The 116,542-nt window shown below is 41.8% G+C and overlaps 1 protein-coding gene, 2 non-coding genes and 2 pseudogenes across 13 annotated transcripts; 4 read left to right on the top strand and 1 right to left on the bottom strand.

Moving 5' to 3' along the window:
- Positions 1 to 8,864: 8,864 nt before the first annotated feature.
- On the top strand, positions 8,865 to 27,428 carry LOC135274534 (uncharacterized; annotated as a pseudogene).
- Positions 27,429 to 32,035: 4,607 nt separating this feature from the next.
- On the top strand, positions 32,036 to 110,422 carry USP28 (ubiquitin specific peptidase 28). 11 transcript variants are annotated; one of them, XM_064375428.1, is made up of 26 exons: positions 32,036 to 32,162; positions 56,871 to 56,948; positions 58,730 to 58,862; positions 67,292 to 67,397; positions 68,295 to 68,454; positions 74,391 to 74,477; positions 75,149 to 75,286; positions 76,687 to 76,760; positions 77,764 to 77,840; positions 79,671 to 79,819; positions 81,660 to 81,787; positions 85,366 to 85,461; positions 89,995 to 90,174; positions 92,146 to 92,354; positions 93,620 to 93,690; positions 95,076 to 95,304; positions 98,319 to 98,510; positions 99,122 to 99,261; positions 99,423 to 99,536; positions 100,915 to 101,010; positions 102,447 to 102,625; positions 102,745 to 102,823; positions 103,607 to 103,686; positions 104,003 to 104,126; positions 105,926 to 106,121; positions 108,867 to 110,422. In XM_064375428.1, the coding sequence occupies exons 1-26, from the start codon at positions 32,106 to 32,108 to the stop codon at positions 109,040 to 109,042; spliced, it is 3,348 nt and encodes a 1,115-aa protein (XP_064231498.1). In that variant the 5' UTR covers positions 32,036 to 32,105; the 3' UTR covers positions 109,043 to 110,422. The 11 variants fall into 11 exon arrangements, with proteins under 11 accessions (XP_064231498.1, XP_064231497.1, XP_064231499.1 ...); XM_064375427.1 differs by having other exon boundaries at positions 99,423 to 99,608; XM_012470488.2 differs by lacking the exon at positions 32,036 to 32,162 and adding an exon at positions 48,210 to 48,279 and having other exon boundaries at positions 77,761 to 77,840; positions 99,423 to 99,608.
- LOC135274677 (U7 small nuclear RNA) lies at positions 46,012 to 46,073 on the top strand. The gene has a single exon (XR_010342460.1). It is a non-coding gene; the product is annotated as a U7 small nuclear RNA (small nuclear RNA).
- LOC135274660 (U6 spliceosomal RNA) lies at positions 51,178 to 51,280 on the bottom strand. The gene has a single exon (XR_010342449.1). It is a non-coding gene; the product is annotated as a U6 spliceosomal RNA (small nuclear RNA).
- On the top strand, positions 86,916 to 88,266 carry LOC105729601 (interferon-stimulated 20 kDa exonuclease-like 2; annotated as a pseudogene).
- Positions 110,423 to 116,542: the final 6,120 nt, after the last annotated feature.

Below are 116,542 nucleotides of genomic sequence, written 5' to 3'. Positions count from 1 at the left end.
TAGAAAGAAAAAACAAGTCGGGCGCAGTGGCTTACACCTATATCCCAGCACTTTGGGAGGCCAAGGCAGGCAGATCATCTGAGGTCGGGAGTTTGAGACCAGCCTGACCAACATGGAGAAACTTCGTCTCTACTAAAACTACAAAATTAGCTGGGCATGGTGGCACATGCCTATAATCCCAGCTATTTGGGAGGCTGAGGCAGGAGAATCCCTTGAACCCAGGAGGCAGAGGTTGCAGTGAGCCGAGATCGCGCCACTGCACTCCAGCCTGGGTGACAGAGGGAGACTCCGTCTCAGAAAAGAAAAGAAAAGAAATAAATACAAATGTAATGTGTGTGTACACATGTTCATACATACATATATTCCCTAGCTTTGTCCACTTAGCAGCCTAGGAGAGTGACACCCCAATAATAACAAGCACACCTAGCACCCATAGCTCTTCCGGTATAGTCTTGCCAAAAATTCATAACTTGAATCTATTCAGGAGGAAACACCAGACCAGACAATGTCATATTGTGTGGGACAAACAAAATGGCAGGCATCTTTAAAAGTGCCAAGGTGGGCCAGTCCTGTAACCCTAGTACTTTGGGAGGTTAAGCCTAAGAGTTTGAGACCAGCCAGCCTTATGTATGCATCCTACATAAGGATACCCCGTCTCCACAAATTAAAAAATTGGTTTAGGCTGGGCGCGGTGGCTCACGCCTGTAATCCCAGCACTTTGGGAGGCTGAGGCGGGTGGATCATGAGGTCAAGGGATCGAGACCATCCTGTTAAACATGGTGAAACCCAATCTCTACTAAAAATACAAAAAATTGGCCGGGCGCGGTGGCTCAAGCCTGTAATCCCAGCACTTTGGGAGGCCGAGGCGGGTGGATCACGAGGTCAAGAGATCGAGACCATCCTGGTCAATATGGTGAAACCCCATCTCTACTAAAAATACAAAAAATTAGCTGCGCATGGTGGCGCGTGCCTGTAATCCCAGCTACTCAGGAGGCTGAGGCAGGAGAATTGCCTGAACCCAGGAGGCGGAGGTCGCAGTGAGCTGAGATCGCGCCATTGCACTCCAGCCTGGGTAACAAGAGCGAGACTCCATCTCAAAAAAAAAAAAAAAAAAAACTGGTTTAACATGATGGTGTACTCCTGTAGTGCCAGCTACTTGGGAGGCTGAGACAGGAGGATCACTTGAACTTGGGAGAGGGAGTCTGCAGTGAGCTGTGATTGTGCCACTGCACTCCAGCCTGGGCAACAGAGGTAGAGCCTGTCTCAAAAACAAAAACAAACACACACACAAAGTGCCAAGATCATAAAAGTTAAGGAAAGACTGAGGAACCTATTAAACAAAAGGAGACTAAAGAGATACAGCCCGGTATCTGATTCTGAACTGGATCCTTTTGTTACGGAAATAATTGAAATTCGAATGAGGTATGTGGATTAGATGGTAGTAATGTGGCAATGTAGCAATGTTGCTTTCCTAATTTTAATTGTATCGAGATTATGCAAAAGAATGTCTTTGTTTGTGAGACCAGCACACTAAGTATTCAAGAGTGAGGGAAGACACGAGCAACTGACTCACGCCTGTAATCTCAGCACTTTAGGAGACTGAGGTGAGTGGATCACCTGAGGTCAGGAGTTCAAGACCAGCTTGGTCAACATGGTGAAACCCCATCTCTACTAAAAATACAAACAATTAGCTGGGCGCGGTGGCACATGCCTGTAATTCCAGCTACTCAGGAGGCTGAGGCATGAGAATCATGTGAACCCAGAAGGCAGAGGTTGCACTGAACCAAGATCATGCCACTGCACTCAGCCTGGGTGACAGAATGAGACTCTGTCTCAAAGAAAAAAAAATAGTGAGAGCACATCATGTTGCTAACTTATTCTCAAATGATTATGGGGATCGGGAGGAATTCTTTCTACTCTCCCTCCAATTCTGCTATACATTTGAAAATATTTCAGAAGAAAGAGAAATGTAAACGTAACTTGGTGGAGGAACTTTGGTATGCAGTTATGGAAAGTCTATTTGGGAAATACCCTTTAGAGAGGATGGGCAGTTAAATGGGCCTTCATCAAGAGACAAGATCGTAGAGAACTGATCTGGCCCTCAAAGTCTCCGCTCTTCCTATCAGTTCTTCGAATTGTCAGCTTCTATTTATGAGATGAATTAGGACAAGAGAAAGGCAAGCTACAGGCAACATTGCTACATACGTGGCACTTTTTATGGAAAACAATGCAGAAACATCCCTTTATGCGAAGGTTTAATTGAGGTGATGATCGACATTGCATTCTTGCCACGCATTTTAGTAATCCATGACTCTAAGCCAAGCCTTCTGGGGACGTGCTTCCCTCCCTTTTCTTTGCTCTTCTCATATGCCCATCTGTTACTGGAAGGCCATTGCTAATGATGTGTAATACAGGTACATTACGATTTCATTAGCAAACTTAACAACAGTCTGGTAACCCTGCCCATTATGGCTCTTTATTGACTGATGAATTCTGCCAAGATGGGAATGGTTTTGTGTGAGTGACTTGTCTTCAAAGTAGGTTATATACAGATGCTTCCTGATCTTTCCTTAATGGCCTTGCTCTGTACCGTCGGCTGGCCTAGAGCTTTCTTTTTTTAACCTTAGTGTCCTGTCTGGACTTTGTTTACTCAATACTTCTAGTTTTTTTTTTTAAGAGGCAGGGTCTCATTCTGTCGCCCAGACTGGAATACAGTGGTATGATCATGGCTCGCTGTAGCCTCCATCTCCCAGCCTCGAGCAATCCTCTCACCCCAGCCTCCCATAGCAGGGGGTATATGTGTTTGCCACCACATCTGGCTAATTTATTTTATTTTTATTAGAGATGAGGTCTTACTATGTTGCCCAGGCTGGTCCTGGTCTCCTGAGCTCAAGTGATCCTCTCACCTTGGCCTCTCCAGTAGCTAGGAATATAGGCGTGCACCACCACACCAGGTTAATACTCAGTACTTTCAGGTTTGCTATTGCTCCTCTCCCCACCCTTTAATTTTTCTTGAAAATCGTCCCTCCTCACTATCCTTACAGACAGTATTTTTCATCCACTGATATGGTTCGGCTCTGTGTCCCCACTCAAATCTCATCTCAAACTGCAATCCCCATGTGTCGAAGGAGGGGCCTGGTGAGAGATTATTGGATCATGGGGGTGGATTTCCCTCTTGCTGTCATGATAGTGAGTTCTCACAAGATCTAATGGTTTTAAAGTGTGACACTTCCCCCTTCTCTCTCTCTCTCTTTCTGCCATGGAAGACGTTACCTTGCTTCCCCTTCCCCTTCCACCATGATTTTAAGTTTTCTGAGGTTTCCCCAGTCATACAGAACTGTGGGTCAATTAAACCACTTTCTTTATAAATTACCCAGTCTCATGGATTACCTGAGGTCAGGAGTTCCAGACCAGCCTGACCAACATGCTGAAACCCCGTCTCTACTAAAAATACAAAATTAACCGGGCATGATGGTGCATGCCTGTAATCCCAGCTACTCAGGAGGCTGAGGCAGGACTTGAACCTGGAAGGCGGGGGTTGCAGTGAGCAGAGATCATGCCACTGCCTTCCAGCCTGGGCATCAAGAGCAAAACTCTGCCTCAAATAAACAAATAAATAACCCAATCTCCGGTATGCCTGTATAGCAGTGTGAGAACAGACTAATACATACACCCAGAGGAAGTTTTTCATCTGCATTGTTTCTGCTAACTCCCCAGACATTATCCTTGGAAGGATGAGTGTGGAGGTGAGCCTCATTTCAGCCTTTCCAGCAGATCAGTATATTTAATATTTAAGTCAAATTTTGGAATCATGAGGGGCTAAGCATTTGGACTTCTTCTTTTTTCTTTTTTTTGACACAAAGTCTCGCACTGTTGTCCAGGCTAGAGTGCAATAGTGTGATCTCAGCTTACTGCAATCTTCACCTCTCAAGTTCAAGTGATTCTCCTGCCTCAGCCTCTTGAGCAGCTGGGACTACAGGTGTGTGCCACCACACCCGGCTAATTTTTGTATTTTTAGTAGAGACAGGGTTTCACCAGGTTGGTCTCGAACTCCTCAGGTGATCACCCACCTCAGCCTCCCAAAGTGCTGGGATTCCAGGCATAAGCCACCACGCCCAACTGTATTTGGACTTCTTAGGTAGCATTACTTGGGTAAAAGAAACAAAGATTTAATCTGGGATTTGAATGTACCATTCTCTTACAGAAGTTCAGGCCAAACGCATCATTAAGAAAGTACCTGAAAATATATTTCTTTTAGAAGTCCCTACTTCACATCCCCATGAGGCTTTGCACTCTGTTTCTCCATTATTTTCAAGTAAGATATGGCACCTCTTAGATCAACCGATGTCTTTTGGAAGAAGCAAGGGGAGAGGGTTTATTATGCAAACATAATAAGGAAGTGTTTATTATGCAAACAGCAACTGAGTTATGTGTCCTTTAAGACTACTAAATAGTTTTTAATTACTGCTATATCAGTAAATCCCATAAATATGCAAATGCAATTAGTTCACAAAATAGGCCTTAAATATCTTTATTCCTCTCCAACAAAGTTCTTTGAAGTTAATCGCTAACTCTCTTTGTTCACTCCCTTGGCAGTTATGCTAAAATTGACAGGAATTTTGACAGATGTACATATTCAGGGGGAACCAAATTCTCTGAGCACATCTGGTCAGGCTAGAGGAAAAAAGCAGAAACGGACACTCCAGCCAAACTGAAACATTTAATGAGTAGAGTCCCATGTGAAATTTCCGTTACTCCACAGCGTTGCCCTCTGAAATCAATATCAAGCTAACCACAGAGGCAGCATTTCAAGTACAAAGACACTCAGCATTCCATTTTCCTCTAGCTTAGAATTTCATTTTTAATAATAATGCACATTTTATGGTCCCTGAAAAGTAAACAAATAAACAAGGGAACTTGTGGTTCTGGACTTTTGTGGTTTATGTGTCATGGTTTTCTGTGGGAGGTCATAGAACATAAGATATAAGGTCCCAAGCTTTGGAGTCAGACATATCTCATTGTGCATCCTAGCTTGATCACTTGCTAGGTGCTCATGGCCTTGGCCAAACTGCTTACTGTTTCTAGGCCTTAGTTTTCTCATCTGTAAAGAAGGTTTAACCAGCACTGAGTTAGTTTTCTATGGCTGCATTAAAAAATTACCACAAATGTATAAGCTTAAAACAGCACTCATTGGCCAGGCGCGGTGGCTCACACCTATAATCCCAGCACTTTAGGGAGGCTGAGGCTGGCGAATCACTTGAGGTCGGGAGTTCAAGCTCAGCCTAATCAAAGTGGAGAAACCCTGTCTCTACTAAAAATACAAAATTAGCTGGTCATGGTGGCACATGCCTGTAAACTCAGCTACTTGGGAGGCTGAGACAGGAGAATTGCTTGAACCCAGGAGGCAGAGACTGCAATGAGGTGAGATCACACCATTGCACTCCAGACTGGGCAACAAAAGCAAAACTCTATCTCAAAAAAAAAAAAAAAAAAAAAAAAAAAGCATTAATCTATTAGCTCACAGTCCTATAGGTCAAAAATCCAGGAACAAAATGAACAGATCTGCTTAGTGTCTCACAAGGCTGAAATCATGGTCGCGTGCTGGAGCCAGCTCTCACTGATCAAAAACGCCATTTATATATATATATATTTCCAGTGATAACGATTGGTAACTTGAAATCAGTCAGCCAGGAGCAGTGATTTACACCTGTAATCCTAGCATTTTGGAAGGCTAACTCAGGCAGATCACTTGAGCCCAGGAATTGAAGACCAGCCTGGGTAACATAGTGAAACCCTGTGTCTATGAAAACTACAAAAAATTGCTGGGCATGGTGGTGCATGCCTGTAGCCCCAGCTGGTTGGGAGGCTGAGGTGGGAGGGTCACCTGAGCTCAAGGAGGTCAAGTCTGTGATGAGCTATAATTGTGCCACTGTACTCTAGACTGGGCAACAGAGTAAGACTGTGTCTCAAAAGAAGAAAGAAAAAAGAAAAGAAAGAAAGAGAGAAAGCAAGAAAAAAAGAAAGAAAGAAAGTTTAGTCATAAAGAGAAAATTTGTCACATGGAAATCAGCAAACACTCCCACCAGGACCCTTCCCACCAGCTGGTTACAAAATCTCTAACTACATGCTGTGGCCACTCCCTTGATCTTACAAGGCCTCTTATATTCCTACATTGCAGTACTTATTCGGGTGTATTACGAGTCTTTGTTCACTTTTCTGTCTCTCTAGAATTTGGTGAATACCTCGAGGGCAGAGCATTGTTGTGTTATTCAGCTTCCTATCTCCATCATAGAGCTTGGCACCTAGTGAATGTTGATTGAGTGTTCCAGAAGGATGGAAGGAAAAGAGGGAAGAAAGAATTAACAAATGAACAGAAAAGAATTTCTGGCTTATGCCAGAAAGATGATGTCAAGAGGACCCCAGCCTATTCAAAACCACATCCAAGATGAGATACACTCACCACCCGTTTCACAAAGAATGGGTGAGATGACGACTTGGGTTTGAAGGAAGATTGCTTTCATTTGATTTGCTCCAGAACCAGTGAACTATCAGTGCAAAGGACAAACATGAGACAACAGTGCAGATAGATCATGAGTCCTTTTGACTCACTCGGAGGGTGCCCCAAGTTCAGAAATTTTACAGTCCTTGGGGGTAAAATGTCCCCCAAAAGCTAGAGGAATATAGAAGGTGGAAGGAACTCGGAGGAACACAGAAGCTTATGCTCCCAATGACATCAGTTCCAAGAAACCACTTAGTGAGACTACAATATATAGCAGACCCTCTTACCCTGTATACTATGTCATTCAAACCTTCTGCACAGATTATGGGCCTTGAAGTCTTGCTGTGCCAGCACTTGGGGATCTCCCCTGCTCTGTGGCTCACTGTAGGGCCCCCGGGGTTTCCATTTAGACCCATGTAGGCATTTTCTGGGGAGAGGCCTAGATACAGTCAGTTACTGCAGCCAGTGAGATATTCTGGTTCAGGTGTAAATCTCTGGATATTTCCATGTCTGCTATGACTCAAGATGAGGAAACATCTTTAATCTTTTAGAACTTTATTTATTTATTTATTCATTCATTCATTCATTCATCCACTTACTATGTAGGAAATTGTGATAGACCTTGATGATCTACGGATAAGAAAGCTCAAGGGAGGTGGGTTGGAGGTGACAGATAAGAAACATTTCAATCAGAGAAATGCCTACAGATGGATGAACTGGAGAAGACTCAGGCAAAGAAAGGAGCCCAGACTCGGAGTGGGAATAGGTGTAGGCTTTTCACAAATGGCATTTGTGTTGAGTACTGATATTCAGCTGGGTGGGGAGAGGGAGAACGGAGCTCCCAGCAGAAGGAATTGCAAGTGAAAGGGCTGGAGGTTGAGATGAGAGAGCATGGTGCCTTCTGGGAATGGGGTCGGAGGAGGGTGCAAGCCTCACTTTGTAAAATTAGGGGAAGATAATTCTAGACTCACATGAGTTGAATGAATTTAAAAGTTCATGATGCAGAGTGTTGAGTAGGGATAAAATAGGAAAGTGAAATATTGTATAAGTCTGTATAAATGCTGTTATTATAAAGCTGTCTCCAAATGGCCTATAGCAATTATTCTAAATGCACAACAGCTGTATTTGTCCCCCTTCTGCCATTGCTGAAATTTACACTGTCATTGCGCCAGGAGGAAGGCTTGGCACTAATAATAGGCTGGCTGAGTATGGCTGGAGTGTGACAGACCCCTAGTTAGAGCCCTAAAAGACTGCAAGTGGGGAACTGTAAAGCTCTGAGGAAATCCGAGTCGGTGGCTGTGAATATAGTCAGAGCACCACCTTGTGGTGGCTGTCGTGCCTGCCTTACCCAATTCTGCTCAGCCCCGGAAAACTACACACAGCTCATTTTAAGTTTTATCATACGATGCACTTTCAGGTGATTTCAAAGTCATGTCACGCCTCTATTAATGTCACCACTATTTGTATTTGCTGTAAATTCTCCTCTTTGCATTCCCCAGCACCAATCCACACCAACCCATCCAATCCATTTTCACTCAGCTTATGACCAGCCACTAGTTCCTTCCTCCTACTTCCTTAATTCTTCCAAACTCTTGATCCCTAGGAGCTCCCAAGTTTCCTGGGAAACTGACTCAGTAACTTATCTTTTTCTTTTTTCTGAGCAGGGTCTCGCTCTGTCATCCAGGCTGGAGTGCAGTGGCATGATCATAGCTCACTGCAGCCTCGAACTCCTGGGTTCAAGTGATCCTCCCACCTCAGCCTCCAGAGTAGCTAGGACTACAAGTATCACCATGCCTGGCTAATTTTTTTTGAGTCTCCCTATGTTCCCTAGGCTAATCTTGAACTCCTGGGCTCAACTCCTGAGACGCCTTAGCCTCTCAAATTGTTGGGACCACAGGTATGAGCCACCATGCCCAGCCTTAGTGACTTCTGAGAGTGTAACTTTCCTACTCTCTTTCTAAGAATGGGAATAAGTCTTCTCCACATCTGAAAAGTTATAAATAATATTATTAAAATCCATATCAGGGATTTACTATGAAGATAGGACCCCGGATGGACTGTTTGCACCTGCCAGTAGAGTAAGGCTGGTCTCTGCCCATGCAGTGATAGGCCAGTGCCACAGTGTCTTGGTAGGCAGGCTGGCCTATCAGGTTTCAGAGGAATTGCCCCAGGGAACAGGAGTAGAAGTATATGACCTCTTGAAAAGCACAGAGCATTTGTTGCTGTGTTCAGATCATTCAGAGATTTTGAAGGCACCAACCCTGCCTTCGATTTGCTTACAGTCAAGTGAAGCAGACACAAATCAATAATCAATAGAGCCACTTAAGTTTTCTGAAAGAGATTTAGCAGCAGATTGCAAGTGAACATGGCCTTGAGGTAAATCCTCTCCCTTGTTGAACTACAGTTTCAGTAGATGGTTCATGGTATTTTAAGGAATTGGAATTTTTAAATAAAAATATAAAAGTTTTGTTCGGTTCTATTCTAGATTTATTTTTCCTCCTAAATAAATGAGAAAGATGCTTCAACAAAGATTCTTTATGCTGAATAATTATGATGCGTGAAGGTGGTAATCTGCTTTGTTTAAGTGGATTTTAAATGTCAGACAATTCTAGACAGTTTTTTCTAGATCAAATAAAAATTTAATTAAAACTTAAAAAAATTAAAAGCCATTTAATATTGACAGGAAGGATAAAACTCTGTAATACTGACTGTCTTATATTGGGTTTCCCTGAAACATAACTGTAATAAGGCTTTGTGTATAAGCAATCTGTTTTAGAAATACTCCTAATAGAAACTGGGAAAGAGGAGGGTGGTTTTAGCTTGAACCCTCAGGGAAACTTGACAGTAAAAGCCGCACAAGGGAGGCTGGCCTGTACACTCTCATCCCACCTGTCAGCTGTTGGCTAAGGGGAACAGGGAGTGAACTCCCAGGTATTTCCTGCTCTTTTCCTGGGCAGACAAAGCTTTAGTAGCCTACAAGTAGTCTCCAACGAAAGTCCTAGATGTGAGCCTTGGAAGCAACAGTAGAGGGAAGCCAAGGGAGGGAATGCAGAGGCAGGAACAGAGGTCTGAAAAGATCTAGAAAGACCACTAAACAGTTTCTGTTTCAGAGACAGCACAGACACATGGGAGGCACCAAGTTTGTTATTTCTTCAGAAGACAATTAAGACAGGGCCTCATGGTATCACGTCTGTAATCCTAGCACTTTGGGAGACAGAGGCAGACAGATCACTTGAGGTCAGGAGTTCCAGACCAGCCTGACCAACATGGCAAAACCCTGTCTTTTCTTTTCTTTCTTTCTTTCTTTTTTTTTTTTTATTTGAGACAGAGTCTCACTTTGTTGCCCAGGCTGGAGTGCAGTGGAGCAATCTTAGTTCACTGCAGCCTCTGCCTCTTGGGTTCAAGCGATTCTCGTGCGTCAGCCTCTCGAGTAGCTGGGATTACAGGTGTCTGCCACACTGCCCAGCTAAGTTTTTTATTTTTAGTAGAGACAAGGTTTTGCCATTTGATCAATCTGATCTCAAATTTCTGACCTCAAGTGATCCACTTGCCTCAGCCTCCCAAAGTGCTAAGATTACAGGCATGAGCCACCACCTCGAAACCCCATCTCTACCAAAAAATACAAAAATTAGCTTGGTGTAGTGGCATGAGCTTGTAATCCCAGCTACTGGGGATGCTGAGGCACAAGGATCTCTTGAACCCAGGAGGTGGAAGTTGCAGTGAGCTGAGATTGTGCCACTGCACTGCAGCCTAGGCAACAGAGCAAGACTTGGTCTCAAATAATAATAATAAATAAAAAAGAAGACAATTAAATTTCCTGGAACCTGATGATTAACTTTGCAGAGCCCAAACATACAGAAATATAATTAACACTTTTCTTTTTCTTTTTTGAGAGAGTCTCACTCTGTCACTCAGGTTGCAGTGCAGTGGAGCAATCTCAGCTCACTACAACCTCCACCTCCTGGGTTCTAGAGATCCTTATGCCTCAGCCTCCTGAGTAGCTGGAATTACAGGCACCTACTACCATGTCTGTCTAATTTTTTGTATTTTAGGTAGAGATGGGGTTTCACCATGTTGGCCAGGCTGGTTTCCAATTCTTAACCTCAAGTGATCCTCCCACCTCAGCCTCCCAAAGTGCTGGGATTACGGATGCATGCCACCACACCTGGCTAATTTTTCTATTGCTTTTTTTTTTTCCAGACAAAGTCTCGGTCTGTTACCCAGGCTGGAGTGCAGTGGCATGATCTGGGCTCACTGCAACCTCTGCCTCCCAGGTTCAAGTGATTCTCCTGCCTCAGCCTCCCAAGTAGCTGGGATTACAGGCACGCACCTGGCTAATTTTTGTACTTTTAGTAGAGACAGAGTTTTGTCATGTAGACCAGTGTGATTTATTGCTTTTTTCAAATTAATATTACTTCTCCTGGCTGGGCGTGGTGGCTCACACCTGCACTTTGGCAGACCAAGGCAGGCAGATCACTTGAGGTCAGGAATTCAATATCAGCCTGGCCAACATGGTAAAACCCCGTCTCTCTGCTAAAAATACAAAAATTAGCCGGGCATGGTGGTGCCTGCCTGTTGTCTCAGTTACTTGGGAGGCTGAGGCAGGAGGATTGCTTATGCCTGGGAGGTGGAGGTCGCATCACTGTATTCCAGCCTGGGCAACAGAGCAACAGTCCATCTCAAAGAAAGAAAAAAAATATTACTCCTACAAATATTTTCCTTTGGAAAAAGCTCTCTCTACAAATATTTGGTGATGACTTTGTCATAATTTTAACAGAGTCACATAGTTACTATCCTGACCATATATTTTAAAAATAAAATATGAAATTTATAAATCCGAAGTCTAAGTTCTATTGGTGTGACGTATAAGCAAGTAATCTGCAACCCTGGCAGCACATTAGGCTCATCGGGTATTTTTATTTTTCATTTTATTTTATTTTATTTCATTGAGACGGAGTTTCGCTCTTGTTGCCCAGGCTGGAGTGCGATGGTGAGATCTCGGCTCACTGCAACCTCCGCCTCCTAGGTTCAAGTGATTGAGTAACTGGGATTACAGCCTTGCGCCACCGCGCCTGGCCTCATCGAGTATTTTTAAATGACCTGGGACCCTCTTCTGTAGATTCTGACGTTATAGTATAAGATGGGACCGAGGCACTAGCATATGTTTGAAACTCCTTAGGTAAATCTAATGTGCTACTAGGTTTGAAAACAACAGTCTAAATCAATGCAAATAAATAGATTCACTTGCTGATGAATGGAATGAATTTCCTTTCATTCCATTATTATTCAATTCAATTCTGATGCTTGTAAAAGGAATCTTTTGGGAGGCCTGCCCTGTTTACAATTCCCCTCTTTGAGAATTTCCTTTTTCTCCAGCTTCAGTAGCCAAGTATGTACTGTTATCCGACCTCCTCTGATGAAAGACAATAGGACAAGGGGTGGAACACCTGGTCCAAATGAACCGCTAGACTTTCCCAAAACTGGGAACCAGGACAGTAAGTCACTAGCCAGCTGGCTAATGGTGCTGCCCCTGTGAAATAAGAAATGCTGTAGACCCAGGGCTGGGATGATGTCGATTTCCACAGAGAAGCAAAGAACATTGGCTACAGAAAATGCAAAGAAAACAGGCCTGTGGAAAGACCAAGGATGAGAAGTCACCTGTGGCCCCAGTCAAAGAGAGGAGCAATTTTGATTTTTGATGACTCTCCAGGAACTGGCTTCACTGCTTGTGTGGCCCAGCTACACTACACTATGAGACTGCTCTGTGGCCTCAAAAAAGAAAAAATCACCTTCCCTTCCAATTTTACTTAGAGCTACTTGTGCTGGCTTCTGTTACTTACAACTAAAAAGATTTTGTTAGGCTTGATGCAATGGCTTATGCCTGTAATCCCAGCACTTTGGGAGGCCGAGGCAAGTGGATCACTTGAGGTCAGAAGTTTGAGACCAGACTGTCCAACACAGCAAAACCCCATCTCTATTAAAAATACAAAAATTGGCTGGGCACAGTAGCTCACGCCTGTAATCCCAATACTTTGGGAGGCTGGGGAGGGCAGATAATGAGGTCAGGAGATCGAGACCATCCTGGCCAACATGATGAAATCCTGTCTCTACTAAAAATACAAAAATTAGCTGGGCATGGTGGCATGTGCCTATAATCCCAGCTACTCGGGAGGCTGAGGCAGGAGAATCATCTGAACCGGGAGGCGGAGGTTGCAGTGAGTCAAGATTGCACCACTGCAATCAAGCCTGGCAACAAAGGGATACTCTATCTCAAAAAAAGAAAAAAAAAATACAAAAATTAGCCAGGTGTGGTGTCACATGCCTGTAATCCCAGCTACTTGGGAGGCTGAGGCAGGGGAATCACTTGAACCCAGGAGGTAGAGGTTGCAGTGACCCGAGATTGTGCCACTAAACTCCAGCCTGGGTGACAGAGTGAGACTGTCTCAAAAAAAAAATATTTTGTTAATTTGGCCAGATGTGATATTTATGCCAAAACAATATCTTATTATTAGATAAAGTACAGTCATGCACCATATAAGGATGTTTTGGCCAATGGACCACATATATGATGGGGTCCTATATAGGACCTATATTGGAGATTATAATGGAGTTGCCCTATACGAGTATACCAGTTTTTATCTTCTATACGGTATTTTACTATGTTTAGATATACATAGTATGTTTAGATAACCAAATACTTGCCACTGTTTTACAAGTGCCTATAGTATTCAGTGCAATAACACGCTGAACAGGTTTGTAGCCTGGGAACAATAGGCAATACCATATAGCCTATGTGCGTAGTAGGCTGCACCATCTAGGTATGTGTAAGTGCACTCTGTGATGGTCAAACAACAATGAAGTTGCCTAACGATGTATCTCTCAGAACATATCCCCATCATTAAGTCACATGACTGTATGTAGAGGAATATCAGCTGATGGTGTGTGTTCACTGCTGGCTTGTGCAGAATCACTTCTTACCACCATGTCTGTCTACATTTAAGGGAAAGAGGCCATGCCTTAATCATCCAGGCAGCATCTAGCACAGTAAAATGTGTGTTCAATGAATAATTGTTAAATTCAACCATTAGCCTTATTGAATAGAATATGTACGTTTCACTCTGCTAAGGCTACAATAACAAAGTAGCCTTTGTTATACCATAGTCTCAGTAGCTTAGATAATGGAAATTTATTTTCTCACAGTTCTGGAAATTGGAAGTCCAAGATGAAAGTGTCAGGAGAGTTAGTTTATTCTGAGGCCTCTCTCGTTGGCTTACAGATGGCTGCCTTCTCACGGTGTCCTCACGCGGCTGCCCTCCGTCTGTGTTTTCTGTGTCCTAATCTCCTCTCTGTATAGGACATGAATCATAATAGGTTTGGGTCCACACTAAAGATCTCATTTTAGGCTGTGCTTGGTGGCTCACACCTGTAATCCCAGCACTTTGGGAGGCTGAGGTGGTTGGGTCAACCTGAGGCCAGGAGTTTGAGACCAGCCTAGGCAACATGGTGAAACCCCATCTCTACTAAAAATACAAAAATGAGACAGGTGTGGTGGCACATGCCTGTAATCCCAGCTATCTGGGAGGCTGAGGTGGGAGAATCACTTGAACGCGGAAGGCAGAGGCTGCAGTGAGCCAAGACTGCACCACTGCAATCCATCCAGCCTGGGTGACAGAGGAAGACTCCATCTCAAAAAAAAAAAGCTAATTTTAACTTGATTATTTCTTTAAAGAAACTACCAAACACGCAAAGGGAGGAACTTGAGAGGAGAAACAAAATATGAGCGTTTAAAATACAGAAAAAGAACAAAAAAAGAAACTACCTTCAAATATAGTCACATTCTGAGGTACTGGGGTTAAGGCTTTGATATATGAATTTGGGAGGACACAATTCAACTTGTTCATTCACTTACGTATTCTACACTTTTTTTGTTTTGAGACGGGATCTCGCTCTGTTGCCCAGGCTGGAGTGTAGTGGTGTGACCTTGGCTCACCGCAACCTCTGCTTCCCAGACTCATGCAATCTTCCCACCTCAGACTCCTGAGTATCTGGGACCATAGGCACACACCACCATGCCCAGCTAATTTTTTGTATTTTTGGTAAAGACAAGGTTTTGCCATGTTACCCAGGCTGGTCTTGAACTCCTGAGCTCAAGTGATCCATTCAACTCATTCTTCCAAAATGCTGGGATGAGTCACTGTGCCTGGCCAGTTCCACACACTTTTATTGATAATAATAAGACAGGCCTAGTGTAGCTCCCAAAGTAAAGACTCTCAAGTGCTCCATCATTGCTAAATGTACCAATTAATTTATAATTGGTACATCTGAATTCATAACTCTCAAAGAATCTTAGAGATGGAAATAACTCTAAATTACTTGATTAGCCCTTGGAAGAAAGCTAAGGCTACATACTTCAGAAAATTTTTCAGCCATATTATTATTTTAAAAGTCATATCATTAGACCAGGAGTGGTGGCTCACGCCTGTAATCCCAGCACTTTGAGAGGCTGAGGCAGATGGATCACTTGAGGTCAGGAGTTTAAGACCAGCCTGGCTAACATGGTGAGACCCTGTCCCTACTAAAAATACAAAAATTAGCTGGGCGTGGTGGTGTGCACCTGTAATCCAGCCACTCAGGAGGCTAAGTCAGGAGAATAGCTTGAACCTGCGAGGCAGAGGTTGCAGTGAGCCGAGATCGTACCACCACACATCAGCCTGGGTGACAGAGCAAGACTCTATCTCAAAAATAAGTAAATATAAAAGTCATATCATTAAAACTAACATAGATACAGGTTTTTTTTTTTTTTTTTTTTAATAGAGATCAGATCTTGCTATGTTGCCCAGGCTGGTCTCAAGCTCCTGCACTCAAGCATGGATACAGTTTTTAAGAGTGAAATATTGGTTGGCTGCTTGTTTGTTATTTTCTTCCCTTATTCCTTCCTGTCTCCATTGTTAAGCACAATTATTGGCATAAAAGAGGTTTTCAATTCCCAGTTTTAGACTGCATTCTAGCCTGGGCAATAAAGCAATACTCCCATTCTCTCTCCCTCTTTCTCTTCCTTTTTCTTCCTCTTCATTTTTTTTCTTTCTCTCTTTCTTTCTTCCTTTTTTTTCTTAAAAAAAAAAAAAAAAAGGAGTGATTCTGGAGGAACAGAATATTAAGAACATTCTTTTGTTGGTTTTTTAGGTTTCTGAAGTTGGCTACCTAATATGACTGGATCCAAAAATACAAGGGACTCTACTTCTAATAACATAGAAAACATTGATAGTCCTTGGTATGAATTGTTTAGACAGTTATGCAAAATAAATATACTCGACACTCCTGATTCATTGCTCATGACAAGCAAGGAGTTCAGTGACTCTATACGTAATACCTTTGACCACAGGTGGAGAACCAAGAAACTTAATGAAGCTGGTTTGTTGCTCCTAAGTTCAGTAGACAAAGTGATGAAAGAAAATTATGAACTCAGGGATTCTGTCTCACAGCTTCAAAAGCAGATACTGAGCCTCAAGTCTGCTGAGATTGCCCTGAGTAAGAGTTTCATCTCCTGTAGAGAAATAGCTGAAATTGTGGAAAAACAGACACAAGCTCTTACCATGCGAATGGCTGGCCTGCAATGAAAGGTTGACTTTTACCAGAGTAACTGTGCATTGGGGAAAGGGGAATGATCAGACATTTCAGGGACTACTGGACACAGGCTCTAAGCTGATGTTGATTCCAGGAGACCCAAAAATATCATTGTGGTTCTCCAGTTAAAGTAGGGGCTTATGGAGATCAGGTAATTAATGGAGTTTGAGCTCAGGTGTGAATTACAGTGGGTCCAGTGGGCCCTGGACTCATGATGTGGTCATTTTCCAAGTGCCAGAATGCATAATTGGCATAGACATACTTAGCAGCTGGCAGAACTCCCACATTGGCTCCCTGACTGGTAGGGTGAAGGCTATTACGGTGGGAAAGGCCAAATGGAAGCCAATAGAGCTGCCTCTACCTAGAAAAACAGTAAATCAAAAACTATATCACATCCCTGGAGGGATTGCAGAGATTAGTGCCACCATCAAGGACTTGAAAGATGCAGTGATCCCCCATTCAACACTCCCATTTGGCCTGTGCAGAAGACAGATGGATCTTGTATCTTAAGCTTAACCAAGTGGTAATTCCAATTGCAGCTGCTATAACAGATGCGGTTTCACTGCTTGAGCAAATTAACACATCTCCTAAGGCCAGGTATGGTGGCTAACTCCTGTAATCCCAGCACTTTGGGAGGCTGAGGTGGATGGATCACCTGAGATCGGGAGTTCAAGACACATCTCCTGGTACCTGGTATGCCTCCATTGACTTGCAAATGCCTTTTTCTCCATTTTTGTTCATAAGGCCCACCAGAAGCAATTTACCTTCAGCTGGCAAGGCCAGCAATATACCTTTACTGTTCTATCTCAGTGGTATATCAACTCTCTGGCTTTGTGTTATAATCTTATTCAGAAAGAACTTGATTGCTTTTTGCTTCCTCGAGATATCACACTGGTCCATTACATTGATGACATTATACTGATTGGATCCAGTGAGCAAGCAGCAGCAAACACACTAGACTTATTGGTGAGACATTTGTGTGCCAGAGGATGGAAAATAAATCCAACTAAAATTCAGTAAACTTCTACCTCAGTAAAATTTCTAGGGGTCCAGTGGTGTGGGGCCTGTTAAGCTATTCCTTCTAAGGTGAAGGATAAGTTGCTGCATTTGGCCCCTCCTACCACCAAGAAAGAGGAACAACACCTAGTGGGCCTATTTGGATTTTGGAGGCAACACATTCCTAATTTGTGTGTGTTACTCTGGCCCATTTATTGAGTGACCCAAAAGGCTGCCAGTTTTGAGTGGGGTCCTGAACAGGAGAAGGCTCTGCAGCAGGTCCAAGCTGCTGTGCAAGCTGCTCTGCCACTTGGACCATATGACCCAGCAGATCTAATGGTTCTTGAGGTGTCAGTAACAGATTGGGATGCTGTGTGGAGTCTTTGGCAGGCCCCCATAGGTGAATTACAGTGGAGGCCTCTAGGATTTTGAAGCAAGGTCCTGCCATCTTCTGCAGATAACTACTCTCCTTTTGAGAGAGAGCTTGTGGCCTGTTACTGGGCTTTGGTGGAAACTTAATGTTTGACTCTGGGTCATCAACTCACCACGTGACCTGAACTGCCTGTCATGAACTGAATGCTTTCTGACCCATCTAGCCATAGAGTGGCTTGCACAAAGCAGCACTGCATCATCAAATGGAAGTGGTATATACATGAATGGGCTCGCAGGTCCTGAAGGAACAAGTAAGTTACATGAAGAAGTGGCTCAAATGCCCACGGTCTCACTCCTGCTGCCCCGCCTTCTGTCCTCCAGCCTGCACCAATAGCCTCATGGGAAGTTCCCTATGATCAGTTGACAGAAGAAGAGAAGACTCGGGCTGGTTCACAGATGGTTCTGCACAACATGCAGGCACCACCTGAAAGTGGACAGCTGCAGCACTACAGCCCCTTCCTAGGATGTCCCTGAAGGACAGCAGTGAAGGAAAATCTTCCCAGCGGGCATAACTTTGAGCAGTGCACCTGGTTGTGCACTTTGCATGGAATGAGAAATGGCCAGATGTGCAATTATATACTGATGCATGGGCTGCAGCCAATGGTTTGGCTACATGGTCAGGGACTTGGAAGAACCACTATTGGAAAATTGGTGACAAATTAATTTGGGAAAGAATTATGCAGATGGACCTCTCTGAGTAGTCAAAAACTGTGAAGATATTTGTATCCCATGTGCGTGCTCACCAACAGGTGACCTCAGCAGAGGAGGATTTTAATAATCAAGTAGATAGGATGACCTGTTCTGTGGACACCAATCAGCCTTTTCCCCCAGCCACCCCAGTCATGGCCCAATGGGCCCATGAACAGTGTGGCCATGGTGGCGGGCATGGAGGTTACATATGGGCTCTGCAGCATGGACTTTCACTCACCAAGGCTGACCTGGCTGTGGCCACTGCTGAGTGCCCAATTTGCCAGCAGCAGAGACCAACACTGAGCTCTCAGTATGGCACCATTCCTCAGGATGATCAGCCAGCTACCTGGTGACAGGCTGATTGTATTGGACCTCTTTCATTATGGAAAGGGCAGAGGTTTATCCTCACTGGAATAGACACTCCAGATATGAATTTGCCTATCCTGCATGCAATGCTTCTGCCAAGACTACCATCCATGCACTCATGGAATGCCTTATCCACCATCAAGGTATTCCACACAGTGTTGCCTCTGACCAAGGCACTCACTTTACAGCTAAAGAAGTGTGGCAGTGGGCGGAATTCACTGGTCTTACCATGTTCCCCATCATCCTGAAGCAGCTGGTCTGATAGAAGAGTGGAATGGCCTTTTGAAGTCACAATTACAACACCAACTAGCTGACAATATGTTACAGGGCTGGGGCAAAGTTCTCCAGAAGGCCGTGTATGCTCTGAGGCAGCATCCAATATATGGTACTATTTCTCCCATAGCCAGGATTCATAGGTCCAGGAATCAAGGGGTGGAAGTGGAAATGGCACCACTCACCATCACCCCTAGTGATCCACTAGCAAAAATTTTGCTTATTGTTCCCATAACATTATGCTCTGCTGGCCTAGAGGTCTCAGTTCCAGAGGAAGGAACACTGCCACCAGGAGACACAACAACAATTCCATTAAACTGGAAATTAAGATTGCCACTGGGACATTTTGGGCTCCTCCTATCTTTAAGTCAACAGGCTAAAAAGGGAGTTACAGTGTTGGCTGGGGTGATTGACTCAAACTATCAGGATGATATCAGTCTACAATACAGGTAGGTACTCCACAATAGAGGTAAGGAAGAGTATGCATGGAATACAGGAGATCCATTAGGGCATCTCTTAGTATTACCATGCCCTGCAATTAAGGTCAATGGAAAACTACAACAGCCCAATCCAGGCAGCACTACAAATGACCCAGACCCTTCAGGAATGAAGGTCTGGGTCACTCCACCAGGAAAAAATCATGACCTGCTGAAGTGCTTGCTGAAGGCAAAAGGAATACAAAATGCATAGTAAAAGAAGGTAGTCATTCCAGTCTGACTAACATGATGAAAACTCGTCTCTGCTAAAAAACTACAAAAAGTAGCCGGGTGTAGTGGTGCGCACCTGTAACCCCAGCTACTCAGGAGGCTGAGGCAGGAGAATCACTTGAAACCAGGAGGCGGAGGTTGCAGTGAGCCGAGATCACATCAACTGCACTCCAGTATGGGCCACAGAATGAAACTCCATCTAGGGTGAGGTAGGGAAAGGCTTTTGGTAATACAACATCAAGATTCTCTAGGACCGTTGCTTAAGTTTAAGATGAAACTGCTTTATTTTTGTAAACTCAAACCACAAGAAAAATAAATAAAAAATAAACTGCTTTATTATTCAAATCTGGAAATCTGAGAAAGGAGTTACTGATAAGCACACTGGGGAAATAGGGGTTAAACAGATTGCCCAGGCAAACTGGAACCAGTGGTTACTCTAATTGTAACTAGACTTCTGACTGAGTGCTGTTAAAAGGAAAACTTTAGACAAATTTAGCAGACTTTAATGGAGCAAAGAACAATTCGAGAACTGGACAGTCCCCTGAACCAGAATAAGTTCAGAATGACTCCAGGGCTGCTACCTGATCAGATAATATATATATATATATATATATATATATATATATATATATTATTTTATTTTTTTCCTGAGATGGAATCTTCCTCTGCTACCCAGGTTGGAGTGCAGTGGTGAGTGGTGGCTCACACCTGTAATCCCAGCACTTTGGGAGGCTGGGGTGGGCGGATCATGAGGTCAAGTGATCGAGACCATCCTGGCCAACATGGTGAAACCCTGTCTCCACTAAAAACACAAAAAATTAGCTGCGTGTGGTGGTACGCGCCTGTAGTCTCGGCTACTTGGGAGGCTGAGGCAGAAGAATCCCTTGAACCTGGGAGGTAGAGGTTGCAGTGAGCTGAGATCAAGCCACTGCATTTCAGCCTGGCTACAGAGGGAGACTCTGTCTCAAACAAAACAAAATAAAAACCAAAAAAAAGAAAATGACCTACAGAAAACAGGAATAAGGCTGGGTGTGGTGGCTCACGCCTGTAATCCCAGCAATTTGGGAGGTTGAGGCAAGCAGGAGTTCAAGATCAGCCTGGCCAACATGATGAAATCCCGTCTCTAATAAAAATACAAAAATTAGCCGTATGTGGTACGGCTCGCCTGTAATCCCAGCTATTTGGGAGACTGAGCAGGAGAATCACTTGAACCCAGCAGGCAAAGGCTGCAGTGAACTGAGGTTGTGCCACTGCACTTCAGCCTGGGCGACAGAGTGAGACTCTGTCTCAAATGAAAGAAAAGAAAAGAGAAATGAGGGAAGTGAGCTACAGAATTAGTTGAATGGGTTGCAGCTTGGCATTTGCCTTATTTGAACATGATTTGAAGAGTTGGCTGCCTGTGATACTGAAACTGTCTGATTGGTACAAGAGTAGGTAACACAGGCTTGGCGCGGTGGCTCACGCCTGTAATTCCAGCACTTTGGGAGGCCGAGGTGGGTGGATCAACTGAGGTCAGGAGTTTGAGACCAACCTGGCCAACATGGTGAAACTTTGTCTCCACTAAAAATACAAAAATTAGCCAGGCCTGGTGGCAGGTGCCTGTAATCCCAGCTACTCGGGAGGCTGAAGCAGGAGAATCGCATGAACCCGGGAGGCGGAGGTTGCGTTGAGCTGAGATCTCGCCACTGCACTCCAGCCTGGGCAACAGAGTGAGACTCAGTCTCAAAAAAAAAAAAAAAAAAAAAAAAAAAAGAGTAGGTAACAGCCTGTTTACATATCCAGTTAGTTATGGTCTTCTATGCATGGAGAAACCTTTGGGCTGGACTTCAAGTATGTAAGGAGGAGCTTTAAGCTAACCTCAGCAGTGCTAAAACTCCCATTTTTGCCCTCAGCTTCCCCTATCTTTGTCAACTCAGCTCCAGTGGCACCCCCTGGAGTCTTGTTCTGTTGCCCAGGCTGGAGTGCAATGGTGCAATCTTGGTTCACTGCAACCTCAGCTTCCCTGGTTCAAGCAATTTTCCTGCCTCAGCCTCCAGAGTAGCTGGAATAGGCACCCACCACCACACCCAGCTAATTTTTGTATTTTTAGTAGATGCAAGTTTTTACCATGTTGGCCAGACTAGTCTCGAACTCCTGACCTCAAGTGATCCACCCACCTCAGCCTTCCAAGGTGCTGGGTAGGATTACAGGTGTCAGCCACCATGCCACCTGGCCAGAGGAGTCTTTAGAGGCAGTTTTCTCTCTAATTATTCATCTTTTCCAATTACAGTTTCTCTAAATTAGAATCTTCTTATCTTTAACCTTGGGCTACAGAAAGAGCTTAAATCCTGGGTTTAAAATGCTGTTTCAGAAAGATTTTGAGCAAATTATTTAATCTGTCTGTGGCGGTTTCCTCACTTGTAAAGCAGGTACTACTATAATACTAACAGCACCTCCAGGCACAGCAGCTCATGCCCGTAATCCCAGCATTTTGGAAGCCTGAGACAGGAGGATCATGAGGTCAGGAGTTCGAGACCAGCCTGGCCAACATAGTGAAATCCTGTCTCTACTAAAAATACAAAAAATTAGCTGGGTGTGGTGGCTTACATCTGTAAGCTACTCGGGAGGCTGAGGCAGGAGAATCACGTGAACCCAGGAGGTGGAGGTTGCAGTGAGCTGAGATCTCGCCATTGCACTCCAGCCTGGGCAACAATGCAAGACTCCGTCTCAAAAAAAAAAAAAAAATGCTAACAGCACTTATTTTATAGGGTATTGTGAGAAAAAACTCAGTTCCTATGTGCAAAGTACTCAGAGAACCACCTGACCTAAGTGCTCGATAATATTAGCTATTGCTTCCTCTAAAAATATTCTATTTTATTTATTTATTTATTTATTTTTATTTTTTTTCTGAGACTGAGTTTCGCTCTTGTTACCCAGGCTGGAGTGCAATGGCGCGATCTCGGCTCACCGCAACCTCTGCCTCCTGGGTTCAGGCAATTATCCTGCCTCAGCCTCCTGAGTAGCTGGGATTACAGGCACGCACCACCATGCCCAGCTAATTTTTTGTATTTTTAGTAGAGACGGGGTTTCACCATGTTGACCAGGATGGTCTCGATCTCTTAACCTCATGATCCACCTGCCTCAGCCTCCCAAAGTGCTGGGATTACAGGCGTGAGCTACCATGCCCGGCCTTACTATTTTTTTTTTTTGAGATGGAGTCTCGCACTGTCCCCCAGGCCGGAGTGCAATGGTGCAATCGCGGTTCACTGCAACCTCTGCCTTCCGAGTTCACGCAATTCTGCTGCCTCAGCCTCCTGAGTAGCTGGGATTACAGGCGCACATCAGCACACCCAATTTTTTGTATTTTTAGTAGAGACGGGGGTTTCACTATGTTGGCCAGACTGGTCTCGAACACCTGAGCTTGTGATCTGTCTGCTTCAGCCTCCCAAAGTGCTGGGATTACAGGCATGAGCCACCACGCCTAGCCCCTATTTTATTGCTTTTATAGATGGGGTCTGTCTCTGTCATCCAGGCTGGAGTGCAGTGGCACGATTTTGGCTCACTGCAGCCTTGAACTCCTGTTCATGATCCTGAACCTCAGCCTCCCAACTAAAAATAGTTCTCTTTTCTTCCAGAGCCAAGTACCAGATCAATAACATTATTATTTTCTTTTTTAGAGACAGGGTCTCACCCTGCCACCCAGGCTGAAGTACAGTGGTATAATCATAGCTCACTGCCGCCTCGATTTCCTGGGCTCAAGTGATCCTTATGCCTCAGCCTCTGAAGTAGCTGGGACCATAGGCGTGCACCACCCATGCCCAGCTGATTTTTGTAAGTTTTGTAGAGATGACATCTTGCTATGTTGCCTGAACTGTTCTGAAACTCCTAACCTCAAGTGATCCTCCCACCTCAGCCCCACAAGGTACTAGAATTACAAATATCAGCCACAGAGAGTTCATATTCTGAATACCAAGGCCAAATAGAATCCACATGGGTTTTAATTGCTTGGGTCCACTAACATGCAGATCAAAATACACACATGGATCAAAAATACTGTATTCAGGCTGGATGCTGTGGCTCACACTTGTAATCCCAACACTTTGGGAGGCCAAGGTGGGAGGATCACTTGAGCTCAGGAATTTGAGGCTGCAGGGAGCTATGATTGTGCTATTGTACTCCAGCCTGAACAACAGAGAGAGACCCTGTCTCAAAAACAAACAAACAAACTAACTAACTAACAACAGTATTCCAAGGGTTGTGAAACCCGAGTATACAGAGGGCTGACTTTTCCTAGAAGTAGATTCTGCAGGGTCAACTTTGCAATTTGAGTACGTGCAGACTTCGTTATAGTATTATAGTAGAGTCGGGGGGAGGGGGGTCCTGGAACCAATTCCCCATGTATACTCCTTAACTCTCTTTTGTTTTTTTTTTGTTTGTTTTTTTTTTGAGAGAGAGTTTTTGCTCTTGTTGCCCAGGCTGGAGTGCAATGGTGTGATCTCGGCTCACTGCAACCTCCACCTCCCGGATTCAAGCGATTCTCCTGCCTCAGCCTCCAGAATAGCTGGGATTACAGGTCTGTGCCACCACCCCCAGATCATTTTTTTGTACTTTTAATAGAGATGGGGTTTCTCCATGTTGATCAGGCTGGTCTTGATCTCCTGACCTCAGGTGATCCACCTGCCTCAGCCTCCCAAAGTGCTGGAATTACAGACATGAGCCACCAAGCCCAGCCTCGTTCACTCTACTTTTAAAATGAACTCATTAACTTTACTGAAAACTATTTCAATTCTCCACACACTACATTGCCTACATTACATATTTGAGGAAGATTGGGAATCCATTTAATTTTCAACTAACCATAGCTCCTTTTCTGAAACATTTTCTTAATACCTACAATTTAACCTTATATGATGGAACTCATTAATCTAGGGGTTATTACTGAAATACCCAGATTTTATCCTCCAGAGGCCATTTTCCTAGCTTCTGAGGAGCTGGCCCTTAAGAACATTTCTGAATAGATCATTCCTGGAAAGGAATCCATAGCATAAAGACCAGTCATACCTGTCAATCAGCCATAGCTTGTGGCTTTCAAATCCAGTTGCCCAAAAGCCACTGGCAAAAAGCATTTACAGAGTGAAGCAGAGAAGAAATATAAGCACGTTTCTTTATTTCTTCTTTTCTCTATTATTTTATTAACACGTTCCTTTCATTGTCACTTTTCCTCAATCCACACAATAATTCAATTATTCAAACAACATAATTTTATTATAACATAAACTATATTTTGGGTTCGCAGTAAATCAGAAGAGAAATCCATTGACTCGGAAAATAACTTAGCATTGGGGCAAAAGGTTTTCCAAGAAAAGGAAAAAAAATTCAATTTCCTCTCTGGAAAAATACTCTGCAAATTATTCCCTGTATAAACATACCAATTGTTTATTATTGCTTCTTATCAATATTATTTTCTCCCCTGGATACTTTTGAAATGATTATTGACTAATGATGTAATTATTCTGGAGCCTTCATGTATAAGCCCTTAAGAGGAATGAGATGGGATTTTCTGTGGTGACAGCACATGTTCCATGATACCCACTTTTGATATTTGATCACTGTGAGACTTGCCAACTGATGGCCAACCACTGATGTAGACTTGTTCATCAAATGCTGTGGTAGGGCAGGGTGTCCCTATCTGATTACCATGTCTAGCACCAAGTGGAAGTTAAAGGGGGCTAACAGAATTTATCACATCTAGCCCCAAATTGATTATATTTATTAGATCTGGAGCCCTGTTTAGAACCATTCAGCAGAAAGAGATTTAATCAAAACTCAGGGCCTATGTTTACCAAAGACCTGTACACATCTCTTTCAGAGATAAGGGTATAGGAAGTCTGGTGGTCTTTTTTCTTTTCTTTTTTTTTTTTTTTAAAGGCAGGGTCTCACTCCATCACCCAGGCTGGAGTGCAGTGGTGCGATCTCGGCTCACTGCAGCCTTAACCTTCTGGGTTCAGGTGATTCTCCCTTGCCCCCCTTCAGCCTCCCAAGTAGCTAGGACTACAGGCATGAGCCACCACACCTGGTTAATTTTTTGATATGGTTTGGCAGTGCCTTCACCCAACCTCACTCATTTAATGACTTTGATGAACATGCTGATAGTGGGTCGGGCGTGGTGGCTCACCCCTATAATCCCAGCTCCTTGGGACTCCAAGGCAGGCAGGTCAACTGAGGTCAGGAGCTCGAGACCAGCCTGGCCAACATAGTGAAACCCTGTTTTTACTAAAAATACAAAAAATTATTCAGGTGTGGTGGCACACCTGTAATCCCAGCTACTTGGGAGGCTTAGGCAGGAGAATTGCTTGAACCCTGGAGGCGGAGGTTGCAGTGAGCTGAGATTGCACCATTGCACTCCAGTTTGGGCAACAAGAGTGAAACTCCATCTCAAAAAAAAAAAAAGAAAAGAAAAGAAAAAAAGAAAATGCTGATAGTGATATCAACAATAAGGTCTAGGCTGAGGAGGTCTTAGATGGAAACGAGGACCTTGTTGGAAACTGGAGCAAAGGTGACTCGTCATGTTTTAGCAAAGAGACTGGTAGCATTTTCCCTGTGCCCTAGAGAGCTGTGGAACTTTGAACTGGAGAGAGATGATTTAGGGTATCTGACAGAAAAAATTTCTAAGCAACAAAGCATTCAAAAGGTGACTTGGGTGCTGTTAAAAGCATTCCATTTTAAAAGGGAAACAACATAAATTTTGGAAAATTTGCAGCCTTACAAGGTGATAGAAAAGAAAAATCTGGCCAAGCATGGAGGTTCACACCAATAATCCCAGCACTTTGGGAGGCTGAGGTGGGTGGATCACCAGGTCAGGAGTTCAAAACCGCCCTGGCCAACATGGTGAAACCCCGTCTCTACTAAAAATACAAAAATTAGCCAGGTGTGGTGACGGGTACCTCTAATCCCAGCTACTCACGAGGCTGAGGCAGGAGAACTGCTTGAAGCCAGGAAGCAGAGGTTGCAGTGAGCTGAGATCCTGCCACTGCACTCCAGCTGGGTGCCAGAGCAAGATTCTGTATTGAAAAAAAAAAAGAAAGAAAGAAAATAAAAACCCATTTTCTGGGGAGAAATTTAAGCCAGCTGCAGAAATTTGCGTAAGTAGCAAGGAGCCTAATGTTAATCCCCAAGACCATGAGGAAAATGTCTCCCGGCCATGTCAGAGACCTTCACAGCAGCCCCTCCCATCACAAGCCTGGTGGCGCGGGAAGAAAAAGTGGTTTAATGGGCCGGGCCCAGGGCCCCCAGGCAGTGTGCAGCCTAGAGACTTGGTGCCCAGTGTCCCAGATGCTCCAGCCATGACTGAAAGGGGCCAATGTACAGCTCCGGCTATGGTTTCAGAAGATGGAAGCCCCAAGCCTTGGCAGCTTCCATGTGGTGTTGAGCCTGTGTGTGCACAGAAGTCAAGAATTTAGGTTTGGGAACCTCCACTTAGATATCAGAAGATGTATGGAAACAACAGGATGCCCAGGTAAAAGTTTGCTGCAGAGGCAGGGCCCTCAAATAGAACCTCTGCTAGGGCAGTGCAGAAGAGAAATGTGGGGTCGGAGCCTCCACACAGAGTCCCTGCTGGGGCACTGCCTAGTGGAGCTGTGATAAGAGGGCCACCATTGTCCAGAGCCCAGAATGGTAGATCCATTGACAGCTTGCACTGTGCACCTGGAAAAGCCGCAGACACTCAACGCCAGCCCGTGAAAGCAGCTGGGAGGGAGCCTGTACTCTGCAAAGCCACAAGGGCGGAGCTGCCCAAGACCATGGGAATCTATATCTTCCATCAGTGTGACCTGGAGTCAAAGGAGATCATTTTGGAGCTTTAAAATTTGACTGCCCCACTGGCTTTTGGACTTGCATGGGCCCTGTAACCTGTTTTGACCAATTTATCCCATTTGGAACTGCTGTGTTTACCCAATACCTGTACTCCCATCGTATCTAGGAAGTAACTAGCTTGCTTTGGATTTTACAGGCTCATAGACAGAAAGGACTTGCCTTGTCTCAGATGAGACTTTGGACTGTGGACTTTTGGGTTAATGCTGAAATGAGTTAAGACTTTGCAGCACTGTTGGGAAGGCATGATTGGTTTTGAAAAGTGAGGACATGAGATTTTGAGGACTTTTTGGGTTAATGCTGAAATGGGTTAAGACTTTGGGGGGGCTGTTGGGAAGGCATGATTGGTTTTGAAATGTGAGGACATGAGATTTTGAGGGGCCAGGGGTGAAATGATATGCTTTGGCCGTGCCCTCACCCAAATCTCAATTTGAATTTTATCTCCCAGAATTCCCACGTGTTGTGGAAGGAACCCACGGGGAGGTAATTGAATCATGGGAGCCCCTCTTTCCCGTGCTATTCTCGTAATACTGAATAAGTCTCACAGGATCCAATGGGTTTATCAGAGGTTTCCACTTTTGCTTCTTCCTCATTTTCTCTTGCTGCTGCCATGTAAGAAGTACTTTCATCTCCCTCCATGATTCTGAGGCCTCCCTAGCCATGTGGAAATGTGAGTCCAATTAAACCTCTACAGGCATGATGCCTCACACCTGTAATCCCAACGCTTTGGGAGGCTGAGGTGGGCACATCAACTGGGAATTCGAGATCAGCCTGATCAGCATGGAGAAACCCCATCTCTAATAAAAATACACAATTAGCCCGGCATGGTGGTGCATGCCTGTAATTCCAGTTCTTGGGAGGCTGAGGCAGGAGAATTGCTTGAACCCGGGAGGCAGAGGCAAGAGAATTGCTTGAACCTGGGAGGCAGAGGTTGCAGTGAGCCAAGACTGCGCCATTGCACTCCAGCCTGAGCAACAAGAGCGAAACTCCATCTCAAAAAAAAAAAAAAAAACTCTTTCTTCTGTAAATTGCCCAGTCTTGGGTATGTCTTTATCAGCAGTGTGAAACTGGACTAATACATTTTTTTTGTATTTGTTGTAGAGATGGGGTTTTGTCACGTTGCTCAGGCTAGTATCCAACTCCTGAGCTCATGTGATCTGCCTACCTTGGCCTCCTAAAGTGCTGGGATTATAGGCATGAACCACTGCGACTGGCCTAGGTTTGTTGGTCTTTTAAGACATTTATTTATTTATTTATTTATTTATTTTGAGTCGGCGTTTCGCTCTTGTTACCCAGGCTGGAGTGCAATGGCGCGATCTCGCCTCACCGCAACCTCCGCCTCCTGGGTTCAGGCAATTCTCCTGCCTCAGCCTCCTGACTAGCTGGGATTACAGGCACGTGCCACCATGCCCAGCTAATTTTTTGTATTTTTAGTAGAGACGGGGTTTCACCACGTTGACCAGGATGGTCTCGATCTCTTGACCTCATGATCCACCTGCCTCGGCCTCCCAAAGTGCTGGGATTACAGGCGTGAGCCACCGCGTCTGGCCTAAGACATTTTTAATGAATAAGGGTGATATGGTTTGGCTCTGAGTCCCCACCCAAATCTCCTGTTGAATTGTAATCCCACTTGCCAGGAGAGGGACCTGGTGGGACATGATTGGATTATGGGGTAGATTTCCCCATGCATTTCTCGTGATAGTGAGTTCTTATGAGATCTGTTTTTTTTTTTTTTTTTTTTTTTTTTTTGAGACGGAGTTTCGCTCTTGTTACCCAGGCTGGAGTGCAATGGCGCGATCTCGGCTCACCGCAACCTCCGCCTCCTGGGTTCAGGCAATTCTCCTGCCTCAGCCTCCTGAGTAGCTGGGATTACAGGCACGCGCCACCATGCCCAGCTAATTTTTTCTATTAGTAGAGACGGGGTTTCACCATGTTGACCAGGATGGTCTCGATCTCTTGACCTCGTGATCCACCCACCTTGGCCTCCCAAAGTGCTGGGATTACAGGCATGAGCCACCGCACCCGGCCTCAGGTAGTTCTTTATAGCAGTGTGAGAACAGACTAATACCAAGGGTTATAGGTTTTGACACCACTTACACACTATTAACATGCAGTTTCCTAAAATGAACATGTAAAGATAAACAAGGGTTGCTCCAGAGACATGGTAAATAAAGCGTTCTAGCAGTGTAGAAATAGGGAATGCTGCAAATAAGCTAGACTCAGAAACCAATGTGTGCTGGGCATGGTGTCTCATGTATGTAATCCTCACATTTTGGGAGGCCAAGACGGGAGAATTACTTGAGCCCAGAAGTTTGAGACCAGCCTAAACAACATAGTGAGATCCCATCTCCGCAAAAAAGACACAAAAATTAGTTGGGCATAGCACATGCCTGTAATCCCTGCTGTTCTAGAGGCTGAGGCAGGAGGACCACTTGAGTCCAGGAATTCAAGGCTGCAGTGAGCTGTCATCTTACCACTGTATTTCAGTCTGGGTGACAGAGCAAGACCCTGTCTCAAAAAAAAAAAAAAAAAAAAGACATCAACCTGTTCTGCAACGACACCCAGGTTGAGGCCATGAACACAGTTACTCATGAGGGAAAGAAAAATGAAAGAGCCACAAACATAAAATGTCCTACAACCCTCAAACACGAACAGAGTCAGCCTGTTGAACGTGGAAGATTCCGAGGTAGTATCACTGATACCAATGCTAATCTCCCAGTTAATCTGTCAGGGGAAGGAGATCCCTGTATCTCCAGGTGGTTAAAGTAGCAGCATTCCTAGTCCAGGCCCCAGAGAGTAATCTGGCCTCTCATGGGAGCTGCATCTGACCTGTACCTGTTTCCTTATGTCACAAACTGTCTGCATGCAGACTGCGGGGGGGTCTGCAGGTGAAATATCATAATCCCAGGGACAACAATGCCAGGAGTATAGGAAAGGCCACCGTCCATGCAAAATTCACACTTAAAGTGTAGCTTGAGAGTCAGATCAGACCAGGGCAAGGGTATAAAGTGCTACTGTTAAAAGAGGCTCGTCCATACTCACCCTCCACACAGATTTGGGACACCCAGCAGGCTGTCAAGTGGGTTTACCATCATGATACGTTTGTATCTTAAATGTGAAACATGGTTCAGTAATCACAATTCCCACCCAGTTGTTGAAAATACTATTCAAGGCTGGGCGTGGTGGCTCACGCCTGTAATCCCAATACTTTGGGAGGCCAAGGTGGGTGGATCACGAAGTCAGGAGTTCGAGACCAGCCTGGCAAACATGGTGAAACCCCATCTCTACTGAATATACAAAAATTAGCCGGGTGTGGTGGCATGTGCCTGTAATCCCAGCTACGTGGGAGGCAGAGGAAGGAGAATTGCTTGAACCCAGGAGGCAGAGGTAGCGGTGAGCTGGGATCATGCCACTGGACTCCCACCTGGGTGACAGAGCAAGGCTCTGTCTCAAAAAAAAAAAAAAAGAAAGAAAATACTATTCAAGCCTGGTGTGGCTCACGCCTATAATCCCAGCACTTTGAGAGGCCAAGGCGGGTGGATCACCTGAGGTCAGAAATACAAGACCAGCTTGGGCAACATGATGAAACCCTGGATGTGGTAGAGCCTGCCTGTAATCCCAGCTACTCGGGAAAATCGCTTGAACTCGGGAGGCGGAGGTTGCAGGGAGCCAAGATCGTGTGGCTGCACTCCAGCCTGGGCCACAGAGTAAGACTCCGTCTCAAAAAAAACAAAAAATTCAACAGGAGCACCTGAGCTTTTAACATGAAATCGTAAATATCTGGCTCAAACATAACAAAATAACATACAATTTTATTTGAACTTCGGAAAATCGGAAATGGAAAAACTCGGCAATTTTTCTTATCATGCCCAGGTTAAGAGCATCAGGGTTAAGGACACCACGTGGGCACCCATGAATGGAGGTTCTGGTCTGTTGGTTAGCTTGAGACAAACAACTGAATTCATCCTCCACCTTTTTTTTTTTTTTTTAAGAGATGGGGTTTCGCCGTGTTAACCCGGATGGTCTCGATCTCCTGACCTCGTGATCCGTCCGCCTCGGCCTCCCAAAGTGCTGGGATTACAGGTGCGAGCCACAGCACCCGGCCCCCACCTCTCCTTTTCTTACTTAAAGACGGTGAACACTTTTTCGTGTCACTGGAGTTGGAAATGGCTACAAAGCCTGGTGGGAAAGCCTTTATTCCACGGTTCCTCGGCAGTTTCCCACGGTGGGGGAGCAGCTTTAACTCGCCCATGGGGAGGCTAGAGCCAAGGTCAGTTCTAGAAACGAGAGGTTTTGAGGGCAGACAGCGTAGAAGACTCAGGAACGCAGCTCCCAGGACTGGATTCGCAAACCTAATTCCCCAGCGCTGTCCCGCAACCTCAGCCGGCATTGAAGCTGACCAAGAGCGGCAGGCGGGGTCGGGGTCACGTGACGGGCGCCCGGCCAGGCTGGCGTGCGCGGGAGCACGCAGAGCAGTTCGGTCCCGGGCCGCGCGCCTTGCGTGCGCGCGCATGCCGGGGGCGGAGCGTGTGGGCCTGGCCTCCGGCGCGCGCTGCGGGCGGGGGCGGGACGGAGCGGGGTGGAAGGGGTGGGCGGGGCTTAGTTCTGCGAGGCTGGGCCGGCGGCGTCGGCGGCGGGAGACGGGTGACCCGCGGCGGGGCGCCTCGGCCATGACTGCGGAGCTGCAGCAGGACGACGCGGCCGGCGTGGCCGACGGCCACGGCTCGGTGGGCTCCGCGGCGGGGAGCGGGAGTTGGGGGCGGGCTCCGGGCCCTGAAGGGAGCGTGCGGGGCCTGTGGGGCTGCGGACTGCGGGCTGCGGAGGGCGTCCGGCCGGGCGGGACGGAGGGGTGCGCCCGCGAGCGTGGGTGAGAAGGCCGAGGGCTCTGTGGGGCTCGGGCCGCGGAGACTGAGGACTGCATCTTCGCCTCCGTGGGCGAGCTGAAGTTGGAGGGGGATTTCCAGATTTTGGGAAAGCAGGGATATAAAGGGCTGGACGTGGGGTTCGCCGCCGCAGGGATCAGTAAGGTGAGCGCTCCTGGGCCCGGACTCGGGTGAGAAACTTCCGAAAGCGGCAGCGGTGGTTGGTTTTGTTTTGTTTTGACTTTTAAATGATTTTTATGGCGGCGTTTTTAAAAGGTTAAAGCAGACCGAAGTTACCTCACTTAAAGTTCGGAATTAACAGGGTCTTCTGTAAGACCAGGGGTCCCAGTTACCACCACTTCCCTCCCTCCCCACCGGCTTTAAAAACAAACAAAACAAAACAGCGCAGCCTCCCCAATTATTGCATTCATCACTCTAGATTTTTAAGGGGGAGGAGGAGCAGCGTGATGAATAGAAAGTCTACTGATAAGGCTCTCTTGTTCCCAAAGTCTAAGAAGATTGAAATCAATACAAGGACTTGAGCTAAGATGGTGAGAGTGAAAGAGCCCTGGTTTGGGAGAAAAGCTAATGTCTGTCTGTATGAAGAAACTTGGGAAGAGGGCAATTTGAGCATGTCTTCTAGTGTTACTTAGGAATGTTATAACTTTCCACCACCTCCTCACCCCTCAAGTACTGCACTTTTTCAAGACAGAATGGGAATTCTGTGTCAGTTATTCAAATACAAGTTCGGAAATGAGAAACTTTATATTTGTCTTACAAAGCTGGCAGATAGATACCTTCAGGTGAGAATCCTTTTATACCTTTTTACTCTTTTGCCTGGAAAGTCAGTGGTATTTAGTACGAACGCACTTTTTGTTTGTTTGTTTAAATTTTTTATTTTTATTTTTAAGAGATGGGGTCTCGCTATGTTGCCCAGACTGGAGTGCAGTGGCTGTTCACAGGCGCGATCCCACTACTGATCAGCACCGGAGTTTTGACCTGCTCCGTTTCCGACCTCGGCTAATTCACCCTCCTTAGGTAACCTGGTGGTCCCCCGCTCCTGGAAGGTCACCATATCGATGCCGAACTTAATGCGGACACCCGATCAGCATAGCGAACTACAGCCCAGAATTCTGGGGCTCAAGCGATCCTCCCACCTCAGCCTCCGGAGTAGCTGGGACTAGAGGCATGCACCACCATGCCTGGCAGTTTTTTTGTTTTGTTTTTGTTTTTGTTTTTCTTTTCTTTTCTTTCTTTCTTTTTTTTTTTTTTTTGAGACAAAGTTTCCCTCTGTTGTCCCAGACCGGAGTGCAGTGGCGCGATCTCGGCTTACTGCAACCTCTGTCGCCTGGGTTCAAGCGATTCTTCCGCCTCAGCTTCCGGAGTAGCCAGGACTACAGGTGTGCGCCACTGCGCCCAGCTAATTTTTTTTTTCTTTTAATTTAATTTTATTTTTTTAAGAGAGGACATCTTGCTTTGTTGCCCAGGCTGGAGTGCAGTGGCTATTCACAGGTGCGATCCCACTACTGATCAGCGCGGGAGTTTTGACCTCCTCCGTTTCCAACCTGGTCATGTTCACCCCTCCTTAGGCAAGCTGGTGGTCCCCGCTCCCGAAGGGTCACCATATGGATGCCTAATTTAGTGCGGACACCCGATCGTCATAGTGTTCTGTAGCCCAGAACTCCTGGGCTCAAGCGATCCTCTCACCTCAGCCTGCTGAGTAGCTGGGATTACAGGCACGCGCCGCCATGCCCAGCTAATTTTTTGTATTTTTAGTAGAGACGGGGTTTCACCATGTTGACCAGGATGGTCTCGATCTCTTGACCTCATGATCCACCTGCCTCGGCCTCCCAAAGTGCTGGGATTACAGGCGTGAGCCACCGCGCCTGGCTTTTTTTTTTTTTTTTTTAAAGAGACTCATCTCGCTTTGTTGCTGAGGCTGGAGTGCAGTGGCTTTTTACAGGCGCTATCCCACTGCTGATCAGCACGGGAGTTTTGACCTGCTCTGTTTCCGACCTGGGCAGGTTCACCCTTCCTTAGGCAACCTGGTGGTCCCCCGCTCCTGGAAGGTTACCATATTGATTCCTAACTTAGTGCAGACACCCGATCAGCATAGTCAGCTGCAGCCGAGAATTCTGGGGCTCAAGCGATCCTCTCACCTCAGCCTCCTGAGTAGCTGGGATTCCAGGCACGTGCCACCGCGCCTGACTGTTTTTTGTTCTTTTTTCTTTTCTTTTCTTGCTTTTTTTTTTTTTTTTTAAAGACAGAGTTTCCCTCTGTTGCCCAGGCTGGAGTGCAGTGGCGTGATCTCGGCTCACTGCAACCTCCGCCGCCTGGGTTCAAGCGATTCTCCTGCCTCAGCCTCTGGAGTAGCCGGGACTACACATGTGTGCCACAGTGCCCAGCTAATTTTTTTTCGTCTATTTATTTTTTTTAAGAGACTGCATCCCATTTTGTTGCTCAGGCTGGAGTGCAGTGGCTGTTCACAGGCGCGATCCCACTACTGATCAGCACGGGAGTTTTGACCTGCTCCGTTTCCGACCTGGGCGGGTTCACCCCTCCTTAGGCAACCTGGTGGTCTCTCCTCCCGGAAGGTCACCATATTGATGCCGAACTTAGTGTGGACACTCGATCGGCATAGCACACTGTAGCCCAGAAATCCTGGGCTCCAGCCGGAAGGTCACCATATTGACGTCGAACTTAGTGCGGACACTCGATCAGCATAGCACACTGTAACCCAGAAATCCTGGGCTCCAGCGATCCTCCCACCTCAGCCGAGTAGCTGGGACTGCAGGCACAGGCGCCCAGCGCTGATTTTTGTGTTTTCAGTAGAAACGGGCTTTCACCATGTTGGCCTGAAGGGCTCGATCTCCTGACCTCATTATCCTCCCGCCTGGGCTTCCCAAAGTGCTCGGATTACAGGCGTGAGCCGCCATGCCGGGCGTTATTTTATTTTTTTGAGATGGAGTTTTGCTCTTGTCCAGGCTGGAGTGCAATGGCGCAATCTTGGTTTATCGCAGCCTTCGCTCCCGGGTTCAAGTGATTCTCCTGCCTCAGCCTCTGGAGTAGCTGGGGTTACGGTATGCGCCACGACGGCGGGCTGATTTTGTATTTTTAGTAGAAACGGGGTTTCTCCATGTTGGTCAGGGTGGCCTCAAACTCCTGACCTCAGGTAATCCGCCCGCCTTGGCTTCCCAAAGTGATGAGATTACAAGCGTGAGTCTCCGCGCCCGTCTGGACCCACTTTTTAAAATGCATGTAGAAAAGATAGTTGGAGGTTCTGGGCTCCAAAACGAAAGTATGTGCATGGTTTTTCATGCAGTGATTTCTAATGGAAATATTACTGTTAGATGTTCACAAGTGCCAATTGAAATGTGTCAGGATTTTTCTCTGCTTCAGAGATCAGTTCTATTTGTTTTTAGGACAGTGACTTAAAAACATGGGAAAAGTTTAGTTTGGAAACTATCATAGTGATTTAGAGAAGAGACTATTTTAAGGGAGAGAAGTCATATTTAAATTTGTCATGGCTCAGTCAGTTAAGACCATGTGCCTATTAATCAGTGGCATCTTCATTTACCTCTGCTGCAGTTTGAGTAGTGACCCTATTTCAGCATTCTCCATTTGAGAGTTTGTGTGTGAGCTGCTTGATGAGCATTTGTATGTAAGTCATAGCTATTTTGGGAAGGCTTGGAACTCCATTGGCTGTGGCTGGCTGGAGTACTCTGATTCCTGGCCACCTGCAGAGTGATGACATTTTCTGTTCTTCCCAATGATTTGCCCTATACGGAAAGCTGATAAGCTTGGAATGCTTGATAATGTTTGCCCTTTTTATTTTTGCTAATAAAGTGCTTAAAAGTTATCAGGATAGGTTAAAGGACCTTACAGGAAAGATTTTAATAACTTCTTCCTCGTCTTGGTGAGTTTCATATTAGAATGGATTCTTTTATTTTGAACTCTCTGAGGCATTCTGTCTTTCTCTTAAAGGATATTTCATTGTTTTAGTTGAGAAGAGCTATCCTCCCCTGACAGTCAGAAGCTATTTAAAGCCTAGACTGTTTCCCTTCCCTTATTGGTCAGTTGTATACAGGACAGACAAAACTCTTTTTGGCCTCCCAAGAATTTTAGTGAGAGAAATATGTAGTACTCTTGAAATATGCTCTCAGTGTGGACTCGACTCTGAGAGTAGACACTTAATGATATTGCTAAATCTCCCAGACTGCAAACTGGTATTTGAGTATCTAAAGATATTATGTACTGACAGGTTCCTGTATTTTAATCAGTTCTTGACTTTGATAGACTTTGATAGCAACAAAGTTTACTATTATTACAGGATAAACAACTTGAATTCAATTTGATTCTTATAAACCTGTCATTCTTGGCAGCTATACTGAGGGTTCACATCACACATTCTTTATGTCAGCTCAAGCCCTATAAAAACCTGCCAGTTTCTGTGAAATTTTAATGCCCATTTTGCTTTCTTTCAATTTATTGAGCTTTCATTTCCTTTTACTTTGTCTCATTAACTGTGATTTTTTAAAACATCAGTAAGTCAGTGATCAGTTCCACAACTCTCATGCCTCCCTGCCCCCAAATACAAACAGTATTTTTAAGACTTACTGGCAAATAGCATCTTACTAGGCAAGATCTCTCCTTGTGTTCTGTTTCATCAAATAAATTAAACCAATAGTAAAATGAAGCAAGTACTTATCAAGGAAAATAATGCGGATAATAGTAATAGCTACTGCTAATTGAGTATGCAGTGTGTGCCACACTCTGTTCTCAGAACTTAACTTAACGTTCTCTGAGTACTTGTACAACTCCATGAAGTTTCTGTGAGAAGGCTTATACTTGTTAAATAATTTGTCCAAGGTCACCCAGTGAGGAAATGGTACAGTCAGAATTGTATCTAGGCAGATACAAGAGCCCACGGTATCCCTGGTCCTATTTCATAGTTGATAGGCCCATTGCCCTGGATCACAGCCTTTCCATTACTGTTATAATGCCTTTTCTAGAACTCTCCTAACGTTTTAAACTTCCAGTCCTCCCTACAGTCTTTCTAAATAGATAATCTTCTTTTCTGCTTGACTGAGCTCGCTGGTGTCTAAAAAGAGCTCCCTGTCTCATGTTTTTTTTTCTTTTTTTTGTTTTCTTCTTTCTACCCTGTCTCATGTTTTGTCCTCCTCTCCCTACTCCAACTCATCTCTTTTCTCTTATTTTGGTGGAAAAGTTTCCCTTCCTTTCCCCATTTTCATTTCTTAGAGATAAAACTAGATTAATGGTTTTTGCTAGGGAGAGATTTTTTAATCCAGGAAGGATTTGGCAATGTCTGGAGACTTTTTGATTGTGACTCCAGAGGGAGGATGCTACTGCCATATAGTGTATAGAAGCCAGGAACATCCTGCAGAGTACAGGAGTAAGCCCCCCAAAACAGAGTTATGTGTAAATTGTATAAAGTAGTGCTGAGCTTGACAAACTCTGATCCAGATGATGTCTTTCATTCTTTTTATATTATATTATTTCTCCTTTGTCCTAGTCTAACCCCCAGACACCTTCACTGTCTTCTCCTTTGCTACTCACATTATGGTCCACAGACCAGCGACATTCATATCCCCTAGGGTTTAGAAATGCAGAAGGTTGAGCGTGCTTGTTCTACCTCTCCAGCTGATTTTGTACATCTCTTTCCAGCTCTGTGTTCAATGACCTCATGTTGATAACTGTGCCAAGGTGGGAATATTAATACCAAGGAAACTAGCATGCACTACCAATGAGCATACCACTGCCTGTGCCCCTACTCTAGACTAGACCTATTGAATCAGATTCTGCCTTTTGACAGGATTCTTGGGTGATTCATTTGCATATTAAATTTTGAAGAGCATATGGATAGGATTTGCATTTTCCATTTTGCCGTGCACTTGACCTCTATCTTGAAACCAAATAAAAAGAAAATCCTCTGCCGCCCCATCCAGCTGTTATCTCTACCTTCCTCTTATTTTGTTTGCTTTTGGAACAAAGTTTCTAACCCCACCTGTTTTATTTCTAAAACATTTCCCAAAGACAATGTATTCAAACTCAATATAGAAAACTTGGAAAATGTAGACCTGAGCAAGAGACTAACTCTTAGCTGACAGGAGATTGAGGGAGGTTGGTTCCCAGATTCTGCTACAGAACTTAAGGTGGCAAAAACAGCTTCTACAAAAGCCCAATAATGAGATTGGCTGTGTAGACCAGTCTGGGTTCTAGCAAATGACTGATGGCTCGGAGGCCTGCAAAGGGACTAACTAGCTAGCAGCAGGTTAGATTGAAGGGCAGTGAGTGGTTTTATGTAATCAGAATCTGTTCAGCAGCCTACCTTGTCAAGGCAGGGTCTCCCTCTGTCACCAAGGCTGGAGTGCAGTGATGTGATTATAGCTCACTGTGGCCTCAACCTCCTAGGCTCAAGTGATCCTCCATCCTCAGCCTCCTGAGTAGCCGGGACCACAGGCATGCACCACCATGCTTAGACGTTTTTAAAATTTTTTTGTAAAGATGAGATCTCACTATGTTGCCCAGGCTGGTCTTGAATTCCTCGGCTCAAGTGATCCTCCTGGCTTGGCCTCCCAAAGTGTTGGAATTATAGACATAAGCCACTATACCTACTTCTCATGCTTTTATTATTTTAGGCTTTTATGATCCCTCATTACCACTTTTTTTTTTTTTTTTTTTTTGAGGCAGAGTCTCACACTGTCACCCAGGCTGGAGTGCAGTGGCAAGATCTCAGCTCACTGCAACCTCTGCCACCCGGGTTGAAGCGATTCTCCTGCCTCAGCCTCCTGAGTAGCTGGGATTACAGGCATCTGCCACCACGCCTGGCTAATTTTTGTATTTTTAGTAGAGATGGGGTTTCGCCATCTTGGTCAGGTTGGTCTAGAGCTCCTGACCTGTTGATCTACCCACCTCAGCCTCCCAAAGTGCTGGAATTACAGGTATGAACTACCACACCCAGCCTCTCAGTACCACTTTTTTGCTGATACTTATTTTGGGGTTTGAGTCTGTTGTTATTCATTCGTTAACTTTTCTGCTTTTTCCTAAAAACTTCCAGTATATATTTTTAAATCCCTTGCCATAGTCTCATCACAGACAGGAGTACCATAGTAGGCCCTTAGTTCTGAATGGGCTATGTCATTTTACAACTTTTTATGAATATTAGCCCTGGAAAAGATGCATTGGTATCTTCATCTTGCAAATGTAGTAATGAGTTTAGGGAGTTGATTTACTGATCACACAGTCTATGGCAGAACTCCAGCCTCTTCTTTCAGTTCAGTGTCCTGTTAGATCCCTGCACTGGTATAGCTGACTTACTTTCTGACCTGTACTCCCTCGGATTTCTGGATCATGCATTTTCTTGTTTGTCTACCTTTATTTTTTTTCAGGGACCAACCATTAGGTCTCACAGCTTTTATTATTCTTTTCTTGACTGTTTCCAAGTCTACTTTTTTTTTCTTTTTTTTTTTCCCTGCCTCCCTCCAACTCCCAAGTCTACTTTTTTTTTTGAGAAGGTGTCTTGCTCTCTTACCCAGACTGGAGTGTGGTGGTGTGATCTTGGCTCACTGCAGCCTCCGTGTTTCCCTCGCCTGTCCCCAGGTTTCAAGTGATTCTCCTGCCTTCTGAGTAGCTGGGATTATAGGCGCGCACCACCACGCCTGGCTAATTTTTTTATTTTTAGTCTACTAAAAATGCAAAAATACAGAGTTTTACCAGGTTGACCAGGCTGGTCTTGAACTGCTGACCTCAGGTGATCCACCCGCCTTGGCCTCCCAAAGTTCTAGGATTACATGGCATGAGCCACCGCACCTGGCCCCAAGTCTGCATTTCTAATCCTGAGTTGCAAATGACTTCTACTCTGTGTTTCCCAGTGCTTTTTGAACAGTTCTGCTTGAATATAAACCTCCTTGGCTATAAACATTTGTTGCATACTTATTTTTCCCATGGTTGTTATACTAGGCATGGGAATATACACTTGTATTACTAGTGTCTGCTATATGCTAGGTACCACCCTAAGCACTTTTCTGTACATTTTTATTGACAAAAACCCAGCAGGGTGTGAACTATTATCTTATTACTGATAAGGAAACTGAGACTTCTTGTTGTTGTTTGGTTTTTGAGATAGAGTTTCACTCTGTCACCCAGGCTAGAGTGTGGTGACGCCAGCAAGGTTCACTGCAGCCTTGACTGGCCAGACCCAGGCAATCCTCAGATTCTTGAGTAGCTGGGACCACAGGTATGCACCACTATGCCTGGCTACTTTTATTTATTTTATTTTTGAGACTGAGCTCGCTTTGTCACCCAGGGTGGAATGCAGTGGTGCTATGTCTGCTCACTATAACTTTCACCTTCCAGGTTCAAGTGATTCTGCCTTCTCCTCCCAAGTAGCTGGGATTACAGGCACATGCCACCATGCCCAATCAATTTTTGTATTTTTAATAGAGATGGGGTTTCACCATGTTGGCCAGGCTAGTCTCGAACTCCTGACCTTAGGTAATCCACCTGCCTTGGCCTCCAAAGTGCTGGGATTATAGGCATGAGCTACCGCACTCAGCCTCTGGTTACTTTTAAAATTTTTTTAGCAATGGGGTCTCTCTGTGTTGCCCAGGCTGGATGAACTTTGGAACCAAGTCCTCCTGCCTCAGGCTCCAAAAGTGCTGGGACTACAGACATGAGCCACCATGCCCAACCTTAGATGTTAGTAATGCCTTATAAGGGCCTCATATGAGATGTATTTTATTTTATTTTATTTTATTTTTTTTTTGAGACAGAGTTTCGCTCGTTACCCAGGCTGGAGTGCAATGGCGCGATCTCGCCTCACCGCAACCTCCGCCTCCTGGGTTCAGGCAATTCTCCTGCCTCAGCCTCCTGAGTAGCTGGGATTACAGGCACGTACCACCATGCCCAGCTAATTTTTTGTATTTTTAGTAGAGACAGGGTTTCACCATGTTGACCAGGATGGTCTCGATCTCTTGACCTCGTGATCCACCCGCCTCGGCCTCCCAAAGTGCTGGGATTACAGGCGTGAGCCACTGTGCCCGGCTATTTTTCTTTTCTTACCTTTCTTTCTCTTTCTATTTTTTTTTTTTGAGACAAGGTTTTACTGTGTCACCTAGGCTGGAGTAGTGCAGTGGCTCAATCATGGTTCACTGCAGCCTCAACCTCCTGGACCCAAGCAGTTCTCCTACCTCAGCCTTCTGAGTAGCTGGGACCACAGGCATGTACCACCATGCCTAGCTGATATTTTTATTTTTTGTAGAGATGGGGTCTCTTTATGTTGCCCAGGCTGGTTTTAAATTTTTGCACTCCAGTGATCCTCCTGCCTGAGCCTCCCAAAGTATTGGGATTACAGGTGTGAGCAACAGTACCTGGCTCTTTTTTTTTCTTTATTCGTATGAGATTTTAAACTGAAGTCTGTGTGCTTCTATCTTACAGATGAGAAATATAGCTTACCCATGATTAAATTATAAGTAGCAGAGCTGTGATTTCTAGCCATTCTGACTTGAAGCATAACATTTCTCTGACTTTAGTACAAGCCTTTCTAAAACCAAAGTTTCTGACTTACCACTTGACTATGTAGCACTTTAATTTATATTTTCATTGAACCCTCATAGGCAGTCTACGAAATAAAATTTGGTATGACCAGGAAATAGAATTTGCAGTGAGCACAGCTAGTAAGTGATAAAACCAAAACTGTAACACAGGATATTAGTATTTTTTTATTGTTCTTGAGACAGAGTCTTGCAGTGTCGCCAGGCTGAAGTGCAATGGCATGATCTTGGCTCACTGCAACCTCCACCTCCCGGTTTCAGATGATTCCCCTGCCTCAGCTTCCTGAGTAGCTGGGACTACAGGTACACACCACCACACCCAGCTAATTTTTTATATTTTAGTAGAGATGGAGGTTTCACCATATTGGCCAGACTGGTCTCTAACTCCTGACCTTGGGATCTATCTGCCTCAACCTCCCGAAGTGCTGGGATTATAGGCATGAGCCACTGCACCTGGCCCAGGATATCAGTATTTTTTTTACTGTAAACTCTAGAGGAGTTTAGTTGGACAGGCAAGGCAAGTCCCAGTATTTTACATTTCTATTGCATTTCTTCCTTTTGCTAACAATTTCTGTTTGCATTTCTTCATTTGATAGTCATACAGGGCTATCAAAGCTTTTGGGGTACTTCATTTACCATTCTGGAAACTGATGCTGAGGAATAGTGAGATTTGCCAGGAGGCTGATGTGTGCTGGAGTCTGGGCTGCATGGCATTATTTCCAGCATTTAGGCTTTCTACATAAAACAGGGATCAAAATATCAGATACACAAAACCAAACTAAAGATCTGTCTCAGTAGGTACCAAATGCATGCAACATGATGGCTGGTAGGCAGTTTAAACCTAACAAGCCCTAAACAACATTTTCTGTTTTCAGTCTTCCTGCCCAAGTTAGTACTTTCTGGTATCCCCTCCCTCCCTTCCTTTTTTCTTCCTTCCTTCCAGTGTGGGGATGTGTATACAGGTTTCTCTATTCATTTGTGTTTTTGTAGAGTTGGGGTCTTGCTGTGTTGCTCAGGCTGGAGTGCAGTGGCTATTCACAGGCATGATCATGGTGTACTGCTCTCTCAAAGTCCTGGATGCAAGTGATCCTTCTGCCTCAACCTGCTGCAAAGCTGGAAGTACAGGTGTGTGCCACTGCTCCCAAATAATTTTCTTTCTCAATTGAGGCAAAATTTATATAACATAAAATTATTTTAAAGTGGGGCTGGGCATGGTGGCTCATGCCTGTAATCCCAGTGCTTTGGGAGGCCAAGGCTGGTGGATCACCTGAGTTCAGGAGTTCAAGACCAGCCTGGCCAACATGGTGAAACCCTGTCTCTATTACATGAGCCACTGTGCCCGGCCAGCGCTGTATATTTCTTGATGTATTTTTTGACCTACGTACGTATGTATTTCTTCAAAAACTAGCCGGGCATGGTGGCTCACGCCTGTAATCCCAGCACTTTGGGAGGTCGAGGCGGGTGGATCACCTGAGGTTGGGAGCTCAAGACCAGCTTGACCAACATGGAGAAACCCTGTCTCTACTAAAAATACAAAATTAACTGGGCGTGGTGGCACAGACCTGTAATCCCAGCTACTCGGGAGGCTTAGGCAGGTGAATTGCTTGAACCCAGGAGGCGGAGGTTGCATTGAGTGAAGATGGCGCCATTGTGTTCCAGCCTGGGCAACAAGAGTGAAACTCTGTTTAAAAAAAAACAAAAACAAAAATTAGCCAGGTTGTTCTTGCTTTGTCAGCACATGTACTAAAAATTAGCCAAGATCGCGCCATTCTACTCCAGCCTGGGCGACAAGAGTGAAACTGTCTCAAAAAAAAAAAAAAAAAAATGCTGGGCGTGGTGGCTTACACCTGTAATCCCAGCAGTTTGGGAGGCTGAGATCAGGAGTTCAAGACCAGCGTGGCCAACATGGTGAAACCCTGCCTCTACTAAAAATACAAAAATTAGCTGGGTGAGGTGGCAGTTGCCTGTAATTTTAGCTACTTGGGAAGCTGAAGCAGGAGAATCGCTTGAACCCAGGAGGCAGAGGTTGCAGTGAGCTGAGATCGCGCCATTGCACTCCAGCCTGGGTAATGAGCGAAACTCCGTCTCAAAAAAAAAAAAAAAAAAAAAAAAAAAAAAAAAAAAATTTTCAAGTGTACAAATTCAGTGAGATTTAGTATATTCACAATATTGTGCAATTACTAATTCTGTCTTGTTCTAAAACATTTTCATTACTCTGAAAGAAAACTTCATAACTATTCCTCCCGCCCTCAACCCCTGGCAATACCAATCTGCTTTCTGTCTCTAAATTTCCCTGTTAGAGAGATTTCATCTAAATAGATCATAGAATTTGTGTGGCATCTGTCATTTTTTGGAATGTTTTTGAGATTTGTTCAAGTTGTAGCATGTATTCTTCATTTTAATGACTGATATTCCACTATATGTGTAGATCATGTCCATTTTGCCATTGATGGACATTTAGGTATTTACAACTTTTGGTTATTATGAATAGTTCCGCTATGAATATTCATATACTTGTATTTGAGTACCTGTTTTCCGTTCTTTTGGGACGAATTCCCAAAATTCCTAGAAGGACTTGTTGACTCATATGGTAATTCTGTTTAACTTCTTAGGGAACTGCCAAACTGTTCTAGAGTTGCTGTGGAACTTATGTTTTCCCACCAGCAATGCACAAGGGTTCTGGTTTTTCTGTTTACTCATCAAACACTTGTTATTTTTGTTTTTGTTTGATAGTAGTCATCCTAATGGATGTGAAGTGGCATCTCATTGTGGTTTTGATTTGACCACCTTAATCTTACGGCTAATGTTAAGTGTCTTCATAAACTTATTGACTATTTGTATATCTTCCTTGGAGAAATGTATTTTTAAGTTCTTTGTCCATTTCTGAATTGGGTTGTCTGTTTTTCGGTTGTTGACCCAAAGAGAGTTCAAAGAGAGTTTTTTATATCATCTAGATGCTAGACCCTTACGAGATAAATAATATAAAAGTATTTTTCCCCATTGTCTTTTTACTTTCTTGATAGTCTATACACTGTGTATTTCCTTTTTTTTTTGGAGACGGAGTCTGGCTCTGTCACCCAAGCTGGAGTGCAGTGGCTCAATCAGCCCACTGCAACCTCTGCCTCCTGGGTTCAAGTGATTTTCCTGCCTCAGCCTCCCAAGAAGCTGAGATTACAGGCGTGCACCACCACCCCTGACTAATATTTGTATTTTTAGTGGAGACAGGGTTTCACCATGTTGGTCAGTCTGGTCTCAAACTCCTGATCTCAGGTGATCCACCCACCTTGGCCTCCCAAAGTGCTAGGATTATAGGCATGAGCCACTGTGCCTGGCCAGCACTGTATATTTCTTGATGTATTTCTTGATGTACGTATGTATTTCTTCAATTTGTATATCGGTTGTTTTTTCACTTTCTCGATAATGCCCTTTGATGAAGAAAAGTGCATGAGCCTACTTCAACCTCCCAGGTAGCTGGGACTACAGGTGCCACTTCATCAAATGAGATTTCGATGAAGTCTAATTTATTATTTTTTTCTTTTGTTGCTTCTATCTTTGGTGTCATATCTAAGAATCCATTGACAAATCTAAGGTCATGAAAATTATCTCTGCTGTCTTTTGAGAGTTTTATAGTTTTAGTTCTTTTATTTAAGTTGTCTCTCCATTTTGAGTAATTTTTGTGTATTGTGTGAGGCAAGGGTCCAATGTGAGATTCTTCTGCTTGTGGATATCCAGTTGTACCAACACCATTTGTTGAAGACATGATTTTTCCCCCATCAAATGGTCTTCACACTCTTGTTGAAAATCAGTTGACCATAGATAGGAGTTTATTTCTGTACTCAGAATTCTATTCTATTGGTCTATATATCTGTCCTTATGCCAGCACTACAGTGTTATGATATGACCTATCATGTGTGGTATCTGTCATTTATTGGAATGTTTTTCAGATTTGTTCAAGTTGTAGCATGTATTAGTTCTTCATTTTAATGACTAATCCATAGCTTTGGATTAATAATAAGTTTTGATATAAGAAGTGTGAATCCTCCAACTTCATTCTTCTTTTCAATATTGTTTTAGTTCTTCACGGTCCTTTGGAATTCTTTATGAATTTGAGGATCAGCCTTTCTATTTCTGCAAGAAAGGCTAAGCATTAGAGCTCTTTTAGAATTTGTCCAGCACGTTTTCTGATTTTTACTAGAACTCCCTCCGCCGCCACACACATATACACACATGGCCATTGGAATTTTGATTGGGATTACATTGAACTTTTAGATTGCTTTGAGTAGTATAGCCACCTTAATAGTATTAAGTCTTTGTGGTCAGACGCGGTGGTGTGGCTCAGGCCTGTAATCCCAAGACTTTGGAAAGAGGCCAAGACTTGAGCTCAGGAGTTCAAGACCAGCCTGGGCAACATGGTAAAACCCTACCCTTACCAAAAATACAAAAAGTCTTAGTCGAGCATGGTGGCACGCATCTGTGTTCCCAGATACTTGGGAGGCTGAGGTGGGAGGATTGCTTGAGCTCAGGGGGTGGAGGTTGCAGTGCACTCCATCCTGGGCAACAAAGAGAGACCCCATCTAAAAAAAAAATACTGTCTTTGTGATGGTTAAAATATGTCTGTTGATTAGTCTATAAGGTATGCAGACATTTGGTCAAACATTGTTCTAGATGTGTCTGTGAGGGTGATTCTGGATGAGATTAACATTGAATCAGACTGTGTAGAGCAGTTTGAATTTCCTGATGTGGGTAGTGGGCCTCATTCAATCAATTGAAGACTTGAATAGAACAAAAAAGCTGAGTAAGAGGAAACTTTATGGGGCTCAGCACAGTGGCTCACCTCTGTAATCCTAGCACTTTGGGAGGCCGAGGTGAACAGATCGCCTGAGGTCAGGAGACCAGCCTGACTAACATGGTGAAACCCTGTCTCTACTGAAAACACAAAAATTAGCCAGGCGTGGTGGTGGGTGCCTGTAATCCCAGGTACTTGGGAGGTTGAGACAGGAGAATCGCTTAAACCCAAGAGGTGAAGGTTGCAGTGAGCCAAGATCACGCCACTGCACTCCAGCCTGGGCAACAGAGTGAGACCCTGTCTCAGAAAACAAACAAACAAAAAAACTTTGCTTGCCTGACTGCTTGAGCTGGGATTTTGATCTTCCTCTGTCCGGCACTGGAACTTAGACAACCATTAGCTCTCTTGGTTCCCAGGACTTCAGACTCAGACTGGAACTTACACACTCAGCTCTCCTGGTTCTTGGGCCTCAGCCTTACACTAAAATTGCACCTGCTGGTCTCCTGGTTCTCCAGCTTGCTAACTGCAGATCTTGAGATTTCTCAGTCTCTGCAGTCATGTGAGCCAATTCCTTATAATAAATCTCACCTCCTATATTTGTCTCCTTTCACATCTATTTCTCTGGGGAACTCTGACTAGTATAGTTCATGAACCTGGATGTTCTCAATTTATTTAGGTCTTTAACTTCTTTCACCAATTTTTTTTGAATTTTTTTTTTTTCTTGAGACGGAGTCTCACTCTGTTGCCTAGTCTTTAGTACAGTCATGCGATCTCAGCTCATTGCAGTCTCCATCTGCCGGGTTCAAGCGATTTTCCTGCCTCAGCCTCCCGAGTAACTCAGACTACAGGTGTGTGCCATCATGCCTGGCTAATTTTTTGTATTTTTAGTAGAAATGGAGTTTTACCATGTTGGCCAGGCTGGTCTCAAACTCCTGACTGCAGGTGATCCACCCACCTCAGCTTCCTAAAGAGCTGGAATTAGAGGAGTGAGCCGCCAGTTCCAACAGTTTTTTTTTTTTTTTTTGAGACAAGGTCTTGCTCTGTCACCAGGCTGGAGTGCAGTGGCGTAATCTTGGCTCACTGTACCCTCCATCTTCTGGGCTCAAGCCATCTTCCCACTTCAGCCTTCTGAGAAGCTGGGACTACAGGCGCACACCACCACGCCTGACTAATTTTTGTATTTTTTGTAGAGATGGTGTTTCACCATATTGCCCAGGTTGGTCTGACGATTCAGCTCAAGTGATCTCCCCGCCTCAGCCTCCCAAAGTACTGGGATTACAGGTGTGAGCCAGGATGCTCAGCCTCAGCAATGTTTTATAGTTTTCAGTGTAAAGGGTTTTTTTTTTGAAATGGAATCTTGCTCTATCGCCCAGGCTGGAGTGCAGTGGTACAATCTCACTGCAACCTCCCCCTCCCTGGTTCAAGCAATTCTCCTGTCTCAGCCTCCTCATTAGCTGGGATTACAGGCACCTGCCACCATGCTTGGCTAATTTTTGTATTTTTTGCAGAGATGGGGTTTCACCATGTTGGCCAGACTGGTCTCGAACTTCTGACCTTGTGATCTGCCCGCCTCGGCTGCCCAGAGTGCTGGGATTACAGTTGTGAGTCACCGCGCCCAGCCCAGGTTTTTTTCCTCTTTAGTTAAATTTATTCCTAAGTATTTTATTGTTTACAATACTATTATAAATGTAATTGTCTTAATTTCCTTTTTGAATTGTTACTGCTGTTGTATAGAAACACAACTGAATTTTACCTATTTATCTTTACCTTGAAGCTGCTGAATTTGTTTACCAGCTCTGGTAACTTTTTTGCAGATTCTTTGGGATTTTGTATATATAGGATCATGTCATTTGTGAATACAGTTTTACTTTTTATCCTTTGCAATTTAGATGCAATTTATTTTTTATTCTTGCCTTATTGCTCTGGCTTAAATTCCAGTACAGTGTTGAACAGCAGTGGGGAAAGTAGGCATCTTTGTCATGTTCCTGATTTTAGGGGTAAAGCTTCCAGTCTTTCACCATTGAATATGATGTTCACTCTTGTTTTTTTAATAAAGGCCCTTTATCGTGCTGAGGAAATACCCTTTTATTCCTAGTTTTCTAATTGTTTTTATTATGAATGTGTGTTGGATTTTGTCATGTTTTTCTGCGTCAATCAATATGAACATTGTTTTTTTTCCTCCATTCTGTTGGTGTGGTATATTGCATTGTTTGGTTTCCTTTATTATTGACAATGATATTCTCTTGTTTGACAAAGCTTTTGCTCTTCATTCTTTGAGATGTTCAGAGTATGTCCTACTTTGATGTTTTGCTTAGTACCCTCCTGCCTGTCTCATTACAATTGGTTTACTCAGCCCCATAACTCAAGCTTTTTTTTCCTAGTGTCATCCCACATTGAACCAGTTGTTCACATGGGCTAGATTAATCCACTTAAATGCCTTTTTCCCCTTCATATATCTTCCCTGCTGAGGAACTTGCAGTGTTTATCCATTGTTCATCAGATCAAACCTAAACTCTTCCTGTCATTTAGAACCCTTCGTAATCCAATCTCACATCACCTCTCTGATCTGTTATTTATTAAAAATAGAAAGTACATACCAAGACCCACCTAGTAATAATTTAAAATTTTACCATTGCTATGTTTCTGAAACTATAAGCATGTAAATTTGATTTCTCATGTCTTTCTCTGATATTCTCCTAGTTTCTCAATTAAGCCTACCAATATGTTGTTAAAATTGTATTTTCCTTCATTTTTGGAGGTGTGTTCAATATGCTTTTCAGCCTCATTTCTCATATTTAGTTGGGACATGTATTCAAAGAAATGAAAAAATGTTGTCTTAATGTATTCTAAAATAAGGAGAAAACAAGGTATAGGGCATTATGTATCATGAAACAGTATATTCATGTGCATAGACAATTCTTGGAAAGATATTAGAAACTATTAATGGTAGTAGCCCTTGGGAAATAGAACTAAGGCGGAAGAAGATGATTTCCTTTTCATTTTATACCCTTTTGTACTATTGGAATTTTTTACTCAGTACATGTGAAGAAAGATGAAAAAAATTTAAAAAGTAAATAATGATTAGTTGCTTTCTTTCTTGTTTTTAAGTCCCAGTTTAAACCCCTCTACATGATGTAACAGTGGCTAAATTTTAAACTCTTTTAATGTTTTTTAAAAACTTTAAGCCAGTTGATGAATTCAAACAGGCATTTTCATCATGTACTGACATTTGCATCATTCACAAAAATTACCAAGTAATCCATTTCATATAATTTAGCTGTGTCCACAGAAAGCTGCTATTTGTCTTTCTTAGACAGTCATATTACTATGGTTACTTTAGGTTTCTACTCCATGAATAAATCGGATTAGCATGGCCTTGTTGCTGGAAGAAAAACTGAAAAAAATCCCAGGGCTTTTGAGGAACATTCCTTATTTTATGGATGTTGGAAGGTTAGCAGCCATCTCTGTTTGTCCAGAGTTTTTGGCATTGATGCTCTACATTTTCTTTGACTCTTGAGGTTTTTTTTTGTTTGTTTGTTTTTCTTTTCTTGGGTACTTAAGTTTTATTTTATGATTGGGAACCTCATCTTTAGTTTTGAAGGAATTTTATTAGGCACATCTTGCCAGTTCTTTCGAGTAAGGGAACATTTATTATTAGTTTTAAATTTAGAAATGTCTTTAAGACTAGACAATTCAGATCAGGAAACATGTGCATCAGAATGATGAAAATAGCATCCCTGTTTGAAGGAATGGAATAACCTGTAAAGACTTCTCATCACAATGCTAAATTAGGAGTTTTAAAGGTTAGTAATTAGATATTTTGCCTTATTTGATCAGAGTTTTAACTTAGTTAATGTAGGATCAAGCCAGTTATTGTTCGTTACAAAAACTTGATAGCTCAATGTTTTTACTATCTGAATAATCTTGTCAATTTCTGATTGTGGGGTGAGTTACTATTTTTTGCTCTAAGAAAATCTCCTTCCTGAGAAGTGGACTGGATTGCACCAAAACCACTGAGTAGCAGTGAGGTCAGAAAGCTTTTGAGTTCCTTCCTGATAGAGGTTTATGTTTGCCCGTCTTTCTTTACTGCCTCTCGGCAAGAAAAGGGAGTACTTTTTGTTTTGTTAAAACAATGTGAATTTAGCTCAGGAAATGCAAACCTGTTGGCTCTTGCAAGTTATTTGACTTCATTGTGAGAGGAGTACAGGCTTTGTCTTGTCTCCTGTTGGGTGTGTACTTTACTTAAGCAGTGTAGTCCGAGTGAAGTTAACATTTAAATCTCCTTTCTGTGAAGTTCAGGAGAAATGAGTTAGTAATATGGTAGGATCGTGAAAGGTTTAGTTAGTGTTACTGTAAAATTAATATTTATATATGTAGTACTTATGAGGATTTGGAGTGTGGGTACTGTTGAGAACTTTAGCTAAATCTTTACATGACTGGGTCATGTCATAGCATTTGTCTATGTATATAAATAACTTAATGCATGTGAAATTTGTTATTCATATTCTTTACATTTTATTTTAAAATTATGGAACACCTCATGAATTTGCATGTCATTCTTGCACAGGTCCATGCTAATCTCTATATTGTTCCAATTTTAGTTAATGTGCTGCTCAAGCAAGCACTTAGACTCTTAATAGCTATGTGTTTTATAGCTATCTTTGATTTAGCTTTCAGTTCAAGTCATTTGATGATAAATAGGTTTTGTAAACCTTAATTTCCTAATGTGTGCAATGCCTACTTTTGTATTAGGATTACATGCATGTAAGACACCTGTTTTCCTGACAAATGGTGATGTGTGCCTATAGTCCTAGCAGCTTGGAAGCCTGCAATGGGAGGGTCCTTTGAGTCCAGCTGTTAGGCCAGCCTAGGCAACATATTGAGACCCCCATCTCCAAAAAGAAAAAAACCAAAGTAGTTGTTCAATAAATGTTAGTTGTCATTATTATCAGCATTGTCCTATGGATGATCCAAATTAGGCAGTGTATTGCATGATTCTTGCTTTAAAGGAGGCAAGAATTTCATATTTTAAACAATTAGAGAGCAGGCCTGGCACGGTGGCCTGGCACAGTGGCTCATGCCTGTAATCCCAGCACTTTGGGAGGCCAAGGCAGGTGGATAACTTTAGGTTAGGAGTTTGCGACCAGCCTGGCCAACATGATGAAACCTCATCTGTACTAAAAATACAAAAATTAGCCGGGCATGGTGCTGGGCGTTTATAATCCCAGCTAGTTGGGTGGCTGAGGCAGGAGAATTGCTTGAACTCAGGAGGTGGAGATTGCAATGAGCTAAGATCACGCCACTGCGCTCCAGTGACAGAGCAAGACTCAGTCTCAAAAAATGAAAAATAAAACAATTAGAGAACCACATGATGAGGAATGCCAAGTGAAGACAGTGAGCCACATTCAGTCACAGGCCTGTTCATTCATTTCCTTAACATGGGAGATGTGAAAGAGGAGAGAACAATATGGGCCGGAGTTCTTAGAAGGACTTCATATGGAGGAGGTAAGACAAATATAACCCTTGAATGTAGTTGGCATGCCATAGTTTAATAATGTAGGTCGTATTACTAGTGATTCTAGGAGCAACACTCTATGTGTGAGAGAATGAGTTTGTGCATTAAGGAACTGAGAGGAGAAAAGGTGGAATAGGCTAAGGGGGAATCAGGTAATGGTCATTGAATGGCAAGATGAGGAATTTGGATTTGAATTACCATGTAGAACATTGTTCTTGGAGCTATACAAAATAATTTTACATAGTTGTCCTCTCTACCCACTAGCCTTTAAAAAAAAGACACTAGGCCAAGTGCAGTGCCTTATGCCTGTAACCCCAGCACTTTGGGAGGCTCAGGCAGGTGGATCACTTGAGGCCCTAAGTTCGAGACCAGCCTGGCCAAAATGGAGAAACCCCATATCTATTAAAAATAGGAAAGCTAGCCTGGCATGATGGTGGGTTCCTGTAGTTCCAGCTACTCAGGAGGCTGAGGTGGGAGAATCACATGAGCCCGGGATGCCAAGGTTGCAGTGAGCTAAGATCATACCATGCCACTGCACTTCAGTTTGGGCCACAGAGCGAGACCCAGTCTCAAAAAAAAAAAGGAAACTAAAGAGTTTATTTTCATTTCCTGATTGTGTTATCTCAGAGAGAGAGATATATATATAAATATATATAAATGTTTAATTTATATAATTAAATATATAAATATATAAAATATACATTTACATATAAATAAAATATATAAACATAAATATATATTTTATATATTTTAATTATATACATTAAATATATATTTTTTGAGATGGAGTCTTGCTCTGTCACCCAGGCTGGAAGGCAGTGGCTCGATCTTGGCTCACTGCAGCTTCAGCCTCCCGAGTAGCTGGGATTCCAGGAATGTGCCACCACACCAGGCTTATTGTTTGTATTTTTAGTGGAGATGGGTTTTCACCATTTTGGCCAAGCTGGTCTTGAACTCCTGGCCTCAGGGGATCCACCTGCCTCGGCCTCCCAAAGTGCTGGGATTACAGGCATGAACCACCACATCTGGCCTATCCCAGATATATATTAATGTTCACTGCTACCTATTACAAAATGGAGAAAGAAGAGTGCGAATATTACAGTATAATCGACTTTAATCTAAGGCCAAGTATAAATAGTAAATTAGTATTTGAATACATATTTTATCGATACATATTATTTGACATTCTAAGATCTCTGAGATCAAGATGTTCTTAACATTTACTGTCATCCAAGTAGCAGATGTGATGTTGTCATTGTCTGCACTTATATGGACTTGGTCATAGCTGTTACTATTGTCATAACAGTTGACAGTCAAATTCTATGTACGGTTAGTACCACACGGTTTACTTGCCATTTCACATGTTACTTAAAAATTTACGCTGTGATTCAACATTGAAATGAAAACAAAACAAAACAAAAAACAACCAAAACAGCTGTATATGAAGAAGGCATAGAAGCAGAATGGCAGGGTATAAACTTGATTTTATATGAAGCCAAATATTTTCCTTTGGAGGAATGTTTGCAGTTTCAGATTTTCTTGCAAAACTATACTCAAGTGCTTTATGCAACCCAGAAGGAAAGATACCCATAGATGTATTAAGCTGTGTTAAGTTTTGTTACTGAGAAACATGTGAAAGAATTGCCCATCACATGCCAGATAGTGCACCTGGAAGCAGGGGAAATTGCTGTATTCCCCAACATAAATGAAAAAGTTCAGAGCTTTAAGAAGCTAGTGTGACTGACTGATTTATATGTCTCCTAGGACTGCCATTAAGACATTGTGTCATAGTTTAAGTGGCAGCAGTTTTCCTTTCTTTGTAACTGATGCCACCTTAGATTTAGTCAAATTTAATATTTACCTCTCTAGTTCTGATGATAGCTGGTTTAGAACACATTGCACTACTAAGTTATCAAACTCATGATTGTATAAAGACAGGCAAAGTTTTTAAATAAAGAAATTTGTTAAGGTGCAAAGATCAAGATCAAAATATAAGAATAGGCTGGGCGTGGTGGCTCACGCCTATAATCCTAGTGCTTTGGGAGGCTGAGGCAGGTGGATCACTTGAGGTCAGGAGTTTGAGATCAGCATGGCCAGCATGGTGAAACCCCGTCTTTACTAAAAATACAAAAATTAGCTGGGCATGGTGGCAGGTGCATATAGTCCCAGCTATTTGGGAGGCTGAGGCAGGAGGATCACTTGAACCTGGGAGGCGGAGGTTGCAGTGAGCTGACATCATGTCACTGCACTCCAGCCTGGACGACAGAGTAAGAAATAAATAAATTAATTAAAAACAATGTAAAAATACAAGAATAAAATATTTGCATTTTTTTGCATTAGATATTCTTGCCTTTTTTTTTTGTCTTCTGAGATACAGCGTGGTATAGTGCATCCCTTATTAGCAGTAGCTTTGTGTAAAATTACTTAACCTTTCTGTGCCTCAGCTTTGTAGGACGGGCATAATACCTATGTCACAGGTCTGTTACGAGGGTTCAGTGAGTTAAATTAGTTAATACATGCTAAGTGTTTTTTTTTTTTTTTGAGACGGAGTTTTGCTCTTGTTGCCCAGTGGAGTGCAGTGGCATGATCTTGGCTCACGGCAACCTCCGCCTCCTGGGTTCAAGTGATTCTCCTGTCTCAGCCTCCTGAGTAGCTGGGATTACAGGCGTGTGCCGCCATACCCAGCTAATTTTGAATTTTTAGTAGAGACGGGGTTTCTCCATGTTGATCAGGCTGGTCTCGAACTCCTGACCTCAGGTGATCCGCTCACCTTAGCCTCCCAAAGTGCTGAGATTACAGGCGTGAGCCACTGTGCCCGGCTACATGCTAAGTGTTTATAGTAGCACCTGGCTAAAAGTAAGCAGTGTATATTAGCTATTACTTTTTACTTGGATTATTTTCTGTGAATCATAAATGCTAATTGTTATACAGAATAATTTCCAATGAAGATGTGGTTATCCCATTGTTACCTTCTTGACGCTAGTTTGATATTAATATGCTACTCATTCCCCCTCTCAATTATTCCACCCTCTTTTTGGGTATATTGATGTTGATCTTTTAGAAAATTATGTGATTTATATGAGATACATAGATTCATACCACTTTGGTACAGTAAAATGGGAATTAGAATTAGTTTGGAAAAAATTAATATTTAATTTTTCTAAAAATTACATGCTTGCAATTTTAGTTTTTGCCAAGGCTAAATCTGGATACCTTTTAGTTTGATAATCAACTCTCCTAGTGCATAGGCAGTGACTGTATTTGACAAGACTCATAACCTGAAAGTCTGCTGGTCTCAGCAGGGTAGGGTTCCATTTCTAGCCTATGACTATAGCCTATGACTACAGCAGAATGACTGTTGATGCTTCTTCGAGGACTTTAGAGAGATGTTTCAGTTAGTTATTTCTAGTTGTGTGATACTTTAGTGTTGCATTGGGCCCTCAGCTGTTGAAGAACATAAGATACAGTTTCTCTTACAGCTGGGAGAAAATATAGACTATCTCTCTGAGACATATTACTAACTTAATTTAAGCATAATCTTAGGAATAATATAAATTAAATTTCTTGTTGCTGAATTAATTTCAAACTACTTTGTTTTCAGCACTCATCTATAAAAATCATTGTGTCTCAAGTTGGGCCAGCCAGTTGTTTAGATTGAGTTGTACTTGCAAATTGGTGTTTTGTATTTTGTCTTTGTGCAAAGCAGTATAAAATGATAGGGTGAAGATGTTAAGGCTGAAGGGGTTGTAAACTGATTTTGTATTAGCTGGAAGTTAACAATTTAGGTTTTTTCATGATTTAGATTAATGAAGAGAAAACATTTCATACTTTATACCCTTTGGAATTATTTAATAATTGAGAAAATTCTAGCCTTAGCCGTACTTCTTTTTAAATAAACCCAAAGTTTTAAATATGTTGATGTTATCATTGGTTAATTACATGATTGGAAACTTACTGTCAGTGAAAAATGATACACACTAATGGCATGTGCAGGAAAGCTTAAAATAGCACATCTTCATGTCCATACAAATTCCCTGGACTCCTTATATGACCTACTTAATGCATTGCCTACAGAAAGAAAAACCTGGGGAACTTTAAGTGTTCATTAAGGCCAGAATATTACATTTAAATGTTTTATATATTTGTAGTTTTACTGTTATCTCTTATTTCTTTCATAAGTAGGAAAGGTATTTATGAATTATTGAACTTTTTGAACTTTTCAAAGAGAAATAGATTTGGCATTTCAGAATGTGTCTGATAGTCAATACCTTGTTACTTGGAGCTTGTTTGTTCTTAAGAGTAAAAAAAATGCAGGGCTGGGTGCAGTGGGTCATGCCTGTATTCCCAGCACTTTGGGAGGCCGAGGCAGGTGAATCACGAGGTCAGGAGATCAAGACCAGCCTGATCTCTACAAAAATTAGCTGGACGTGGTGGCACCTGCCTGTAATCCCAGCTACTCAGGAGGCTGAGGCAGGAGAATTACTTGAACCCGCAAAGTGGAGGTTGCAGTGAACTAAGATAGCACCACTGCACTCTAGGCTGGGTGACAGAGCAAGACTGTGTCTCAAAAAAAAAAAAAAAAAAAGCAAACCTCAGGCCTGTTTATCCAAGATGCTTTCTTTTACTTACTCTTTAAATGTATTTAGGTTTACTTTTTGACTGACATGTTTGTGGTTTTTTTGTTTGTTTTGCAAATATAGAGCTGCCAAATGCTGTTAAATCAACTGAGAGAAATCACAGGCATTCAGGACCCTTCCTTTCTCCATGAAGCTCTGAAGGTTAGTTTCTAGATCTTTGTTAGTTAGGAGGTTTAAAAGCAGCTGTTTATATTATAGTTATGGCAGTTCAAGCTATTTCTATGCCGAAATTAAAGCACATATAGGGACAGAAGCTCTACAGGTTAAATTACTGACCCAATATCTTCAACATGTAAATTTTAAGGGGCTGGAGGAGATTTGCAGTTGGGGCCACCCTGCAGGGTAAAAGAGATTTAAGAAATGTCAACCCATTTCACTGTATAGGCTTTATGGTTCCTGATCCAAACCAGCAAACTAAAGAATATTTTGAGTCAGGGAAGTTCGAACTGCTTATCTGATATTAAAAAAACTGTTGTTGCTCTTAAGATGTGATAATAGCATCATAGCATATATATAGATATAAGATGTGGATAGATATAGATTTGGCATTTCAGAATGTTTCTGACTTTATATATATATATATATATATATATATATATATATACACTTTGTATTATATATACACTTTGTATTATATATATATTTACTTAAGAGTGTGTGGATATATATACATTTTTTTTTATTTTTAATTTTTTAGAGACGGAGTCTCACTCTGTTGTCCAGGCTGGAGTGCAGTGGCACAATCTTGGTGCACTGCAGTCTCTGCCTACTGCATTCAAGCGATTCTTCCACCTCAGTCAGCCTCTCTAGTAGCTGGGATTACAGGCCTGCATCACCACACCCGGTTAATTTTCGTATTTTTGGTAGAGACGGGGTTTCACCACATTGACCAGGCTGGTCTTGAACACCTGACCTCAAGTGATCCGCCCGCCCTGGCCTCCCAAAGTGCTGGGATTATAGGTGCAAGCCACTGCACCTGGCCTTGGGTTATATTTTTAAAAGATACATTCTGAAATGTTGACCAATGAGATGGTAAGATGCTTAGGATTTGCTTCAAAATATCTGAGAGAGTATAGGAGTTTTAGAAAAAATAAGGTTATGACTAGGTGACTAGGTAATTATTGAAGCTAAGTGTTGGGTACGTGGGGTTCTGTTACTCCCTTTCCTGGTATATATGTAAGAGCTGTGTTCTCGTAAAAAGATAAAAATAAGTATGATCACCACTACAAAATAGGTAACTGCTTGCCTTTTTTTTTTTTTTGAGATAGGAGATAGGGTCTCACTCGGTTGCTCAGCCTGCAGTGCAGTGGCGTGATCTCAGCTCACTGTAGCCTCTGCCTCCTGGGCTCAAGCTGTCCTCCCACCTCAGCCTCCCTAGCAGCTGGGACTCACACCTGGCTAGTTTTTGTATTTTTAGTAGGGACGGGGTTTTGCCAAGTTGCTCAGGCTGGTTTCCAATTCCTGGACTGAAGCAGTCTGCCCGCCTTGGCCTCCCAATGTGCTGGGATTACAGGCATGAGCGCCTGGCCTGCTTGGCATTTTTAATGTAGGGCTGGCTTCATTTAGAATGTCTATGTTAATTGCCAACCCCCTTTTTGACACATTGTGCCTTAGACTGTTCAGAGAAATCATGAGTAGTAGTATCCAAAGCAATGAGAACAAATCTCCATCGAGATTTTATTTTTGTTTGGGTGTTGTGGGAAGTCAGAGCATGGAAGCTCCCTCCTGTAATGAGGTGTTTGATAGATTAGATGCTTTGAGCACATTAGACCTACTGTCCACCATAGTCTCATAATTCTACCCTAGAATTCTGCCTATAAGTACTCAGTGTGTCACCAGGGTAGTACGGAGTTAATACTCAAAACTAGTTTTAAATTCTATGATGATTACTTTTGAAATTTTCTTTTCTCTTTCTCCCATAGGCCAGTAATGGTGACATTACTCAGGCAGTCAGCCTTCTCACTGATGAGAGAGTTAAGGAGCCCAGTCAAGACACTGTTGCTACAGAACCATCTGAAGTAGAGGGGAGTGCTGCCAACAAGGAAGTATTAGCAAGTAGGTTCCGTATACCCTGCTTGGCCCTTTGCTGAACTAGCAGAAAATAAGAAACCAAGTGTATGTGAGTTCCCTGTTAATCACATAAGCCCCTTGAAAGTAATAGTAGTAATAGTTTATTATTGGGCCATTGCTGTGTGGCAGGCACAATTCTAAACACTTAAAAAATTTCATTCGTTCATTTACCCATTGTTTAGCATTTATTTAGTGAGGACCAACTATGTGCCAAACACTCTTGAATCCCTACCCACATGTAGCTTATTTTTTAGTGGGAGAAGATCAACAAGTAAATAAATTATGTAATATATTAGAATGTGATAAATACCATGGAGGAAAAGGACAGAATGAAAGAAATGAAAAAGGAGTGATGGGGACTGGATTTCTAATGGGATGGACTTTTAAGAATGCCCAGGGGAGGTAAGGGAGTAAGTCATTTGAGGACCTAAGATAGGAGTGCACCTTAGCTTGCTCAGGGAACTGCAAGGAGGCCAGTGCTAAGGCTCAGTGGGTGAGGAGGGCCGAAAGGGATGGGGCGTGGAAATAGGAGGTGGATCATTCAGAACCTTCCTAAGTCCTGGCTTTTGCTGTGAGTTAGGTGGGTAGCCTTTGAAGAGTTGGAGCAAAGGAATAATATAAACCAATTTTCATTTATCATCATTCTGACGGTGGTGTTGAGAACAGAATGTTAGGGACGGGGTAGTGATGAGTATGGGTCAGATCAGGGAGCCCAGGCCAAGCTGCTATGGTGGAGGGTAAGCAGTGCTGCATTCTGGCCCATAGCTTGTTTTTTGTTTTTGAGTCAGAATCTTGCTCTTTCACCAAGGCTGGAGTGCAGTGGCATGATCTCGGCTCACTGCAGCCTCTGCCTCCCGGGTTCAAGCGATTCTCCTGCCTCAGCCTCTCAAATAGCTGGGACTATAGGCGCATGCCACCACGCCTGGCTAATTTTTTGTATTTTTAGTAAAGACGGTGTTTCATTGTAGTAGCCAGGATGGTCTCGATCTCCTGATTCTCATGATCCGCCCTCTTTGGCCTCCCAAAGTGCTGGGATTACAGGAGTGAGCCACTGCACCCAGCCTGGCATATAGTATTTTTAAGGTTAAAGACAGTAGGATTTACTTACTGAGGAGAGAGAGGAGTTAAAGGTGACTCAACATTTTTTTTCCTAAGCTACTGGAAGGATAGAGTTGCACTTCACCAAGATGGGAATCACTATAGGTGGAGCAGATTTGGGGCAACAGATGAAGAGATCAGTTTTGGGGATATTAAGTTTGAAATACCTGTTAGACATTCACGGCAAAGGTGTCAGAAAGACAGTGGTGACCCAGGTGCACGGTTCAGAGGAGTCCGGGCTGGAGGTAGGTGGACTTAGAATCATAACCTATAAATGCTGTGTAAAGCTGTGAGACTGAGGAGCTCTCAAAGGGAGTTGGTATAGGAGAAAGAAAAGGGTTCCGCAGCTTAAGCACTGGTTGCTCAGTGTTCAGAGGTCTGAGGAGGTGAAGAGTGCCTGGGGAAAGCCAGGAGAATGGGACTCTGGAAGCCAAGGAGGTTTCTGGGAGGAGAGACTGAGGAGTGGACATTTGGGCTGTTAGCAGTTTTGAGCTATTCTGAATGATGCTGCTGTGCGTATTCTCATATGTTTCTCTTGGTACATACTGCAACTTTTTTTTGTCAACATTGTTCTTTTTGAAACTCATCCATGTTGAGGGTTATAACTGTAATTCATTCATTTTCACTGGTGTGTAATATTCCATGGTCTGAATATACCACATTGTGTGTATTTGTCTGTAGGAAATAAGAATAAATAAAAGGTTCCTCTTCCAAAGCTTTCTTCTTAGTTCATTACTAATAAGTTTCTTCAAAGGTTAATTTGCTTTAAAGCTTTTGCTAATAATCTTAAAGTAGCTGTTAGTCATAATAAAGAAATAAGTGCATCCTGTGTTCTTAGTTATTACACTTTATTTATTTACACCCCCCATCCCCACCCCCCGCCCCCAACCAGCTAGTTCTTACACTTTAACCTAGATATTTGCCATGATATGCCTGGACAAGCCCAGTCAAGTCTTAGGTCATAGCTTATTCCCCTTCATTATTTGGAAATGTTATCGCTTCTCTAAGCATTCCTCAAATTACTTCCTCTTTTGCTTTGTTCTCCTCTGCCTTTACTTCATTAGAAAATTTCCAAGTTTTTAGCCAACCAGGTCAGGCAAAGAATGTGAGGTCCTGTTCCAGCCAATGGAAACTGGACACAGCAGTGGGACGATTACGTCAGGTTATGAAAGTTTTAAATGTCCCTCTCTCCGTGTTCAGTGGTGCTTTCGTGGCAAGACGGCCAGCGAGTTGCACCCTTCCTGCAGGAAGTAAAACTAGCCTTGCTCACTAATCCATTGTCTCGGTGTGGATTTTTCCCGATGTTATAAACCCGTTTCCAACGTGTCTGTTGACTTTGAGGTTGTTTTCAAGCTTTTACTGTTATAAACAAGCCTGCTGTGAGCTGTTGGGATTCATGCTTCTTGTCCTTACGTGCAAGAGTTTTTTCAGTTTATAAACTCAGTGATGTAGCTGGTAGGTATTAAGATATGCTTATCTTCAAAGGTAATGACAGTATTTTCCAAAATAATTTTTTACCTATTTATGCTGTTTTTTTTGAGACAGCGTCTTACTCTGTTGCCCAGGCTGGATTGCCCTGGCATGATTCAGCTCGCTACAACCTGCCCCTTCCAGATTAAAGTGATTCTCATGCCTCAGCCTCCCAAGTAGCTGGGATTACAGGTGCCCACCACCACACCCAGCTAATTTTTGTATTTTTAGTAGAGACAGGGTTTCACCACGTTGGCCACTCTGGTCCCAAACTCCTAACTCCGAGGTTCCTACTGCCCACCTCTGCCTCCCAAAGTGCTAGGATTACAAGCCTGAGCCACCACACCTGGCCTATATTCTGTTTAACAGGGTTTGAGAGTGACCATTGCTTTAAAATTTATCTTACATTGGGAAATTGTTGTCCTTCCTTTTGAATTGAAATACTATCTCAGCTTCCTCTCTTGGGTCTTACATATGCTAATAAAAACATTAGGTTAATTAACAAAAGAATGGTGAAAGGCAGAGGGGAGAATCAAAGGGCTCATCTTAGGAAGGTGGAAATTTTTAAAGAGCTCTGTTATAGTTTTTCCTTAGCACCGAAAGCATTTGCATGATCTGTTGGGTTAGTAAAGCTCAGTTCAGAGTTAGTGTCTATACCTGTCAGTACCCATTTGTAGCCCCCTAGGGCTACCAGCATCAGTCTCACTGGCCAGCTATGTTCTGGGCCTTGCCACCGGGGAATCTCCCCATAGCCGGAGGCAGTATCTTTCTCTTACAGATAGAACAGTTCTTATTGGCGTTTTGTTCTTGAGAGGGTGGAAAGGGAACATGTCTAGACTCAGCCCATCTCTGCACTGCTGCAGTACCCCCATATTAACTTATATAAGGGATTTCTTCTGATTGGCATTGACATGCCCTACTTTAATGCGCCCTTCAAATTTCCATAGTGTCATGCCCGATACGGGGATCCCTTTAATAGGCCAGGTTTCCATTGCTCTCCTGCCTGATCATGTGGCCACTGGTCACTGCCCACTGCCTATAACTGAGTAAAAACCCTAACACAGGGGCTTTTACCGCTGTTCAATTCTTCCATCACTGCGAGAAAAACAACATGCAATCAACACACCCAGCGGACTTGTTTTTACCTGCTTTGATCCCAGTGGCATGCTTCCTTCCAAATAGGTTGTTGTCCGTTCACCTTGGAACTGCCATCTGTAAACAAAGCAGTTCTTTGTTGGGCTGTTGGGAACTGTTTATTGGGAAACTGTCCAAGCGTGGATATGATCCAGCAGCTCCTCACGCAGTTCCAGAGTCAGTTCTAGGGGAAAAGAAGCTCTCTGCTACCTGGGGAATGCAAAGACCTCCTTGCATTTTCCAGGTAGCAAGATCCTGTATAAACTATTTCCATTTTATTATGGAACTCTCTTGGGCACTGCCATCCTCATTAAATTGTTTCTCTGACAGCACACAAAAAGACAGCATGAGAATTTCAGGTTTCAAGATGATTTTATGTCCTCGATTATAGGTAGCTTCAATTAATGTCTCATAGCAAGGTAATACATGCCCCTCAAGTGGTAATTCTCTAGTCCAAAGTCTCAGTAGTTGTTGCTGGGAGGCATTCACAGGGTTTTGCCATGAGCTCTGGTAAATGCTCCGTGATCAGTTTGTCCCTACCAGCACATCAACTTCTATATTGTATAGGCTTGGGGAATCTTTTTGGTTCCCATTTAGCACATCTAATTATTGCTTGAAGGACAAGTTTACATGCCTTCTGTTTCACAGGAGTAGGTAGAGGGAACATTCTACAGGCAGATACAATATCCATCTCCATACTACAATAAAGTAGAAGTGATGGCACTACTTCACATGAAGCAGTTACAGACATGCCAACTCTCCTATAAAATTTTAACCTAATTCCATCAACCCTTACATTCCTAAGTATAGCCTCCATTAGGACTTTATTAACAGGTTTTGGAATCACAGTGCATTGGGCTTCTGTATCACAGAGCCCCAGAAAGGTTTCTGCTTCATGTCCTGACCCTTTTACCACTGGTGTACATAAGGCTTTGGGTCCCCAGCAAGGGATTGAACCAAGGAACTCTTGCCTGTTTGTCAGTCTTTATCTTGATTAACCTGCCTCAACATTGACCCACACAATTGTTGGTCATCTTTCTCTTTGGAGTCTCTGTCTTTCAGCTTTTAAAGTTTCTCCAAATTGGGGTAAATGCAAGAAACTTGTTCGAAGCCCTTTAATGTTGGTTAATCAGCAGAGGTTCCCTTTTGTCCATCCACGTTTGGTAGTACTATATTAAAACCTTTAATCAGTACCTTTAATTGAAAAGACTGTACTTTCCCCACTGATCTGCAGTATCAATTCTACATTATCTCAAAATTTCTTTTTCTCCTTAGTTTCACCTCATCAATGTTTTCTTTACTTACTTCCTTAATAATCCTTTAAACATTTCCACCTTTGTCCTTTGACTTTTCCCATCAGCATTTCACCATTCTCCTGTTAATGAACCTTTTGTTTTTATTAGCATCTGTAAGACCCATGAGAGGAAGTTGAGATAGCAAATCTAATAAGGCTTCCAGAACTTTCTCAGTTTTGCTATAGTCATGTTTTATGAGGGGTCCACACTGAAGGGGTGTCCTTAACCACAGCATGACCTGGGTAATGGGCATATTCAGTGATCGAATATCCCTGTCATGATAAAGCCAGTGTCTATTTCATTGAGTATCCATTTTCAGTTCTTTTGTGTGTATTTCTAGAAGTAGAATTGCTGGGTCATATGATAATTTTATGTTTAACTTTTTGGGTAACATTTCTAAAAGAGGACTGTTTATTTTTTTAAAACTGCAACGTTATCACACTTTAAAAATAATCTCTTAATTTCATCAATAATCTCTTAATCTCATCAAATACCCAGTGTAGAAATTTCCCTGGTTATCTCATTAACAGTGTATCTCATTACAGTTTTTGTAAGAACAATGATCCAAATAAATTAGAACATTAAGTATGTTTGAAGTATCTTTTAAGACTCTCTTTATCTATAAATTCCCCCTTTTTTTCTTGCAGTTTAATATCCAAAGAAATCAAGTCCTTTGTTATGTCGGTTTTCACACATTCTGGAGTTTGGCGATTGTATTCATGTTTCAATGGATTTTTCTGTCTCATGTCTTTCCTATAAACATAGATGCTTATCTGGCATGACTGAGTCATAGATAGTGTTGTGTGTCTATCTTCTGTTGTGTTAGATTGAGAAGCATATAATGTCTGGTTGCCCTCTTTGTGCTGTTAAAATCATAATTGTATTTGGGTATCGTCAGCTTAATTCATAAAGTTTCTCACTTAGCATTTTCAGCTGTGGTTGATTGTTACCTAGATTCTTTATTTTGGTAAAAGTAAATGACAATAGAATGGTAATATTCTATCATAATTAGGATAATTGGAATAGTTCTAATGATAATTGGATTATTTACTTATTTATTTATTTTTGAGAACAAGTCTCCAAGTCTGTCGCCCAGGCTGGAGTGCAGTGGCGCGATCTTGGCTGACTGCAGCCTCTGCCTCCCGGGTATAAGTGATTCTCTTGCCTCAGCCTCCCGAGTGGCTGGGATTTACAGGCACACACCACCACACTTGACTAATTCTTTTAAATGTTTTAGAGACAAGGTTTCGCCATGTTGCCCAGTCTGTTCTTGAACTCCTTAGCTCAAGCCATCTGCCCAGCTTGGCCTCCCAAAGTGCTGGGATTACAGGCGTCAGCCACTGTGCCTGGCCAGTTGCACCGTCTCAAAATCCCACCAACAGTGCACAAAGATTCCAGTTTCTCCACATTCTTGCCAGTCTTAATATTATTTTTTGATAGCTATCTCCATGGGTGTGAAATACTGTGGTTTTGATTTGCATTTTTCTGATAATTAGTAATATTGAGCATCGTGTGCTTATCGGTCATTTATCTTGAGAGAAATGTCTTCAGATTTTTGCTCATTTTTGAAATCGCTGTGTGTCTCATTCAGTTGCAGGAGTTCTTTGTATGTTCTGTGTATATATCTCTTATCAGATGCATGTTTTACAAAGATTTTCTCCCTTTCTGTGAGTTATCTCTTTACTTCTTGATGGCGTCCTTTGAAGCCCAAAGGATTTTTTAAAATCTTTTTTTTTCTTTGGTTCCTTATGCTTTGTGTGTCATCTAAAATTCTGTTGCCTAATCTAAGGTCATGAAAATTTACACCTGTGTTGTCCTCTAAGAGTTTTATAGTTTCAGCTCTCATCATGAGAACTTAATGCATTTTGACTTAATTTTTGTGTGTGGGGCTAGGTAGGAGTTCAGCTTTATTGTTTTGCATGTGGTGTCCAATTGTCACAGCACCATTGGTCGAAAAGATATTCTTTCCCCCTTGAGTTGTCTTAGTACTTAGGTCAAAAATCAATTGACCATAAATGTGAGAGTCTATTTCTGGACTATAAATTCTATTCCACTGATGTATATGTCTCCTTATGCCAGTAGCACACAGTCTTGATTACTGCAGTTTTACAATACTTATGTTTTTTTCTTTTTTTTTCTTTTAACTGCTCCTGTAGAACAGGGCTATCCCATAGGCAGTATGCCCAGAGTAGCTATAGATTTATTTTGGGTTTCCGTTGTAGGTGATTATTATCTGTGAATTATGACAACTTTGCTTCTTATTTTCCAGTCTTTATATTCTTAGAGAGAGAGTCTCACTCTGTTGCCCAGACTGGAGTGCAGTGGCACAATCTCAGCTCACTGCAAGCTTTCCCTCCTGGGTTCAAGATTCTCCTGCCTCAGTATCCTAAATAGCTGGAATTACAGGCATGTGCAACCATGCCTGGCTAATTTTTGTATTTTTAATAGAGACGAGGTTTCACCATGTTGGCCAGGCTGGTCTCAAACTCCTGACCTCAAGCGATCCACCCATCTTGGCCTCCCAAAGGCCTGGGATTATAGGCGTGAGCCGACAAGCCCAAAAGTTCTTACTGCCTGGCTAGAACTTCCAGAACCATGGTGAATAAAAAGCAGTGATAATAGATAGGTTTGTCTTAGTCTTGACTTTAAAGCAAATGTATTTAACATTTCTCCATTAAATACAAAAGTTTGCTATGGGCTTCTCATGGATACTTTTTCTCAGACTAAGATTATTTTTTTCTCTTCCTATTTTTATCCCGAAAGAAAGTTGAATATTATCAAATACATTTTCTGTATCTGTTAAGATGATTTTTTTTTCTTTTAACTGTTAAGATAGTGAATTTTACTGGTCCATCTAGTATTAACTCAATTTTTTTTTTCCTGCAGTAAACTCAACTTGGTCTTAATATGTAATTTTTTTCATATATTAATTGTGTTCTATTTGCTAATATTTTGTTTAGGTATTTTGCATCTGTGATCATGTGTGAGTTTCACTTTTTCTTTCCCTTACTGTTCTTAACTGGTTGAGGAGTATATCCCTATTCTCTGAAATATTTTGTATGAGATTGAAAATATCTGTTCCCTGGATGTTTGATATTTCACTGATGTTTTGTGATAATAGAGACTATTTAACCCATATGTGTGGGATCTACTTTTGACTTTGTGGAATGAGAGTACAGAAGACGGTATTTTATTCATTTGATTTTTGCAGCTTGTTATTTCTGTACTGTGGGCTAGTCTAAGGTTCCAGTGTAGCTGAAGTTACTCATTTGACTCTGCTATACAGTAATAAAATTGTTACACAGATGAGCCATTATTGTAGTGAAAGCTAGGGAGTATGTCTTTACCCTTTACTTATATGACACAAGGGCAGTGTTTCCTATATGTAGACTAACTAAATTTCTGTTTATCTTACAGAAGTGATAGACCTTACTCATGATAACAAAGACGATCTTCAGGCTGCCATTGCTTTGAGTCTACTGGAGTCTCCCAAAATTCAAGCTGATGGAAGAGATCTTAACAGGTTACTGATTTAACTTATAATCCTTACCCCCACATTTGTGTGTATGTCAAAGGCAATAGCTCTGTGAATGCCACTCAGAAATAATTCTGCTAAGCACCTGAATGAAATTTCTTTTAGGATAAATTTTGAATTTGCATTACCTTACTCTTTGGTTCACTTTTGAAAAAGCCAAACTGAAAGGGGTCTTATTGCAACCTGTGTCTTTGAGTAGAAGTGTGCCAGGTGTTTTAGTTCACAGTTACTAGGGTAAATTAAAAACAACCTAGTCCAGGTATCTGATAAATGTATATTCTCTTTTATAAACTTTGAGGGTTATGCTGTTGCATATTTTTAAATGAAAGTTATTCAACTACCCTGCCTCATAAGTGATCAAGGAATCTATTTTTTTGAACTTGTACTAATTTGGTGATTGTTTGGTACTGTTCACCAACGTCCAGTTCCAGTGGTGGCCTATCAGTTTCTGGACATGTTTATTCCCTCGCACTGCTGAGTTGTTTGTTTCAGGGAACATAGGGCTGTGTTTTGTGTCCTGGGCAATTTGGAGCTCTTATCTTTAGCACAATGTCTCTCCTGCACTTTTCAATGGCAGGATCTTAGATAGTATGCTGTGTTGAAATCTAAAACTTCTAATATGGTAGCCTTAAACAGTCTTGAGTTTCAACTTATCATGGACCTTATTAGTAATAATGTCAGTTAAGGAAGGATTAACATTTTTATGTTAAAGTCTTGCTTTTCATTTGCATTACAATTTTATAGTTACTTATATAGCTAGGGATTATCCAGTAAATGCTTTTTCTGGCATTTTGAATTATCCATGAAAGGTTATAGCATCCTCCATATGCTGTATTATTCTTTAACTACTTTCTTTTTTGATGTATGATATCTTGCGCAACATAGGATGCACGAAGCAACCTCTGCAGAAACTAAGCGCTCAAAGAGAAAACGCTGTGAAGTCTGGGGAGAAAACCCCAATCCCAATGACTGGAGGAGAGTTGATGGTTGGCCAGTTGGCCTGAAAAATGTTGGCAATACATGTTGGTTTAGTGCTGTTATTCAGGTATGATATTTTTAAGAGATAACTGTGTTTTTTGGAAGTAACTTTGTAATTTATTAAAGTGAAATGTAGAAACATAGCTTTCAAAAAATTAAAACTAGATCTATAAAACTGGGGAGTTTTTCCTGTGGCATTATTGTGTTTTGGATTTAGATGCTCTGATGTCTAAGTTGGGCAGTATTAAAAAAAAAATCTTCTGTGATTGTAAATATATTGAATAGGTGTTTTGGATAAGCATTTAGTGAACACTATATTATAGCAGTGAGAGTGAATAAGAAGAAATCAGTTGTTGAAGGCTATCATAGCTATCCAGGTAGGTGACAGTGGTGGTCTGGAGTAGAGAAGTGTCAGAAGTCATGGAAGGAGAGAAGTGAATGCATTCTTGAGGCACTGAGGAAATCACATCTATGAGATTGGTGGGCAGTTGGATACAGGATATGCCTGCAGCAGTTGAGTAAGGCTCTGAGGTTTCTAGTTCGAGTAACCAGGTGGATTATAGTGCCATTTGACACTGGAAGAGAAATAATTTGGGTGTGTGTTAAGAATGGATTTTAGTTCTTTTGTTGTTGTTGTTGTTGTTATTTGTTTGTTTTTTTGTTGTTGTTGTTGAGATGGAGTCTCTAGCCCAGGCTAGAGTGCAGTGGTACGATCTCAGCTCACTGCAACCTCCGCCTCCCAGGTTCAAGCAATTTTCCTGCCTCAGCCTCCTGAGTAGCTGGGACTACAGGCAAGCGCCACCACAACTGGCTAAATTTTGTATTTTTAGTAGAGACTGGGTTTTACCATGTTGGCCAGGCTGGTCTCCAATTCCAGACCTCCATTTGCATTACAATCTTATGGTTACTTACATAGCTAGGGATTATCCAGTAAATACTTTTCCTGGGATTTTGAATTATCCATGAAAGGTTATAGCATCCTCCATAGTGCTGGTCTCCCAAAGTGCTGGGATTACAGGCGTGAGCCACTGCGCCTGACTGCCTTGCTAATTTTTTAGTAGAGATGGGGTTTCACCATGTTGGCCAGGTTGGTCTCAAACTCCTGACCTCAGGTGATCTGCCTGCCTCAGCCTTCCAAAGTGCTGGGATTTCAGGTGTGAGCCACTGTACCCGGCGCAGTGTCTTTATTTTTTAAATGTATTATTTATTTAGTTATTCATTTGAGACAAGATCGCACAATCTTGGCTCACTGCAACCTCTGCCTCCTGGATTCCAGGGATCCTCTTCCCTCAGCCCCCCAAGTAGCTTACAGGCATGTGCCACCACGCCTGGTTAGTTTTTGTATTTTTAGTAGAGATGGGGTTTCACCATGTTGGCCAGGCTGGTCTTGAACTCCTAACCTCAAATGATCCACCTGCCTTGGCCTCCCAAAGGGCTGGGATTACAGGCATGAGCGACTGCACCTGCCTTAGATATGCCATGTTTGAGGTGCCAGCGTCTGTGTATGCTGTGGTCTTAACTACCATTCATTAAATTCACAGAGTGCCCTTTTGTCCTTTCATCACATATCTAGCAAATCCTCCAACTTAAATGAGTTGAGTTTAAGGAGATACCATGTAGGCAGATAATTATATGAATCTGTACTTCAGAAAAAAGTGCTGGGCTGCAGCTACAGTTTTGGAAATCAGTGCCATATAGATGGTAATAAAACCAAGGGAGTGAATGAATTCACTAGAGGGTAGTGGCTTTCTAGAAGTGTCAGTCAGGCATCTTAAACTTACATTGCTCCAATACAGCCCTTGATGCTTACCCCAGCAATCTTCTCCATCATGGTACATGGCACCTACCCAGTTGCTCAAGCTGAAAAATGGAATTCTCCCTTTCTACATCCAGCTTCTATGTGCCTGACACTGTCTTAGGCTCTGGTGAAACAGCAGTGACTAAAACAAAACAAAGACCCTACTCTCGGCCAGGCGCGGTGGCTCACGCCTGTAATCCCAGCACTTTGGGAGGCCAAGGCAGGTGGATCATGAGGTCAAGAGATTGAGACCATCCTGGTCAACATGGTGAAACCCCATCTCTACTAAAAATACAAAAAATTAAATGTGAACACTCCCTGGTTCACATCCCCCTCAGCCTTAACTCCTGTGGAGGGTGGACAAGAGCCAGCAGATGCAGAGGATAGGTGAGTAAGGCTTCTGGGACAGCATGAGCAGACAGCATAGAAAGTATATCAGAGGAGTTGACCTTAACAAGGAAAAGGGCAAGGGAGTAATAGGCAGGGAGGAGGAAGAAATGATAACTGCATATTAGAGTTGAAGTGGTGTCTAGTCTTTTTTTTTTTTCCATGTCTGTGAAAGAAGCAGCCATTTTTTGAGACAGTGGAGAAGCGACAGAGTCAGATTTTAAGGGGAGTGAAAGTTTGAAATAGTTGTTGGAGATGGTGGGAAAACCAGTTGGCACCAGAGCACAGTAGTAGGATTTCCAAAAATTTGAAGGTCTTCTTGAAATTGTTGACTTTAAATGAATAGTGATACAAAAATGTTCAGTTTCTATCAGTAGTTTCTCTTGACAGCATTCTGAACCTCTTACATGGAAAACTCAACCCATTTAAGTTGGAACATTTGCTGGGTATGTGATCAAAGGACAAAAGGGCACTCTGTGAATTTAATGAAGGGTAATTAAGACCATAGTATCAAAGCTAGATGGAGAAAGAAATGAAGATAGGAAGGAGAACTGATGGTTAGGGGACCAGGAAAGAGATCAATTTGCTTGGGCCCCTACTGAAGTCAAAGAACAGGTATCCTGCGGATAATTGGACAGGTAACACGGAAGACAGTAATGGTTCCAGAGTGAAATTTTCTGACCCCTATGTGATCTGCGAACTAATACATTTTAGGTGTTGGCTTATTTTGGGTGCAGCCTGGGATATGAGTGTACATAGAGATGGAGTGGGAGAATGTGTCACTAGACATGGGACACCCAAGAAGCGGAGAGATCTCCAGGCTGGATGGATGCAAGGGCTCTCAGCAAACAGTTGAACACCTGCTCTATGTCTAGCAGTGTTCTAGGCCCTTGATGTAGGAGTGAACAAAACAAAGACAGCTGTGCCCACATGGAATGTAAATTTTCGTGAGGTGAGATAGAAATGAACAGTAAACTAAAAACTAACAGAATGATGAACTAGCTAAATAAATTGTATAATACATTAGACTGTGATTGGTCCAGTAGAAAAAAGAGCAAAGTTAGGAAGATTAGAACTGCAGGAGGGTGTTAACAGGTTGCAGTATTAACTGTGGTGTTCGGTGAGCCTCACTGAGGTGAGGAAGGGGGATGAGACTGGCAAGGGAGTGAAACAGGCAGCTACTGGGACAAAAATATTCCAGGTAGAGGAATGCATAGAGCAAGGGCTTCATGGTGGGGATGGGTTTGGTGTGTTCAGGGAACATGCTGGAGTCCGATTGGCTGGATGCTAAGAGCAAAGGGAAGGTCACTGGAGATGAAGGTCTGAGTGGACAGGGAGTCTGTGAAGGTCCCCAGTGCCAGACTGATGAACTCTGGCTCAAGTATTAAAAGGCTCGCTCTGGCGTCTGTGAGGAGATCAGGATGGAGGGGCAAGAATGCACAGAGACCCATGGCTGTCATCCATGCAGAGTGATGGTGACTTGGACTGGACTGGTAGCCCTGGAAATAGAAAAGAGTTGGGTTTCTTAGTATATTCTCAAGACAACACTGACAGGATGTCCTCAGGGATTGGATGTTGACCAAAGTCACCTAGGAGGATGTCAGGACTTGGGAGAGTGAGGAAAGCTATTACCAGATGACAGTCTTCAGTGAATTAGGAGCTTTATTTTGGTCATATTAGGGAGGTAGTTATGAGGAGCTGCATGGCAAGTGTGAGTTGGTGGAGGGAAGTTCTGGAAGCAGAGAGACCATATACAGTTATGCAAGTGAGCGGCAGTGGGAGTTGGATTAGAGCAGCTGATGGGGCGCTGATAGGGAGAAAGCAGTTAGGTTATAAAGAGCACCCAGAAGCAGAGGCCAAGGGACCTGTTAGTCATTGGATGTGAATGATTAGGAGAAAGATTCAAGGATTTTTCTGCACTTCTAAACTTTGGTGACTGGAGGAGGATATAATGAAGTGATGCAGAGAACACAGAAGCAGCAGCTGTTAGATAGAGAATAAGTTGAGAGATGTGAGTAGTATTAGCTCACATTTACTGTGGTTTTTAAGAACAATGGCATCTTTGGGGAAAGTCCAATTTTCGTGATGGCGAAGAGGTGGAGTTAAGTGGCCAAGCATGTAAAGCCGTTTTTCTCACAGTGGAACAGAAACTCGAGAATGTCACAGGGTAGCCAGCAGGATAGGAATGCAGGTGTGTCAGGTAGACAGGCGAGGTGGAAGAGAAGAGAGTGGCTCAGGATAGAGCTCACCAGCCAGGTCCTGGCTCCTGAGAAAACTTTGGTGCAGCAGCATGACCCGGTTTTACACTCCAGTCCAGGTGAACACTCACCCTGTTGGCTGAATCCCACCATGGCTTGTGTTAGAGTGAAGGAAGCCAGAGAGGTGCACATGGGCTCTAGTCAGGTACTGAAACTTTGATTCTTTGGTTGACATTAATAAATATACCTGAGGCTTTTAGAATATCAAGAATGTGTTTTATTTAGTTCTAATTGCAAAGTTTTGCCTTTTATCTGCCTAGGATGCTGCTTCAAGATTTCCACCATGCAGGCCTGAGAGAGTTTTCATTTGAGGACCATGTTAGGATGAGGAATTATATATTCATACAAGAGTTTTTTAAAAATTAACTTATGAAAGATATTCATAATAGAAAAATGTGATTTGCAAATAATAAAAGGAATCCCTCTCTTCAGTTCTACTAGCCAGAGATATCTGCTGTTAAACTTTTTAAAAATACATTATTATGACAAAGAGTGGAGAATAGTCAACACTGCTGTACTCACCACCTGGCTTAAAAAATTAATGTTTCAAATTTCTGTTCTGTTGAGTCCCTGTTGTGACATCATCCCTTTCCCCCAGACATAACCACACTTGTATGTATCCCCAAACAATATGTAGTATTGTTTTACATGTTGTTAGTCTTAATATAAGCAGTATAATATTTTTTTTTTGAGACCAAGTCTCACTCTGTTGCCCAGGCTGGAGTGCAGTGGTGCAATCTCGGCTCACTGCAACCTCTGCCTCCTGGGTTCAAGCAATCTTTCTGCCTCAGTCTCCCGAGTAGCTGGAACTACAGGTACCCACCACCATGCCCAGCTAACTTTTTTTGTATTTTTAGTAGAGACGGGGTTTCACCGTATTGGCCAGGGTGGTCTCGAACTCCTGACCTTGTGATTCTCCCGCCTCGGCCTCCCAAAGTGCCGGGATTATAGGCATGAGCCACTGCACCTGGCCAGTATAATACTTTTTTCTGTAAATTTTTTCATTCATAATATATTTTTGAGCTTTATCCATGTTGATACAGTTAGCTCTTGTTTTTTTTCATTTTCCCTGCTATATAGTAGGTCATTTTATAAATACGTTTTACAGTATTATCTCAATGACTACTTAATAGTCTATTGTATAAATGTAGTACAGTTTATTTAAACTACTACTTTTGGCCAAGCATGGTGGCTCATGTCTATAATCTCAGCACTTTGGGAGGCCAAAGCGGGCAGATCACTTGAGCTCAGAAGTTTGAGACCAGCCTGGGCAACGTAGAAGACCCTGTCTCTACAAAAGCAAAAGCAAAACAAAACAAAAACTACTCCTTTTGTTAGACATTAGGTTGTTTCTATTTTTTACCTAAAAGTATTAATATTCTTTGAGCTATTTTTTTTGTGCACAACCATTATTTCCTTAGAAATAATATAAGTTGAATTGCTTGGTTGATAGTTTCACATACTTTTAAATATGAAATAAAATATTTAAAGTGAAAAATATATACATTGCTGCAGTTATTTTGAGGAAAGGCTATGAATCCCCTTCTTTCTTTATTTCAGTCTCTCTTTCAATTGCCTGAATTTCGAAGACTTGTTCTCAGCTATAGTCTGCCACAAAATGTACTTGAAAATTGTCGAAGTCACACAGTAAGTTGGTATCGAGGAATTTCTTCACTGTTGTTTAGTTCCTTTTACCCCCAAGGCTTCTAGATTTTTGCCTAAAGCTGATATCTTTGGCTTGTGCTAATACTTGTTTTCATTTCTACATGCCTTTTCTTTTTTTGGGATAACATATAAGGGTATGCAAAATGCAAAATTAAGTAGGAATAAAATGAGCAAAGCGGCTCCAAGAATATGTGGGTGGGGAGATCCCGAATACCTGTGTTTGTTGTATCCTTTCTCTTCCTGAGTTACTTAGGCCATGTGATGTTTGAGAGATACCTTGATGCCGGAGACCTGAACCTTCTTAGTCTGTTTTATTCTGTTTTTCCAAAGGTCGATCCTCCTCCCAGCAATTTAACCCTTCCCAGGATTTCACCTTGGTGCAATGCCTTTTCCTCTTGAGAGGGAGGGCAGCAGCTTCAGAAAGTGGGCGTTTCTGTTTTTCCAACAGTGCTGTCTCTGGCTTCTACATAGTTATTCTTCAGTTTAGAGTACAGTCCTTACCAGAGTCACCGTAACCTATGTAGCCCTGTAACTTTTACTTAGATCTAGATAAATATAAATGAGGGCGTGATTATTGACAACTTTTTTTTCTTTACATGTTCTAATTTTCTAAATGAGCTGTTGTAAGAGTACATGTGCTGTGTTTTCTACAGGAAAAGAGAAATATCATGTTTATGCAAGAGCTTCAGTATTTGTTTGCTCTAATGATGGGATCAAATAGAAAATTTGTAGACCCGTCCGCAGCCCTGGATCTATTAAAGGGAGCATTCCGATCATCTGAGGAACAGCAGGTACAAAAGAAGCCTTGTTCTTGAGTTTGAAGTCATGCCTTGTCAATATTAATGTGGTACTGCTTTATTTCAACTGCATAACAAGCCGTGAACATGACTAAGCAGGACTACAAGCACCTGTTTCTGACTTTTATTTTGCCTACAGAACAGGTGGTGAGAGGGAAAGCAGAAGTTTGTGTGAGAAAGAGTGTGCGTGTGTTGCACGGGGGCTGGCAGTTGTAAAGAGAAGAAGAAATAGTAGTAGAAAGAATGTAGAATTATACAGGGATTATTGACGTAGAAAAGGAGGAGATTGGAAAATACCTCAATGAGCTATAACAAAAGGGATACCAAGCAAAGTTGTCCTTTGTCTGCACCTTTGTCTTGGAATGGTACAGATGGAAATCCTAGTTTTAAAACTAAATCTGAGTTCAGGAGCTTTTCTCAGCAACTTCTCTCTTTTAGACTTTTCTTTCTCCACCTGCTATTAAAAAATAGTTGGACATGGTGGTACACGCCTGTGGTCCCAGCTACTTGGGAGGCTGAGGTGGGAGGATCCCTGGAGGCCAGGAGTTTGAGGCTGCAATAAGTTGTGATTGCGCTACTGTACTCCAGCCTGGGTGACAGAGTGAGACCCCGTCTCTGAAAAAATAATTTAAAAACAAAAACAAAGCTGTCACTGATTAGATCAGCTTCTTGCTCATATAATTTTTTTCTTTCTCTGTTTGAAAGTCCTACAGTTCTATAAAATTCTCAAAACATTTCTTTCTTTATACAGATCTCTATATTGTTCTAGAGGACTACAGTCTGTTCCTTGGGACTTTTAAGGCCTACTTGGGAGATTTTGTTTCTTTTTCTTTCTTTGTCATAAATAGATGTGGCTGGAAGTAGTAGAGTTCCAACCTCCTTCTAGCTGCAACTTAGAGGTTGCTTAATGTACCTTTTTTTAAATCTCAGTTTCAGTGTTCGTATATCTTCATGATATTCGGCCTCCAAAAAATGCTTTCAGGCTGGGCACAGTAGCTGATGCCAGTAATCCCAGCACTTTGGGAGGACAAGGTGGGTGGATTATTTGAGGTCAGGAGTTTAAGACCAGCTTGGCCAGCATGGTGAAACCCCATCTGTACTAAAAATACAAAAATTAGCTGGGCATGGTGGCATGTGCCTGTAATCCCAGCTACTTGGGAGGCTGAGGCAGGAGAATCATTTGAGCTTGGGAGGCGGAGGTTGCCGTGAGCTGAGATCACGCCACTGCACTCCAATCTGAGCAACAGAGTGAGACCCTGTCTCAGAAAAAGAAAAAAGAAAAAAAAAGAAATGCTTTTATAGTAATAGAATCTTAATTCATCGGTGGGATAAGGATAAATTTTCATTTCTTAGTATTGCATCTAACTTTTATGCAATTTGTGCCTCTCTTATAGCAAGATGTGAGTGAATTCACACACAAGCTCCTGGATTGGCTAGAGGACGCATTCCAGCTAGCTGTTAATGTTAAGTGAGTGTTGAGGGTTTGTTTGTACATCCTTCCGACTCACAGTGGGCCAGTGAGAATTATATGCTGGAAAGTTACTCTCCTTAAGTAGAAATTGCTGGTTTTGAACCATATCTCCTGGGATAGCCAATGAGGTAGTACACTCATGGTGTATCCCTGCCGCCTTCAGCTTTCCCCTCTAAGGATATAGGGGTATAGCAATCATCTTATCCTGCAGCTTTTTTTTTTTTTTTTGACTAAAAAACCATAATTCTTAACTTTGTTAAACTCAGCATGTGCTGTAAAAATGTGTTTGTAAAAAGGTCAAATCAATCTCTGTTGTGAACATGGTGGTATAATATGAATACTTAAATTTAAGATCCTTTTTGAGATCTACTTAGAATGAGTAGAGGAAAGGTTATGGTCATTTCAGTCACTGAGAGAAGTGAAATTCAGGGCACAGAATATGGATATCCCTCTAAGAAATCTGTGTTTTAAATGGTTTCAATTCTAGGTAGAAGAATTATAACTATGAAATGGTTTTGCAAACAGCAACTTAACATAGTTAACAATTTAAGATGGACTTGTAAGAAGAAACTTTTTATTCCTATTATACCAGGGAGGAAAATTTTTTGTATTTATTTGTGAAACTACACAAGAGAGTTCATTCTTACCTTTATACTACTTCTATACCTTGTGTACATCTATCATTGGCTATAGATGTATATACTGAAAGCATACAAATACCTGTATTTGTCTGCAAGTATGACTCTGCTATTAGGCTTTAAGCTCCTTAAGTCCAGGGGTTGTGCCTTCTTGTCTTTGAGTCTTCAGAGTTTAGCACGATGCTAGGAAGAAAGTGTTCAATAAATATTTGAACTGAACTAATTGTTACTTATTTAGATCGTACCTGGCTCTTTGGGGTTTGATGAAATGCACTATTTTTGTTTTTGAATGATGCTTGGATTTTATGTAGCGCATATCTTAATCCAAACAATCCAGAATTGTCTCCTTTTCCTAAAAGCAGCAGTCCCAGGAACAAATCTGAAAATCCAATGGTGCAGCTGTTCTATGGTACTTTCCTGACTGAAGGGGTTCGTGAAGGTAAATTCTCTGCTCTGAATTTTAATTCTAGACCTGTGATCATATCTTTATTACTGTGTCCCTTTGAGGAGGCAGTATAATGAATAGTCTTGAAAGTCAGTGATACCCAGGTCTGAATATTGGTTCTGCCTCTTGGTGTCTGTTAACTTTGGACAAACTATGTGAGCTTCTGGATCCTCAATCTTTTCATCTGTTAAATGTGCCCGATCTTTATCTCAGATTTGTCATATTAATACTTGCACAGCCCAAATCTGACATTAATGACAGATAGTGATTTTACTCAGTTTTCTCTGTGTTGCTTATTCTGATATAATACCTAATCTCAAAAGCTTTTATTGAGTGAGACTGCCAAAAACGTTTTTCTAGACTAAAAACTTTTCACTTTGGAGGCTTATCTAACTAAGCTGCGTGCTAGACACATTATTTATTTATTTATTTATTTTTTGAGATGGAGTTTTGCTCTTGTGTTCCATGCTGGAGTGCAATGGCACAATCTCGGCTCACCGCAACCGCCGCCTCCTGGGTTCAAGCAATTCTCCTGCCTCAGCCTCCCAAGTACCTGGGACTACAGGCGTGCGCCACCATGCCCAACTAATTTTTTTTGTATTTTTAGTAGAGACGGGGTTTCACCATGTTGACCAGTATGGTCTCGATCTCTTGACCTCGTGATCCACCCACCTCAACCTCCCAAAGTGCTGGGATTATAGGCGTGAGCCACCGCGCCCAGCCACATAATTTATTTTTAATTATGGAGAATTTAGAATACATTCAAATAGAGCCATTTTAAAACCTCCATGAACCCAGCCTTAGCTCACAGCCAGTCATTCCCCTTCTCACCCTGTCACTCTTACCAATCTGATAATCTTTTTAAAACATAATCCAGTACCAATATGACTCCGAAAAATAGCATTGTAAACTATCAACTATCTAGTCAGTGTTCAAATTGCTAATTTGTTTTTATAATTTAAAAAAATAGAAAATTTATTTACAGAGTTTGTTTTAATGAGGACCCCAGTGTCATTTTTGATTGAATATTTGTAGGCTACCCCTCCATCCTTTTTTCCTTGAAATGCTGAATTTTTGGAGAATCTGGGTCGTTTGTTCTGTAGCATTTCCCATAGTCAGAAATTTTGCTGTTTGCATGTCCCCGATAAATTTTTAACATATTTCCATGTTCTTCTCTACTCATCTCTTATAAATTAATTGGTAGTTGTATCTAGAGATTTGACTAGACTTAGGTAAGGCTTTTTTTGGCAAGACTAATTGACAGGTGGTGAGAAAACCCTTGATCGGAAAGCACATACTATCTGGTTGTCTTTCTTTTTGCAGGTTTTTTTGTTTGTTTGTTTTTTGAGACAGGTTCTTGCTCTCTTGCCCAGGTTGTAGCGCAGTGGCATCATCATAGCTCACTGTAACCTTGGACTTCTGGGCTCAAGAAATCCTCCCACCTTATTCTCCTAAATAGCCAGGACTTAAGGTGTGCACTGCTGCACGCTGCTAATTTTTATTTTTTGTAGAGACAGGGGTGTTGCTATGTTTTCCAGGCTAGTCTTAAACTCCTGGCCTCAAGTGATCCTCCCACCTTGGTCTCCCAAAGTGGTGGGATTACAGGCATAAGCCACCACACCCCTGGCCTTTTTTCAGTGTTAGTGGTTGTCAGTGTTCCGTATCTAGATCAACTGGCTCATTAGAGGTTGCTATAAAGGCTTAAGTGCATTTCTAACCAGCTGTCAGGAAGTTGCTGAATTTAAAATGTCTCTGTGGAGCCAGAAGATAGGCTTTAGATAGTCATAGTGATGTCTTTTTTAAAAAGTCTCTCTCTTTACCTAGGAAAACCCTTTTGTAACAATGAGACCTTCGGCCAGTATCCTCTTCAGGTAAACGGTTATCGCAACTTAGACGAGTGTTTGGAAGGGGCCATGGTGGAGGGTGATGTTGAGCTTCTTCCCTCTGATCACTTGGTGAAGTATGGACAAGAGGTACGTTGGAGATCTTTATTTGCTCTGCCAGTGACGAAGCCAGTTAAGTAGGAGTGAGCTTTTGGGCAGACTAGTTTCCCATCACATATTAAGTAACTTTACACTTAGAGCTTGAATTTGTCTTAAGTCTCTCATCAGTTGATGTGAGTCAGTGAGTATTAGTATTTTGATAAATAAAATTTTACTAAAACTATGAATTTCAGTTACTCGTGTAAAGGTTGTATGCTGCTTCTGATGTTTTAAGTATGATCAAGTTTCTCTCTTTCTGTTGAAGCCTACCTGTACCTGAGTAGGGAGAACCCACTGCCTCCATATTTTCGGAGGGTAAAAGTACAGTGATTAACTCCTATGGTATGCCATTTAGAATATTTTCCCTATTATAGTATTTACTGTTCTCAATTGTAAATTCTGCCTTTGCTTTTAATATTTTTAAAATTTAATTTTCATTTGTTTAGTTATCTATTTTTGTGGGTTGGAAAGTAAGGGGGGAAGTTATAGGGAGAGTATGGGTAGTTAACATCTCAATATTCATTCCAGTTGGGTTAAGAATTAGTGAATAGCATTTGTAACATAATTCTTAACACTACACAGTTGGGATTGTTCTCCACTGATCATATGTTTTGAGACAAAACCGTGGCTTATATATGAGTCCAACTCATTAATTACTATAGGAGACAGTGGAGCTTTCCTGAACTGAAACAGGTAGCCTAACATGAGCCGTATGAAAATACATTCGCTGTAGAGCAGTGTTGGAACTCAGAGAGAGCTACTGCCTCCCTGGTTTTTCAAGGAAATAACTGATTCCTAATGGAGGAATTATGTCATCTGTACCACCTGTGCAGAAGACCTGGTGCATCCTCTTAGAAAAGAGGAAATGTTCACCAGCTATACTTAGACCTGTGGACACCTATATTCTAGGATGGGAACTCTATAAAAATTAAACAGAAACGAACAAAATCATCATGCTCATTTAGATTTCACCTTGAGGTGGTCTCACAGGCTATCTGAATTCACCTCATTAAGCTAACAGGGTATCTGAAGGGAATGCTGCTTGCACTTTTGGTAAAGGGAACATTTTAAAGCTGTTCACAGGAACCTCAGACATGTGAGTGAATTGAATAGAAAAGCCAATTCTGATTTAGCTTTCCCTCACCTGTGATCCTTGACTGTTGAGTCTTTTTTGTCAGTACCTTCCTTTCTTGAAACTCAATTAACATTGTAGGTTGATTTAACTGGCTTCTTTATGAGACCTCTGTGAATTTTTGGAATTCAGAAATTTTTCTTAGAAATTGAGAAATTATAAAACCATGAGGCTATTTCAACTTTCCTTTGTATACATAAAGGAGATTCAAATTATGGTTAATAGACTAAACAAACAGCATGTAAAATATATACTTATATGAGTCTTTTTAGCTGACCCATGGAGTTAGTTTTCACTTCAGCTACATGCTGCTTAGATCATAATTTCATATTCTGCAATTAGGCTTGCTGTTTTCTTAAGTTTTTAAACCTCTTTTGAATACTGATGATGTAATGAATGAGTTGTGTAGAGGCTTAGTGCACTTCACATATTCAAGGGTGGTTTATTCTGAGGATGATGATTGAGTAAAATGTTGACTGGCTAGTAAATTTGGAATCTTGAGGAATGTTGAACCATATTCTCTAAGAGTGTGATTCTAAGTATTCATTTCCTTTAGTGTTAAAGTTCTAGCATGAGCTTGACTTGTGTATAAGTTCTATACCAAAGGAAGAAAGTTTGATGAGGGATATTTTAAATCTGGCTGTTGTTATTTCCTAAAATTAATTTTTCTTTCTCTCACATTTCTACTCTTGACACTAGCGTTGGTTTACAAAGCTACCTCCAGTGTTGACCTTTGAACTCTCAAGATTTGAGTTTAATCAGTCCCTTGGTCAGCCAGAGAAAATTCACAATAAGCTGGAATTTCCTCAGATTATTTATATGGACAGGTGAGTTCTTGGCTGTTTTTTTTTCCTGGTGTATTGCAGCAGTAGAGATAGATGAGCATATGCTAAGTATTTTGTGCATAGGAATCACCTGGAAGTCATGATAATATGCAATTTGGATTCTGTAAGTCTAGGTTGAGGGTCTTTGCCTTTTTCTAAGACCTCCCAGGGTTGTGCTCATGTTACTTCTTATCTCTGGACCATGATTAGAGTAGCTAGAGTTTAGGTGAAAGCCCTGATCCTTTTGGGGTAGGAACTACCTTTATTCTGGGGGTGAGGAGGTTCCCTAGCAGACCTGCATTATAGAATTTTAATTTTATAAAAGTCTGGTTGATGCTAGGCGTGGTGGCTTACATCTATAACCCTAGCACTTCGGGAGGCTGAGGTGGGCAGATAGCTTGAGCTCAGTAGTTTAAGACTACCCTGGGCAACATGGCAAAACCCTGTCTCTTAAAAAAAAGTACAAAAATTAGCTAAATGTAGTGATATACACCTCTAGTCACAGCTTCTTGGTGGGGCTGAGGCAGGAGGGTTGCTTGAGCCTGGGAAGTAGAAGCTGCAGTGAGCCCTATTTGTGTTAACACACTTCAGCCTCGATGACAGAGTGAGACCCCTGTCTCAAAAAAAAAAAAGAGGCTGGTGTGGTGGCTCATGCCTGTAATCCCAGCACTTTGGGAGGCCGAGGCAGGTGGATCACTGGAGGTCAGGAGTTCGAGACTAGCTTGGCAAACATGGTGAAATCCCATCTCTACTAAATACAAAAATTAGCTGGGCATGGTGGTACACACCTCTAATCCCAGCTACTCGGGAGACTGAAGCAGGAGAATCACTTGAACCCAGGAGGTGGAGGTTGCAGTGAGCTGAGGTTGTGCCATTGCACTTCAGGGTGAGTGACAGAGTGTGATTTCGTCTCCAAAAACACAAAAAAAAACAAGAAAGAAAAGAAGAAAAGTTTTTCTTTTACTTTTTTTTTTTGAGACGGAATCTTGCGCTGTCTTCATGCCGGAGTGCAGTGGTGCAACCTCGTCTCACTGCAGCCTCCACCTCCTGGGTTCGAGCAATTTCCGTGCCTCGGCCTCTCGTGCCTCAGCCTCTGAGTAGCTGGGATTGCAGGCATGCACCACCACACCCAGCTAATTTTTGTATTTTTAGTAGAGACCAGGTTTCATCACATTGGCAAGGATGGTCTTGATCTCCTGACCTCGTGATCTGCCTGCCTCGGCCTCCCAAAATGTTGGTATTATAGGCATCAGCCACTGCGCCCGGCCTCTTTTACTTGTTTTTTATGTAGTCATTCTTATCCCATGGTTTATTTTTAGGCATATAACCAGTGAGTTCTTACAAATATACAGTTAAATAACCACCATCACAGTCAAGGTGTAGGACATGTCCAACACCCAGAAGATTTTCCTTGCCCCATTGTGATCAATCCCTTTCTCTCCATCCCCAGGTCCTGGCAACCACTTACTTGTTTTTAGACCCTGTAATGTTACAGTTTCTAGAATGTGGTATTAGTGACATTGATATTTAGTAGGTACCCTGCTGTGGCTGTGTCCTTTCTTTAGGATACTGTTTTTGGGATTCACCCATGTTGTTCATATATAAGTAATTTGCTCCTTTTTATTGCTGAGTAATATTCTAGTGTAATATGTACTATTTTTTCCATTCACCATTTGGTGATGTATTTAGTTTTAGGCTATTATGGATAAAGCTGCCGTGATCATTCACATACAATCCTTGGCATAGTTTTTAGTTCTCTTGGGTAAAATATGTAGGAGTAGGATTGCTGGTTCTATGAAAAGTGTATATTTAACATTATAAGAAATTTCCAAACTATTTTCTAAAGGGACTGTACAATTTTGCATTCCCTCTAGGAGTGTATGAGGGCTCCATTTGCTCCACATCCTTGCCAGTGCTTGGAATTATAAGTGTTTCTGATTTTAGCTATTTAGTGAGTGTGTAGGAATATCTTTTCCTTTGATTTATATTTCCTTTTCTCCCATTGAATTACCTTGGCACTTCGTCAAAAATGAATTGAACATATATTTGGGGATCTATATCTGGAGTCTGTTCTATCTGTTGTCTGGTCTAATGCCAATGCCATATTGTTTTGATTACTATGGTTTTATTGCAAACTTTGACATTAGATAGTATGAATCTTCCAACTTTGTTCTTCTTTTTCAAAATTGTTTTAGCTATTCTGGTCCTTTGCATTTCTAAATAAACTTTTATCAGCTTGTCAGTTTCTAACCAGTGGCTATTGGGATTTTGATTGGTGGTGTTTTGAACTTATAGATCAGTTTGGGGAGAACTGACATCTTAATTATATTGAGTCCTTTGGCCGAGCTCAGTGGCTCACGCCTGTAATCCCAGCACTTTGGGAGGCTGGGGCAGGTGGATCACCTAAGGTCAGGAGTTCAAGACCAGTCTGGCCAACATGGTTGAAACCCTGTCTGTACCAAAAAAAAAAAAAAAAATTAGCTGGGTGTGGTGGTGAGCAGCTGTAGTCTCAGCTACACAGGAGACTGAGGCAGGAGAATTGCTTGAACTTGGGAGGCAGAGGTTGCAGTGAGCCGTGATAGTACCATTACACTCCAGCCTGGATGACAAGAGTGAGACTCCATCTCAATAATAATCATAATACTGAGTCCTTCAATCCATGAATGGTGTGTAGCTCCATTTATTAAATGAATTAATAAAGATTTATTTAAGTCCTTGTTAATATCTTTCAACAGGGTTTTGTAATTTTTAGTGTACAGGTCTTGCACACATTTGGTTAAATTTATCTCAGATTCATGCTTTTAATTTCATTTTCATTTGTTCTTTTACAAGTGTATGGAATTGCAGTTGAGGTTTTTTTTTTTTTTTGAGATGGCATTTCACTGTTGTTGCCCAGGCTGGAGTGCAATGTGCGATCTCAGCTCACTGCAACCTCCGCCTCCCGGGTTCAAGTGATTCTCCTGCTTCAGCCTCCTGAGTAACTGGGATTACAGGCATGTACCACTATGCCTGGCTAATTTAGTGGAGATGAGGTTTCTTTATGTTGGTCAGAGGCTGGTCTTTAACTCCTGACCTCAGGTGATCCACCTACCTCAGCCTCCCAAAGTGCTGGGCTTACAGGTGTGAGCCACCATGCCTGGCCTTTTTCTTTTCTTTTTTTTTTTTTTTCTTTTTTCAAATTGACTTTGTATCCTTTGACTTTACTAAACTCACTTATTAGTTCTGATGTATTTTTTTTAGGTTCCTTGAAATTTTCTGCATAGATAGTTATATCATGTGGATCTAAAAGGCAGCTTTACTTCATTCTTTACTATCTGCATGCCTTTAATTTGTTTTTCTTACTTTATTGCATTGGTTATACCTTCAGTTAAACATTGAATAGAAGTAGCAAGAGTGAATATCCTTGTTCCTAATCTTGGGGAGAATGCATCAGTCTTACTCTTAGGTATAATGTCAGCTGTATGTTTTTCACAGATGCCCTTTATCTGATTGAAGAAGTTTCCTTGAATCTTTAGTTTATTGAGACTTTATGTCATTAATATTGTTAAATATAAATTGTGTTTGTGGGATTATTTACTTAGGTACATGTACAGGAGCAAAGAGCTTATTCGGAATAAGAGAGAGTGCATTCGAAAGTTGAAGGAGGAAATAAAAGTTCTGCAGCAAAAATTGGAAAGGTGAGTTGTGGACACCTTCATGCTTAGAAATGTAAAAGACAAGAGTAGAATATTAAAAACAGATAATTTGTTTTTATTTAAAAACTAACTCAAAGTTTAAATATTAACTAAGAGTATTTTATAAAATAGCTAAGAAAATTTTTTGTCTAAGTGTGGAGCAATCTTCAAGATCAGCTAGCATTATTCACGGGAGTAAATAGTAGTCCCAGAGTACTTAAGTGACCCAAAGTCACACAGTTAGTTATTGCAGTGTACTAAGGGGAACCTGAGTTCTGATTTTATAGCCTTTTACTTTTTCTACTCCCTTTGCCATCTTTTTCACAAATATGAGAGAGGCAAGTGTCACAACGGTCCAGTCCACTTTTGGAAAAGCAGTTTCTGAAGTGTCTAAGAAAGATAAAAAACAGTGCTTTTCTACCTAGAGCAGTGCTAACTGATTAAAAGGGCTAATATTTCTGATGCATACAAAGTTCTTTCTCTTTTGGAGGAATTTTCCTTTTCTGATTGTTGGTTTTACACTATTTCTGTGGAATGATTTTCTGTGATTTCCTTAGGAGTCCATGTAATTTCTTTCTAGTCTAGATAGATCCCACTGATTTTGCACTTAAGAAAGAGATCCCATACACAGTCAGTGGCTTGTTCTCCCTTTATCCACTTAACAATTTTCTTTCTATGACCGCCCCACCTCCACCCACTCCCTTATTAGGCCATTAATTTCCTTCAAGGGCAACACTTTCCCTACCAGGCCTAAGATGGACCCTGCACTGTACCCCCACTGCTACTTCATCTTCCTCTCACTCCGGAAGCTCTTATACAAGATGTGATTAGTCATCTGTCTTAGTAAAGACTTAAGCTGGAAACTGGTTCCTCAGATACTGTCCTGGAAGTGATTTACAGAACTCCTAAGTGTGGCAGTATTTTACTTTAAAGGTTTTACTTTGTAAGGCTGGAATTTTTAAATTATTTTTATAGAACTAACCATACCAGCTGAATGCAGTATCATGTGCCTGTAATCCCAGCTATATGGGAGGCTGAGGCAGGAGGATTGCCTGTGCCCAGGAGTTTGAGACCAGCCTGTGCAACATAGAGAGACCTCATCTCTCTCTCTCTCTCTTTTTTTTTTCTTTGAGATGGACTTTCGCTCTGTGGCCCAGGCCAGAGTGCAGTGGCATGATCTCGACTCACTGCAACCTCCGCCTCCCGGGTTCAAGCGATGCTCCTGCCTCAGCCTCCCAAGTAGCTGGGATTACAGGCATGCTCCACCACGCCCGGCTGATTTTTGTATTTTTAGTAGAGATGGGGTTTCACCATGTTGGCCAGGCTGGTCTTGAACTCCTGACCTTGTGATCTGCCCTCAGCCTTCCAAAGTGCTGGGATTATGGGCGTGAGCCACCGTGCCCAGCCGAGACCCCATCTCTTAACAACAACAACAAAGAACCAGGCATACTTGATGTTTTATAGTTGAAAAATTCTTAATTTTCCAGGAGACAATAGGGTATTCTGGATTTTAAAATAGAGCATAGGACCGTTTTCCTTAGTATGCTAATACTTTTGTTTTAAAATAAAACGAGACCCCTGAGTTGTACCTTCACAAGGCTAGAGGGGCCAGGGAACATATTCCCCCACCTCCCCCACCCTCACACACTCCACCACTGACTGTCAACATGTCTACCTGACTCCTTAATCTGGATTTTGTGGAACCTGCTCCCAAAAAGGCATTAGAAGGAACTGCCAAGCACCAAATTTTGTCAAGAAACAGCAGCTCTTGGAACAGAGAGGCTTTCTGAATAAAAAGAACCAGCCCCCTAGCAAGGCGCCCAAAGCTGCACTCAGAACCTCCAAAGAAAGAAGAAACTCCTAGGGTGGATGGCACTTGGAAGACTCCTCCCTTCCCAGAAAAGAAGGCAACTGCCTCCAGCAGTGGGTCAGGGTCAGAACAGTCCCTGGACAGGAAAGTTGCAGTGTCTTGGCTATCCCCTTCCTCTTCAAAGAATGCTGATTCTGTTGCAGCTAAGTAGATTTGCTGGGGGTGCCCTTCTAAAGATTAATAGCCAACTAACCCACTCCCAGAAGAAAGGGCTCCAGAGCAAATCCTCTTAGGTCAGTGCCCCACAGAACTCTACCAGAGCTCACTCAGAATACATGCTTTGGAACATCCCAGAAGTTGCCAAGGAAGAATGGTGGCATTTGGCTGTGAGATGCTGGACACAGGACCCAAGGGGCATGTTACTTTCTTGGCTCCATGTAGCACTGTCAGCTATAGTGGAGATATGCTTTACGACAACTACATCATTCTCCCCGGCCACTGTGGACTGCCAGACCAGGTGGAGTGGTGTCCAGAAGCAGCACATGGTGAATGTTGTGCTCTTCAAGATTGCTTGTGACAGATCTTGAAGAGACAGGGAAGATGGTGGGGCTTGCCATCCACGATGACTACAGAGCCCTTCAGAACTCATCCCAAGTCCCTCACCAGTGACAACTCCCATATCCTCCTCCTCCTTCCCAAATGGAAGGCTGATTGCCTGGTGAAGGTCACCATGTCTTTAAAGCATCTCATCAAGAAGCTGTTGAACTGGGACATCCGGGTTGGGAAAAGCAGGCATTCCTCTGTGAAAGACACCCAGGCCACCATGGAGCTATATAAATTGGTTGAACTTGAGTGGGAAGAATACCTTAGCCAGAATTCCTCAAAAGACTGGTGACAGTGGCGATATTGGTGATGTGGGGAGGCAGAGGCAGCACCAGGAGCAATAGGGCAGTGGACCAATGGTCAGCTCAACCCGGTTCACATCTTTGGAAGCTAGAATTATTGGTGAGAGAAAACCTCTACTCTAGATTTAATATCCATTGAAATTCCATCTCTAGAGTTATGTCCTGTGTCTGGTTAAGTGTCCCGTGGAAAGAGGACGCCTCCATGTCAGAACCAACGCTGTATTCTTTACCTCTTACATGGTGCTGTCCCCAGGTCCCTGGGTGCTCTGTAGCAGTGAAGCGTTTTGACTTTCAAGGGACAGGGCATACTGGGAAATGCAGTTTCCCATAGTGCCTGATCACTAGGGTGGCTATATGGCTCATTTTGTGTCTTTTCTTCTTGAATAATTGACAGCACCCTCTTTTACTCTCAGATGTTTCCTGGTTGTATAATAAATTATATGGTCCCATTTCTAAAACAGCCTCTGCTTTTGGCTCACAGTCTGCATCTAGCCTGTTTTAGGTTTTCGCTCATTCTTCCTACCTTGACAGAGGTGCCATTGCAGGTGAAGTTTAGTTCTCCTTAGGGTTCCAAGGCAGTGGAGGTAAGAGGGTAGCTTGGAAATCAATTTTTCTGATTTAGGAAAGCAATCTCTTTCCTACGATAATAGAGGTTTTATTTCATGTAGGTCCCAGTTGGTACATTAAAAAAGAATTTGTAAAGTGTTTTTTTTATGCCAGGGGTTGCAAGTTTTTTGTGTGAAAAATCAGACCTTGGTGATGATCTTGAGCCGCAGGATATAAATAACTCCCATAAGCTTAGGATTCCAGTAATAGAACACTAGGCATAAGTGCGTTAATGGTTTTTAGTCTTTATCTTGCTAAACCAAGCCCCTAAAAACTCTGATTATTCCCTTGATACATTTTTATAATGGAAAAAATAAAATGACTGTAAATTTCAGACTTTTTATTTTTTAAGGTTACACATACTTGCTTGTATATGTGTGACACACCCCTGGGAAAATATAAAAGAAACTTTTTTTTTTTTTTTTTTTGGAGACAGAGTTTCACTCTTGTTGCCCAAGCTGGAGTACAATGGCATGATCTCGGATCACAGCAGTCTCCGCCTCCCAGGTTCAGCGATTCTCCTGTCTCAATCTCCCAAGTAGCTGGGTTTACAGGTGTGCACCACTACGCCTGGCTAATTTTTTGTATTTTTAGTAGAAACAGGGTTTCATTGTGTTGGCCAGGCTGGTCTCAAACTCCTGACCTCAGGTGATCTGCCCACCTTGGAGTCCCAAAGTGCTGGACTTACAGGCGTGAGCCACTGCTCCCTACCAAAAGAAACCTAATGGATACCATTAGGTAGTAGAACTGAGGTAGTAGTAGATGATGTTTATGGTCTGTTTTTTACTTTTCTCTATTTGAATTTTCATACCAGGTACATGCATTACTTTTACTGTTTAAAAATGTTGCCTGGACACAGTGGCTCACGCCTGTAATCCCGGCAATGTGGGAGACTGAGGCGGGTGGATCGCTTGAGGTCAGGAGTTCCAGACCAGCCTGGCCAACATAGCAAAACCCCATCTCTACTTAAAATATTAGGATTAGGAGCCCATTTGAAATGTTTCCTGCCAGATATAAAACTTCAGATTGTTGGTAGTTTTTACTTTTGTAGAGAATTTTTACCGTATAGATCGTTTGAGTACCCTATTAAATATTGTATAGCCTCTAGGAATAAGCCTTTCCGTTGACTCCCTGTGTTAAATAGATCTTTTGTCAGTGAATCTTAAAATGCAAAACCAATTTGGGCAGTAGCATACCAGTGTCTTTGCCTCTTAGGTATGTGAAATATGGCTCAGGCCCAGCTCGGTTCCCGCTCCCTGACATGCTGAAATATGTTATTGAATTTGCTAGTACAAAACCTGCCTCAGAAAGCTGTCCACCTGAAAGTGACACACACATGACATTACCACTTTCTTCAGTGCACTGCTCGGTTCCTGACCAGACATCAAAGGAAAGGTAATGAAAAGAGTTTTTTTAAAAATACTATGTATTGCTTTTTCTGGTATAATTTAAACTATGCACCATCTTTATACCTGATTCACACTCACCTATAAGAGCACAGGAGCTGTGAACTCTTTATCTTAAAGGGAAGGATTTTGTTGACTATCACTTGGGTGGGAGTGTTCTTAATTCTCACCAGTGCATTTGTCTTATCCATAGTATGATTGAGTTATTTCAGCAGCTTCTCGAACTCTCTAGGATAGTGTTCAGGTTCCACCCAGGGCTGCCTTGTTTTGAACTACAAGCCAGCTACCATTAAAAGCCTTTCTCAGAGGAAACCTCAAGCCCTGCTCTTCCAAAATATCTCATGCTTCCACACTTGAAGTATGCATAACTATGTAAACATCAAGGAAAGAGAGACTTATTCCTGAATAGAAAATTAAAACTTGAAAAAGAACTGGCTAGAAATAAGAGAACAGCCTAGAGGGGCTTGTCTAGTAAAGACAGAGGGAGAAAAAGTCACAGGAGCCCTCTGATTTTATTCCAGTAGCCAACTGCAACAATCTCTATTGCCTAGAGGAGCCATGAAAAGTAGCTGGGACATTTGATATGTGTGACCTGGCTAATAAAAACACTAATACCCAATAAAAACTTAGATAGTTTTGTCAAAAAACCTTAACTATTCTCCCCAACACTCCCCCTACAGGTATTAATATTTATTCATCCATGTATGCATAGAAATGCTTATTTGGATAGAACATACCGAATGTCAAGAATGATTATCTCTAGGGAGTGACATGAGTCTGGGGATAGGAGTGGAGCTGCCCTTTCACTTTTTATATTCTGCTTAGATTTTTGAATTTCTTTTAAAAAATAGAATCTTTTAATGTATATCATGAAATGTAAATTGAATTTTTAAAAAGTGGTTCGTCAGGCTATTTAATCAAATAAAATAATAGTGCTTGATACTAGATTTAAAAATTACAGGGAAGTATATGTGTGTAATCTCCTGAAATTGAGATATCTGTTCTCTTGTTGGGCTTATATTTTTCTGTAGGTATGGACCTTAGGCAAAAGAGATTGCCTCCATTATTTTGTGCATGGGAGAGAGTAGGGAAAAGGGAGTGAGGGTTTTTTTTTAAGCCAAAAGTAAAGAAAGTTTATATTCTTCAGCTTTGGTGTAAAAGAGAAACCTAACTACAATTAGAAGCTTATTTTATATTCTTGCTGATTTGTTCACCTGCAGTTTTACTCTGTTTGACAATAGGTTAACAGAGAAATTAACATTTACTTTATATGCTTTATTCTCTGTCAGTTGATAGTAAAGACATAAAGAATTTGACATTTATATTTTGTAGATGAGATATTATTTACCTGAGGCAAAATACTCTTTTCCTTGGGTATTTAGCTAAAGTAGTGGAGCTAGGATTGTCTGACTTGAAGCTCTCCAAGGTGTCACCTAGTGTGTTTTCCTGTGAGTCGTATGTTCAGCCGATGCTTCCATTTTCTTGCTTCTGTGTATTTTGTTCCTGGATGGATAGTACCACTTTAGTTGGGTTCATCTCTGTAGTTGATTCCTTAATTCTTGCAGGCCTAGTCTTCTCTTTTCCATCTTCCTTCTCATCCCATCTTCATGAGAAGGAATAATCAATGATCAGAGACATGAACTAAAGACTCTGACCAATCCGCCTTTGGATTCCTTTTCTTTACCTACTAGCTTGGTGAACTTGGACATGTTGCTTAATTTCTTTAACCTTAGGCTTGCAGTTGGTAAAATAGGAGTAGAATAGTATCTGCCTCACAGGCCAGTTGTGGTACATGAGATGAGTTATATAGAAAAAAAGGTTGACTCCATACCTTTATAGAGTTAATGCTCACTGAATACCTGTACTTTTTCATATAGCATCTTGCTTTCCAAAGTACATAATTTAAGCCAAGATATCTTTTGAAAATTATCATTATGAACACGATTTTTGTCTTCCTCAGTACGAGTACAGAAAGCTCTTCTCAGGATGTTGAAAGTACCTTTTCTTCTCCTGAAGATTCTCAACACAAGTCTAAACCACTTACATCTTCTCGGTCTTCCATGGAAATGCCTGCACAGCCAGCTCCAAGAACAGTCACAGATGAGGAGATAAACTTTGTTAAGACTTGTCTTCAGAGGTGGAGGAGTGAGATTGAACAAGATATACAAGGTTGGCTCTTTTAAAACTTGTCAGTTACTCTTCCTTTTCTGTTTTTTGACCATTTGGAGGTTAAGCACCTTGGTACACTTCCTGACATTACTGTACATGGTACAGAATTTTTTCCCCCAGGATGGAGTCTTGCTGTCACCCAGGCTGGAGTGCAGTGGTGCAATCTTGGCTCCCTGCAACCTCCGCCTCCCAGGTTCAGGCCATTTTCATGCCTCAGCCTCAAGGGATTATAGACATGCACCACTACACCTGGCTAATTTTTGTTTTATTTTTAGTAGAGATGGGGTTTCACTGTGTTGGCCAGACTGATCTTAAACTGATGACCTAAAGTGATTTACCCACCTTGGCCTCCCAAAGTGCTGGGATTACAGGTGTGAGCCACCACAGCTGACCCATGCTATTGAATTGTGACATGGTAATTGTGACTTCTTTTGTTCTTTTAGTGCCCTGTAAGCTTGGCTCACACACCCCTATTACACAGATGTGGAAAGATCCTCCCTCAAAATTTCTGGGAAATGATCCCCTTTGCTGGTATTTTTCTGCATCTGCTGATTTCTGTTTCTGTGGTAGTTTATCTAAACCCTGGCTTAAGTTGACCCAGATTTAGCATTTAGCTTTTCTGGACTTCTGTTTTTTAAAGTCTTTTCTATATGAAGCATGCTTTTCTGAAAGTTAACAAGGCAGGGTATTTGAGCAGTACGCACAATGTAAAATTGGATTATACAGCATTGTATTCTTAAAAAGTCCTTTGACCTCATTGCCCATATTCCTCAGAATAGCCTTACCCTCGCCTTCCTTTCTCCTTTTGTCTAGGGAACAAAAAGACGATGGAAATTCCAGATTCTTCCCAGATTCCTATTCAGAGAAATTTAGCCTTACCCTTTGTTCTGTTTTCTCATTTCAGATCCTGTCTGAGACATACATTTTACAGCCAAGTGACCCATTAAGATGTTTTCTTAATGGCTTAATCTTTAAGAAATTTTGGTGCCAATGATAAAAAATAATTTTTAAAACCTTAATATAATTATATTGAGCTAAAAGCCTTCATAACCTAAAGTACTAGCTGCTTTAAAACTGTATACTGTTCCAATGCAAGACACCTGAAAAAAAAAAAAAGAAACAAAACTGTACACTGCTTCGTGGTTCGTAGAGGGAAGCTGAAATCATTAGGACCCTAAGCAATTTTCTTTGCTTAGTTGTAGTAGCCTGTATAATATAGAATGAAATCATTTTAATAAAGCTTTTGTTTTTCTTTTTCCAAACAGATTTAAAGAATTGTATTGCAAGTACTACTCAGACTGTTGAGCAGATGTACTGTGATCCTCTCCTTCGTCAGGTAGAATGAAAATTGATGGGAAAGTGGTCAAGGCATGTGCTAATGGTAGATACAAAAATAAAATGTGATAGTTTTTTTTAAAACCCAGTAGGAATCTCCCTAAGATAGAAGAATAAACTTAAAATAGAAATTGATGTTATTCTGTTTCTTTATTTTAGGCTAAAGAAAGCAATATATATTTTTTTTACCAGCGACAGGACCTAACACGTACTTGTTTGAATTCTGCCACGTAGAATTTTTTCATATTGTAGAAAGGTTTGCTATCAGATTTTAAGAAAAATTACTCACAAAATGGTACTTTAAGTAGTGCAGTGGAGAAAACTGAACTAGGGACAGTTATCTTTTCTTTCCAAAAGTTCCATGATTCTTCAAGATCTTTCATTAGCAACATGCTTTCAAGCTTTATTTCTGTAATAATGAATTCCAAAAGGGAGTTGGACAGGACAGAAATTCTTACTATCTACACAAGTTTTTGTTTAGAATAAATTCTGGGAATGGAGGGAAAAAGAGCCTTCAGAAATCTTTCTGAACCTATTCTGGTTAGGGGGCATGGCCTTTCCGTGGCTTCTGTGGGAATGAATGGAATGGGTAGAATGGCTGTAGGAGGAGAGCCCTGCTTCTAGAATCGCATTGAGGCAGAGTCCCATTGCTTAACAGGAATGCACCATGTGAAACTCAGGTTTCCCCATTTTTTCTTTTGTGTTATTTCAAAAATCTTCACCAGTAATTAAAGTAGGTCAAAGTACTGATTAAGTGTAAGTTTAATTTGATTCTGTGATTGACTTTCATTTCTTTTTCCAGTATTTAATTAGCATTTAAGAATTGCTCTGTTTTCTCCATATTGAAAATATAATATACATATGTGCTTTTCAAATGTTGTAACAAATATGTCATTAAAAGGGTCATCACTCCAGATAGGTAGTTGATCACTTAACTCTAAGAAGCATGTGGCTAAATTAAATATGTTAACTTAAATTTTAGTGCCAAATAAAACAGGCATAGAACAAAATAGCTACTAACCTTGTTTTTAGGTCTCAAATATGCTAAGCATTTTCAGTAGGAGTGGTCAAGGTGATTGTATTTTTAGATAAACAAGGTTTTGAATTGGAAGGATGTATATGTTTAGGTTATATTTGGTTTTAGATCTGAGGAGTTTAGAGTTGAATCTTCAGAGAGGTCATGTAGTTCAACGATCTGGATTTCAAGATTTGGGAACTAAGACATAATCAATTCCAAGGCTGTGTTTTCAGTACTTCATCTTGAATCAACAAGATGTTTTAATATGAACCCCATATTAATCACATACATAGTCATTTCTTAATAACCTAAACTTTATCAGATTACTTTACTTCACCTGACTGGGGAATGTACATTCTGACTTACAGGTGCCTTATCGCTTGCATGCAGTTCTTGTTCATGAAGGACAAGCAAATGCTGGACACTATTGGGCCTATATCTATAATCAACCCCGTCAGAGCTGGCTCAAGTACAATGACATCTCTGTTACCGAATCTTCCTGGGAAGAAGTTGAAAGAGATTCCTATGGGGGCCTGAGAAATGTTAGTGCTTACTGTCTGATGTACATTAATGACAAACTACCCCACTTCAACGCAGGTAAAAATATCTTGGCAGAATCTATAGACGGGGGGAAAATCTGTACTGCTCAGGGAGAAGCACAGTCTTGTACTGCTTTTTTAAAAATTTAAACTATGACTTACTATTACATGATAATATGTTTCAGAAATATAAACAGTATGAAAGGGAATGAAAAGGAAAAACAAGTTTGCTTTACTACTTCCTTCCTTGACCACTGGTCCCACTCCCCAACAAGTATACAATGTTAGGTTTCTTATGTAGTCTTTAAGACACGTGGTATGCATATGCCAGTTTCTATTTATCTGTATCTCCCCCTCTTATCCCCAAATAGGTTATTTTTTAATTCATTTCTGAACCTTTTTCATTAATCGAGTATTTTGCAATCTCTATATTTTTAGAAGAAGAATCTACTCATTATTTTTAACAACTATATAATAATTCATTGTATGGAATGTACATATTTTAAAAATTTATTCAACTTGCCTCCCATAGATAGACTTTGTCTCTAGTTGTTGTTTCTAGTGACATCTTTCTTTTTTTCTTGCTCCATCTTGTGGTGCTGATAGTGACATTTTGTACATACATTTTTGCACCCCTTGGAGAATAAATTTTTTTTTCTTTTTTTGAGACCAAGTCTTGCTCTGTTGCCCAGGCTGGAGTGCAGTGGTGCATGCAGTCTCAGCTCACTGCAACCTCCGCCTCCCGGGTTCAAGTGATTCTCCTGTGTCAGTCTCCCAAGTAGCTGGGATTACAGGTGCCCACCACCATGCCCAGCTAATTTTTGTATTTTTAGTAGAAATGAGGTTTCACCATGTTGACCAGACTGGTCTTGAACTCCTGATCTCAGGTAATCCATCCACCTCAGCCTATCAAAGTGCTGGGATTATAGTCGTGGGTCACCAAGCCTGGCCCAGAATAACTAAATTTTACAGGTGTACTTGCCTGAATAGTTTCACAGTTGTCATAATACTACTACTCATGCTAAGAGCAAGAATAATTATCATTTATATTGGTACTTTAATGCTAAAAGCATGCTTTCAAACTTTATTTCTCTAAGAACTTATTACTGTAAAAGGGAGGGAGGAAGATTAGAAAATATTGTGATCTTCATTTTCCAGCTGGATAACAGGTTCTAAGGGTTCTAAAGTTGACTAATTACATAGTCATTAAATAAATAGCAGTCCCAAGATTCAAATATAATTCTCCAAATTCTGTGGTGTTTTCAACTTACATTATTCTGTCTTTCTTTCACATCCTCTATGAGAGGTCTTATAATGAGCATTTGGCAAGTAAGGTAATAGGAACCTTTTGCTTTTAGTATTCAAACTTTACTGTGTTGCATAAGCCCTGGCACAGTGGCTCACACCTGTAATCCCAGCACTTTGGGAGGCTGAGGCGGGCGGATCACATTAGGCCAGGAGTTGAAGACCAGCCTGGCCAACATGGTGAAACCCTGTCTCTCCTAAATACAAAAATTAGCCAGGCATGGTGGTGTACACCTGTAATCCCAGCTACTGGAGAGGCTGAGGCAGGAGAGTCGCTTGAATCTGGGAGACAAAGGTTGCAGTGAGCTGAGATTGTGCCACTGCACCCAGCCTGGTCAACAGAGTGAGATTCTGTCCCAAAGCAATCAACACGTAAGGCAGTTCTGTCTAGGCAGCACATTATCTTAATGATTTGTTAGTGTGAATGATCATTGAACAGTAACTGATATTCACAATTGTATATTTATGGTGTGAAGGAACTGCTTGTGGGAGTTATTGTAACAGGTGAAACGTACTCGCTGTTGGTAGTTTATAGGAGACTTGTTATTGTGTACATGGTTTATTTTTGTATTATAGAAACAAACAAGTGGAAACTGTCATTTGCTTAGTGAAAAGGCTGATTAATGGCAACCAGTAAGTGAATGTGTTAATCTGATATAGGATTTTTATTTTATTTTGGTCACAGGGTTAGAAAATGAAATTTAGTATGTTGTTAATATCCTCACCATTAGAGCCAGGTATTATTGACCATCTAACCATTGTATCAAATTGCTTTCTCATAGTACTTAATTGTGTGAAAGTTAATGATATAAATGTCTTGAAATTCATCTCTAACCTTTTGGAAATGGACATTCTTACCAACCAAATGCAGTGGTTAAATTGATAAAACTGTTTAGCCTGAAATTTTTATTGGCTCTAATGATTTTCTGAATTTCCCTGAAATGGTTGGTATATCCAGTGATTGACAATGATCAGTTTCCAAATCTTTTTTTTTTTTTTTTTTTGAGATGGAGTCTCACTCTGTTGCCCAGGCTGGAGTGCAGTGGTGCAATCTCAGCTCATTGCAGCCTTAGCCTCCCAAGTAGCTGGGATTACAGACACATGCCACCACTCTTGGCTAATTTTTGTGTGTGTGTTTTGTAAAGGGTTTACAAAAGAGTTTTACCATGTTGGCCAGGCTGATCTCAAACTCCTACCTCAAGTGATCCGTCTGCGTTGGGCTCCCAAAATGCTGAGATTATAGGCTTGAGCCACTGTGCCCAGCCCACTTTCCAAATCTTTAACTCTGTATTATTCATTCATTTAGCAGATGTTTAATGAGTGCCTACTAAATGTGAGGCACTGTTATCGATTGTTGCTCTTACATTGTCCATACAGGTTGAGCACCCCACTTGTGAAAATCCAAAATCCCAAATGTTAAAAAATCCACAAAACTTTATGAGCACTGACAATGCTAAAGGTGATTGCTCATTGGAGCATTTTGAATTTCAGATGTTGGATTTTCAGATTTGGGATGCTCAACTGTAAGTAATGGTGCAGATTTTCCAAAAACTGAAAAAAATTAAATCCAAACACTTCTAGTCCCAAGCATTTTGGATAAGAGATACTCAATCTGCATTTCTGATGGATTATATGTGTATGTATTTTTAGTTAGGAGTAAGATAAAGATGAAATATCTTGCTTTCTTCCTTTCTAAAAAGGATGTTTTGGTTTCTTATGATCTTTGGTTCCTTGTGAACTTTTAACTCTATCTTTGCTTTTCCTCAGAGGCAGCCCCAAATGAGTCAGATCAAATGTCAGAAGTGGAAGCCTTATCTGTGGAACTTAAGCATTACATTCAGGAGGATAACTGGCGGTTTGAGCAGGAAGTAGAGGAGTGGGAAGAGGAGCAATCTTGCAAAATCCCTCAAATGGAGTCCTCCACCAACTCCTCATCACAGGACTTCTCTACATCACAAGGTATCCGAGAAGGCATTTATGCCAGTGATCTAGTAACATTTCATGCTGTACTCCCCTAGCCAGCCCTGTGCCCTTCAGATGACTAAGTGATGACACAGTCTTCACAGTATATTTCATATGTAGTTGTTATGGCAGGCACAACCTAATGGAATGAATTGTGGCATTAGAATGTGATTTCTGATGAAGAGAAGTAACATCAGAAAGAACTACCTGTTACTTTCACTGTGTATATGGTTTTGCTTATTTCCCAGGTTATGGGAGAAACTATGATAAGATTAATAGGTAGACTTTATGAAAACCATTCTCCAAAGGTGATCTTCCTAACAGATGCTTGTTTGTAGAAAGTTTTCTTAATGTATACAAATATGACAAAGTTGGGTGTGCATTAAATTTACAGACTTATTTACTCAAAGTTTACAGACTTTATCAGAGTTCTTGCTGAAGTAGCAATTTCTTGTAGTTTTTGATTTCTAGGGAAAACCTGCATAGGCTTTGTAAAAAGCTGTTAGCAGGGTTGTATATTAAACTGTATCCATTCTGCTTGCTTTTTATCTGAGTATTCTAGACTATTTATCATCAGATGCTAAGACCTTTGTATAATTCTTTATCAGAGCCTTCAGTAGCCTCTTCTCATGGGGTTCGCTGCTTGTCATCTGAGCATGCTGTGATTGTAAAGGAGCAGACTGCCCAGGCTATTGCAAACACAGCCCGTGCCTATGAGAAGAGTGGTGTAGAAGCAGCACTGAGTGAGGTGAGAATGACTGGGAAGTCCAAGTTCAGGAGGGCTGGGCTTTCAGCAGCAATGGTCAGTTTTCTCACATTTCTTTTATTCTGTGTCTCTGCTGCATTTAACCAACCCCTTTTTATTTCTCCTGTTTTTTCTTACTCTTTCTCCCCACTCTGCTGCCACAGCTTAAAGAAGCTGAACCCAAGAAGCCCATGCCCCAGGAAACAAACCTTGCAGAGCAGTCAGAGCAGCCTCAAAAGGCTAATGATGCAGAGTCTACTGCCCAGCCTAATTCTGAGGTCTCTGAAGTCGAGATTCCCAGTGTGGGAAGGATTCTGGTTAGATCTGATGCAGATGGATATGATGAGGAGGTACAGAGATGAGTGCAGGATTTAGCTGTTTGTTGTCGGTCTTCTATTTCCTTCTCTTGTTACTATATTAAGGTATCTGCCAATAGCTGATATTTTCTCATTGCAACAAATAACTGTCAAGAAAGCCTATTTGGTTTTGACCTTATGAAAGATAGTCGTGTTTCTACTGTTAGTGCTCCCAGCACGTGTATATCTATCCAGACTTGTACTTAATGGGGCCACTGCAGAGTCTAGATTACTCAGAAAGGTAAAATTTAGTTATCTGTTTGTTATTTTGGACATAAGATTGCCTTCTAATTTAAAGTAGGGAATCTTTGTTTTGGATATTAGTCCATTGTTTTTTCTCCAGATATAAATTTTTCAGTTGTACAGTGAGCTAAACAAATGTAGATTTAAGTTATTTTTAGTTCTAAAGCTTTAGGAAGAAGCTATAGAACCCCAAGTTATTTGTTGTCTGTCTCCTCTTCGGTTGCACTGCACGTAAACAGTAATGAATTCTGTTTCTCAGATTTCTTTTTTTTTTCCTGTGGGGTATTTAAAACAAACAAAAAAAAATAATTGAAAAGGTAATCCTGTAATTTACAGGCTCACGCCTGTAATCCCAGCCCTTTGGTAGGCCAAGGTGGGTGGATCACCTGAGGTCAGGAGTTTAAGACCAGCCTGGCCAACGTGGTGAAACCTGTTTCTACTAAAAATACAAAAATTAGTGGGGTGTGGTGGCGCGCACCTCTAATCACAGCTACTTGAGAGGCTGAAGCAGGAGAACTGCTTGAACCCGGAGTCAGCAGTTGCAGTGAGCCGAGATCACACCATTGCACTCCAGCCTGGGGGACAGAACGAGACTCCATCTCCAAAAAAAAAATCCTTGAAAGTTTTCACTTTATGGAATCATATTTATATAGTCCCTAGTTTCCAGACTATTTTAAATGCACTGTTCATCCTAGTAAAACTCTGAAGTATTTGTGTGTTTAAGATATATACCCCAAGTACAGAACTAAATTGGAATTCTGACCTTAGACACTTCCCCTCCGAGAACTATAATTTAACTTAATTCTTCAGCAGTGCCATATTGGGAGATATTTTTAGGCGTACATCTTTCTTCATCCTACTAAATTAGAACATATAGTGTAGGAATAGCTTGTCTTGGTCAGGGTGTTGACATTATCTAGAAGGACAGAAGTGGTGGGTGCACATAGGAACATTGCTCTGCTGCCCTTTAGCACTCTGTTCAGCCTCCTTTCGTACAGTCTTCTGCTGAACCTTTCTTCTCTCCTTTCTCTCTGTGTTTTGTGCCTCTTTGTGGTAGGTGATGCTGAGCCCTGCCATGCAAGGGGTCATCCTGGCCATAGCTAAAGCCCGTCAGACTTTTGACCGAGATGGGTCTGAAGCAGGGCTGATTAAGGTACCTCTGTTTTTAAAATTCTAATTCTTACAACACAGGCATCATAATATTGGGGAAATAATTCTGTAAGAAGGGAAAAAATGGGATTAAGGCTGGGTGTGGTGGCATGTGCATGTAGTCCTAGCTACTTAGGAGGCTGAGGTAGAGGATCACTTGAGCCCAGGAGTTGGAGGCTGCAATGCACTTTGATTGCACCACTGCACTCCAGCCTGGGCAACCTAAGAGATCTATCTCTTTAAAAAAAAAAAAAAAAAAAGTCTGGGCATAGTGGCTCACACCTGTAATTTAGCACTCTGGGAGGCCCAGGAGGGGAGGCCTGTTTGAAGCTGGGAGTTCAAAACCAGCCTGGTCAACATAGTGAGACCCCCATCTCTACTATGGAATTTTTTTTTTTAATTAGCTGGACATGGTAGCATATGCCTGTAGTCCCAGCTAATTTGGAGCCTGAGGCAAGAGGATCATTTGAGCCCAGGTGTTCAAGGCTGCAGTGAACCGTGATTGTGCCACTACATTTCAGCCTGGGTGACAGAGTGAGACCCTGTCTCCAGAAAATTAAAAAAAAAAAAAAAAAAAGTCTTCTGTGAAGTGAAACATGAAACTCCCTTTCCTGTCCAACTTAGGAACAAGCTGTTTTCTTCACTTGACACTAACCCAGCCTTGGCCAGCAGGACCATTCTCAGTGACACTTAGCCTGGAGGGCTTTTCATTGTTCTTGGGAGTTGTCTGTTAGTAACAACTGGGTTAGATTGTGCCTTTGTAATTTTGAGATCATAATACAACAAAGTAGTCCATGTTTTTAAAAATACTTGGGTAAAATTACATTTGTATAGATGCTTAAAGTTTAAGTCTTTGACACACAAGTATCTGCCTTTTATAACAATGAAAACTAAATATATTATTTTCTGAGAACTTTATGAGAAAACTGAATTTCTTAAGAATATAATAGACTGGGCCCTGCGGCTCATGCCTGTAATCCTAGCACTTTGGGAGGCCAAGATGGGCAGATTGCTTGAGCTCAGGAGTTCTAGACCAGCCTGGGGAACATGGCGAAACCTTATCTCTACAAAAAATACAAAAATTAGCTGGACATGGTGGCGTATGCCTGTAGTCCCAGCTACTTGGGAGGCTAAGGTGGGAGGATCACCTGAGCCCAGGTGATGATGCCACTCTTCTCCAGCTTGGGTGACAAAGCAAGATCCTGTCTCAAAAAAAAAAAAAAGGTATAGTATGTTTTTGGTGCCAGGATGCTGAAAGAGTTTCACCCCTTATGAAATGAAAACAACTTAAAGATTCCATAGTTGCTTTTGTAATTCCTCAATAAGAATTTTTAGAAGTCTTTTTAGAGTTAAGAGACTGCCTAGCTCCTAGGCATCAATTTCTGTGTGCAGAAGCCCACAGCATACTCTTTTTCTAACTATTGATTCTGTCCTTAATAGGCATTCCATGAGGAATACTCCAGGCTCTATCAGCTTGCCAAAGAGACCCCCACCTCTCACAGTGATCCTCGACTTCAACATGTCCTTGTCTACTTCTTCCAAAATGAAGCACCCAAAAGGGTAGTAGAACGAACTCTTCTGGAACAGTTTGCAGATAAAAATCTTAGCTATGATGAAAGGTGAGAAGAGAACATTCAGGTGAATCATTCCTTTGTCTGGGTCGGGCTAGACCAACTCCTCTGTTGGGAAAGTTTTGCCCTGTACCCTTTCATTGCTTTCTGAACTTTGTCCCACACAGATCAATCAGCATTATGAAGGTGGCTCAAGCGAAACTGAAGGAAATTGGTCCAGATGACATGAATATGGAAGAGTACAAGGTGAAGTCTTTAAGTCTGTAGAGCAAAAACATTAATTCCTGAGGTAAATGGTACCTGAGGCAAAATTAACAATCACAAACTGACTTGTTCTCCCACTTTCCCCAAAAAAAACCTGGTAAAGAATGGATAAATGATATTTTCTTGCCCTCAGAATAGTAGGTCTCCTTATTTTCATTCTTCTATTAGAGTGAATCAACACTTCACTTCCCTTAAATACCTATTTCAGCCTTGTCCTAGGCAGTAAAATTCTTGAACTCATGCTTTTGGTTTGTTTTAAATGATACAGTTTTAAAAACATACATTAAAGTATATACATAGTTGCACATTTTTTCAATTGTGTTCTATGTAAAACAATGTTATGTACCACCCAAGGTGTATCCACCACACTTCCTGAATTTGAACGTTGCTCTGTATGACTAGAAATGGCCATATCTTTCCATTATTTTCCGTATCTGGATGGTTTTACCAGCGCTGAAGAAGTCCTTCGCTTAAGCTAGAGCTGAATGTCTTTGACATAGCTACCGGAAATTAAGATAAATTCCAAAGCTCGTAGGAAATAAATACTTCTGTTACTCAAGTGAAAGGAACAGAACATTGAAAGTTAAGATCAGTGGTAGACTTTTATTTTAAATGTTGAGTAGGTTTTTATCTGAAAGCTTTTGTGTTTATTTTTGTGGCTACACGGATGTCCTCAGTAAATGTTTGTAATGAATTTAAAACTTAGGTGGAAGGGGCACTAACAATTGATGATCATAATTATTAATAGTAGTCATTCTTTTTCAGAAGTGGCATGAAGATTATAGTTTGTTCCGAAAAGTATCTGTGTATCTCCTAACAGGCCTAGAACTCTATCAAAAAGGAAAGTATGTTGGCCTTTTATTTTACAAAGATTGTTAGTCAGGATGCTGTTCTCTATAGATGCCCACCTGGGAATACTGAGAGCCACAGCCATGCATAACCTCTCTTGTTACATACACTAGTGTGTGTGCGTCTTCCAGTGCTTCAGTTTTGGGTGGACTGGCCAATTTGTAGAAGAGCTGGCCCTTGACTTTTTGTCTTTGGCCCTTGACTTTTTCGTAATTGCAGCCAAGTAGGTTCTTGAAATGGGGAAGAGTGAGGTCTAAGCCCTAGATTTTGGTAAAAGAGCACTAAGCTGTTGTTTATCTCCCATTTTCTAAGGTACCAGGAGGCACTTTCCTACCTGGTATATGCCTACCAGAGCAATGCTGCCCTGCTGATGAAGGGGCCTCGCCGGGGGGTCAAGGAGTCCGTGATTGCTTTATACCGAAGGAAATGCCTTCTGGTTTGTACTGATTGTAAAGTCTTAAGGTTTTTTTTTGTTTACCTCTGCTCCTTGAAAAGACATGACTTTCAAAACAAAATATCTCCAGCAGGTTTTAGATTTTTTCCCCTGTAATTCTCATGAACAGTTTTACATTGGAACAGGTTTTTTTTTTCAATTACTTTTAGTGAATACCATTCATCTTCAATGATAACTGATAGAAGTTAAGATGAGAATTAGTCATCCCTCTGTGTGCCCTTCATGTATGCCAGCATTATAGATTTTATCACATTGCATTCCTACCAGGTTGCAGGTTCCTTGAGCACAGATACTTTTCTCACTCAGCCATTTCCTCTGTGACTGTCATGTAGGAAGTGTGTAATAAATATGTGTGGAAGGAATGCAGTATTTTTTCCACGTTCACTTTTAAGCTGGTAGATGAAAGTTTTAGTGACTTCTAAGACACTTCATTTTTTTTTTTTTTTTTTTTAAGAAAAGTAGGAACCGGCCGGGCGCGGTGGCTCAAGCCTGTAATCCCAGCACTTTGGGAGGCCGAGGCGGGTGGATCACGAGGTCAAGAGATCGAGACCATCCTGGTCAACATGGTGAAACCCCGTCTCTACTAATACAAAAAAAATTAGCTGGGCACGGTGGCGCGTGCCTGTAATCTCAGCTACTCAGGAGGCTGAGGCAGGAGAATTGCCTGAACCCAGGAGGCGGAGGTTGCGGTGAGCCGAGATCGCGCCATTGCACTCCAGCCTGGGTATCACGAGCGAAACTCCGTCTCAAAAAAAGAAAAAAAAAAGAAAAGTAGGAACCATAAGAATTGGTCCTGCTGTTCTGATAACATCATCATCATACTAGTGAAGACTAACTCTCTCCTGGCCTAATTTGCGCTGTATAGCCACATGGAAAGTCAGATCTATATTCCCTTGCCTCCCCAGGGGTTTATGTGATGCTTGCCCTTCAGAGAACTGTAAAGGGGTAGCCTGCCTTCAGATTTTGTGCTTGTGTGTATTTTCCCCTATACCCAGCAAATTTGCCCTTCACAGAAGACAAGCCAATATTTCTACTACTGCCTCGGCCTTGTTCATACTGAATGGGTGAGATTAGGTCATTACATACACTCAGTAACTTTATTTTCTGATTTACACGTTGACAACTGTATTAGTTATAGGTGTGGCAGGGCCACTTTGAAGCTGAAAAAGGGATCTTGTTGGTTTGATGGATTTGAATTTTATTAGAGCCATGTTTTTATATTTTAAATTACCAAATAGATTGACATTTTTGAATATCCTACCTAGCTTCTGTAGTAATGCAGTAATAGGGATTTAGACTCTTTCCATTATTGGATCCCAACCCCTAGTGTGCATCAGAATCGTAAAGGGAGCTTTCAGACAGTCATGAAGCTTAGGGTCCTCCCTAGACAATTAAACCAGAATCCCTAGGAAAGGGCCTGGGCATCGGTCTGTCTTCTGCAGGTGATTCTGGTGTTCGGAGGAGATAGAGAACCAGTTAACTGGTCTTTGGTTGAAACAGGTGTTAAGCAGGACCTTGCCTTACAAGTTTAGGCCATTGCGTCATAACTTTGCTGCATTAGAATCACTTTGGGAGCTTTCGTAAAATCCCAACGTCCTGGTCATCTGAATACTAATTAAATCAGCATATCAGGAGTGGGAACCAGACATCAGTAGTTTTTAAAGATCCCTAAGTGCATCTAATGTGCAGTAAAGTTTGGGAACTGCTTGTTTAGATTGTTATTAAAGAGATATTTCTCTTTTTCATACTTTTCCCCACCTAATTCTACCTTTTAACTGTAGGAGCTGAATGCCAAAGCGGCTTCTCTCTTTGAAACGAATGATGATCTCTCTGTAACTGAGGGCATTAATGTGATGAATGAGCTGATCATCCCCTGCATTCACCTTATCATTAATAATGACATCTCCAAGGATGACCTGGATGCCATTGAAATCATGAGAAACCATTGGTGCTCTTACCTGGGGCAAGATATTGCAGGTATATGCTCTTGCTAATAAAAGTTCTAAGGTTTTGAGAATTCTAGAAATTACAATGTTCTCACTTGATAGTACTGGTTGCCAAACCTTTTTAAGGAATTGGAACCTCCTAGCATATAAATAAGTTAAAAGTGGATCTGCTTTATTGAAACAAAGGAAGGGAGCCCGGGCCTCTGCCCCTTTTAATCTCCCTTTAGCTTCGCCGTGACTGCCAAATCACCTCCATGGGCAACCAAGAAGCCCGGTTTGAAAAACGTCACTGCTCTCCAGGAACGTCAGACTTCTACTACTCTTTCATGTGCCAAAAGACAAATGCTTTTATAGTTTAAAAATCAAAATCTGGCCGGGTACAGTGGCTCACTCCTGTATTCCCAGAACTTTGGGAGGCCAAGGTGGGTAAATCACCTGAGGTCAGGAGTTTAACACCAGCCTGGCCAACAAGGTGAAACCCCATCTCTACTAAAAATATATAAATTATCCAGATGTGGTGGTGGGCACCTCTAATCCCAGCAACTTGGCAGGTTGAGGCAGGAGAATCGCTTGAACCTTTGGGCAGAGGTTGCAGTGAGCTGAGATAGCACCCTTGCAGTCCATCCTGGGCCATGGAACAAGACTCCAACTAAAATAAAAAAAAATCAATCTACATACGTAGAGTATGGTTATGGGAGGGTGCCTTGACTAAGTTTTTCTGTCGCTTTAAGTTATATTAACTATGATGACTTCAAGATTAATTAATTAGTGGAATATCCTTGGTTGTTTAAAGCATCTTGAGGAGGGAACCTAAAGCTGATTGTTTTTAGGTGAGGTCAGTAGACTTGGAAAATGGTTATATATTCTGATATGAATCCTCTTTGTTAGTTTCTTGCTGATATTCCATTGATGGGGCTGGGCACGGTGGCTGACGCCTGTAATCCCAGCACTTTGGGAGGCTGAGGTGGGTGGCTCACTTGAGTCCATGAGTTCGAGACCAGCCTGGGCAGCATAGTGAGACCCTGTCTCTACAAAACATGACAAATTAGCTGGGTATAATAGTATGCACCTGTAGTCCTAGTTCCTTAGGAGCCTAAGGTGAGAGGATTGCTTGAGGCTACAGTGACCTGAGACCATTCTGTTGCACTCCAGCTTGGGCAACAGAGTGAGACCCTATCTCCAAAAAAAAAAAAAAGATAATTCCATTGACTGGTTCAAGTGTGTAAGTTGATAGTATTTATTTAAAAATTCTGGTCTGGGCACCGTGGCTTATGCCTGTAATCCCAGCACTTTGGGAGGCCGAGGTGGGCGGATCACAAGGTCAGGAGTTTGAGACCAGCCTGGCCAATATAGTGAAACCCCATCTCTACTAAAAATACAAACATTAGCTGGGCATGGTGGTGGGCACCTGTAGTCCTAGCTACTTGAGAGGCTGAGGCAGGAGAATCACTTGAACCCTGGAGGTGGAGGTTGTGGAGAGCAAGACTCCACCTCAAAAAACAAACAAATTCTGGGCTGGGCGTGGTGGCTTATGCCTGTAATCCAAGCACTTTGGAGGCCAAGGTGGGCGGATCACCTGAGGTCAGGAGTTCAAGACCAGCCTGACCAACATGGTGAAACCCTGTCTTTATTTTGTAAAAAAATGTTTAAAAATTATTTAAGGGGGTGGGGAGGTGGGGAGAGATATCATGGGGAGAAATGCCAGATATAGGTGAAGGGGAGGAAGGCAGCAAATCACACTGCCACATATGTACCTATGCAACAATTTTGCATGTTCTTCACATGTACCCCAAAACCTAAAATACAATTTAAAAAAAAGCCAAAAAAATAAAAATAAAAATAAATAAAAATTCTTTAAAAAAAACAAAAACAAATTCTATAATGACTAGTTGCCATGTCTTTTCCTTTACTGTCTTCAGTTTTTATTTAGTCCAAGCTTGTCCAACCTGAGGCCCACACAAATTTGTAAACTTTCATTAAACATTATGAGATTTTTTTTTTTTTTTTTTGATACAAAGTCTCACTCTGTTGCCCAAGCTAGAGTATAGTGACACAATCTCGGCTCACTACACCCTCCACCTTCCAGGTTCAAGCAATTATCCTGCCTCAATCTCCTGAGTAGCTGGGACTACAGTCATGCACCACCATGCCCAGCTAACTTTTTTGTATTTTTTAGTAGAGGTTTCACTATGTTGGCCAGGCTGGTTTTGAACTCCTGACCTCGTGAGCCACCCACCATGGCCTCCCAAAGTGCTAGGATTATAGGCATGAGCTACCACGCCCAGCCAATTTTTTTTTTAAACTCATCAGCTATTGTTAGTGTTAGTGAGGTTTGTGTGTGTCCCAAGACAATTAAAGCCAAAAGATTGTACACCCATGATTTAGACCATGTATGATATGTAGCTTTACTTAAATCCATGTGTATACATTGACATGTTGTAAACATTTGAAAGAAAGTATTACTATCATATCTATGTCAAGAGTATCATATCTACTTCCTCATATTTAAAAAATACAATTGATTAGAAGACCCTTTCATAATGAAGTAAATATATAGTGTTATTTTGCCAACATCAGGTGGCCTAAAGCAGTGACCTAAAACTTTGCATTTGCTCCTGGTGTGCCTGAAGGAATCATCATTTATTATTAGCTGGCCAGCATAATGCTTTGACCTTTGAAGTTAGGTAAGGGGCTAATAGAAGGCCTTCCAGGCTTGTTCACTTTTACTTGGAGATCTGTTGGACTGTATATGTAACCATCTGCTTTCCCTCCGCAGAAAATCTGCAGCTGTGCCTAGGAGAATTTCTACCCAGACTTCTAGATCCTTCTGCAGAAATCATTGTCTTGAAGGAGCCTCCAACTATTCGACCCAATTCTCCGTATGACCTATGTAGCCGATTTGCAGCTGTCATGGAGTCAATTCAAGGAGTTTCAACTGTGACAGTGAAATAAGCTCCCACGTGTTCAAGGCCCATTCTGGTTTCTGGCTGCCTGCCCCTTGCACAGAAGTCCGTTGTCACAGTGCTCACCTTGGGAAAAGGATTAGGTGGGCACATAAGATTCCAATTCAGACCCCAACCACGCTGGATGTGTAAAGAAGGATTGAAAATAAAATTGCACTTTTTAGGTACAAAATCATAAAAGCTATTTGACTAGAAAAGGTGGAAACCAGTGTATTAAGGTGTTGAATTATGCCAGAAGACCTGAAATGCCCTGTACCTACAACAATGCTTAGCCTTGCCACTTTTAAAACTGTCCTTCAGGCATAAATATTTTTGACAGCAGAATAGAAGAATGATTCATGAGAACCTGAACTAGATGAACAGCTACTAGTTATTTTATCAAATACAGACGACATTTAAAAATTCTTCACTACAGGAGATTAGAAATATAAACCTTGCCTGGCTCTTGACAGGAGATGACAGATGGATTGCTGATGAACCCTTTTACATGTGGGTAGAATGTAAGGTCACATGGCAGTAAGATGCTGAAAAGTCAAGAGAGACCTGTCTTTCTCCTTTCTTTTCTATCTTTAAATAAACCAGAAAACCTCATACCCAGTCCTCAGTGAAAGAAAGGAAACCATTAAGGACTTCAGACAGAGCAGCATTTTGTAACTTGACTAAAGATCATACGTTAATAGTTGTTAGGCATTTAGGTAAAAATTTTCTAATATCTGAAAATTGTCAGAAACGGTCTAAGGCTACTACTGGCTCCAAAGACCATTTTGGTCTGCCTCCTCTTTTTTGTTCTTCCCCGGCCCCCCCCCTCCCGCCACCATGAGATAGTCTCACTGTATTGCCCAGGCTGGAGTGCAGTGGCACGATCTTAGCTCACTGCAAACTCTGCCTCCTGGGCTCAAGTGATTCTGGTGACACAGCCTCCCAAGTAGCTGGGATTACAGGCATGTGCCACAACTAACTAATTTTATATTTTTAGTAGAGACAGGGTTTCACCATGTTGGCCAGATTGATCTCGAACTCCTGGCCTCAAGTGATCTGCCTGCCTCAGCCTCCCAAAGTGGTGGGATTACAGACAAGCCACCACACCCAGCCTTCTTTTTATGACCTTAAAAGTAATTTGTAAAAAAAAAAAAAAAAAGAAAAGAAAAGAAAAAAATTTAAAGTGAAAGAAAAAAAGCACCATACATACGCAAAACTATATATATGTATATGTAGAGAAAATATTTCCCGTTGATCATTTTTAAAAGGCTTCTGATTGGATATTGTATTTTAACCAAATTTTAAAGAGTAATGGAGGAATCATGAAAGGGAAGAACACTTGATACAACTATGCAGATTTTATAAATGTGCAATAAAAGTATTTGTTTTATGTTTGGTGTGCAGTATGGTCCTTATTTAAATATATATTTTCCATTTGGGAAATGGATGTACTTGTTATTTGTCTTGTTCCAATATTTCTTCTTTAAAACCAAAAAAGCAGATTAAAGCATTGATAAACTTGGTGGGGCTGAAGTGCCAGTATTTGAAATAAAAGGCAACAGTCAATTCTTGAGCAGCACCTAATACCTTTTCATCTCATTGGCTATTTGCATTGCATGTAAGCTTATCTACTTTGTAATTTGTCAAATTTTAGAATGCAAAAGCATCAGTTTTCTTAAAATGGAGTTTCTTATAAAGTCATCCCTCAGCAGACACTGGCAGTTGCTTCTAAGATTGCGCATATCAAAACCCTTGCACACTCAAATTCTGCAGTAGGCCTTGCAGAACCTACGTATAGGAAAAGTTGACCCTCCATATGCTTGGGTTTTCACATCCTGTGAATACTCTATTTTCAATCTGCATTTGGTTGAAAAAAATCCTCGTGTAAGTGGACTCATGCAATTCAAACCTGTGTTTTTCAAAGGTCAAACTGTATTTTGATTAATGGTGGGTCATGTTTTACAGATGCTCGGAGGTGCTTTAGTGTTTTAAAGCTCATTGCAAAGATTTGTTTCATGGGAAGTTGATCCATTTTCTTACCCACTGATTACCTTTTACTGTTCAGCATTCTATGTATAACCATTTGCCTTTCACTTTGTAATCCCCTATCAATATTGAGTCCTATGTGCAGTGCTCTAATTATATTATTTTACTTAACACTATTTTACTTAACCCTGGGATTGGGATGATGATAGGGGGCATGGATTATCCAAGGTCATCCTTGGTGTGTCTGACTTCATAGCCTGTGCTTTTAACAGCTGCTCAACTGTCCTTGGTAGTCATGTAAAATATTTTGCTTTGTGCTGCCTTTACAGTAGTTATTTCCTGGTCAGCTATTGGGAATCCACAGTTGGCCAAGAAAGGAACTGATGGACATCTGGAGTGTGTGGTGCTGAGTAGTCTGTATCATTTGAGTCCACAAGGGGGAGTGCTGAGAACTATTAATTGTTTATTCCTCACAGTAGCTGTCTGCCTTTAGGTGCAACCATAGGGCTCCACAAACTAAGGTCTCAGACTGTTTTTTTTTTTTTTGAGCCTGTATCCCAGGCTGTAGTGCAGTAGCATGATTTCAGCTCACTGCAGCCTCCGCTTCCTGGGCTCAAAGGATCCTTCCACCTCACCTCCAAAATAACTAGGACCACAGGTGTGTGCTATCACGCCCTGCTAATTTTTGTATTTTTAGTAGAGATGGGGTTTTGCTGTGTTGCCTAGGCTGGTCTCAAACTCCGGGGCTCAAGTGATCCCCCTGCCTTGGGCTCCCGAAGTGCTGGGATTCTAGGCATGAGCCACTGTCCCTGGCCTCTTTTTTACCTTTTTAAGTGTTAAGAAGAACAAGGATATGAGTAAGAAGCCTACGTGACCTTTGCCCAAAATGATTTAAGAGTTTGAGCAGGATACTTCACCTCAGCATAAAATGTCTTGAGACTGGATTTAGATTAATGTAAGTGGAATTGCAATCATCTTTTGTTTGGATTTGTTAGCTCCTTTAAGAACTAGCAGGCATATTAACTCATTTTTACTCTACCCGCTTCAACAACATACGAGGTAGATAACATACGACAAAACAATTTAATGAATGAGAGACAAGGATCAAGTGGAGTGCTGGGGATGTAGCACTGGTAGGATAGAAGGGGGAATTAATTGTGCCAGAAGTCATGTCCTTGCTCTTTTTATTAGATTTCATTGTATGACCATATTCACCATTTATTGTCCTTTGAGTTTCCCATTTTTGGGTGTTACGCATGATGCTACTAAGAATATTCATTGAACATGTCTTTTGATGCACACATGAATGCATTTCTGTTGGTGTATAACTAGAAGTAAAACTACTGGGTCATATAACTAAAGTGGTTATACCAGTTTGATCCCACCATCAGTTTATGAGTTCCAGTTGCTCCATATGCTTGTCAACATTTAGTTTTGTTGGTAGTTTTAATTGTATCTATTCAGGAAAGTGTGCAGTGATAATCTTGTGATTTCAATTTGCACTTCTCTACATACTAATAACACCCAGCATCTCTATATACTTACTGGCCTTTGGTCATTGTTTTTTGTAAAATACCTCTTTCAGTCTTTTATTTTTGTTGTTGGATTTTTTGTCTCTAACCTATTGATTTGTAGTTCTTTATATCTTCTAGTTATGGAACCGTATTGGTTGTATGCATTGCATGTATCTTCTTTTACTCTATGGCTTTTCACTCTTGGTGTCTTGAAGAAAATAAGTTTTTGATATTAATATAGTCGAATTTATTCATCCTTTCTTTCATGGTTAGTGCTTATCATGTCCTCTTGAGGAAGTTATTACCCAGGGTCATAAAGATATTCTATTACCTTCCAGAAGTTTCACCTTTGATAATTGATTGACCAAGCCTTGTTTATTGAAGACATCATCCATTTTCCAGTGCCTTGCACTGCTGCTTTTGTCATAAATCAGATGTGTTCACGGGGGTCTGTTTCTGGACTCTTTTGCCTGTCCCATTATCCTATTTGTCTGCTTGTACCAATATCACACTTTCTTAGTGTAGCTTTGTAACAAGTCTTTATTTCTTGATTTCTGGTGAAACAACTTCCCTCCAGTTTTGTACTTCAAGATAGTCTTGGCTGTTCATTTTTTGTTTATTTGTTTGAACAGGGTCTTGCTGTCGCCCAGGCTGGAGTGCACTGGTGTGATCATGGCTCACTGCAGCCCCAACCTCCCAGGTTCAAGTGATCCCACCTCAGCCTCTTGAGTAGCTGGAACTACAGTAGCTTGCCACAACACCTGGCTAATTTTTGTATTTTTTGTAGAGATAGGGGTCTCACTGTGTTGCCCAGGCTAGTCTTGAACTCCTGGGCTCAAGTGATCCTCCCAGCTAGGCCTCCCAATGTGCTAGGATTACAGGCATGAGCCACTGAGCCTAGCCTCTTTGCTATTGTTGATCCTTTGCATTTTGGTATAAATTTTAGGATCAGTTTGTTAGTTTCACACATGCAGGCACAAATCTCCAGGGATTTTTGATTAGGTTTAAGATGACTAGAGATAATTTGGTAAAAACTGACATCTGCATGGTATATCTAATTTTTTAAAGGTTTTTCTTAATTTTTATATAAAGGTTTTCCACATCTTCCAAAGATTTATTCCTGAGTTTTTGAAGTTTTGACATTCCTGGTAAATCTCATTTTTCCGATTGCATTTTTGTTTCTTCTCATATCTAGAAGTGAATTGATGTTTAATTCTAAGTTTATAGACTTCAGAAGATTTTTATATACATAATTATGTAATCTCTGAAATGCTGATTTTTATTTCAAATTTTTATTTATTTTATTTTATTTGAGACAGAGTTTCTCTGTTGTTGCCCAGGCTGGAGTGCAATGGCACGATCTCGGCTCACCGCAACCTCCGCCTCCTGGGTTCAAGCAATTCTCCTGCCTCAGCCTCCTGAGTAGCTGAGACTACAGGTGCGCACCACCATGCCCAGCTAATTTTTGTATTTTTAGTAGAGACGGGGTTTCACCTTGTTGACCAGATAGTCTTGATCTCTTGACCTCGTGATCCACCTGCCTCGGCCTTCCAAAGTGCTGGGATTTATAGGCATGAGCCACCACGCCCAGCCTCTTTTTTTTGACACTGAGTTTCGTTCTTGTTGCCCAGGCTGGAGTGCAATGGCACCATCTTGGCTCACTGCAACCTCTGCCTCCCAGGTTGAAGCGATTCTCCTGCCTCAGCCTCCCTAGTAGCTGGGATTATGGCATGTGCCACCATGCCCAGCTAATTTTGTATTTTTTAGTAGAGACAGGGATTCTCCCTGTTGGTCAGGCTGGTCCCGAATTCCTGACCTCTGGTCATCCACCCACCTCGGCCTCCCAAAGTGCTAAGATTATAGGCATGAGCCACCATGCCTGGCCCTTACGATTTTTTTTTATTTTTCTTGCCTGATGATACTTACTAGAACCTTTGGTACAATGCTGAATATATAGATGATGAAAAGTGGGCATCTTTGTCCCCTAATATCTGGTGGGGGGTTCAACATTTCACCATTAAGTATGCTGTAGGTTTGTTGTAAATTCTACTTATTAGGTAAGAAAAAGATTCCTTCTGTTACTAGTTTGCTGAGTTTTTTTTAAGCTTGAATTTTTTTTTTTTTTTTTTTGAGATGGAGTTTGGCTCTCATTGCCCAGGTTGGAGTGCAGTGGTGCGATCTCAGCTCATTACAACCTCCACCTTCTGGGTTCAAGTGATTCTTCTGCCTCAGTTTACCAAGTAACTAGGATTACAGGTGTCTGCCACCATGCCCGGCTAATTTTTTATATTTTTAGTAGAGACAGGGTTTCACCATGTTGGCCAGGCTGGTCTTGAACTCCTGACCTCAGGTGATCTGCCCGCCTCGGCCTCCCAAAGTGCTGGGATTACAGGCTTGAGCCACTGCACCTGGCCTAAGCTTGAATTTTATCAAATGCTTTTATGTATATCGAAATGATTACATAGGTCTCTTTCTTTATTCTGTTAATGTGTGAATTACATTTCTTGATTTCCAATGTTAAACCAGCCATGCGTTGTCAGAATAAAGTAAATTTGACCATGATATTTTTTATATGTAGGTGGTGGATTTTTTTGCTTGAATATTCATAAGACAGATTGGCCTTGTATTTTCATTTCTTGTGATGTGCTTGTGAAGGTGTTGGTGTCAAGATGATTCTGGCTTTATTGAATGCATTGGCAAGTGGTCTCTTGTTTTTTGTGCTCTGGAAGAGTGTGAGTAAAATAGGGTTACTTCTTCCTTAATGTTTGGAAGAATTCATCGTTGAAGCCATCTTAGCCTGGAATTATCGTCGTTGTTTGTGGGAATGCTTTTAACTATAGATGTAGTTTCTTTCAGATATGTGGGGTTTTCACATCTTTCTGGTTGCTTCCTCTTTGTATCAGTTTTGGAAAATTATTAGAAGTGTGTCCATTTTATCTAAAATTAAAATTTTATTTATAGGAAGTTCATAATTTTATCTTGTGACTTTTTATTTCTAATTAGGGTCTGTGTAGTGATATCCGTCTTTTGTTACTGATACTGGGTGACTTGCATCTTTTTTTTTTTTAGATATTTCAGAGTTTTGCAGTCTTTTCAGGGGTTTATTAATCTTTTCAAATAATTATTTGCTTTGTTTATTTTTCTCTTTTACAAGTTTATTTTTCCTACATTTTTAATAAACTCTTCAGTAGTGGTTGTTGACCTTGCTTCCAATTCAGAATCAGCTGTGTCACTTAAAAAAATACAGCTGCTGGCCGGGCACGGTGGCTCAAGCCTGTAATCCCAGCACTTTGGGAGGCCGAGGCGGGTGGATCATGAGGTCAAGAGATCGAGACCATCCTGGTCAACATGGTGAAACCCCGTCTCTACTAATACAAAAAATTAGCTGGGCATGGTGGCGCGTGCCTGTAATCCCAGCTACTCAGGAGGCTGAGGCAGGAGAATTGCCTGAACCCAGGAGGCGGAGGTTGCGGTGAGCCGAGATCGCGCCATTGCACTCCAGCCTGGGTAACAAGAGCGAAACTCCGTCTCAAAAAAAAAAAAAAAAAAAAAAAAAAAAAAAAATACAACTGCCAAGGCCTCCACCCTACAGATAGTGAGTTGTTAGATTTGGACTGGACCATTAATGCTTTCATGGTTTAAAAAGCATCACAGGCAATTATGATAGACAGTCACAATTGAGACCTACTTACTCATATATATGTATTTTTTCCTTTCTGAAACCGTCCCACTCTGTCACCCAGGCTGGAGTGCAGTGGCATGATCATAGCCTCAACCTCCTGGGCTCAAGTGATCTTCCCACTTCACCTCCTGACTAGCTGGGACTACAGGCATGAGCCACCATGCCTGGCCTATAGAACTTTTATACCTACTTTAAAAACATGACTTTTACATTATCATCAACACTTTAAATTCTATGGTTTTATAAAAAGCCTGTAGAACCTCCTTCAATGATAGTTTAAAGGTTCACATACCTTTTAAGTTAATATTTTTTATCTTCTACACATTCT

This window comes from Aotus nancymaae, unplaced genomic scaffold (genome assembly GCF_030222135.1).
Source record: "Aotus nancymaae isolate 86718 unplaced genomic scaffold, 86718_ANA_hifiasm-v0.15.2.pri h1tg000012l, whole genome shotgun sequence".
Classification (NCBI taxonomy): Eukaryota; Metazoa; Chordata; class Mammalia; order Primates; family Aotidae; genus Aotus; species Aotus nancymaae.
This window is presented reverse-complemented; position numbering and strand designations above follow the sequence as displayed.

What these genes read in the sequence shown, in the direction of transcription:
- USP28 (XM_064375427.1), top strand. Translation starts at nt 32,106, where the DNA reads ATGACTGCGGAGCTGCAGCAGGACGACGCGGCCGGCGTGGCCGACGGC. An exon ending in GGTTTAGTGCTGTTATTCAG is followed by an intron (nt 68,455 to 74,390) that starts GTATGATATTTT and finishes TCTTTATTTCAG; the next exon opens with TCTCTCTTTCAATTGCCTGA. An exon ending in GACTGAAGGGGTTCGTGAAG is followed by an intron (nt 77,841 to 79,670) that starts GTAAATTCTCTG and finishes CTCTTTACCTAG; the next exon opens with GAAAACCCTTTTGTAACAAT.